Raw genomic sequence first — 121,896 nt, 5'->3', positions numbered from 1 at the left:
TTGTGTTACAGCAGTGCCGAGGCTTTTGTGAGGAGCTGTACAACACAACATTGAAAACAATTCCTCCCCCAGAGAGCTTACACACTCTTAGTAATACAGGCAATGAGTGGGAGAAATCCCCTCGAATTCCCATTTTACAGCTGGGGGGAATGAGGCCCAAAGAAATGAAGTAATTTGCTCAAGGTCACATGGGAAGCCTGTGCCAGAGCTGGGAATACCACTCCAGTCACCGGGGTCCCAAGCCAGAACCCCAATGGGATTAGGGGCTACCTCTGGCTTTCTGAGCCCAGGGGTTCCTGTTCCACTGTGTGTTTTGAGGGACCCGCATCTCTTACCCACCCCCCCCCGCTCCCATCCCCACTCCCTCACATACCAATGTTCATTCACACTCACTAATCCTATGCATTTGAGCATCTCCCAGAGTCTTCCAGACTAACCTCCCCTCCCTTGCCAAGTGAGCCGCTGCTGTTGTGGTCAGGCATAGAGGGAGGATGTGACTTCCCCGAGGGGGTCCTAGCAAGCATTAGAATCCAGCTCTCCTGCCTGCTCGTCTTGTGCTTTAACTGCAAGGCTGGTCTTGCCCATAGAACCCAACGTCCCAAAAACTGGGGGGCTCCTCTGTGGTGTGGACGTGGGCTACCTTGTTTGCGTCACAACCTCCAAGTTCCCATGAGTTTGGGAAAGCCCAAAAGGCCGGCAGAAGTACCTTATCAAATCTTAGCTTCAGGTGGCTTGATGTAAGGGAAAACCAGCCACCGCTACAAGCAACTCAAACATGCCTGTGAGGAGCTGTCACTTCTGTGTGAGTCAGGGACGGTCTCTTTGTTCTGGACAGCACCTGGCACAATGGGGCCTGGTCCATGATGGAGTTTGTGGCAGTCCCGCATTGTGTCACTGGGAAAAACTTCATGCCTGCGTGCCACTTGTCTGGCACTGAGAGATGGGCACGCTGGGCTGCATGCCACTTGTCTGGCACTGAGAGAGGGGCACGCTGGAGCTTTCTGAACGCTTACCAATAATAATCCACCCTCTCCCCAGCTTCACTGCTCTAGCCCGGTGTTCAGGGGATCCTGCCGTGATTAGCACGTGTAGAACACCGCGGGTGAGACCCTGGCCCCACTGAAAGGGTAAAATTTCCCCAGGGTCAGGATTTTTATCCCTGTGAGATGACAAGTGCTGTAAGTAGCCGGCACCGTTCAAATCTCGACATTAACCATTTCCTGCTATTGAAGTGACTCCGATCTGGCGTTCGCGCTGTCCCCCACGCTAGGTGTCGATGCAGATGCTAGGATAAAGGTTCCCACTGTCCCTGCACGTTACGTTATTGGCATGTATCGCGTGTATATGCTTTGCTGCTGCGTCTGCTCATATTTGCCCACTGGGATGTTGCTGTTCACCTGGCAGCTGGAGACCCTCCAAAGCCCCTGCATTGGGAGTGTGAGATCCGCGATGAGATGTGTGTTTGGAGCTGGTTGTGTCTCCCGGCTGGATCCCCCCTGGGCGTGCTTTCTTCCCCATCTGTGGGCTTTGAACTAACCCCGCTCCAACACTGGGTTTAAAACTCGTCTCTTACCGTGTGTGCAGCAGAACCAGTGGTGCTGCTGGCTCCATGATTTGGCTGGGCTTCGTCACGCCTCTCAAAGGAATAAAGGCTCTGGGGTTGTCGGAGCAAGGAATCGCTTGCCAGATCGTGGTTTATTTCATTCAAAGCCTTTTGGGGCAGGTTACAGAGGTACTCAAAAAGCATCTTGGTCCAGCTAAGGGCCATGGACACGAAACCAGAGGGTTTTTTCTGTCTGTGAGAATCCAGGATTCTTTCCAGCGGTGACATCTGGGCTGTACTACGTTTCCTCCTGAGAAATGGGAAGCTGATTATGGGCCTGCCACAAAGAGAGATTTATAATGGAAACGATTGCCAGCCCGGAGCCAGTGCGCTGTGAAGGTGCCCCTGGCAGGGAAGATAGAAGGGTTTCGTGCCCAGAGCGGACAGTACCTGAATGTACGTGTGAGAGCGCGGGAGGGCTCTGGGGGTGTTTGTGTGCAGGGCTCAATAGAGAGCAGTATGGCATAGTGGCGAGAGCGATAGACTGAGACTCTGGAGGCCTGGGTTCTGTTTCTGCTACTGGGTTACCATGGGCAAGTCACTGGCTCTCTGTGCCTCAGTTTCCCCAGCTGCAAAAGGGAGAGAATGCTATTGACCCTCCTTTGTAAAGCGCTTTGAGCTCTATGGATGAAAGGTGCTAGATACGAGCAAGGTAGTATAGTATAGTGAGTTGATGCTGAAGTGGTGGGCGCGTGCTTTGGACTGGGAGTCATGAGACTTGGCTTCTAGTCCTGGCTCTGCCTCTGCCCTGCTGTGTGCCCTTGGTCATGTCCCTGCCCCACTCTGGGCCTGATTCCCCTACCAACATCGGTCTTTATAGATTGTAAGTGGGCTGGGCGGAGGGGCGGACTGTCTCTCACTCTCTGTGATCAGTGCAATGAAGCACCGATCTCAGCTGGGCACTACTGTAGTGCAAATAACCGTGCATTGGCGTGCGGCTGTCTGTGTGTGCTGGTGGCTGGAAGTAGCGTGTGTGGCAGTGCCAGTGCCGAGCATGTTGGTACACGTGATAGTGAGCCAGCGTGTGTGAAAATTAGAAAGGGTGTTAAGCATCTCCCTACCCTGCCTCCTGGTGTTTGATGAAGCAGTGGAGCTGGATGAAGATTACCCTCTACTAGTCTTGCACAAGGGAATGCTCCAGGATTCTTCACCAGCAGCCCCGTGCACCACACTGCTAGCGTGTCAGCCCAGTGCAGTAGAATATTGCAGTTCTATTTGCAATTTAAGAAAGTCTTATGAACTCCACCCCCTGCTGTGACACTCTCCATCACCATGTCCTGCTTTCCCCTGCCAAGCGCAAGTGATGGATGTTTGGGGCCTGATCTCCCTGCACTTGGGCACTCACACCTCTGGGCAGCAGGTGTCGAACCGGTGTGCTGGAACCAGGATTCTCCATTGCCCCGGCAGTAGCATTTTCGCCCCTTTGTGCAAAACCTTTGCACAGCTGCATGCGGCAGCCGAAGGAGCGAGGCAGGAGAGAATCAATGTCTGAGTGACGGGTTTCCAGGGACCCTTTTTATCGGCACTGGGGATTTACGCTGATGTCATCCATTATCCATTGGGTAACTGTATGGGCGTAAACAGCCTAGGAACGGTGTCCTACTGGGTAGGATGGTGCTAGCCAGGTTCAAACGCTTGCTCTGCCACAGACTCTCCGTGTGACCTTGAGGAAGATACTATCTGTTCCTCAGTTCCCCACCTGTACGATGAAGCTAACGCCTCACCGGGGTGTTATGAGGCTGAATTTACAGATGGTGAGTGCTCAGATTGATACAGAACGTATCTCAGTCTAGAGGCTCGATGGGCAGAGCTGCGATAGGTCACAGTTTGTACTGGGAATATCCTGCCCCTCCACAGTGGCGGCGACATCGGTGCAGACCTACTGATGGCCGAGCCGGGGGCAAGTCCTCAGCACCCACACGGCCTGAATTTCCACGTGTAGATGCTGAGCTTGCGGTTCTCTTAAATGCCAATATCTGCACCTGTGCAGACCATGTATCATTAGCTGACCTCGGAGAAACAGCACCTTATCTGCTTTGTCCATTTGCTTTTCCTAAGGACAAGCCTCGAGTGAACTCTCCCGAAAGTCATGTTAAATGGCCGATCAGTTGTCTTTCGGGCCCGGAGCAGCAATCGACAATGCTGCTCACGTGTGCCGGCGCCTCGTCACTTGTGTGTGGTGTTTTCTGTTTAATAATCCTTTGCAGGCGCGGACCAGCGGCCTTCTGGGAACTGCAAAGTGCTCAACGAACTCTGGAGGTTTTAGATATCTAGGATTTGTGTGTGGGCAAGAGTTCAGAAAGCAAACCCAAACTCAGCTAACTGGTCTGAGCCAGCCAATGGACTTGGAGCCAGCAGTGTTCAGACCTCTGGGGAGCCCAATACTTCAGTAGCAACCATCCAGCATGTGGGCAGCATTGTGCACCGCATTGCAGATGCGTCGTGGGCTGTCCTGGATACCCCAGGCCTGGTGGATTGAGGGGCAGCACACCACACCACACCTGAACCAGTCCAGCTGGCGCCAGGTGTGTGGTGTGAGCCCACAGCCAGGCAGGACGCATCGGGGAGGGTGATGGAAGGGGAGCTCCTGGTTGTGGCAGAATCTCTCCCCCAGGGAGTGATGTTATCAGCTGGATGGAGAGCATGCGGCATGTCCAGACAGGATTTCTGCTGTGCAGTCAGTGGCAGGGTACATCCCCAAATCCCTGAACAGGGGCACGTGTGGCATTTGCTGTGCCTTCGTGATCCGTTTGTTAGTTGCTTGCTGACACCAGCTGTTAGGTGAAGGCGTATCGGCTTGGACTAGTAACCATACACGTTTTGCTGGCTTTCATGTGCCTGTGATCATTCCCCTGGTAGGATTAAGCTGTGTGATCACTAGTCTAGTGTGGACGGAGTTTAACCAAACGGGGGCACCGTATCCGCACAGTGAGTAGCAGCAAGCGAGCCCTGAATGACGTGGTATTTGCACATTGGGTCGCCACGTGGCTCCTACCCAGTTTGTTCACGGGACAGTTTCTGCTCTTGATCATTTGAGCTGCTTTACTGAGATGGTATTTGTATATGAATGCGACCGTAGATACGCTGGCTTTGGGTTGTGCGCCGGCTGCTGACCGGTCAAAGCGATGTGACGCTCAGTTTGGGGAGATGAGCACAGTGTAAGTGGAAGCACATTGACTCGGCTTCCAATACACTTGGTTTCACTCTCCATTTCTTGCAATAGTCACTTTTGGCAGTTGTGTCTGCAGGTTCTTTTCAGTCTCTCAGAAGTCCCAGTCCCCTTAGGCCAAGCAGACGTCGATGGTGTACGTGAGCCGCCTGACGATGGTGTTTGGCAGGTCATTGGTGAATCCATTAAATAAAGTGGGTGCCAGGCTAATTAATTAAGTTTGGCAAACCCAGTGATGGAAATACGTGGTGTTCCTGTTTTCTTGGTGGGGAAGCCGAGGCATCCAGAGATGCAAGCGATCTGCCTCCTTCCTCACAGCAAGCAGTGGCAGAGCTGAGTGATAACAATGGTGAATTAACTTAGATGGAATATATGGGCCCAAAGAGTTAAAGATGTTTACATCACTCCATCGCCGTCCAACATTAAACAGCGTTAAACCAGGCTCAGGGGTTGGTATACAGATCTCTGCCTGCTTAGTACCATGGGAAACACCCCATACAATTCATGCCAAAGGTTAGAAACTTATTGAGTGAAACACACAAAAGGAGAAGAATCCAGACGATGTAAGCAGCACCAAAATGGAAATTGACGGGTTGTGCAAAACCAATCAAAATCCATCAAAGACCCTTTTTTGGAGACAGTGAATATTGTTAAAGTCTCTTATTCAGTCAAACAACCCTCCTGGCCGGGGTGGGGGGAGAAAGGGATTAGTTCTACTCAGTTCTGAGTTGGGAATGACTGTCACGTCCCTGCTTTAGACCGACAGTCAGACGCGGGAGAGAGAGGAGAGTTGTGATAGGGAAGAAGAAAACACGGCTCTTGGTGGTGGTCTCAGGATACAGGGTGGCTGGTCAGTCATGGACAGGTTCTTTGGGTTGACGGGTCATCCTCAACTAAGATGATCAGATAGCAACTGTGAAAAAACAGGACATGGATAATAAGCGCCTATATTAGAAAAAGTCCCTAAAAAACAGGACTGTTCCTTTAAAAACAGGACATCTGGTCACCCTATCCTCAACAGCTGTTGTTCTAGCCCCAGCTCACCTGGTTGGGCTGCTCAGGTCCCTTCCTCCTGGCCCTTCTCAAGCCCGGCAGAGCTGGATGGGCCACCTCATCTCACTGTGCTCGCCGTGCAGTGCAGCAGATTTCCAGATTGGATGAAAAACCAAGAGAGAGGGGACTGGAAGCAGAATGGAGCACATGAGGGGAGGAAGACAGAGCAGGATCTCACATGTATCAGGTTGGGATCCTTTCCGGTGCAGCAGTGATGATCAGGTCCCCCCATGAGCATCAAGGCCCGGTGTCACGGCAACCAGTCGTTCCACTGCGGATGTTTTCTTTTTTCCTCTCTCTCCTAAAGTCTTTTTTAAGAGCCCCAAAATGGAGCTTGGCGGAAGCATCCATGCACATACTTCTGCCCACCAGTTAGGCCTAATTTCTGACACACCAATTTTCATTCATTGATTTCCAATCCTCTGCTCCTCTTGTTTCATAATCTTAACTCAGCCTTTGAGTGGTACCAGTGGACACTGTCTGTCTAAATTAGGTCAGCCTTTGTCTCCTTCTTGCCTCTTTCCTTAAACACTTTTATATACCAGATCGCTGTAACAATTCATGAACTTTACCAGTGAGGCTAACCAGGCCTGCTGGTGCTGAAGTATCACCACAGAACCCAGGAGCCCTGGCTCCCAATTCCCACCTCTGCCCTGCATTAACCACCAGATCCTAGTACAAGACAGCAAAATATACCAGAGTGGTTGGTGCAACGGCTTTCTATTTCCCAATAATTGGAGGATAGGACTCCCTGCGTCTATCACGAGTACAGTAGTAATTATTTGCAGACTTGCGACTGGGACCCAGTGGAAGTTTAGGAGGTGGTCGAGTTCTCAGCTGAGATCAGTACGTTAGCTGGGACCATCTCCCTCCTGTGCGTTTTACGTGGCAGACGTTTGTGACGTTATCGTTCATGCTATTTAAAAAGTAAGTCCTAGGTCAGATCCTCAGCTCACATAAACCTGTCTCCTCTCTGGTTACTTCAGTTCAGGAGCTGGCTCTTAAATCCATCTAAGCAGGAAGTCCTTCACCTCTGCTTCAGCGTTTGTGCCTTGAATTAGGGCTGGCCGTGCCAGTCCACCGGAAGGAGGGACGGAGTGGCAGGGCTCCCTCACTTAGTGGTCCACACACTTGACAGTTGCCCAGGTGGAATATTCTGTAACTAGAGCACCAGGTGGCGTTTCTCTCTATGGTTCGGCGTCCACCTCGGGCGCTCCCCATTGGTGACCAGTGGGGGTTTTGGGAGGACTCCACAGGTCAGCTGGGTGTGGCGGCTGCATCCTACCAGTTCAGCCCATCTCCACTGGTACCTGGGCAGGGTTACTGCGTATTTCCCCTGCGAGAAGGATGTTTGTGTGGTTCACACCTGGGACTTGGCTGATGGTTGTTAGAGAAGGGAACTGGGAATCAGGACTCCTGGGTTCTATTCCTGATGGTGCCTTCCTGTGGGACCATGAGCAAGTGACTTGATCTGTCTGTGCTTCGGTTCCCTCATCTGTCAAATGGATATAACAGCCTCGCCCCTTGGGCACATGGTGGTAGGTGTCTGGGCCTTGCAGCTCCCCGTGGAGGGGAAATCAGTGAGATCTGGGTACTTCCTTTGCGTAGCTTGTTTATTCTCCCTCAGTGCGCCAGCCCAGGGACAGAGGTAGTCACAAACAGCACACAAGCAAACTTCTCTTTCAAGAATCTCAGCCCAACACCAAGCCCTAGTTTTCAAGGAGCAACTCCGCTCCGCCCCAAGAATTGACCCCTATTAGCCAGATGGGTGCAGAGTCTTGCTGCTTGCAACAGCTCCCCCAGCAAGACATGGCAGTGTCAAACGGACAACAACAAGGCAAGTCTTCAAAGACTGAACAGCGCTCGCCTGCTCAGAAAATGAACTTGTAAGACTAAGTGTAACAGCACCACCTGTTTGCACCTGCCGTAACTGTACCTCCCACTGTACACAGGTGCCGTGGGGCTCAATTAATGAAAGTCAGAGGGAGGAAGGGGGCTAGCTAATAAGCACAGTTTATTATCTAATCCGTTCATGCCTTATGTTTCACTTTGACGTGATACCAGATCAGTCTCTGCTGCTGCTATTTCCCCGCTGCTGAGATAGAAGCCATTATGCTACATGCACAAATCACTGTCATTTTTACACATTTATTCCTAAACTTGTTTATTTAATAGCCTTTGGTTGGTTTAAACAAAGAGCAGCTTTGGGAAAATAATTGTCCAATAAAAAGGAATGATAGAAGTTTGGTTATGTTTCATACCCAGTTGCTTTAATTACCCCTTAATTATCCCTGTGTGTAACTAGCTAAGGAATAAATACCCTGTTTTGGAGACTGTCGCCAGAATAAATGGGGAGGATTTGAACTGAGCGCCGATTGCACCATTTGGCTCACTCACGATGGCTTATTTACTGTGGACTGAATAAATACCAGTTGTTAACGAGGAGCATGTTTATTGAGATGCATGCATCTCTAATGCTCATTTGTAAAGCCTCGGTGTAAATAGGTTTGTCATCGTTAGAGAAGAAACCAGTTGAATGCAGTCAGTCCTTACCATGCTCTACTGTGCGGGGGAGAAAGGATGGAAAAGCAAGGGATGGGTCAGTTAGGAGCTGAATTTCTCAGTCCCCAAAGTTTGTGGGCATTGGAGTCTGGCACAGCCATCCTTATTGGGTAGAACAAATACAAGGAAATTATTTGTATTTTGGTCATGCTTGGAAACTCCAGCTGAGAGCAGGGCCCCACTGCACCAAGCACTGTACAGACACAATGAGAGCCAGCCTCTGCCCCCAAAACCTGTGATCTAATAGATGTGAGGTGGGAGAAAAGGAAGAATTATTACCCCCATTTTACTGATGGGGAAACTGAGGCACAGATTTTTTTTTGGTATTGTAATAAACCCAAGGTCACACAGGGAATTGAATACAGATCTCCAGAATCCCATGTCAGCTCCCTCGCTACAAGACTATCCTTCATTATAGACCAGGCTTTGCCTGGTGGAACTCATTGCCACAGGAGATTCATAGATTCATAGACTCTAGGACTGGAAGGGACCTCGAGAGGTCATTGAGTCCAGTCCCCTGCCCTCACGGCAGGGCCAAATACTGTCTAGACCATCCCTGATAGACATTTATCTAACCTACTCTTAAATATCTCCAGAGATGGAGATTCCACAACCTCCCTAGGCAATTTATTCCAGTGTTTAACTACCCTGACAGTTAGGAACTTTTTCCTAATGTCCAACCTAAATCTCCCTTGCTGCAGTTTAAGCCCATTGCTTCTTGTTCTATCATTAGAGGCTAAGGTGAACAAGTTTTCTCCTTCCTCCTGATGACACCCTTTTAGATACCTGAAAACTGCTATCATGTCCCCACTCAGTCTTTTCTTTTCCAAACTAAATAAACCCAATTCTTTCAGCCTTCCTTCATAGGTCATGTTCTCAAGACCTTTAATCATTCTTGCTGCTCTTCTCTGGACCCTCTCCAATTTCTCCACGTCTTTCTTGAAATGCGGTGCCCAGAACTGGACACAATACTCCAGTTGAGGCCTAACCAGTGCAGAGTAGAGCGGAAGAATGACTTCTCGTGTCTTGTTTACAACACACCTGTTAATGCATCCCAGAATCATGTTTGCTTTTTTTGCAACAGTATCACACTGTTGACTCATATTAAGCTTGTGGTCTGCTATGACCCCTAGATCTCTTTCTGCCATACTCCTTCCTAGACAGCCTCTTCCCATTCTGTATGTGTGAAACTGATTGTTCCTTCCTAAGTGGAGCACTTTGCATTTGTCTTTATTGAACTTCATCCGGTTTACCTCAGACCATTTCTCCAATTTGTTCAGATCATTTTGAATTTTGACCCTGTCCTCCAAAGCAGTTGCAATCCCTCCCAGTTTGGTATCGTCCGCAAACTTAATAAGCGTACTTTCTATGCCAACATCTAAATCGTTGATGAAGATATTGAGCAGAGCCGGTCCCAAAACAGACCCCTGCGGAACCCCACTTGATATACCTTTCCAGCAGGATTGGGAGCCATTAACAACTACTCTCTTGAGTACGGTTATCCAGCCAGTTATGCACCCACCTTATAGTAGCCCCATCTAAATTGTATTTGCCTAGTTTATCTATAAGAATATCATGCGAGACCGTATCAAATGCCTTACTAAAGTCCAGGTATACCACATCCACTGCTTCTCCCTTATCCACAAGGCTCATTATCCTATCAAAGAAAGCTATCAGATTGGTTTGACACGATTTGTTCTTTACAAATCCATGCTGGCTATTCCCTATCACCTTACCACCTTCCAAGTGTTTGCAGATGATTTCTTTAATTACTTGCTGCATTATCTTCCCTGGCACAGAAGTTAAACTAACTGGTCTGTAGTTTCCTGGGTTGTTTTTATTTCCCTTTTTGTAGATGGGCACTATATTTACCCTTTTCCAGATCAAAGAGTAAGTACCATGGTGGGATTTTAAGAGGTTTGAACAAGTGTAGGCCTGCTTATCGTTGCAGAGATCATGAAACGTCATGCTTCAGAGCTGATCGCTGCAGGGATCAGGAAGGGTTATTCCTACCTCCCAACCCCCATGCAGCATTGCACAGTTGGCAATGATAGAGTTTTCTGTCACCTTCTGAGGTTGGAGGCAGGAGGCAGGATGCAGGAGCAGCTCAGTCAGTGGTCTGATCTGATGTGGCATCTGTGGGCTGGATTCCCAATGGTGCGCGAGGCCAGTTGACACTGGCTGAGCATTGTGAGGTTGAATAGTGCTGCAGGCGAACAGGCGCAGGTGATGCAAGCAGCTTTCTGGATTCCCCAGCCCCACATCTCAAAGGAGCAGCCTGATGTATCCGTTGGGTCAGTATCCCATCTCCCAGCCTTGGGAAATTCCCTTTTAAGTGTTAATCCCCAATCAGGTATTTCTTTCAACCGTTTTCCACTGCCCAGGTGCGACGGCTGGGCACCCTCCTGCAGACACCCCTCTCCGTAGCAGCTCCCAGCGCCAATGGGGCGACCTGGGAGCGGAATCCTGCCGGCGCTGCTTCGGCTCCTGGAAAAGGTATCGTGTGTGAACACACTCCTGTGTGACACAACTGCCTCGACTATGCTGATCGCTCCCTTCCCTGTCTTGGCTAAGTGATTTCCTGTTCAGCCCAGACAAGGATAATAGCTCCTGCTGGTGGAAAATAAATTCCGGCAAGTTCTGAGTGGCGGCCTTTGTTTCAAATGGGAAAGACTGAGGCTGCGATTTTGCCTGACTCAGCTGGTCTTGCAGAACATGGCTGGGGCTTGCTAACCGCTTGCTGTCTGTGGTTTTGTCATTAATGTGGCCCCTATCTGCGCCTTGCTCTTCTTTTCCATCCTTGGCGGGAAGCCCTGTGGGAGGCAGAGGGGGCGAGTGGTGGAGAGAGCTGGCTCCGTCAGCGATGGGTGCTCAGCGGGGGGAGGCACGGCAGCCCATGGCAATGGGCAGCGAGAGACGATCCAGAGGAGGATCTAGTGCCTGGGTCAGTGGTTGGGGAAGAACAGATGGACGCTGAACTCTGCTGACCTCCGTGCCAGCCCCCTGCAGCGTGTGAGCTGTTTGCATTTCGCCATATTTACCCCCATCCCCCCACAACCACTTTCTGCTTGTTGGCAGCTTCTTGTGTCCCTCATGGGCCCGATGCTGGCCTGGATCCCACAGGGGAAAGGCTGGCTCATTCCATGTTTGTATTGCAGGGCTTTGCAAGGGCCTGCTTGGAATGTGATGTCAAGTAGAACAGCCTTGTGGCTGCTCTAACTGACATGCTCACTTCCCTGGATCCGTCTGGGCCATGGGGGGCAGAGAATAGCTGTAATCCAGGGTGCTCCAGCCAAGCCCCCAATCCACCCACTGTACCAGAGACTGGGGGCAGGGCAGGTATAGATCCTGCACCAGCATATATCTGAGCTGAGGGTCTGTTTCCTACAGGGGACTTAGTGTAACTGAGAATCCTGTGGATGCAGTTGTCCTGGTGATAAATATATTGCCAAGCGGTGTTTTATTCTGGCAATTCGAGTGTGAGGTTCTGCGTTTGTTCCCTTCCCAGTGCAGATGTCAGATCTGTGCGATCCTGTCAGTGCCAGCACCGCAAACCCCACCTGGGCAGTGGGAACCGAGCTGTGATCTTCCTGGCTGATGCATCCCGCCCCCTTGGAGGAGAGGCTGCATCTGGAAGCCATGCTGCTGATGTGCGAGCCAGAATCAAAGCGGGCTCCCTCTCTGGAGCCATCTTGGCTCAGCGGGGCTGGCTGCACCAAGGCGTTTTAGAAAAGCTATTTTGGTCCGGAAAGCCGGCAGCTCGGCCTCGCGGCACATGGAGAAGCAAACGCCAGATTTGGACACGATCGCTCCGATGGGAGAAAAGCTTCCAACCATATAAACCCACAGTGCTCTGCTCCGAGAGTCGACACGGTGCTCTGAACTCTGGCACTCCCCCCCGCAGCCAAGCAAGGTGCCACCCTCTGCCTCCACTTAGGCTGTCTAGAGAGGAGCAAATGCAGCATTATGGTGCTGACAGGAAGGCAGCCGTGTTCTGCATGTCCTGGCAGGGCGGTCACTGTGCCGGGGGAAGTAGCCCAAGGAAACGGCTCCTCTGGCATTGTAGAAGAGACAGCTTGGTTCTGTGGCTAAAGTCTAGGTGGCTAGTACTTATCTGCCCCCTCCTTACTGTAATATCTGAGGGGATCTCACAGTCTGTAATGTATCTGCCCTCACCACGCCCCTGGGAGGCAGGGCAGAGCCCTTATCCCCATTGTACAGATGGGAAAGTGAGGCACAGAGGCAGTAAGTGACTTGCCCAAGTCACAGCGAGTTTGTGGCAGAGCAGTGACTTCATTAGCCTGGTACTCAGACCTAAGTTCCCTGCCCATTGGGCCAGCCTTCCTCTGAGCTGTGGCCCTCTCTCTGCCTCAGATTTCCCTCTCTGTAAAATGGGGATTCACACTTGTAAAGCACTGTGGGATGTGCCAGGTATTATTAGAGTGCCCAGCATTTCAGATGCCCTGCGCTGACTCCTGTGTCCAAGTGTGGGGGAGCAAGAGGGCTAGGTGGAGAGAAGGCTAAAGTATATCTGTCCCACCCACGACTCTTAAAAGGCCCTGGCAATTTGTCCCCACCCATCAGCAAGGAGCCTCCAGGTGTCGCATTAAACACACCAGGGCAGGATTGTTCTGATCCTCAGTCACCAGGGGTGGGGATAGCTGTTCTAGGGGATAATGGGAGCCAGTAGTGTGTTCGAATCCTGCCTTGAGGCAATGTGTCAAACGCGAGCTCCCGTGGCACGGAGCGTCCGCCGAGCTGCAAGAGGCTTTCCCTGCCTCGCGGCGCTGTGCCTGTCCCAGCTGGGCTTGATTAAGCTGCTCCAGCATTCCAGCACGTTTAATGGCTTGTCGTTTCCAGCTCGGGGGCCTGGCAGAGAAGCAAGTTCTCTGCGCGCAGTCAGCGCTCGCTCTCGGGAGGGAAAGGGAGAGCAGGAGAGAGGGCTGAGAGGAGGCCAGGGCCAGAAGATGTCAGTGGTGCTCTGAGGAGATCTGCTGCGCTTTCTCCGCCGCAAGGATTTGAAATATCTCCCCCTGCAGAATAAATCTTCCCCGACAATCGAGAAGTTGGAGTGAACAACTGCCAGGAACAGCTCTGTGGGACCGCCGGCGTGTCCTGCTGACGCGTGCGTCCTCTCGCTGCGTTTCCCACCCGGGACCTCACGCTCCCCAAATTGCAGACATGGTCTCACAGCCGGCTCCCCGTCTGAACTGCATCTAACCCCACAAGCGCCTCGATTCTTTGGCAGGTAAGCGGGCAACTGACCTCTCACTCAGGCCAGGGCCTGACTTAACAGCTGCTTGGAACCCCCAGGACTTTTCATCCTTCGTGAGTCCGTCTCCGGCAGGGAGGTATGCTTGGGGGACGGGGACGTATCTCCGTCCCCGACAGGCAGAGGCAGTGAGTCACCACGGCCAGAGGGCAGTGTGCAGCTGGGGCACGCTGCAAAGCTCAGGACGGGTTGTATTTTCCCTTTGTGGAGGCTGCTGTTTTCATGATTACCTGCTCCAGCATCCAGCAGTGCCTGTGATTCCCAGCCTGCACAGGGGGGTCTGGAAACTGATCGGTCCAAGCCCTTGGCTTGCATCGACCCAGCGTTCCAGAGTGGAAACTACTGGGAGATGGGAAACATTCAAGGAACAAAGATCTCACTGTCCGGCGAGCAGCACTGCATGTGCGTCGCCTTGTGTAGCCCTTTACTCCCAATCCCCAGCATGCACCTACATGTATTATACACGGTGAAACCTGGCTGAGGGGTCACCGAAGGGACCATGAAGAATCAGGTCATTTTTACCTAAGGGCCAAACAAAATTGCTCCGGAACCAGGAGATCTTTTTAAGTTCCTTGTGGGTGCTGGGTGGGGGTTGGTGGCTGTCCTATGCAGTAGGTCAGTTTGATAATTTGGGGCTTCCCCTGTCCCTGCCCCTGCTCCTGCATGGGGTGAGTAAAGGATGTTATGACATGTGGTTTATGGGGCAAGCTCTGATTTATTCTGGGTTTGCAGGCTGATTTATTCCGAGTTTACAGGTTTCTTTACCTGCCCCTTTACCTTCCGTGTCAATCACGGTTTAATGCCACTATGTTAACACATCACCCAGCTTAGGGTTAATGGCTGGTCCTCTTTTTATCAGTGCTCTGCCCCCTGGTGGGACCCTCTGAAAGTGCGTGGGGTTCAATCTGGCCTGGTGGCAGTAAGACAGGCAGTTTTCACACCATGAAGGTCAAGGGGGGGGGGGATTCCATCGGGGATGAAGTTTAAAGCATGGACTGCCAGATTTTAACCTTTGAAGTGTGGCAGCAAGAGGTGCTCTTACATGAATTCAGAGGCAAGAATCAGGCATGAGGTGCCTGGGAGAAAACTAGGAGACCAACATAAAACTTGGCAGTAGCGTTTCTCCCCCCTCCTTCCCCTCCTGTTTTTGTTTTGCAAATTGTTGGTAAGTTTCCACCACGGTCTTTTACAGCGTTTACTGCAGGAAAATTGTCATCAGAACAGCATTTCCCTTTCTTCTCGGAGAGGTTGAGCAACAAAAAAATCCTTTCCCACCCATCGGTTTCTTATCAGGGCAAGATTTTCGCCTTGCTAGGGCCTCATGGCCAAAGCAAGCGATAGAATAAATTCAATGCACCTTAAAAACAGTCCCAGAAAACCCCAGAAAAAAGCCACCCAGATGGTCGGTCTCTTCAGATGATGGTTTTAGTTCCATTATTGCTCAGTTTCGCTGGGGGAATGTAAAAAAAAATCTAGATGAGGTTATTTAGTGCATGTTAAAAAAATTAATCTAAAAAATGTCCTGCTGGGATCAGCTGGTCAAAATCTGTTCCTGGTGGATTTAGTGAAGTCTGATGAGGTTTCCAGATAAAGGGGCTCAGATGAACATCTCTCCGAAGCCTTGCATGCAGGGCCGGCTCTAGCCATTTCGCCGCCCCAAGCACAGCGGCATGCCATGGGGGACATTCTGCCGCTCGCCTGTCCCGCGGCTCCAGTGGATCTCCCACAGACTTGGCTGCGGAGGGTCCGCTGGTCCCGCGGCTCCGGTGGACGTCCCGCAGGCCTGCCTGCGGATGCTCCACCGGAGCCGTGGGACCAGCGGACCCTCTGCAGACACGCCTGCGGGAGGTCCACTGGAGCCGCCTGTCGCCCTCCCGGCAACCGGCAGAGCATTCCCCGCGGCATGCCACCCCAAGCACGCACTTAGCGTGCTGGGGCCTGGAGCTGGCACTGCTTGCATGGTGACAGGTTTCGGGGTAGCCGTGTTAGTCTGTATCAGAAAAAAAAAACAACCAAGGAGTGTGGCACCTTAGAAACTAACAAATTTATTTGGGCATAAGCTTTTGTGGGCTAGACCCACTTCATCAGATGTATGAAGTAAAAATACAGGAGCAGGTATAAATACATGAAAGGATGAGGGTGCTTTACCCAGTGTTCGGTCAGTCTAACGAGGCCTCTCTCTTACCACTTGAAAAGTTATTTTTCCTCCTTTGGTATCCTGCTGTCAATTGAATTGTCTCGTTAGGCTGACCTCACACTTGGTAAAGCAACTCACATCTGTTGGTGCCTTTATACCTGCTCCTGTATTTTCCACTCCATGCATCTGGTGAAGTGGGTTTTAGCCCACGGAAGCTTATGTCCAAATACATTTGTTAGTCTCTAAGATGCTACAAGGACTCCTCGTTTTTTTTAATCTCTCCAAAGGTTTCTCCAAGCTCGAGACCTTTGATTTTTCTCCATCCCGTATCTTGCTCCTGGAGTGATTTTGTGGGTGTCAGGAGAGCTGTGGTGCTTGTGAAGGGGTCGCTTTAATAACCTGTGCTGTGCAGTAGCTGCAGCAGGAGGGGACTGAATTCTCCTTTCCTGCTTATTGGCTTTGCGCGCGGTACTGTGATGTTTGCTGCTATCGCAGTGATTGCTCTGCTGCTGTGTTCTGCTCCTTCCCCCACGTGGTGTCTGTCTTGTCTCAGTGTTTCCTTGTAGCCCCTGCTGACTCCCCAGGCTCTCCCTAGCCAGCGCTTGTCTCTTGGCCTGCTCTCTGGGGCAGCCGTCCGTAGACCCAAGTGCGAGCGGCGGCCGGCGCGCTTGATACCCTGGATATGATACGCACCCAGGCGTTCACAGCAGGGGTGGGAGAAAGAGCAGGTTTTGATGCTGACATCTCTGCCATTCCCTTCACTACAGGGCTGGCTGGCTCAGAGCAGCCAATCCTGGATCTGGACTTCCCAGAGATCTGGGATTTGGTTTGGGCCCATCCCTGCTGAGCAGGGGCTTTATGAATGGACCTGTTAGCAAGGGAACATTTGTCACGGAGTTTGGGGGAGACCAATCCCTGCACCATCAGCTTCCTGCAATTCACCAGGACTCTCAGCCAGCCAGTAAAGCAGAAGGTTTATTTAGACAACAGGAACACAGTCCAAGACAGGTCTTGCTGATACAGACAACAGGACCCCCTTTAGTTGGGTCCATCTGGGGGCCCCAGGGAGGCCACAGCCCCGTTGGGAGGCCCAAGCCCTGTCAGGGCGTCTCTCTCCATTTCCCAGCCAGCTCCAAACTGCAAAACTCCCCCCAGCCTCTCACTCAGCCTCCCCCCTGCTCCTCCCCCAGCCTTTGTGTCCTTTGTCCTGTTTCCCGGGCAGAGGTGTCACCTGGCCTCCAACCCTCCTTCTGGGTTCCCGTGTTACATGCTCAGGTCTCCTCCCTTCCCCAATGCAACCTTCCCAGGTCAATACTCCCCACTCATCATCCACAGAACACAGCAAGAACATCCTCCCTTGGTCACAACATTCCCGTGCGTTATGCCTTGGGCCTGAACCTCTGCAGACTATGCATGTGCCGCATCCTGTGCCCTTTACGTCCCCTGATGCCCCTGCCCACTGCTATGGACCTGGGTGGATCCTAGTGGGGACAGCAGGGCCAGGATCACAGGCACCAAGCAGAGGATTGTGCCCATCTGCGCTGGGCATATTACTTATGACTGGTTTCTTCCACTTCTAGAAGCAGCAGCACTGGTCTCTGATCCACCTGAGGGCATTATGCTGGGAGCCTGGGTCTCTGCCCTCTGCCTAGCTGGCCTCCTGGTCACCTGTACAGGAGGGAAGCTCCTTGTACCCAAAGCTGGTAAGAGTGGCACTCAGAATGGAACAGCTGGGGGCTGCATCTGCAGGGCACTGGCCCAGCTCTGTCTGGGGGACCCATGACTGGGATGGGGGGGATTTAGGGGATTGGCAGGGAGTCCAGAGTGGGACTAGCAGTGGGGGCTGGGATTGAGGAGCACCGTCAGAGCTGTGTTTGGGGAGCCCAGGGCTGGGATAACATGGAGGGCTGTGGGTCAGGATTTAGGGGCATTGGCTGATCTGTGTTTGGGGAGTCCAGGGCTGGACTAGCAGGGGGGCTGCAGGGCAGGACTGAGGTGCACTGGCAGAGCCACATGCAGGAAGGGAGGGGTCAGGTTTCTATGTGCATGTACCAGGGGGTGATGGGTTCAAATCCCAGTGCCAGCGTGTTGCTGTGAGCGGTGCTGCGTGCGGGCATGGGGAGAGGGCTGCTTTTCCCAGGCAGCTGCTCAGGTGGCTGTCAGAGACTCGGGGCTTTTCGTACTCGGAGCTGGGATCTCAGTGTGCAAAGCGCGGTAGCCGATCGCATCCCAACGACTCATTCCTGCATTGGGTGCTTCCCTTGGCACATCAGCGCTGTTGCTGGGTATCAAATGCACACGTGCTGCACCTCCCAGCTGAGGCTCTCCGAGCTCTTCTTGCAGAGTAGGGAGCCAGTCCCCACCACCCCCATTCACAATAGTCAAAGGCTCATTGGGGCCTGGGAAGTTGGAAAATTCTTCTCCCTGCCTGGAGCCATTGCTGAGTGCCTGTCTGGTGCTTCCCCTTCCTGTGTCTCCATCCGTTAGGAGAGGGGGCTGAGACTGATGGATAATGCAGCCCATGAGCAAGACTGCAGCACTGCGGCATCAACACACTTTGACCCTCCATGGGCTCTAACACACAAAGTACAGCCTCCCGGCTTAGCAGCATTATCCCTGAGGTGTAGACAGGGAAACTGAGGCACAGAGAGGGTTAAGCAGCTTGATCAGGTTCACACTGAGAGCCAGTGTCTGAGCTGCAAATGGAACCCAGGAGTCCTAGCTCCGAGTTTCCTGGCTTCCCCCAACCTTCATGCCCTCTCTAGGCCTGACTTTCCATGGCCTGCCCCAGCGCCCAGACTGAATGCGGAGCATGGCCCATCGGAAGGGTGGTGGAGGGAGGCCGGGCCATGGAGATTCAGGCCCTCGGTCTCTACAGAACATATGCCAGGCAGGAGTAGTGGCAAGGTTCCTGCCTGTGAATCAGCAGAGCCAGGAGATCCGCATTCAGGATACAGGGGAGGGTGGGGAGGGGGTCAAGCCGGGAACCTTGGAATCAGTCATTTGGAGAGAGACTGGGGGGTTCTGGCGACTGGGATGAGCCACGGAGGTGTGTTGCTAGCCGAGGAGGCCTGCACGTTAAAGGACGGTAGCCGCCTTGCATGAATTCCCTTCTCCTCTGGCCCCTGAGGATCGGGGCGGCTCAGTCGAGCATCCCATAAACTGCTGACCTGGCCCCAAGTCCTTGCTAGTATGGACAGGCCGAGGATGCAGCCCCACACCCCAGTAGGGCTCCCACCACTGTCCTCACTGCTCCTTCCCCTTTCCCAGCCCGGACCCCTGCTTGCTTCGGAGCCAGCTCTGCCGACGGATGCCGTGAGAAGTTGGAGCTGGGCAGGCTGCTGAGCCGAGCACCAGAGCATGAACACTCTGCAGTCTTGCAGCTGGTGATGATCAGGAGCCTCGCTCTGCAGCCGGGGCCCTGCTTTCCCAAAGCCCCCTTGGGGTGGGGACTCCTTGAATCATCACAGGCAGAGGGGGCTGGGAAGTTTGCTGTCCAGCTAGGCGGGGCCGCAGCCTGCACTGAGGTCACTCATGGGGCCTCCTGCTTGGCACAGATCCCTCTTGCTATTAGTGGGACTCTTGCTGCCAGCTGGACACCAGCAGGCTCCTTTGCCCGTGAGCACGTGCCGGAGCTTGGCTCTTAGGCTCATTAGATCATCGCGCGCCTGCCCATGGCCAAGTCAGGCTGCTTCCCGTGGGGGTGTGAGGACTTGGCGCCAGCTGGGTTCAGTTGTGTTCTCTATTACGAGAGGTCTCAGGCCTGGGATCAAAAGGAGACATGGGCAAATACAGTGGGGAGACCCCAGGAAGAGCACTAAGCACTCGGCGATATCAACTGATTCAGCCTTGGCATGCACCTGAGGCTGGAGGAATCAATGCCCTCGCCTTGCAGATGGGGAGGCTAATGTGGAGAGATGTCTCTGCCCAGGCCACGGAGAGAGCTGCTGTCCCATTGGGGATCTGACCCCTGGACTTGCTGGGCTCCTTCGGCCGGGTCACACCTCTCCAGCTTGCAGTGTGTGTCACGGAGTCACCGGGCGATGCTCTGGAACTGCTCCCCACCAAGCCAGGCAGGACTTTGGGGAGCCTCCTCTCCCTTGGAGCAGACTTGTTCAGGGCAAGAAGCTCACACAGCTTCACCTCCTGGGTCTCTCCTTGGAGCATTCAGCATCCTCTGCCCTTCTGTGCGCTTCCCACAGCGAGTCCACCCCAACGGGGTCCTGGGGAAGCCACCGGGTTCTGCACCCCCACTTTGCAGTCAGACGTGACTCTCAGCCAGCCAATAAAACAGAGGTTTATTCGATGACAGGAACAGGGTCTAAAACAGAGCTTGTAGATACAGCGAACCGGACCCCTCGGCTGGGTCCATTCTGGGGGGCAGTGAGCCAGACCCCCAGGTCTGCCCTCCACCCTTGACCCCAGCCAGCTCCAGACTAACAACTCCTCCCAGCCCCTCCTCTCTGCTCAGCCCCTTTCCCGGGCCAGGAGGTCACCTGATCCCTTTGTCTCCAACACCTTCAGCTGGCACCTTTGCAGGGGAGGGGCCCAGGCCATCAGTTGCTAGGAGACAGAGTGCCAGGCATTTAGGTGCACTGGCCATTTGCTCTGCCAGATACTTAAGAACTGCACAGGGGACACTGAGGCACCAATACAGTATTCAGAGAAAACATTAAGAACTTTCCCAGTTCGTCACAGTGTGCATGTGCCAAGCTGGGCATGTGAAACGCTTGCAGCAGCGGTGGGCTCTGCACCTGGCCAGCCAAACGGGGCTTGCAGAAGTAAACTCGGACGCTAGCTGGGAAGGCCAAGTGGCGTAACTTGGTCGGCAAGCTGGGATCCGGGAGTGGCTCAGGGGGCTGGGATCTGAATACAGGAGCCCTGGTGCTCTGACCAGGCAGGGTTGTATGCTATTAAACTGGCCGGAGGCTAGTGCAGTGGCAAGTCACTTAGAATATACCCCCGACTCCATGTCTCCTCCCCATGGAAGCCAACTGGCAGGGCCCCGTCACCTGCTGCTGCTCAGTAGAGGAGCTCCTGCGACCCCAGAGCAAAGAGCGCTCACTCTGAAATAAAAGGAACGGGAAAGCATTCCCCAGGGGAGCACAGCGCTCACGAGACTCCTTTCAGTTTACCGCCCGTCTTGTGTGCCCCTTTTCCTGCCCCAGGTTCTCCCCTTTTCTCCTCCCATCGGTACCAGCACCCCACAGGAATGTGGAAACCCGAGAAGCTGTTTCAGGTCGTCCCATTCGAAGCTTTTGTTCTATCGGTTGTTAGTGAGCAATCCGCACTGTACCTGGGAGGGGAATGGCATTTAGCAGATCAAAGGGTTTCGCCCATGAATTTTCCCTTCCTCTCTTTGCCAGCTGCCTGTGAGCCGTTGTGATTGTTGCCAGTTCATTTGTAGAATAGCTTTTGCAAATAACTCCCGCTGGTGAGACTTTGTTTCCTGAAATCTTAGCTGCTTTGATTGGACCCGTGTAGCCAGATTTGCAGAACCACTCAGAAGCATTGAAGGGGCCCAGGTTGGTACGGCGCTCTTCTGAAAATCCAGCCGGAGGGCCACGTGTTACCTTTTCTGTTCCCTGACTGGATAATTCTTTGCACTTTGGTAGCAAGTCGAGGTGCCCCGCCAACAAGCCCCCATCGCAGCACGTAGGGAGAGAAGGCCCTGCCTCAAAGAGCTCACACTCCAAACAGGACGGATGAGGAAACAGAGGCAGGGAGAGAGGCCAGCAGCTGCTTGGTGTCCAAGCTGGAATAGAACCCAGGTGTTCTGGGCACAAGGAGAGTGGCCTAGCCCCTGGGCCGTCCTGCCTCGAGTATGCCTGTAGTTACAAACTCCCAATCAGCCTCTGGGGAATGCTCCCTGCTACCACAAACCATCCTGCCAAGTCAACTTGCTGGAGCTCCGAAGAAACACAGACATGGGCAAAGCCAGCTGAATTTTTCCAGACCGTTTCCCTTGGTTCTGCCTGCTCGGATAAAGGGGGATTCTTCTTTGAACAGACTCTCTATTCTGGAATAAGACAGGCCTGGCATATCCTCTTCCCCCCCCATGCACACTTTTTCCTGGCTTAGGCTGACTCCACGGGAAGGATATTTTGAGATTCAACTTTGCTCTTGCATCTGAGAGCAGGCAGAGGAAAGCGGCCAGGAAATCGGCACCGTTGCAGAAACTTCTCCCTCAACTAGCACAAGCAATTCCTCTGCAGCCTTCGCTCATGTGCAGACCCCCAGCAGCTACCCGCAGAAACAGACCCCGACAATGCCTGCGTCAGTTCCTTGCCCAGATCTGTGTTTTGTGATTTCCCCCCACACACACACCACGGATTCAGCTGGATGCAGTATTCTCCTTTTGCTCTCCTCAGCTGATGGCTGGGGTTGCTGTGAGCTGTTAAACAGCTGCCACCCCAGAAGAAGCTGCGTATCAGTGAGAGCGAAATGATCCCTTGTATGCGTAGCTGGTAAAGGATCGTAGCAGTGTTACGCACTGGTCAAGCGTAGCTTTGCCTCCCTCTGCAGCTACCTGCTACTGATCCCAGCTGAGGAGCCTGCCCTTTAGCTCAGGGGGGAGGCCTGTGCTTTGGAGCATCCGGGGACTTTGACTGGGTTTGCGAGTGCTCCCATTTCTGAAACTTGGGCCCTGGAGCCCTGACCCAAAGCCGGCTGAAGTCAGGCAGACTCTTTCTTTCCTTTGGCCTCAATGGACTCCAGGTCAGAACCGCCGCGTCTGATGCTTCTGCACGCTATGGCTGTTCCACCCTGCTCTGGCACAGGGCCTAACAGGGACTGCAAACGGCAGCATGAGATGAGAATCAGGCTCCCGGCTGCACACCTTGCCCAAGACTGCCCCGGAGTCCGTGGCAGAACCCAGGAGCCCTGTGCTGTCATGCGCCCTCCACGGGGGAGTCTGGAGCTACCCGTTACCCCTCTGTCCTGGCCAGAGGGGGCCTCGTGCCACCCTAGCCTTGGGGACAGACCCATTTGCTCACAGCCAGCGCTCCTGTTACTTCTGCTTTTTTCCCTGGGGTTTGTGGGAGTTTCTTCCCGCTGCACTGGGGGATCTGCAGGAAGCAGCAGAGAAGCCAATGTTCTAGGTTGTGGCTTCAGGCAAAGCACCGTTTGGCTCCAGCTAGCGCAGAGTCTTTCCTCCCAGCCAGCAGTTTTCCTCTTTTCTTCTTCTGCCCCTCCTGGCTTCTGCTCAGCGCCTCCGCTGCCTTCTCCGCGCAACCTTAACCCAGGGGCACCGGCAGTGAGCTCTGTGAGGGGGTGTTCAGATGGGGGCTGTGGCACGGTATCTCCCGGGGTTGGTTAGCTCAATGCGCCTGGGTGCAGCCAGAGCTTCGGGAGACGCTTCCAGCAGAACCTGGCATTGGAAAGCAACAAAGCCTCCTGGGTCTGGGCTAGCTGGAGAGAGGAGAGGAGATGCTTGTCCCATCCCTCTTCGGGGGCCCTGCTGCACCCCAGAGCTCTGAGTCCTCACGGGCCTGTCTGTGGACTCCCTGCTGCAGGCATCTCTTCCCCTCGGGCTCCTCTTCCATAGAATCATAGAACCGTAGGGTTAGAAGGGACAGTAAGGGTCTGTCATCTAGTCTAACCCCTGCCAAGATGCAGGATTTCTTGTGTCTAAACCCTCCAAGACAGATGGCTCCAGCCTCCTTTGGAAAATCTCCAGTGAAGGAGCTTCCACCACCTCCCAAGGTGTCTGTTCCACTGTCCTATTGTCTTACCGGGAGGAAGTTTCCTGAGTTTTAATCTAAATCTGCTCTGCTGTAGTTTGAACCCGTTGCCTCTTGTCCTGCCCTCTCTGGCAAGAGAGGACAACTTTTCTCCGTCTTTTTTACGGCAGCCATTCAAGTATTTGAAGACTGCTGTCATGTCCCCCCTTAATCTCCTCTTTTCCAAACTAAACATACCCAGTTCCTTCAGCCTTTGCTCGCATGGCTTGTGTTCCATGCCTCTGATCATCTCTGTCGCTCGCCACTGGATCCTTTCTATACATTGGTGACCAAAGCTGGGCACAGTCCTCCAGCTGAGGCCCAACCGGCGCCGAGTAGCACCTGTAACTTGCCTGCCGTGCCTCTGTTAATGCAACCTAAAATTGCATTTGCTTCTTTTTGCAACAGCAGACTCAGATGGTGGTTGGCTCCAGCGCAATGCCCAGCTCCTTCCCAGCAGTGTTGCTGCCAGCCGCTTACCCCCTGCGCCATATTGGTGCATTTGGTTTTTCTCCCCTACGTGTAGCACCTCACATTTGTCATTGTTGAATTTCATTTGATCTCATCCTCTCCAATTGCCTTTCTCTGTCTCTCTCTGGCCCAGTTTGGCAGTTACTCTGTCCCTGCACTCGACTCGGGCACGGAGCAGGGCAGAAAGGTGCCTCTGAGCTGCCTTGCTGCCCCTGGGGCTCCTGGGTCTGTCTGGCCCCAGTGAGCATTAGAGCAGCCCATGGGTGACTCTGATGTACACTCTGCTTCCCCCGGGTCCCCTATGGGCCCTGGGAAGCAAAGAATCCTAATGCCCAGCTGGTAGCACATGTGCCCGGCTGCCAATGCTGACTGCAGGAGTAGAGCCCTAGTGCCAGCTCTGCCTGTCCAGGGAGGCTCCTTGCCCAGCGGGTTTTCAGGGGGCTATTTCCCCCATTAAGGTCAGAGCAGCACCGAGGGGCCGTAGTGTAAGTGAAACTCGGGCCATCTGGTCCTATTTCCCCCCCATTCTGCTAACTTGTAGCACTGTGGCTCCACCCATCTCTCATGGTGCCTGCCATGCTCCCCAGTTTGCGCCCTGGGCAGTAGGCTGGTATCTTCCCCCTTTCGCTGGGAGAGCTCCTGGGAGGCCCTCCACGTCCCGCTGCCCTGCTGTGCCCCAGGAACTCTCCCTGGGGTTATGGTGCCGGTGGAGCCGCTGGGATGGGGAGCCGTTCCGAATCCACAAAGGAAGACAGTCCCCTCCCCATCAGAGCAGATCCCCCCTGCCCCCCGAGCCCCAGGAACCCGCTCAGGTCTGGAGAGCCGGAGCCCTTCAACGACCCGTGGGGCCCTGTCTCTGGCTATCTGTGCTCCTGCCTGCTGCCAAGCAGGGAGCACATTCCATCACCCTGACTCGGAGCTTGTTTTTCCCAGGAGTTGGCCCAGACTCCCGTAAACAGCGGGAGACTCGCATTTCGCAGCTGCCTTGCTCCCCATCCTCCCGCTTGCCTCTCACCTTCCTGGCAGCCGCTGTGGCCAGGTAGCAGAACAGGGGGCCTTTGGGGGCTGACGCATGCTAGGACTTGACATCGGGGACCAGGGGAGGTGGGTTGGGGGTGAGGAGTGTAATTAATCCAGGAGCCCTAAAGGAATCTGACTTTTGGGGGGGTGTTTGAAATCCAGTATTGCAGCTCAGACCCATCTCTGGGTTCCTGCCGTCAAGGGGCTTAAAGGGGCAGAAGGGGCGTGTGTGAGAGAGATTTAGCGCCCCCAGGGCGTGATTTCCAGGAGCAGGGAAAACCCCTTTGCAAAGGCTTGTGACTGGCTTTCCTTAGCCAGCAGCTCTGTGGTTCTCCAGTCTGGGGACACCACAAGCCCTGCTGGTCTGTGGCTGTCACCACGCTAGTGACTGGTGGCACCTGTGGCTGTCCCCACTGCTCATGGCTTTCTTCAGCCACGCGAGTGGGCGTGGTCCATGCGCAGTGGGGTGGGATAGAGCATCGACTCTGAGAGCAGGAATGGGGCCTGGGGGGCCCTGGGACAAAGGGATTTCCTGGGGAGCCGGGATCTGCCCTTCCCTGGATGTTTTTTGCATTAAATCCGCTCCGGCCTGGCAGGCTGAGCACGTGAAACTGAATGAGGCCCTTTGGCGTGGCATGTTTGATCATTCCAATGGTGGGACGGGGGAAACGATCCCAGCCTGTCAGCCACAAGCGTGATTGATTTGGGGGGGGGGTATACGATCAGTCCCCAAATGTCAGTGCCCTGCTAGATCCGAAGCGGAGAGTCTGAGGGAAGATGTGGTATGGGCCTGCCATGCTATGGCATAATTCGGGGGGGGGGCGGGAGATATCTCCCCCTACTCTGCCCAGGCTGGAGCAAATTAATCACCTACCCAGCATGGCAGAGTAAGGGGAAAATACGAGTCCATAAACGGGTGCAAAAAGCCTGCTCCAAACATGCCATCAAAAAGTGCCAGCTGAGAAGCCCTAGAGATCTAAGGTCTCTGGGTATCACCAGACCAGAGTCAGCACAGACTGTTGGGGTGCAGTGTCCCCCCCCTCACTGCCCTGCCCATGTACCTCCCCCTCGAGCAGAAGGGGCCCCTACTAGGACAGGGGCTGCATTAGTGGCCCGTGGGTTGCGCGATCCTTAATGTCTCTGCTGGTATTGACAAGACAGCGGCCAGCTGGGCTGCAGGAGCCTCTGCGCTCTGAACTGTGCGGGGACCCTCCAGGCTGGTTTTACCCAGGCTTCCCGGCAGCTGCCAGGCGGGGACAATATCGGATCCCTTGGTACAAATCTGATCTGACAACCTAGTAGCGGATGGAGCTTCAGAACCTGGCACCCCGATGCCCAGACCAAGCTACCTTCACGCGGCTCCATGAGAAGCCGGGAGTTTGTTTTTATTAGTCATTCCTGGGACCCACCCCTTGGGGGCACTAACGCTCAAGTGCCTGCGGACTGGGGTCCGTGTGCGAGCACGCTGCTGATGTGGGAGAAGCCCCGTTGCCACACCTGACCCCGGGGTTCCCACTCACCCTGGCAGCCTGAGCACTGCGTGCCTGTCATCGCTGACGGCGGTCTCTCTTCCAGGCGAGCGATGTCCACGTTTGCAGCAGGAGGGGCTGAAGCTAGACCAGGCCAGTGACAAGCATGCAAATATAACGGGTGAGTGTGCGTGCCAAAAGGCCTGGACGGGCTGGTTCAGTGGGACCATCCATCCTGCAGCAAGCCAGGAGCTTTGCAGCCTGTGTCTCACCCGTGTTCCCCTCCCCGCTCTCCCCTGCAGGTTTTAATCTTATCAAGCGGTTTGCTCTTCTGAAGACCCCCTCTGTAAAGAAAATCCGCAATCCCAAAGGGCCTCTGATCCTCCGGCTCGGCAGCACGCCCCTGGTCCAACCCACGCAGTAAGTACCCAGCTGGTCCGCCTGTTACAGTTGGGTGGTGACGGGTTAACTGAGAGGCACAGGGGCGTTCCTTTCCAACAAGGGGCTGCTCTTGGCTCCAGACCCCAGACTTGAAGCCACTGATTGCAGGAAGTGGCTGGACCCTGCCCTCCTCCCCCTGCTGAGAATGTGGGCCCTTGGTGCTAGGCGCTGTACAGACACACAGTGCAAAACAGCCCTGCCCTGAAGAGATCAGGCAGAACCTCCCACCCTGTGCTTCTGAGCCTGCTCCTGGGCCGCGCAGCGTGGTCTAAGGGAGGGCTTCTATGATCCATGTGCTGTCACCGGGGGCCAGGTGAGCCGTCCCATTTGGGCTGGAGCTGCTGGGGTTGCACTGCGGATTCTCCGGCCCAGTGCCCTGCTCTTCCTCCTGCATGCTGGTGTGTCATGACTCGCCTCCTCTCACAACCAAGCTCTTCTGGTGTTGTTTTTTTCCCATTTTATCCAAAATATATTGACAGTCATATGGGTGAGACTACGGGGACAGTAGGAAAGTCACGTTCTCCCCTCACATTCTAGAGACGTGTTGAAAGCCTTCTGTTCACATCGTGACACTTAACATTGCTCTGTGGCTGAATCCCATGCTCTCGAACCGTCTGTATTTGTCTGTGCAGCCAGTGGTGCAGGTAGTCCCACCCATTAGACACACTTTAGTGCTGCGTTTGGAGCTGTGACGAAGTGGGGATGTTCTTGCTGTGTTCTGTGAATGCAGAGTGGGGAGTATTGACCTGGGGAGGTTGCAGGGGAGTAGTGCTGGGACGGCCTGCACTGGGGAAGGGAGGAGACCTGAGCATGTAACCTGAGAACCCAGGAGGGGGGTTGAATGCCAGGTGGTACCTCTGCCCAGACACCGAACAAAGGACACAAAGGCCGGAGGAGGAGCCAGGGGGAGGCTGAGTGAGAGGCTAGGGGGAGTTTTGCAGTTTGGAGCTGGCTGGGAAATGGAGAGGGGTGCCCCGATGGGGCTTGGGCTTCCCGATGGGGCTGTGGCCTTTCTGGGGCCCCCAGATGGACCTAACTAAAGGGGGTCCTGTTGTCTGTACCGACAAGGCCCCCATGCAGTAAGTACCCAGCTGGTCTGCCTGTTACAGTTGGGTGGTGAAGGGTTAACTGAGAGGCACAGGGGAGTTCCTTTCCAACAAGGGGCTGCTCTTGGCTCCCAGACCCCCAGACTTCCTGTCCTCTAAATAAACCTCTGTTTTACTGGCTGGCTGAGATTCACGTCTGACTGCGAAGTGGGGGTGCAGGACCCTCTGGCTTCCCCAGGACCCCGCCTGGGCGGACTCGCTGTGGGAAGCGCACGGAGGGGCAGGGGATGCTGAGTGCTCCAAGAAGAGACCCAGGAAGGTGGAAGCCGTGTGAGCTCCTTGCCCTGGAGACAGTCTGCTCCAAGGGAAAGGAGGCTCCCCAAAGTCCGGCCTGGTTTTGTGGGGAGCAGTTCCAGAGCATTGCCCGGGGACTCCGTGACAGGAGCATCCTTCGCCTTTCCTCCAGTGGGCTGGCACAGCACAGTGGAGCAGCCAACACACAGAACTGCAGTCTGAGCAAGGCTGAATACAGTGGTGATTTTATAGCAACCTGGACACTTCACACCCATGAAATAGGAGTTCAGACTCTGGGCCAGATGCTGCTTCTTGTATTTCCACTTCTCCTCGGGGGAGGGATGCAGCAGGTCTTTCGCCAGAGGCAATTGATCCGGCGGGCAGCCAGGCCTGGAAATCCCAGGGCTGCGCTGCTGACTGTCCCTCTCAGGAGCCAACAGGCACTCTGCTCCTCTCCGGCAGCTGGGCCACTCGGTCCTTTGCAGGGAGAGAAGCACTGATTCAATGGGGCGTGATGCTCGAGGTCCCTTCAGGATGGATTGAGCAGGGGTAGGGGCAGAGCCTGGGGAAATTGCCTGACTTCACTCCTCTCTCCCCCGTGGCTGAGGTGACTAGCTTTGCCGGAAGGTGGATTTGGTGGTGCAGCTGCCAGACACCTGTGTTTCTGGTCTCCTCTGCCCCAGCCTTGCTGGAAAAACAGCTCTGGCAGGCAAACACCCTAGCACCTGCTGCAGCCCTCTCCTGCAGTCGTGGTTCAAACTATGGGCAATCTCCCAGCTGCCGCTGCGGTATGTTAGAGCCTGACTACACAGGGCTGCATTCCTCTGCTGTCTTGAATCCTCACTCTGGAACGCTGCTGTCTGTGTTTTGGGGTTACCGGGGTGTCACTCCACGGTAGCTGAACCATTAATGCAGAGCACTGCACTGTTATCGGGGCCCCAGAGTGTTATCCAGGGTGACGGCTCCATTACTGGTGGTACTGTCGCTTTGTGAGAACTCTGATGCAGACTTCGCTGTGGCCTCTCGACCCACTGCACCCTCGTTGTTCTTTGCACAAGGGGTTGCGCCAGTGCGGGTGAGGGTCTGTGGCTCTAGAATATGGCTGTAGTTTTTTAGCCAGGGTTTCTCAGCGCACTGCCTCTCTCGCTCTGAGCCCCAAGCATTAGAGAGGAGACAGCAACGTCTGGGTCTCCGAGGCTGGCAAGATGCAACGGTTGGACTAGCTTCTCCACTCGCTTTGCTTAAAGGGGCAAGGTCAGACTCATTAGACCCCACAAATCACTTCTCTCAGCAGCAGCTCCTCCGGGCAGGTGCGAAGGGTCATGCTCCTCGCTGCGCTCTGCTTTCAGCAACTGCTTGGCAAATGACGCTGGGCCAGGACCTTTGCTGGCCCCCCTCACAAATCAGCCACCCCCGTGTGGAGCAGGGAGCTGCTTATTCAGCAATAATCACAACTCCCATGCCTGGAGCATGCACCCTCTGCCCAGAGCGTCACCTGGCACCTCGCAGATTACAGATCTCGCAGCTGCCTCTGGGGTGGAGGGTAGCAGCTGGTGGATTCATAGCACAGGTGGCCAGGGGACATTCTCCCCAATAGCACTAGGCAAACCCCTGGGGTCTTTTAGGTCACACAGGGCAGGGAAGGGACCCTGCTTGGCGTTGAGCCTCTGTGTCTATGGTGATTTCAAACCTGAATTATGTGGCTGCTGCAACGCCTGGGAAGGGCGTGTTTGTGAGGGGAGGGGAAATCTCATCCTTGGGGCCTCCAGCTGCTGCATGGGGAGCCCTGCAGAGCCAGTGAGGAGACCCTCCTACCTCAGCATCCGGCTTGTGCCTTGGCCTGCGTCCTCTTACAGAGCTTGAGCTGCAGTCAGTCCGGCACCCAAATCGACGCCCCTCTTTCCTCCCCATCTAATGGGCTTTTTGCCATCTCCGGCTGCCCTCCCTGATGGTCAGACACGGAGCCTGCTTGCAGCATGGCTCCTGCAGCTCCTTCTCCTGCCTGCCTCCCGCAGCCCTAGGGCAGGAGCCCTTATCTGAACCCAGAGAGGGGAAACTGTGTCACCTCTCCATGAGGATCCTGCCTGTGATCTCCCCCAGGCCCCTTCTAAGGAGGCACCCTGGCAGCAGGTGCCCTCCTGCGGCGTGTTAAAGCCTGACTCTGTGCTATGGAAAGCAGTGTCGGCAGAGAGCCGGGGCGAGATTCTGATCACAGAGCCAGGCCCAGCACCCTCCAGGGGCTGGGTGGGATGTTTAGGATTGGGCTGGAGGGCCCCTCTCCAGTGTGGGAGCTGCCCGCTGGGAGCTGCAGATCAGCTGGCAGCTGCACCCATTGTGTGCCATGCTCGGGTGGCAGAGCAGGTCTGGCTGCTCACCCAGCACAAGTAGGTGGGTTGGAGGATCCCTGGGCAGGGGGCGCGCAGGTGTCCCAGCTGCAGGCTGAGGGCGGTGATGACTGTCCTAATCCTCGAAAGTAAATCATGTGGTGAAGCAATTCAGCCGGGACGCTGGCCAGGGCCTTATGCAATAGCCACTCCGTGCGTGTGTTTTCTATCCCCGTCTTGGCAAGCAGCAGGATGGGTCTAGACGGGCGGATTGAAAGGCTTAGCAGTGACTAGCCAGGCAGTTCCTTTCAGCAGGGTCTGGCCGCTCGGACGCTGCCCCGCTGGACCCTCTCCCGTCATCCCGTGTAACCCGGGCTTCTTTCCCAGGCACTCGCCGCTCCCCCACGGCGCCGGGGAAGGACCGAGTGTGAGCGTAAGGATCAGGGCTGCAGCATCGGTTGCCCCGTGGGCAGAGTGGGAAGCTGGGTGCTAGGCCTGTGCCCCAAACGGCACGTGGTATAAACAGCTCTCACGTCCAGCTAGCTCACCCTGTCCCTGACCCAGCTCTAGCAAACTCCAGCTCCCAGTGCAGGGCAGCCCCAGGTTAGAGGCTACCTGGCCCGGTCATTAGGGCCCCTTCTGGGGACCCAGGAGATCTGGGCTGAATTCCTGGCTTTGCCACTGACTCCCTGTGTGACCTTGGCTGAGTTACTTAGTCGCTTTCAGCCTTTGCTGCCAGGGCACTGGAGCGAAGCTCGGAGCTGCAGTGCGGAGCAGCGGAGCTGCAGGTTTTTACCGGAGCTGGAGCACAGCTCCAAAGCCCTGTCTGCTGATTTCTCCTGCACCCCTCCATCCTGGCTATATAAAGAACCCTACAAGAAAAACCAGTGGGGAATTGCGAAGGGTCCTGGAGAGCCACCAGTAACCACCTGCTCCTGCCCGGGGGAGAGCTTTGGGGTCCTGTCTGCACCCAGCAGGGCTTCCTCACAGCCTCAGCCCTGGCAGAGACTCTGCCCATCCACAGCATTAATCCCACTCCCAAGCGGAACCTGGGGAAAGAGTTGGCACAGCGGTGAGGCAGCCGGGAGCTGCCTAGATCCTGCTGGCAAGGTCGGCATCACTCGTTCTCGAGTGTGCTGGAGCTCAGCATTGCGGGGGGGGGGGGGGGGGAGACTTTCTGCTGGGGATGAGCAAACTGGGTCCATAAAAGGAGTTTCCTGCCCTTGAATTTTCCACCCTTCGCCCCATTCAGGTGCCGGAACATCAGGACTGTTGTGTTGTCCATGGCTTGTGTTTGCCTGGCTTGCAGCCAGAGGTGGAGGTGCTGGAATGAGAGAGCTTGTGGAAATGTCTCCAAGTGGAAAGTTCTGCTCGCAGGAGGTCCCAGCCTGGACTTGAGGGATTCAGAGAGAAGCAGTGTCTAGACCTGTGGCTGCTTCTCCAAGCTGAGCCCAGAACTCCTGGGCTTGTCCCCCATCATCTTGCTTGGCTGAGACACTGGACTGGAACTCAGGAGACCGGGGTTCTGTTCTGTCTGTGTGACTGTGGGCCGCTCACTTAACCTCCCTGTGCCTCCATTGTGTAAAGTGAGGTCACACTTCTGCCTGGTCTGTCTTGTGAGCTCTTCAGAGCCGGGACCGTCTCTTACTATACATATGAGCAGCGCTTAGCACTGCTATTGTCATACAAACCACACGGATCCCTGCCCCCCTCAATCCCAAACAGTCATAACACACGGAATGGCTCCCATGAAATCCTGGGCTCCTCGGGTCACAGTCGAGCGGAGAAGCAATGCTCTGTCCTGCAAGGAGGGATTGGATTCTGCCAGGCTGTGGCGGGTTGGTCGAGTTGTAATTGCTTTTAACTGGCCCTCGGGCGAACTGCTCAGTCTCCTGCTGCAGCTGAGTTCCCTCCTGCCTTGGAAAAAGTGCCTTCCCCAGGGCCGTGGAGTGGACCCCAGCACGGAGAGTGGCTCTGTACAGTGGGATCCACATGGCGATGAGCAAAACCCACCTCTAGGGGTAGACTCAGGGAACTCTGTCTGTTTAGCTTCATAGACGGGAGGTTCAGGGGTGACCAGGTTACAGTCCTGACATGGGGCACAGATATTTGATAATAGGCTGTAGCTAATAATCTAACCTGATCTAACTGCCGGACGCTGAAGCTAGACAAATTCAGACTGGCAATAATGTGAGAGTACGGAACCATTGGAACAGCTGACCGAGGCCCATGGTGGATTCTCTACCCCTGGCGATGTTTGTGTCAGGTCTGGGTGTCATGGAGTCACCGGGCGATGCTCTGGAACTGCTCCCCACCAAGCCAGTTAGGACTTTGGGGAGCCTCCTCTCCCACGGAGCAGACTTGTTCAGGGCAAAAAGCTCACACGTCTTCACCTCCTGGGTCTCTCCTTGGAGCATTTAGCATCCTCTGCCCCTCCGTGCGCTTCCCACAGCGAGCCTGCCCCAGCGGGGTCCTGGGGAAGCCACAGGGTCCTGCACCCTCACTTTGCAGTCAGACATGACTCTAAGCCAGCCAGTAAAACAGAGGTTTATTCGATGACGGGAACAGGGTCTAAAACAGAGCTTGTAGATACAGCGAACTGGACCCCTCAGCCGGGTCCATTCTGAGGGGCAGTGAGCCAGACCCCTCACATCTGCACTTCACTCCTCGACCCCAGCCAGCTCCAGACTAACCACCCCTTCCAGCCCCTCCTTTCTGCTCAGCTCCTTTCCCGGGCCAGGAGGTCACCTGATCCCTTTGTCTCCAACACCTTCAGCTGGCACCTTTGCAGAGGAGGGGCCCAGGCCATCAGTTGCTAGGAGACAGAGTGTCAGGCATTTAGGTGCACTGGCCCTTTGCTCTGCCAGATACTTAAGAACTGCCATGGGGACACTGAGGCACTAACACAGTAGTCAGAGAAAACATTAAGAACATTCCCAGTTCGTCACACTGGGTTTTCTGAAAGTTCTGCTCTAGAGATTTTGCAGGGGACGTTCTCTGACCTGGGCTGTACAGAAGGTCTGACTGGGGGATCATAATGGTCTCTTGGAATTTATGAATCTAAAATCAGATCCCCTGTCTGTTTCATCACGTCCCCCACCCCTGGGTCTACCTGGGCTCCTCCATGGTCCCTATCGCGTCAGATCCAGGATTGCTGGTCAGGAATATCTGACAGTCTTTTTTTCATTGGAAAATGCTGATTTGTTGTGCCGGAAACAGCTAGCAGGAAAGAGGCGGTTTGGATGAACTTTCCCTTTTGAAAAAAATGTGACCTCTCCCATCCCCCACCCAAGTTTTGAAATTGTCAAAATGTCCCAGCTGCCTGGTCTCTCTTCAAAGCCATCTGGGGCTGGATAGGACCTTGACTAAGTCACTCTTTAGGCTGGTGGGGTTTGCCTGGAACTCTCCAGCCTGTTAATAGGTGTCAGTCCTGCTGTGAGTGGGTTAAGTAGGTTGTTACTTTACTTGGATGTAATGGAGGTGAGAGAGGTTTTCTGAAGAGAAAGGACCGAGGGGGTGGGCTGAGCTGTCCTGAGGGAGGAGCGCTAGAGGCAGCCCAGCCTAGGGAGAAGGCTGGAGTGGATGTTTCTCTCTGTTAATGAAGCTGAACCCTGAGAGTGGTGGTAGGTGACTTTCCTGTTTTGGCTGCAGGGTTCCGACCAGCGGATCAGTGGTGCTACATGCTAGGCAGCCATGGCCCAGAGGTCCCTGTAGTGTGGAAGACAAAGGTGTTGAGCCTACGCCCTCTGCCTGAGCTGCTGGAGGGTGGCTGGCTCACAAAGCATTACTGCCATTTCCTCTTTCCATGGCTGCTTTCAGTCCCCTTGGTTTCCCCTCCTCTCTTTTTTCATTCACTCCTTTAGCTGGCTGCTAAAGCGATTGCAGCTTGGGGGTGGGCCCGGGCCCTCAGTGGCTGTTCGGGGTGGGGAGCGTTGGGTTCATCTGTATCTTGGGGTGCATGCACCATTGCCAGCCCCTCCTGTAGGTGCTCACTTCCCGGGCTGAGTCATGCATCAGGTATGCAGTGGGAAAGCAAATGAGGAACCGGCCAGGACAGGCAGGTAACCTGGAGCTTGTCTCTGTGGCGAGGATGGGAGCAGGCCGGTTAGTTGATGCCTAAGGAGCGATTGCACCATGCCAAAATTGTTAGCATGTCTCACCCCTTGGGTGGGAAACATCTCCATTCACCTCAGGCTTTTGTACGCAGCTGAACAGGGATAGGCAAGGGAACCATCTGAACAGGGTTAGCTCCTGCCCGGGCTCCTCTCCACAACCCCTTGGGTATCTGCTGCATCCTCTGTAATATGCAGATAGGAATCGTGTCACCCACTGTTGAAATGCAGCCCCCTCTGGGGTGGAACGTGGCAGCAGCTTAGGCCAGCCAGTGAAGAATTCTGTGACTTAAAGTGAAACTGCAGGGGAACTTCAGAAGGCAGAAGGAACTGGCCAGGACTCTGGGGCTAACACCCTCCCACCCCTTGCCAGGTGCTGTGTGTCATATTGTCTCTTCTCAGCAGGCTGGTTTCACTCACCGGCCCCATTAACAGCAGCCAGCGCCTGCTGCTCTCTCCCCTCCCACAGGAGCGGGGCAGAGATCTGTGGTTCGTCTTGCTGTCCTTCACCCAGCTCCTGCAGTGGACTGGATGGTGGAAGGAGGGTTATTCTCATCAGGCAGCATTCGAGGCAGGCAGCCGAGCCTTGTACCTGTCAATAACATGAATGGGGCTGATTCCTCCCCAGCGTGAGCCGACTTTGGCTGCATTCAGGGTGCTGTTTCTCACCCCTCTGGCCTCCCCAGTGCCCACCCCAACTGGCACCACCGGGGAGTGCTTCTGGGCTCTGGGGGCTTCCTCTGCTCTGGATGTTGTTCTCCTAACCAAAGTGACACAAAGAGAGACCAGAGGCAATGGCGATGGACACTTTTATAAACCTGGGTGACAACCATCTGCCTTTCCCAGCTGCTTTGCTCTGGGAGCTCTGAGAGAGGACACTGTGGCGAAGGTGCTGGACTGGGATTCGGGAGATCTGGGGTCGAGTCTCTGCACTGCCACTGACTCCCTCTGTGACCCTGGGCAAGTCCCTCCATCTTTCCGGGGCTCAGCTCCCGATCTGTCAAGTGGAGTTGAGAATCCTTCCTTTGCCGCCTTGCCTATTGAGGCAGGGACTGTATGTGCAGTGCCCAGTAGGATGGGACCTTATCCCTAGGCCTTCCCCCAGGATAGATACAGGGACCGTCCCATCCACACCTCTGAGAGAGCTACTGGCAGGATCTGCACAGCATGGAAACAGAATAACCTGGGCGATATCCTCTGTAGATTTGTGCTCACTGCTGGGCAATGTTCTTGTGACAGTGGGAACATTCGGCAGCTGAATTGACCAGCGCTGGAGTTAATCCACCCGTGGAACCTCCACACACACGCGCGCTGTCTGCTCTGACTCTGACAGATGTGGCAGCTGCTGCAGTGAAGAGGAAGAGGTTTTTGGATTTTGAGCCTCTGCTCTCTGCACTTTACTTTTTCTTTGCTTAGAAAAGAGAAGGAACTTCTGGGCCATTTTTCTGTTATTTTGGTTGGAGCTGGGTCAAGGGGAGTGGAAAATGGGAAGTGACTGGCCTTTTAGCTAGGAAGGAATCCATGGGAAAGAGTGGGGGCTGGCTTGGGTACGAAGGGCTTACTCAGCTTTGGGCATTGCGTTAGAATTTCGGCTTGAGGTCCTGAAGGTGTGTGTGTGTGGGGGGTGTGTGGCAGGGGGGGTTGTGCTACTGGGTTGGGGGGTTGGTGGTGGTGTGGGTGTTTCAGTGTCTAGGAGTGTGTGTGTTGGGAGATGTTTGGGGGGGTTTGGATGCATGTGTTGGGGGTGTTTGTGCATCTGTTTGGGTGTGGCGGGGGGTGAGTGTTGAGGTGTCGGTATTTGGCTGCCTGTCTGGGAGGAGTGTGTGTGTGTGTGTGTGTGTGTGTGCTGGGAGATGTTTGGGGATGAGTGTGGGATGCACGCGTTGGGGGTGTTTGTGTGTCAGGGTGTCTGGGAGGGGGGCTGTTTCGGTGCACTGGGAATCGTTGTGTGGTTTTGGCATGCATTAGCCAATGCTGGCCCAGGCTTTGAGGACAGACAGACCCTTCCACATGATGTGAGGCCGGCTGGCAGGCTGGCTGCCTCTCACTGATCTCCTGTTTCATAGCGCTGGCACCTCAGTGCAGCACAGAGCCCTGACATTCCCTGCTGGAGACAAAAACAGATCCCGCTCCCCCAGCACGCGGGCGCTTCCTGTTTGATCTAAACTCTTGTGTTTGCGCTTCGTCCGGCTCTGCGGCCCCCGACACAGATGGAAACAGCAGCCACCATGCTGCCTTCTCAGGAGAGCTGAGGTTCCCCCATCTCCACAACACCCCGGTGCCCTGCAGGGCTGGTGCCCTGCGCGGAGCTGGGTTTGGGAGGAATCGGGTTGGGCATTGCTTCCCTGGCCCCAGGAGTGCAGGGAGCTGTCGTGGGATGGAGGAGGCACAGGGGCCTTTCTCCCAAGTCTCGGACCAGCTTTGCTCAGCTGTGACTAGACAAGGAGAGACGGGGATGGAGCTGGCACTGCCAGCTGCCTTGCCTCTGTTTGTGTCTGCTCCAGCTGAGGGCTATTCCCTCCATGGGGGGCATGAGCCAAGGACCTCTCTGCCCACTAGCAGAGGGTGCAGGGGGAAGACGGTTACAGGGCCCTGGGTCTGGGATCTGCAGATCCGTTTGCCATGTGAGGTCTGGCTGAAAGCCTGTGTTTCACGGGCCAGGGTCCTCAGTGCAAGATGTGCGTGGAGTTGTGTATCACAGTTAGTTATGTTCTCGAGGTCTGTGAATTAAGGCAGGTCACTGGAAGGGGATGGGTACAACCAGTCAGCTGGGGTGCACTGTTCCTTTGGCATGTACAATGGATCTGGGACTGGGCACCCTGGAGGGCTTGGGGGTGGGTGTCTGTCTGTCTGCTGCCAAGGGACAGCAGTGCCCGCAGGGGATGGGAGGGGAGTTCCTGTGCTGTCTGTGGCCAGGCTTATCAGGGAGCTGCCCCCGGCAGGTACCAACAGGGCGCACTCATGCCAAGAGCAGGGGCTAGCGAGATTCCCCACAACCCTGGGCACCCTCGGGGGCATCACAGGGGGAAACAACGTGTCTGTGTCTGTCTCATTTGCACAGAGCCACATGCATTCACACACACACATGGAAACCTGTGTCGGGGCCTCACACTCAGTTCCATGCAATCTGCGTTGTGCGCGCGCACACACACACACACACACACACGCTATGCCCTGGGGCCCCCAGGGCTGCGTCTTTACCTCCTCTTATGTCACTTTTCCTCCTCTCTCCCCCGCCCCCCAGACAGGTGTTCCCCCACGGCTTGCCTGATGAGTTCACCCTGGTGTTCACTTTGCTCCTGAAGAAACAGAGCTGCAAGGAGAACTGGTACCTTTTCCAGGTCACCGACCGGCAGGGCTACCCCCAGGTACCTCTGCCTCACCTGCTTCCCTTCTCTCCTTTCTCGCTCCTGCTGCCGTGTTTTTCCCCACCACGATTGCTGCTCCCCAGGAACAAGAGCTCCTTGGAGCAGCCCGACACACAGAGCAGTAAAGCGCCATGTGGTACAGGGGCTATCCCAGCCAGGGTGTCCCCTAGGAGCTGCTAACACATGTTGTGGGAAGTCATTGCTGGCTCATAGAGTGCTGGGGTCCCACCAGGCCCCTTTAGTCTTGGAGGCTACAGATCAAAGAGGCTCGGGTCACCATATCCACCCTGCTGCCTCTGGTGCTTCACTGCTGGCAGATGAAGCCAATTGCACCCATTCCTGCCCAGGCTCTAATATTGCTGGGGTGGGGCGCACGCCCCCTCTGCCACCCATGCCAGCCTCCTGCTGCTGCTGTCGGCCTCCGATGCACCCTTGGAGGCTTCCGACGCCCTGCTGGTGCCAGAAGACGTGCCCTCAAGGAGGAGGGATGGCCCTGCCCCCATTGCCCCAGGTGGGGTGGGGTTAGCAGAGCTGATAGCAGTGGGTGTGGGGGCTGCCCAGACCCCTCATTGCCAAGACAGGTCTCTCCAAACCCAACAGGCAAGGAGCCCCCCCTCTGCCTGGAGGCCACAGTGGCTGGCGTTAGCTCGGCCCAGTTCCCGCGCCCACCTGTGCATCTGTCTGTCTCCTCTCTCGCTCGCCCTGAAAGCATCCTAAGCCAGAGCACCTCTTTGTGCCTAGCTCTCGCTGGGGGTCAACGGCCAAGAGAGGAGCTTGGAGTTCCAGGCCTGGGCCCAGGAGAAGGAGTTTGTGAGCAGCATCTTCGCCGGGAAGGGGGTTTCCTCCCTCTTTGACCAGAAGTGGCACAAGGTGGCTCTGAGCGTGCAGAGCTGGCGGGTCTCCGTCCACGTGGACTGCAGCTACATCTCCTCCAAGCCCCTGGAGTCCCGGCGGGGCATAGCGAGCGAGGCAACACCTTCATCGGCCTGGACCCGTGCACGGCACGCCTGTCCCGGTGAGGTCGCCCCGGCCTCTCTGGGCACGCGCCGGCCATGTGCACTCGTGGCCCGGGCCCGTTTGCAGTGGTGGCACCCCTTGCCTCAGTCAGCAAGGGGGGGGAGGGAGGGAGGTGCTGAGAGCTGGCCCAGCGGCTGAAGGGCCATGCCCTGCGTGGCCCAGGGGGGAATTGTGGGTCACAGGTTCCTGGCTGATGGGTACAGCTGCCACCTGGCTTTGCTTAGCAGCGACCTCTCCTGGTCAGTTGAGTAGCCTCGAGGACCTAATGGACAGGTTGCCCAGGTGTGGGTGTGTGTGTGTGTGTGTGTGTGTGTGTGTGTGTTGTGTGTGTGTGTGTGTGTGTGTGAGATAAATGCTCCTGCCTTGAAGGGCTGGTGGGACAAGCGAGGCACTAGGAGGGGGCTGGAAAAGGCGAGGGCAGGTGGGATCTCTGAGAACTGGCTCAGAGAGGACAGTATAAATGGTGGTCAGCCTGGCAAGGGAGGGGCGGAGTGGCAGAGGGAGAGGGAAAGCCTCTGTGTGAGTGTGTGTCTGTGTGCACATGCGTGTGTGCGCACGGGCAGGCGAGGCCACCTCTGGCCCTTCCTTGCTGTCCCTGAGCCAGTGCTCAGGGAAAACTCAGACTCCTCCCTCGCTGGTGGCAGGAACCCCTGGGGGCTGGACTGTCCTGGCTGAGAAGAGGGACTCCAGAGCCTGTCCTACTCCCACTCCTCCTCTGACCCCTGCATAGGCCCAGGGGCTGGGTTCACTGCACCTTCAAGGGGATTCTTTGCCAAGCCCTTGGGGGCCTGGTGCCGTGCTAACTGGCTGCTCCCTGCCCCCCAGGAGGGTCAGGGTGCCCCTTTGTGTTCTGACTGTGTCTGCCTCCCCCCACTGCAGTTTGACATCCAGCAGGCCCACATCTACTGCGACCCAGAGATGGTGATGCAGGAAGGCTGCTGCGAGATCTCGGCCGGCGGGGTGAGTTATGCATGTGCTCTCTGCAGTGGTGCGGGGGGGTTAATGCCCCTCCCATCCAGCAGCTCCTGGAGCTAGCGGGTCTCTGTTCACGCCCTCGGGGCTCACGGAGCCCATGCGCTGTCCATCCTGGTACATCGCCGGCCCCCGTCGCCATGTGTCTGGATTGCATCCTCGCATCATCCTATGGGTCAGGGATTCTGCCCATTGTACAGGTGGGAACGGAGGCACAAAGAAACTCTGTGACTTGCCCAGGGTCCCGAGCCCGTCCTTCTACCCTAGAAATGCTGAAGCTGCTCAGGGAGGCCGGCTCCTTGGGTGCCCAGGATGCATAGACAGGATCTTGAGGATTTGCTCTGCTCCTCTGCTGCCTGACCCTGTCCACACACAGCGGGGCAGGCCCCTTGCTAATATTCCTCTCCCCTGCCCCAGCAACCAGGCCGTGTTCTCCAGAGCTGCCTACCTAGGGCTTGGTTGGCTGGACCCCCTGGGGCTGTGCAGGGTGGGGTGAGCAGAGCCTCTGGGAGCAGATTGAGGAGCTCCGCTGGCCTCTGTGCCAGTGACATTCACAAACGCAGCAAACAGCCTGGTTTATGTCGAGGATCAGACATCGCCTCCTCAGTGACCCATCGAGGGTGAAACCCAGCAGAGCTGCAAACCCCTGTGCTGCGGGGAAAGGGCCATAGCCGGCCGGGCCCGGGAAACCCCCCAGGTGCCTATGGGGGGAATTGCCACAAAAGATGCAGCACAGGAGAGGGAATCCATTAGCTGGACATCGGCTGTCAGACTAGGTGGATCGTGGGTTTGATCGGCCAGTGGCACCAAGATCTGGAGGGGGGCAGAGTCAGTAGGTGGCCTGAATCGGCAGCGCTGCCAGAAATGCACTGAGCAATTTGTCTGGCACTGGCCGGGAGCTGGGGCTGTGCCTGTGACTGTCTTCAGCTCCCCGCCTCAGAGGGGTGGTGTCTGCCCAGGCCCCGGGGTGTAACCAGCCCCCACTTTCCTTCGATTAGTGCCTTTCCGAAGCCTCCAAAACCCGGCGGCAGGCAGAGGGCACGCAGACCAGCAACCTGATTGAGATCAACCCGCAGACGGATGGCAAGGTGTACACCCGCTGCTTCTGCCTGCAGGAGACTCAGGTGAGAGACAAGGGGCATCGCCGAGGGGAGCACATCCTGGGCAGGACAGGCCCATGCCCCAGAACACCTGATCCTCTCTGCAGAGGAGGAAGCAGAGGCGCTGGGTGCTGGTAGCCAGCTAGCCAAGAGTGTGCTACGCCCCATGGCAGCAGGGAAAGCCAGTGCTGCTTGGGGCAACCGGTGCAGAGCAGGCAGGTAGCTGGGAGGTGAAGGTCCCTCTCTCTAGGGTGCCCCAACTGAAATATTGCATTGATTTCTGGGCACCATAGGGTGACCCATATTTCCCAAAGGGAAAATGGAACACCACGTGGGGCTAGCCTGAGCTCCCCTCCCTGCCCGTGGCTGGCCCAAGCTGTTCCCCAGAGCCCTACCCCCCCGTCCCTCCATAGTGCTGGTGTCCCAGCAAGCCTTGTCTGCCCCCCACCCGAGCCCTGCCTCTCCCGTGCATGAGGCTGGTTTCGGGGTTGAAATCAAGGGGAGCATCACCAGACTGGGGCTGATGTAAACCACAGCACGGACTAAAGTTTTCCCTGGCCTGGCAGTAGAAGGGGGGAGACGGGACAGGCCCAGCGGCTTGTTGAGCTCCTCCAGTGTTCTCACGTCTGTGAAAGGGGTCCGGCTTGGATAGGGCCTTTGAAGTACGTCACTTCTCAGTAGGCGCCGTTGGCAGAAACAATCCCTAAATTAGTAACAAATGTGTTGGGAACATTGGCAGGCGGGGGATGTGCCCTTGGCGCTCGCCGTCCTGGCCTCCTGACTCACTTACGGAGCTGCAGCCACCGTGCCGATAGAAAATCTGACCCTGTCAGTGGGGCTGAAATCATCTCAGCCCCTCCCAGCAGGGGACGCTGCGGTGCACGAGGCTGAAGCCTTGGCCGTGAATGGAGCCCCACGCTGCTCTGGTCCCAGCCTCTCCCAGCAGGGGGCACTGTAGGGAGCGGGGCAGGAATCCTGGCTGCGGGGTAGCTCAGACCTATTCCAGGGAGGGGGTGCTGTAGGGAGCAGGGCAGGAGCACGGGCTGGGTGAGGAGTTCAGAGCTGCTCCATTCCCAGCGTCTCCCAGCAGGGGACAGTGGAGGAAACAGAGGTAAGAGTACTGGGGTGGGAAGGGGGGCATTCTTTGCTTGCTCTAGTCACTTCTTATTTCTTTGTATTGCAGTAGCATGGCCTCATGGTGCCAGGCGCTGCGCAAAAACAGAACAAAGAGACAGTCCCTGCCCCAAACAGCTGCCAAGCACACTAGGAAACTGCACTGCAGCAGCCATGTAAGATGGGTGCGGAGCCCAGCTCACATAGCCAGGGGCGTGAGCTCTGGCCCCAGGCACGATGTGGCCAGCCACGGGGTCCGTATCCTTCCCTGGTGCCAGCGCTGTACGGCGTGGGCCGGGGAGCAGGCACTCATGGGGCTTGAAGCACTCAGAACCCCGCAGGAGCCTTTTGTTTAGGTCACCGTGTAACGCTGACAGACCCCGGTTATCAGTGAGTGGGATCGAACCGGGGACCTCTGGAGTTTAGTGCACGAGCCTCTATTGCATGAGCTAAAACTTGCCTTTGGCGAAGGCTGTAGAACAGACTCAGGTAATTCTCTCAAAGTGATCTCAGTGCCCCTGGCTGGGCCAGAACACCTCACCCAGCTGGTGTGCGGATTACAACCGCTCGCTGGGCAGGTGGCTGTGCTGCAGCAGTTCACTCCGGTTGCCTGATCTCTAATAGGGTGCATTTTTCCGGCATTTGGCTTTTCCTGTCCTTGTCCTGGCCCAGCTGCTTTCCAGCCCAGCTCTGCTGCTGGTTTGCCTGGATCTGAGTGAAACGCCTGCCCCACCCCGCCCCCTGCCTCACCTTGGGAAGGGAGAAGCAGGCCTGGTTCCTCCTTGGTCCACCCAGAATCTGGAGCGGCACCCGTGCAAAGCAGTGTCGGAGGGAATTAGGACCGGGTGCTGCTTGGACTCGGGATGGCTCAGCGCTGCAGAGACTGAAAATGAAAACAAATTGAGAACCCCGGGTCCCAGCCCCACCATCACCCCATCGCACTGGTATGGGCTTGGAGGCAGAGGGCTGAATGGGCCACAGCTGATGTGCTTTGTGGAAGGATGTGTGCGCGTTGCAGGGGAAATTCCCCCTGTTTGAACCTGAGACCCCAGCAGTACTGGAGGAAGAACATCGGCCTGGGTGGACCAATAGTCTTATCCAGCACCGTGACTCCTGCAAGTCTAACAGGCCAATTCCCCAGCTGGTGTAAAGCTTTCTTGCAGTCCCTGGAGCTGGGCTGATTTACACCAGATGAGGGGCCGGCCCTGAGTTTCAGCCCATGCGGTCACTATGTGTGTCAATCCCTTGAATCGCCTCGGAGTGCCCAGTCTGTCCATGGCTCTGCTAGGGTCACAGGCCACGGCTCTCAGCTGCCTCTGTTGCTCCTCGTGTCTGGGAAGCACCCTGCCCTACCCGTTAGGTGGAGGAAGAATGGAGGTTGGTGTCTGACTTGCTGCTTTATGTAACGCTGGTTTCAAGGCCTGACCTACTGAGACAGCTGGAAAATGGTATTTCCCCCCCATAACCCAGCTCAAGGAAGTAAATCTGGATTTAGCGCCAGGCAGCTGAGCAGACGGAGGAGATGCAAATGGACAAGTCTGGGCCTGGGAACGCTCCCAGACAGGGCACCTCTGCTCTGTCCCACGGCTGAGTGGCACACAGTGCAGGGAGCGCCGGACCCTGGCTGGGTCGCTGCCAGCGAGGGTTGAACCTGAGAACTCTGGGCCTTAAGGCACAAGCCCCTGTTGAGTGAGCTTAAAGGGCGCCGTGTTGCTAGCCTCGGCTGGAGCAGGCTCATGGGAATGTAGGGCTGGATGGGGCCTCGAAAAGTCCCTTGTGCTGAGGGAGGACCAACTTCCAAGTGTGGCCCTGCCTCCACCCGGGGGCGCCAGAGTGCCAAATACACCTGCTCTGGGTGGGAGCAGGGGAGTTGGGCAGATGCTCTGGGGTGGAAATTTGGGCATGAATCCCTGAGCCTGGGGCATTTGGGTGTGAAGCAGGAATGGGCACAGAGTGGGGAAAAGGGCTGGCGGAGTGACCAGCCCATTCAGGTATGGGGCATATTGCACCTCTCAGCCGTTAATTCCCTAACAAACGTCCCCAGACGCAGAACCCGTTGCAGCCTGCAGTGGGCTCTGAAATACAAACGGTCCGAGCAGTGAATTCCAGTCCTGCCGTCGCTAGCGCTTCAGACAGGCCTCTCCCCGCGCCGGGGCCTCCCTGACGTTCCGCAGACAGTGCCCACGCTCCCGTTGAGCAGATCCCAGCTGCACTGATTCACCCCCCGAAAACCCTGCATCACATTTTCCACTGTCCAGAAGAGTTAGCAGCGAGGGGGCCACTAGGTTCGGGGAGGGCGGGGCAGCTCGGGAAGAGGAGGGGGCTGGGGCAGCTCGTCCAGGCAGAGCAGCGTAACTGCTGGCAGGAGGAGCAGTGGCCGAAGCCAGGGAGGGAGCGGTGAAAAGGAGGAGAGGAGGAAAACATCCCTCTGCAGACAAGTGCAGAGTCTGTTCCTGCGGAGCAGCATGTTCTGGGCCTTGGCTGTTTCCTGCAGAGCCGGTGGAGAGAGACGGGCTGGCAGGGAAACAAAGGGGGTGTCTGCCCACACGAGGGTCCGTCCAAGTGTCTGGCCCGGCTTTCTCCAGCCAGACACGGCGATGGCTGAATTCTGGTGGCAAAGCCCAGTGTGAGGAGAGAAGAGGCTGGCGTAGGGGTCTGGATGGAGCTGACAGTAACCTGCTCTCAGTACAAAGAAGCCAGTGAAATAATGCCCAGGTCCATCTGGCACTGCCCCCACTTGGCCCCGGTGCCCAGTGGCTGCTGTGCCATGTTGCCGGCATCCATTTCCAGGAATGCCATTGTCTGGAGATGATGCCTCCTGGGGGGATTGGGTTACAGTACAGAGGCTGGAGGGCAGGGCATGGGGTGCTGCCATTTTCCTCTATCCCTGCCGTCTGTCCCGGTAAACACCAGCATGGTGTGCAAGCGAGCAATTCCCTGTCAATGCCCCATTGTCGGGGTAGGCATCAACTGGAGCTGGGGGGGGGTGGGCAGCCAGAGCCAGGGGTGCAGGGTCAGGGAATCTGTATTGCCAAGACAGGGCTTTGAACTGCATAAGCGAACAGACGTTGCCGGAGCTTCTTTCTTGCTGTGACTCTGAGCCTCCATCCCCTCCTGGACGGAAGCAGGGCTCAGGGCTTGTCCCCAGACCAGCAGGCTAGGGCCAGGTTTTGTTAGCATCCTCCTCCAAGATTTGAGCGAGGAGCAGCCCTCCCCCTCCCCCATTCTCCTTCCATGTCTGCAGGCGCAGCAGGACGCTGAGTTACCTGGCAAGGTGGCCATTCCTTTGTGCGAGACAGGGCCTTGCTCTTGTGCCAGGCGAGGGGCTGACCAATCCCAGCAGCTGCCCTTAATTAAGCGAGGGCCTTGAAAGGAGCTTGATCCTGGCTTCCCACCAGCGGGAGGCCGGGAGCGTGGGAGGAAGGAGGCTCAATAATTTGCCCATTGCTTTGCTCTCTCCCCAGGAGGCGAAGGCATCTGGGCAGGTCAGCGTGGAGGGCCAGCCAGAAGGAAAGGTGAGGTGCTGGGGGCAGTCAGGAGTCTGGGCGGGTCCTGCTGCCTGGCCGGGGTGGGCTGGGATGAAATCCTGCTGGGATCCATCCAGTTTTGCAGCCCCTGGGCAGCTGCTCCCAGACTGACCCCCACCGGCTCCCTAATAGTCATCCTCCCGGTTGCCATGAGATGCTATGAGATGGTCTCATCTCATGCACACCAAACACCTTGATCTCCAGGGCTAGCCAGGTGGTTGCCAGCCCCACAGTGCGGCGGCTCCTAGCCACGAGGCCTGGACCACAGCTCTGCATCGGGAGCTGCCTCACCTCCCTGCCTTTTCTTGGCACCCAAGGGCTCGTTTGCTCGTGCTGGATTCCTCAGCCAGGCCTGGACGGTGGGAAGCCCTGAGGGCTCTGGACTGGGGGTGGACGTGTCTTGCTCCATTGCCCTCCCACTGCCCTCTGGCCTCATCTCTCCCTGCCAAGGCTACAGGCTGAATCAGCCCCCAGTCTGTCCAGATTCACCGCGCTCAGTCTAAGTTCCTCTTGGAGGGAGCCCAGCAGCATCTCAGCACCTCCTTATTCCAGCATTGCCTGAGCATTGGCTGGAACGAGCAAGCACATCCGAACGGTGGGCAAGAGTGGATCCTGGCACTCCAGCCAGGGCCGTCCTTAGGCATACGCAGCATATGCGGCTGTGTAGGGCACCCGAAAATTTGGGGCACCACCAGGACCATAGGCACTGACTTCTCATCTTGCCAGGGGATGCTCAACACCCTCCTCTGCTCCAGGCCCCGCCCCCACTCCATCCCTTCCCCCAAGCCCCCACCATCCTGCCTCTTCCTGCCCCTGCTTCACTCCCACCCTGCCTCTTCCCCACCTACTCCCCCTCCCTCCTGGCTCTGGGAGGGCGGGGAGGAGTTGGTAAGCGTGGGACCACCCACGAGCGAGAGGCGTGGGGGGAGGGGGCAGAGGGGGGGAGCGTGGTGCTACATTTTCCCTGTGGGTGCAGAGCACCCACCCCCGGAGTCCACGCCTGTGACTGGGACAGCAGGTCAGAGTGGGGTCGTCTCCCGCACATCCAGCACACGCTGCAGTCTGCTTACTATGCAGAAGGCAGGGGCCATTTTCACAGCACCAGTGTAAGGGCGCCAGTTGCACCAGCATAGGGGCACCAGCATAGGGGCAGTGTAGGATCACCAGTATTCACAGAGTCAAATGCGCCGGTGTTTGGGCACCAGTTTAATAATACTGCATATGGCCCCATAAATCCTAGGGCCGGCCCTGCCTCTGGAGTCTGACGTGCCCTGCCCCACTGTGCCAGCACAACTCCTTGACTCGCCGTTCCTGCTGCTGGGGTCAATGGCTGGGAGCCCCAGGGGCCACCCCTCACTTGGCATTCCCAGCTGAGCATTAGTAACGGGAGACCGTGGCCTGGTCTCCTCGGGGCCGACTGCAGTTGGCCAATTCTCCTCTCGCTTATGCCAGCTCAGGAGTAACTGCACTGAGGTCACACCGAGGTGAGCAGGAGGAGAATGAGGGTACCAGGAGCGGGCCCCAGGTTGTGTTACTCCAGCCCCTTAGGCCTTGGAAATGCTGGTGGAGAAGCAGCACCAATACATCTGTGTTAGAGACGCGGCTGCAGCCACTAGAACTGGTGCATTCCCCCCTCCTCCCGGCATTAGCCCCCCAGCTGGAAAGAAGGGGAACAGGCAGCCTGGTTCATTTTCACACCTCTTTCCTCTCTGGGTCGCTCCCCTGCAGGGCTACCAAGACCCACGCGGCCAGGCTCGCAGCCAGCCTCGCAATGAGGTAAGTTGAGGCTTTTCAGAGCTGTGCAATGCTCCAGCTAGGTGCAGGCTGCAGGGGACGTCTGTGGTGAGCTCTGACCCGTTCTCGTCGCTGCCTGCGCACCGGCGCCCGTCCGAGTGAGAACTGAGAAGGAGACTCCGGCTGGGCTGGGCTCTGAGCGGGCTGGGACCAGGGACCTCCGCTGCCGGTGTTTGCCTGGCTTAGAACCAGCTGCTTCCCGGCAGGAGCTGGCCAGCCCAGAGGGAACATTTTGCAGCCACTGGTTTGGCTGAAGAAATGTGGGGAGCCACAAACCCACATGTACAACCCTCTTGTGGGGCCTGGGCTGGCAGCTCCCGGATCCTCGCCAGCCGGGAGAGGAAATAGGAGATTCTATCTATCCCCATGGTGCTGTTTTTCCTGAGTCCCCCTGGCTGGCAGCAGTGGCAGATCCCAGCACCGCATGGGATCTGGGCTGGGGGCCTGTTTGACCTGGACACCCACAACAGCCCTGTGGGGAGCTGTCTGGATGCCAGTTTCCAAACAGATCCAGGGCGGCAGGTTTTAGACCGGCTGATGCCACGGAGAGCGCAGCTAGGTGCAGCAAGGGGGGCGGGACGTGAGAGGCGGTGATTTGCAGGACGCTTTCCCAGGTTGCTAGCGGGGTCGGCCCTCCTCAACCCACCTCTAGTAAAAATCCCCATTGCTGTTCGGAACAGTTTCTCCTGCTTCCTGACTGCCGGTGTCATCTCTTCTTCTCTTGCAGTGTGCATCCTGCCCCCAGAGAGCCCCACACGCCAACGTAAGTCAAGGGCCTGCTGCTTCTTGGAGCTTTCCAGTGGGCTTTGGGCTTGGGTGACGGGGGCGTTTCAGTGGCAGCTGTCTCACAGCAGTGTCTAGTGGCAAGAAGAGCGTGCGCTCTCTCTCTCTCTCTCTCTCTCTCTCTCTCTCTCTCTCTCTCTCTCTCACACACACACACACACACACACACACACACACACACACGTTTTGGAGACGTGAAGCATGGCCCAGGGTGTTGGGTAGTAGCCTAGGACTTAAGAGATCCCGGTTCAGTTCCCTGTTCCGCCACAGACTCCCTGTATGACCTTAGGCAAGTCTCTTAGCCTCTCCATCGCTCCATATTGCGGCTGTCCCACTGGATTCTGTACGTTTCTGAGTAACACAGAAAATCTGCCCCAGCCAGGGCTGAGCTGCCCTGAATGCTGAGAGCCAACGGACGGATACCGCCCTACAGTGGCGCTCTGGCTGAGTTACAGCTCTGCTTCTCTGTGTGAGAGGCCTGGTGCCACATGCCCAGAACCCAGCAGGATTAGTGTGTGTGCAAAGCTCCTCCACAGGATACCCCAGCCTGCCAGGCCTCCACAGCAGAGAAAAGCAGCCCATGCATTGTAGCTGACCCCCCCCCCAGACCACCTCAGCATGGAAGGGAATGCCCAGCCCCAGGCGCTCAGCCCAGGCTGGTAGCTGCAGGGCTGGTGTTTCTTCCAAGGGGTTTACGTCTCTAGGACAGTGGCCAGAGAACAGGGCCCAGGAAGGACCCTCCGAGGAGTGACCTGAGGTTTGCACAGAGGCAGGGCTTGGAGCAGGCCCATCTCCTTCATAGTGCTGCAGGCCAGCCTGCCGGAGGAGGGTGGGTGGGGATGGAGGCCCTAGGCTAGGAGGGCTCTGGCCCATCTCCCACCAGTGGGGCTGTGACGGGGCAGGGCTATCTCCTCAGATCCCTCGCTCCCCATTGGCTCCCAGCCCCTGCAGAGTCACAGCTTCGCTTTGGAAGATGCAGCCCCAAAACCAGACTGAATTTCATTCTTCCCGGCAGCATCTGGCTCCGTTGGAACCCAGCCTGCCATGCACCCCCCAAAAGCTCCCCCGGGACCTGACTGTACCTTCCTCAGGTGCCTGGAGCTTCAGCTCGCTCTGGCCCCTTTGCCTTCTCCAAAGAACTCACCCTCCTCCTTTTTTCTCTGGCTGACATCCCCTGGAACAGCTGGACGGCCAGGGGAGAGCGCTGATGGCTTCCAGATGTTTGCAAGGTTCCTGCAGCAGCTGCGTGGGCACAGGGGGCTCTGATGGAGGGAATGAAGAAGGGATCAGAGCTCACAGCTGTTCGATATTTGCCCTCCATGCCTGTGTGACAGGCCAGCGTGGGCGCTGTGAGCCGGCTGTAGGATTTTACGGAGGACACGGGGCTGATAACAAAACCCAGAGCAGTTTTGTGTCTTTTCTTAGTCCCCTTTATCTGCTGCCCTTAGCACGGCAGCCAGAGTCCAGTGGAGTGGGGATTTGAACTGGGGCAGAAGGGGGCATGCGACAAAAAGCACAAGCCTTTCTGTGTGCTGGCAGGGTGGCCTGGGACACCTTGGGTCACCTGTGCTTCTGGGACAGGAGGTTGGAGCCAGAGCTCCATCTGAACTGTCGCCCTGAAAGATTTTAAAAGGACACGGAACTTGTCCTGCTCCTTCCACCCATTTGCTCCCACCCCTCTTCTCCCCCTCCTCGCGAATGGCTCAGCTGCAGAGCCGACTAGGTTGCACTGACGTGTCTCATTTTGCTTTGTACAGGTCACGCTTGGTCCCCCCGGCCCCAAGGTAAGTTTGTCCTCGCCCTGACTGACAGACAGAGCCCAGCTCCGTCCTGCTCGCGCAAAGGCACACAGCGTCACCCGCTTGCAGTTGGTAGTGAGTGCACGAGCGTGCAGAGGTATTCACGTGTGTTCATCCGTGTGTGTCCACGTGTGTCCATACATGCTGCGGTGAGGGTTCGTCCGTGTGCGTCTGGGGCCATGTGCACTTGCAGGGGGCGTGTATTCCCCTCTGCAACACAGGTGCCTCTCATGGGACTCTTCCTCTCTCCTGCAGGGGGGCAAAGGAGAACGCGGACTCCCTGGGACATCCGGCTCGAAGGGGGAGCGAGGCGAGCGTGTGAGTGGTGTTGATGTGCCCGGCACGAGGAGACACAGCCGCCCAGCTTGCGGGGGCGATGGGCCCATCTGGGGAGATGGCTGCCACATGCACACTGGGAATCCTGCGTCACGGCCATGTCGGGAACTTCCCCGGGTGCCTCCTGCGCTGGCTGGCTGGGCCCGGTGCCTTGGTGATGCTCTCCTGTGCAGGACGGCTGGATGGGATGGCTCTGGGTCTCCACCCCATGCCCCCCCAGCCCTGACTCCCATGGTCCCCGCTTCCCAGCTCTCTCTAACCATTAGAGGGTCTGGTGACATGAGCAGTATGAGCTGGTCTGTATGTGACTCCAATGCGGGGCCTGGGCCTGCTCCAGAGATGGGGTGGGGGGTCTCTCCCAGTGCAGGGGAGGGAAAGCCCAGCCTCCACCCACGACCGGCAAAGAGGGGCTGCAGCCAGGGATGGGCCTAAGCTGCGAAGCCTGGCAGCTTGGCCCATTATCATGCCAGTGGCGAAGGGACTTCCTGGCCGTGCAGGGCCTGTTTCTGCCTTCTGCACCCCTCCCGAACCCAGCCCCAGGCAGCCCCATCTCCTTCCTCCCTCTGAGCATCTCCCTTCCTCCCACAGGGCGCAGACTGCATCCAGAGCTCCCCCGATGGCCCCTTGCAGGTGAGGCACCTCTGTCCTTTCTGGGCAGGCCCCTGGGGGAGGCATCTCCCGTGGGGCTTGGCCACCCCTGGCACCTCACGCTGCCTTGTGCCACCCTCCTCTAACCCGCCCCGTGTTCCTTTTCTCTCCAAAGTGCACGGAGGGGCCAAAGGGAGAGAAGGGGGAGCGAGGAGACTTGGTGAGTAAAGCTCATCTGAAACTCCACCCCCACCCCGCTGCACCCCCCCAGTGCCATCTCTCCTCCCTCATGGCAACACAGGGTCAGCATTGTGCCCGTCGGCCTCTCTCTGTTGTGCTGCCCATGGGCTCCCCACAGCACCACTGCACGCAGCTCCCACCGCTCAGACCTACCAGGGGTGCAGTGCCTCCAGCTCGGCCACCGTTTGGGGGAGCCTGCTCCCCCTACGGGCTTGACTGGGACCACCTAGGCCCAGATGAGGTCTTGAAAGCCAGTGGTAGATCCCGCGGGTGTAAATGGGCAAAGCGCCTAGAAATGGCACTGGGCCAAATGCTGCTTGCAACTTCATTGGAGTCAAAAAACCAACTCCAGCCAGCACCGCTCCCACTTACTTGTGCAGAGCTGGGCCATTAGCCCCAGCTCGGGATCTGACCCTGAACATCACAACCTGCTTGTCTGGCACCTCCTTTACCTCCTCCAGGGGTTCAGCTCTGAACCCCAGGTCCTTGTGACGCTCCCTCTCTTTGCAGCAGGGAGATCCCCTGCTCCCTCCGGCTCTCAGGCCTGCCAAGGCTTAATATCCTCCCGTATCCCACTGAATGCCGCTCAGATGCTGCGCTCTGCGGTGGCCAAGTTTATCTTGTGGGATTTAAATCTTTATTAGCCAGATCCTGTGCGGGGGGCTGTGGTGAAACTCTCTGTGCACCCAGGGGGCGCATCACTGAATCCTGCACGGAGCTGGGCGTTAATGGCCAAGCGGAGGCAAAGGCTGGGTTAACCACCTTGTTTCTATTGCAAACAGGGCCTAGCAGGAGCGACCGGTGCTGATGGGCAAAAGGTAACTCGCTCTCCCAGTCTGCAGGGCAAGAGCCCAGGAGGGAAGGTCCCGGTGGAGGCTTCTCCCCGCTTTGCAGGGGTAGCTCGTCTGTTCAGGAAGGCATCTCCTCCTGCCTGGGAGAGTAGCCTAGGAGTCGAAAAGGGGTTGGGAAAAGCAAGGTCTGGACCTGGGGGAGCGGAGCAGGGAGGGCGCCGTGAGGGAGGGAACAGGGATGCTTCATGTGTTAACGGTGCTTTCCGTGAGCTTGGCCCTGAGGGGCCTGGAGGCTGTCGTCTCCCAATGCGGGTGAGAAGAGTCTGGAGCCATTACAGGTGGTGGTGGGTCTGAGGAGCGGGGACAGCCGGGGCCCTGGGTTCTCCTCTGACGGGCGGTTTTCTGGTTTGCTTCTCAAGGGGCAGAAAGGCGAGAAGGGAGATGGAGGAGTCCAAGGGAATCCCGGGTTGCCGGGGCGTGACGTAAGTCGTTCATTGCAACGTATGTCCCCTCTCTCCTTCTATTCAATCTGCCCTGGGGCTGCAGGATCCAGCGCTCGCTGGCGCTTTCCCAGGCGCTTCCTCGTGTTTTCCCAGTTCCCTGTTAGCCTTGGAGAGACGTTCAGATTCCTACCGTCTCCGCTGCATCCGCTCCCTGTTCTAGCTAGTGACGATGTCCCAACCCAGCAATGCAGCAGGGCTCGAACACCCCGCTGAGTCACCACTGAGCTCAGGCACAAAAGGCCGCTCCCTGCAGAGGAGAATCTGCAGCCCTGAGTGCCTGTGTTCAATCAAAATTCCACAAATTCCCAGCTGCCTAGTCATATTCCATCTCCCTAAATTCCCCGTCATCTCAGCTGGGGGAGAGATTCTTCATGTCCCGATCCACACTGCCGAGCGGTGTTGCTGGGTGCTGCAAGACAGATGCCACGGTCCACCCCAGAGGTGGCTGCATTCCACGAGTGGCCAAGGGATTCTTATGCAATATGGCAAAGAGATTTGAGATCCCTCAGGATAGGGGGGCTGTGTAAATGTGGGCGGATACAATGGCTCCTTCTTCCTTTTAGGATCAGCTTGATGCATTTCTCTGGGATCCACAGATGCCCTAGAAAACAGATCAACCTGTATTTTTTAATGGCAAAGGACCAAGACAGCTGCAGGCTGTGATCTATGCCGGGGCCGTGCACTGCTTGGTGCCCATGGGAAACCTTTTGGGAGTCCATTGTTGTGATTATTGATGAGATGTATTATGGTAGCACCTAGGAGTCCCAGTCACGGCCCACAGCCCCATTGTGCAAGGTGCTGTACAAACAGCAGAGAAAGACAGTGCCCAAAGAGCTTACAATGTTCTAATCCTGCTTTCCTTCTCCTGCTAGGGCCGGCCTGGAGAGATCTGTGTGGTGGGGCCGAAGGGACAGAAGGTACCGTCCTGCAGGCTCAGGGTGGGGGGAATTGTCGGGGATTTGAAGGCTGTGCTGATGGAGAAGCCAGGCTCACAGCCATGTTTGTGTTTTAGGGTGATCCAGGGCTCGTTGGACCCGAGGGGCTAGCCGGTGAGCCAGGCCCCCCGGGGTCACCAGGTCCTCCAGGGATAGGACTTCCAGGGAAAACGGTAGGGATTTGGTTCCATTGCTTCTCCTCACTTCCTAGCGCCCCTCCTTGGGCATGCATGTCTGCTGTTCACGGCTGCTGGCCTCTTGGAAGAGTGAGCTGGGCCTCAGCAATCCTGTCGGTCAATGGGCTGTGTGGAATTTCAGGTCGTTCTCTCGCCGTATGGACAAACTGTTTGGATTTGGTAGTTGAGGGCATCTCAGTGCCTTGCGGACGACCCACTCAGTGGGTCGCGGGGAGGCCAGGCCGTTCCTGTGGGGTGTGCCAGTTCCATCTGGGAGACAACGCGCTGACCGCTCTCTCTCTCGTTAATTTCAGGGTGACCCCGGTGGCCCTCCAGGTCCTAAAGGAGAAAAAGTAAGTGCAGCTGCATCTAGTGACCCAGCCTGCCCATGGGGTCAGGTCTGACGTGGGCATGAGCTTGAACTCCAGACAGCCACAGCTGCTAAGTCTGGAGCCGCCTCTGACCTTCTCCCAGCTCAGGAGAGTCGGCCTGAGCGGGGCCTATCTCTGGTTTAAAACGTCGACCTTGCTGCCTGTTCCTCCCCCCTGCCCCCCATGTTCTTGCAGAGACTTGTGGGACGTGTTTCTTACAGGGATTGTTGTCTGTCCGAGAGGCCCGGTGGAGGCAGGTTTATCTTCTCGCTGTCCCAGTGCACGAGCCTGGCTGGGCAGGATGTTCCCTGTGGGGTGCAGTGGCTCAGGCCTTTGCCTGCATTAGGTCGGGGGGGTGTCCTGGCAGTGCATGTGATGCTGCGCAATGGATCCCTCCCCATCCTGCCACGGGGGAAAGGGCTGTTTCCGGAGTAACTGGGCAGCTGCTTTGATCGATGCTCTGGGGTGCCCCCTCGGGGTTAGGCAGGGCTTCTGGGGTCCCAGAGCGATTGCTGATGGGGTGGAAATTGGATTCTGGCTCCTCTCCAGGGAACCTTGCTGCCCATCATTGCTCCCTGACCTCAAATGAGCCTGAGGCCCGTGCTCCATCGTCAGGCTGTGATTGGCATGTCTCCATGGTGACGCCAGAAGGCATGCGGGGGCTTGGTGATATATGTAGCGTAATGAGCTCGTTCTTCACTTTGATCAACAGCAGGGCATGTCTAGTGTGCACAGGGCAGGGCTTTGGGCAGGGAGCCCGGGGCAGGCCTGACGGCCATCGGCACAACTGTGGGTAGGGGGTCTGGGACATGGGCAGGACTGTGGGTAGGGGATCTGGGGCATGGGCAGGGCTGTGGGTAGGGGGTCTGGGGCAGGGCAGGGCTGTGGGTAGGGGGTCTGGGGCAGGGCAGGGCTGTGGATAGGGGGTCTGGGGCAAGGCAGGGCTTTGGGTAGGGGGACTGGGGCATGGGCAGGGCTGTGGATAGGGGGTCTGGGGCAGGGCAGGGCTATGGGTGGGGTCTGGGGCAGGGCTGTGGATAAGGGGTCTGGGGCATGGCAGGGCTTTGGGTAGGGGATCTAGGGCATGGGCAGGACTGTGGGTAGGGGATCTGGGGCAGGGCAGGGCTGTGGGTAGGGGGCCCGGGGCAGGGCTGTGGGTAGGGGGTCTGGGACATGGGCAGGACTGTGGGTAGGGGATCTGGGGCATGGGCAGGGCTGTGGGTAGGGGGCCCGGGGCAGGGCTGTGGGTAGGGGGTCTGGGGCAGGGCAGGGCTGTGGATAGGGGGTCTGGGGCAAGGCAGGGCTTTGGGTAGGGGGACTGGGGCATGGGCAGGGCTGTGGATAGGGGGTCTGGGGCAGGGCAGGGCTATGGGTGGGGTCTGGGGCAGGGCTGTGGATAAGGGGTCTGGGGCATGGCAGGGCTTTGGGTAGGGGATCTAGGGCATGGGCAGGACTGTGGGTAGGGGATCTGGGGCAGGGCAGGGCTGTGGGTAGGGGGTCTGAGGCATGGGCACCGCTGTGGCTAGGGGGCCCGGGGCAGGGCTGTGGATAGAGGGCCCAGGGCTGGACTAAGGGACATCAGCAGGGCTGTGGACAGGGGCCCTGGGGCTGAACTATCAGGGGATAGGGTAGGATCCAGGGGTATTTACACCTCTCTTGGGCAGAGCCCAGGACCCTGGTCCCATCGGACAAAGCCCATTTCTCCTGTGCTCACTGGTGTCGGACCTGTCCCGGGCTCAGTTTGTTTGTGTTTCTCTGGTGGCCTGTTTCTAGGGTAACTCCGGATCTCCTGGACCGGGAGGTTTAACCGGGAAGCCCGTAAGTAGCAGGCTCCTCTCCATGGAGGTGGGGTGGGCATTGGAGGGCCGGGGGGCGGTGTGTGGCTGCCTGCCCTAGCTGGGTGGGGAAAGCAGAAATGGGCTGTGAGCCCAGCCCGAGGGTGGGGGGTGCAGAGGCCCCACGGCTGTGGCCTTCCCTGGCTGTGAGACATGGGGCTGGTGACGCCCTGGCCGGAGCTTTGCTACTCTCACCCTGGCGTCTCCTCTGGAGAGCTGGCTTCAAGTTTAGCTGTTAGGCCTGGAAGGCCAGAACGTCTGACCCCAGCCCGGGCCCCCTCTGGGGGTTGCCTGTTCTGCACACATTCCTGCATGTCACGGGGGGGCTCTGCTTGGGGCCGGCCCAGCACCGCTGTGGCAAGGAGAGGGGGTGCAGGTCAGGAGCGAGGGGCATCAGCAGAGCCGTGTGGAGAGGACGCAGGTTTGTGGCATAGGAGGGAAGTGCACTGGGGGTGGGTTGGGGGCTCAGGGCGAAACAATGGAGTGCTGCCGGTCAGAGCGGGGTGGGGGGAGCCCAGGGCTGCATGTCAGGATTGAGAGACCCTGGCTGAGGAGTGGGTGGGGTGAGCCCAGGGCTGGGATAGCAGGGGGCTGTGGGTCAGGACTGAGGGGTGCTGGCTGGGGAGTGGGTGGGGTGAGCCCAGGGCTGGGATAGCAGGGGGCTGTGGGTCAGGACTGAGGGGCACTGGCTGGGGAGGGGGTGGGGTGAGCCCAGGGCTGGGATAGCAGGGGGCTGTGGGTCAGGATTACTGGGCTGATCCGGGGCAGGGTCTGGCTGCTGCCCTCTATCCCATTGCAGCCCAGGCCTTGGGACTGGGTTTGCTCGGCCTAAGCTAACCAGCATCTTCCCTCCCCCCACAGGGCAAGCCAGGGGTCCCAGGCCTGAAGGGAGACAAGGTGGGTACCACGTGGGGGCCTGGCGCTGGGCGTGCTCTGTCCTGGTTTCTGTTCTGTGCACCATGGGGCTCCGCAGATTAGGCAGGCCTCCGGGGTCAAGGTGGGGCCTCCTCACAGCTGCCTGCTCAGGAAAGCTGAGAAGCAGGAGACTTTCCACGGAGCTGCCTCCCGGCTCCAGGCCCTTGCTGGGGGAGGAGGGCGAGATGAAGTGGATGCAGGCAGCAGCAAGGACCAGGAACTCGAGAGCCAGCTTCTCTGAGCCCTGCCTAGGTTCTCCACCCCATTCAGCCCTGAGCCGAGAAAGACCCCTCAGAGCCTGACTCTCTGCCCCATCCTCCAACCCTGCTCTGGCCTATGTTCGATTATCCCCTAGCCTGGGGCTATTGGGGGATCCTGATTGGCTCGCCTGCTGCTGGTCCAAGGTCGGGATCTGGGTCCAAAGTTCAGGGTGGTTTGGGCCAGGTCCATTGTCACGTCAGTTGCGCTCTGGAGTCGTGGGGTCACCACCCCACACAGACCCAATGGCAGCTCCCAAAGACAAAAGTCGAGGGTCCCCAGGGCCGCGGCCCACGTCTCACCATCTCCTCTCTCCCACAGGGGGATCCGTGCGAAGTTTGCCCCAGCATCCCCGAGGGGATGACCCATGCTGTCGGCCTCCCGGGAAAGCCGGGACCCAAAGGAGAGCCCGGAGTGCCGGGGAAAGCGGGGAAATCGGTGAGTTCGAACATGCTGCCGTGCCCCTGAGAGGAGAACCCACACGCCCTCTCTGCGGGGAGCCAGGCGTCCATCCCCACCTCCGTGCCTGGGGAGCAGAGGGCTGAAACAAGGGAGGGGGCAAAGTGAAGGTGGTGGAAGGAGGTGGTGTTTGCACCTACACTGAATTGCAGGGGACGCTACCTCGCCCTGCTTGGCTGCCTAACTAGAGCACGTCCTCATGCAAAACAAGGCCCCCTGCACACCCCTCACCCCCCGATGGCCCTGCACACCCCTCTCCCTGCCCCACACTGTCACCTAGGACTTTGGATAGGCCTTGCACCCAGCTGCCTCCAACCCCGCTCTCCCTGGCAATGGGGTTGAGGTGAGGAGGTTGTGCTTGGGTCTGGGTTAGAGGCAGGATCGGGCCCGAACCTTCCTGCCTGTTCTCAGCTCTTGGGCTCCCAAGTCAGCAGGACCCAGGGAATCAGCCCTCCTGGTTTGCGACCCATCCCAGAGCTGATGCCACAAAGGCAGAGTCAGACTCAGGGGGCAGTAGCTGGGATCCCACTTCTTAATCTTCCCAACCCCCAACTCTAGCCATCCTATTATCCATTCAGGTTCCCTCCCCCACCCCCAGGGTCCTTCCTGATCCTGCACCAGCGATGCGCCCCTGGGGCATCCCCTTGGCTCCCCTCCAGGAGCGAGGGGCCAGTCCCGGCCAAGGTGCAGCCACGGGGTGTTTCTGTTGGTCTCACCTGTTTGTTTTTTCCCCTGCAGGACAAGGCAGGGCCCCCCGGACCCAAGGGTGACAGGGTGAGTGCCTCAGAGAGTTGACGCATTGGTTCTAGCCGTGCTGTTGCAGAATTCCCTGTCTGCCCATTGAGAGCAGTGAGGGGTGCGCTGGTGGCCCCTCTGATCCAGCAGGGCTCTGGCCCCCTGGGCGGTGGCTGCCACTCAGAGACTTAATGGCCAGAAGGAGCCTCATGATGATCTCCTCTGACTTCCTGCACGTGGCCCGCTGCAGAACCTCCTCCACCCACTCCTGTAACAGACACAGACCCTCTGGCTGAGTCACTGACATCCTCCAATCAGGATTTAAAGACTTCAGGTTACAGAGAATCCACCCCTGCAAGTCACCCATGCCCCATGCTGCAGAGGAAGGTGGAAAAACCCCCAGGGTCTGCAGGAAAATTCCTTTCCGACCCCAAAGCTGGCAGTCAGTGGGACCCTGGGCATTTTGTCCCTCTGGCTCTATTCTCAGAAGGATGGGAGTGGGGCACTGCCAGGTTTCCCCCAAGAGGGGGGCAGTGGACGTGGGGGGATTCAGAATGGTCTTTCTCCACCCCTCCCACAGTGAAAGGGAGAATCGGAAACTAAGGTTCCCTCTATACTGGAGGGGTTTTGCACTGATGCAGCTCCACCAATGCACCCCCGGCAAGTTACGGAGGAAAGTCATTCTGACGCCAACTCCCTTCTTGCACCAAGGCAGCACATCTGCACCAGCAACGCAGCCACATCACTCTAGTTACCTTGGGCATGTTTCCCTAGTCTGAGGAAGCCTTTGATTTGTCTATAATAGTCCAGGGTGAGTGCACAACTGTGCTGGTCTGGGAGAAGGGCAGAGCGCTGTTACACTGGGACTGATCCTGCTCCCCACCAGCTGCAGGACAGCAGTCAAGTCAGCAGCTGCTGCCCTGCTGTCGTTGGCTAAGGCAGATCTTCCTGCTTCCCTACCGTGTGAGCTACAGGAGAATCGCCCACATCTGTTAGCACTATAGGATCTATGTCACACACAGTTGAACGCTTCGTATTCTGTCCAGTAGAGGGGAGCAGTGTGTGCACATCCCAACCCTCCAGTTTGCTGTCATGCCCTCCAGCTTCCTCTCCCGCAGTGTCCCACGCTGGCTGAAGAATGTTCTGAAGGCAGCAAGCGTCGGGATTTGCATCCTGCCTCTGACACCCTGTCTGTGTTTGTTTCTTTCAGGGAGACCCTGGCATCAATGGAATAAAAGGAGAGAAGGTGAGTGCCCGGGTCCCTTAAATCTCCTGCTCATCCTTAGTGTCCTCGGCCCCCTTCTCCTCTCGGCTCGCAGGCCCCGTCGATGGTTGCCACCTCTCTGAAGAGGAGCCCCGAGTCTGGCCTGCAGCCGTTACCCTGTTATGGCTCGCCGAGGCACTGGGAGCCTGTCTGACCCTGCACCGTTTGGTTCCTTCCCTAGGGTGCCCCCTGCGTGTCGTGCAATCCAGTCACTCTCGCCTCCATGCTGCAGAGCTCCGACCAGCTCCCGGGGAAGGAGGGGCCCAAAGGGGAGCCGGGGTCCCCAGGGATTGGGCTGCCCGGGCTGCCGGTGAGTACGTGCCCTGCTCCTTGGGTCTCGAGCGTGAAGATGGGCAGGCTAGAGGCTGTGCCGGGCAGGGTCCCCGGGGCGTGTGCATGTGCTCACGCCGGCACTGCGCTGGGGACAGTCTGAGTGGGGCGTGGAAGGCAGATCTGACTCCCTGCTCTGGTGTGCAGCAAGGGATGGGAGAAGGGGAGCAGAGCCAGATGGTAAAAGCTGCCAGGCCCCACCTGCCGGGAGGGAGGGAAGGGACCCAGCGCCCCAGCATTCAAACAGCGCGAGGGGCCCTGCCCACACTGCTCCACAGAGGTCATTAGAAGGCTCCTCTCAGCCCAGATGGCCCATCCTCCCCAGGGACATGCAGCATACTAGGCCAAGAGCTTTCCCAGCTCTCCCTACCTGCACTAGCCCACTGGATCTGAGCCCCTGGCCAGCCTCCTGGATGGTCTCCCAGTGGGGTCAGATCCCGCCAACCATCTGTGCTCAGATCTTGGGCCTCTGACTGCTGGAGCCAAAGGAGGGAGTCCCCGGCAAGCAGCCGGAGAGAACATGGAGCAGCCACTAGAGCAGGACGCAGGCCGGTCCTCCGGGGCGGGTCATGCCCATGGCGAGGTCTGAGCTCAGGGAAAAGTTTGAGCTTCCTCCCTTGCAAAGATGGGCCTAAATCCAACCCCAGAGAGCCTCCTATCCAAACCTGGCTGCTACCCCCATATCTGCTCCAGCCCCCTAGGGCCTTTGCCCCCCCCCCCTTCACCTCTTGTCCTTTCCTCTTCTCCCTGATGCCTTAAGAAGCCTGGCACCTTGTCACAGAGTGTGGGGGAGTCAGGGCCCTGCACCCCCCACTTCCTGCAATTCACGGGGACTCTCAGCCAGCCAGTAAAACAGGTTTATTAGACGACAGGAACACAGTCCCAAGCAGGGATTGTAGGTACAGCCAGGACCCCTCAGTCAGGATCTTAGACCGCAGACTTGAGGTTCCCTGCCTCTTCCCAGCCAGCCCCAAACTGAAACTAAAAAACCCCTCACGCAGGCTCTCTTCCTTTGTCCAGCTTCCACACCCTCCTTCGTGGCTCAGGTTACAGGCTCAGGTCCTGTCCATCACCTAAAGTCATTCCCTGCTCTCCCACCCCCAGACAACACTCCCTACTGCATCACACACCTGATGCCCCTTTTCTCCCCTCCCCTCCCTGCTGCCTCGGCCCAGCTGATGCTGGGATGAACTCCTTGCTCCCTTCCCGGTTTGTTCCCAGGGGCTCTCCACTCTCCAGGTTTGCAGGGGGCTGTCTGGAGGGCTCTGCTGGGCTCCTTGGGATCCTCCTGCTGGATGGGTAACTTGGATCCTTTGCTTGTCTTGCAGGGTAAAGTTGGGACCCCTGGGCTGGCTGGAGCCAAGGGGCAGCAGGTGAGTCCCCTCATCCTTCTGCCTGCGGCTCCCCCTGGGGGTGGAGGGTTTCTGAACTTGAAGGGTTAAATCTTGGAGGTGGGAGGTTGGAGCGGTTACAGTAAACCCTGCCTGGCCCTTCCCCGTAGCTCTCACCAGAGCCTCTCTGCGCTGGGGATAACAACGTTCCTTCACTGCTACCCCCAGACTTCTCGGGCACTACCCTGGCCCCCTGCCCTGCTCCCTTTGCCCCATGCTGGCAGTAGCGAGGAGCCCCATCTCCCTGCTGGGGTGAGGACTCTGCTGGCTGGGCCTCCCCTACCTGGCTTTCCGATGACACCCTGAGCCAGGCTGAGGACACACCGAAGCTAAACTCATGGCATTGTGAACCTCTTGGCCCTGCGCTCATTTGCAGCGCTGGGTCCGTGTGGTCACTGTCTTCCTCCCTCTCCTTTCCTCTGGGCCTGACCCCCTGCACTCTCTGCTTTGCTTCCTAGGGAGAGGTCGGAAAGACGGGACCGGCCGGCAAACCTGTGAGTAGGGAAGCTGGATGCCCTGGGGCTGGGTGGGGCACCTTCTTGTGAGGAACTAGTCGTTTCCCCACTGGCAACAACAGCAGAGGCTCCCGAGGCAAGTGAGCGCAGTGTCAGTAACGTGGTGGGAATCAGCGAATCAGTGCAGGGCGAGGGGTAACAGAGACATGGATCGGATCCCAGGGAGGTCCCGTGGGCATGCACAGAGAATGTGTGCATATGGGATTGCCGGGGCCTGTCGCGTGTGTGTATAAGGCTGTGTGTACCCGTGTGGGTTTGCAGGGGCCTGTTGTGTGTGCACATAGGTGTGTGTACTTATGGGATTGCAAGGGCCTGTTGTGTGAGTTTGTAGTGGCCTGTCGTGTGTGTGTGTGTGTGTGTGTGTGTGTGTGTGTGTGTGTGTGTGTGTGTGTGTGTGTGTGTGTGTACATGTGTGGGTTTGCAGGGGCCTGTCGTGTGTGTGTGTGTATGTGTGTGTGTGTGGGTTTGCAGGGGCCTGTTGTGTATGCACATAGGGGTGTGTGTATGTACACATGTGGGTTTACAGGGGCCAGTTGTGTGTGCACATAGGTGTGTGTACTAATGGGATTGCAAGGGCCTGGTGTGTGTGTGTGTGTGTGTGTACATGTGTGGGTGTGATGGAGTAGGGACTGTCTGTGTGGGGAGTGGGAGAGCAGGGGAGGACTTTAGGGGATGGACGATGCCAGAGCCTGTAACCTGAGCTAGGTAAGGGAGGGGAAAGGTCAACACCTTTGCCCGGGAAGGGGACAAAGGAAGGGAGTGGCAGGAGGGAAGCAGTTTGAGTTTGGGCTTGGGGCTGTGTGGGCGGAATTCAGGGTATCCTAGCTAGGATCCAAGCACCCTGAAAGCCCAAAAGGACTCGGTGGAGGGGTCCTGACTGTGCCTGCAAGCTCTGCTGTAACCGGTGTTCCTGTTGTCCAATAAACCTTCTGTTTTACTGGCTGGCTGAGAGTCACTGTGGGTCCCAGGAAGAGGGGTGCAGGGCCGGACTCCCCACTCTCCGTGACAACTGGTGGCAGCGGCGGGACATACTGCACCCCGTGGACGGCGCTTCCTGCAGTAAGTGACTGGGGAGCAGTAAAACGAAGGGGTGATTAACCCCTGGGAGTGTGTGCCCAGTAAGAAGGACTTTGCAGTAACAGGGTCCCCCGGGGGATTGCAGCAAGCGGTCCAAGGGTGGAGGAGTCTGCAGCTCGACCCTGGCAGAGAGGTGGTGACCTCACGAAGGGCTGGTGCACTAGGGGTCCCCCTGGAAACCGTGGGGAGCGGCGAGCGCCCCGGCCTGTGAGTGGCCAGCAGGAAGATGTATGCCAAGCGGCGCAAGTGTGACCTGGTGGAGCTGTGCAAGCAGAGGGGGTTGCGCCCGGGGAGGCTCAGCAAGGACCAGCTGATTGCCCAGCTGGAGCAGGGAGACCGCATGAATGAACGGAGCCCTGTCTCTGAGGGAAGCAGCCGAGCAGATGCAGCTCAGGCACCAGTGTCTGTCCCCGCTGGGAGCGGTCAGCTGGCGGACGAGGGCTTCCCGAGACCCCCCCTTCCTAGGCGTAGGGGAAGGGCGGGAAGGAGCCCAGTGTATACCGAGGGCACCGTGACACCCCCGGCCAGCAGGGGATCCGCCCGGCGAAGCTCACCCCCCAGCAGGGGATCCTCCCGGCAACGCTCGGCATCCGTGGAGTGGAGGCGGCTGGAATATGAAAGGGAGCTAAAATGGGAGGAGCTCGAGTTAAAGAGGCAAGAGCTGGAGGAGAAGGCGAAACAGCGTGAACATGAGGAGAACCAGCGTAAACATGAGCGGGAGGAGAAGGAGAAACAGCGTAAACATGAGCTGGACCTGGCCCGGCTGAGGAGCAGTGAGGCCCCGGCTGCGGTAAGTGAGGCGGGGCCCAAGCCTACAAAGAGCTTTGATAAGCACTTGCTGCCCCGGCGTAAGGAGGGGGAGGACATAGATACCTTCCTGACGGCCTTTGAGAATGCCTGCGAGCTGCACAGGGTTGACCCTGCAGACAGGATCGCAGTTCTCACCCCCTTACTGGACTCCACAGCCGTGGAGGTGTACAGCCGACTGAAAGGGGCGGAGGCAGGGGACTACGAACTGTTCAAACAGGCCCTGCTCCGCGAGTTTGGGCTGACTCCTGAGATGTACCGAAAAAAGTTCAGGAGCCAGCGTAAAACCCGTGAGGTCACATACCTACAACTGGTCAACCGGGCGCAGGGGTATGCCCGCAAGTGGACAGCTGGGGCCCAAACTAAAGAGGACCTGCTTGACCTATTCATACTGGAGCACCTGTACGAGCAGTGCCCGTCCGACCTGAGGCTGTGGTTGATGGACCAGAAGCCGGAGAACCCACAGCACGCAGGCCAGCTGGCTGACCAATTTGTGGACAGTCGGGCAGGGGATGGCAGGAAGGAGTCTCGAAGGAGCAGGCCTGCCTCAACGCAGAGAGAGAGTCATCCTGGGACCTCCCAAAGGGGGCCTATGGAGAACCCCCCCAAAAGGGGAACATCCAGCGGCAGGTCCCTCCGACCCACTCAAGGGGACCCACGAGATATGGGCTGCTATCGCTGTGGCCAACGAGGTCACATACGGGCCCAGTGCCCCAAGCTCAGGGACAGACCAAGCAGACCCAACCCACAGAGGGTGGACTGGGTAAAAACCCAATTGGAGGAGGGGCTACATTCCCAGGAAAGGGGGGTTGGCAACATACCACCTGTGGATGCTCCAGGCTCCGGGTTTTTGGTTTACCGGGTGGGCGCAGGGCTGCCCCTCCGGAAAAAGTGCATTGTTTCCCTGGAAGTGGATGGGAGGAAGGTCACTGGGTACTGGGACACAGGCGCAGAGGTGACGCTGGCCCGGCCCGAGGTGGTGGCCTCAGATCGGATGGTGCCCGACACCTACCTGACCCTGATGGGCGTGGGCGGGACCCCATTCAAGGTACCCGTGGCAAGGGTACACCTGAAATGGGGGGCCAAGGAGGGCCCCAAGGATGTGGGGGTACACCAATATTTGCCCACTGACGTGTTAATGGGAGGGGACCTTGAGGACTGGCCTAGTAACACCCAGAGTGCCCTGGTCGTGACTCGTAGTCAGAGTCGGCAAATGGCACTGCTCCCCGACAACGGGGAAGGTACTCGACCTGAGGTGCAGGACCCTAACTCAGGGAACGGGGAACGCCCAGGGGCACGGTGCAGAGAGGCTGCGGCCTCAGACCCAGCCAGCAAGAGAGAGCCAGTCCCCATTCCTGTCCCAGCTGCTGAGTTCCAGGCCGAGTTACAGAAAGATCCCTCCTTGCGGAAGCACCGGGACCGGGCTGACCTTAGTGCGGTACAGACCATGAGGAGAGGTTGCAAGGAGAGGTTCCTGTGGGAGAAGGGGTTCCTGTACCAAGAATGGGCTCCCCCAGGGGAAGTAGAGTCATGGGGGATCAGAAGGCAGCTGGTGGTTCCCCAGAAGTTCCGTCGCAAGCTGTTGTACCTGGCTCATGACATCCCTCTCGCAGGGCACCAGGGAATCCGGCGCACCAGGCAGAGGCTGCTACAGAACTTTTACTGGCCTGGGGTCTTTACCCATGTCCGACAGTACTGCCAATCCTGTGACCCCTGCCAGAGGGTGGGGAAGGCCCGGGACAAGGGAAAAGCGGCATTGAGGCCTTTACCCATCATAGAAGAACCTTTCCAGAAGGTGGCCATGGACATAGTGGGACCCCTCAGCAAGACGACCCGGTCAGGGAAGAAATACATCCTGGTGGTGGTGGATTTTGCCACTCGCTACCCCGAGGCGGTGGCCTTGTCCTCTATTGAAGCAGACACAGTGGCAGATGCGCTGCTGACAATTTTCAGCCGGGTGGGGTTCCCCAAGGAGGTCTTAACGGACCAGGGGTCCAACTTCATGTCGGCCCTGCTCCGGTCCTTATGGCAGAAATGTGGGGTCCAGCACAACTGGGCCTCAGCGTATCACCCCCAGTCCAACGGGCTGGTAGAAAGGTTCAACGGGACGCTGAAGATGATGCTAAAAACATTTATGAACCAGCATCCGCAAGATTGGGACAAGTACTTACCTCACCTGCTGTTTGCGTACAGGGAGGTGCCCCAGGAATCTACCGGGTTTTCACCTTTCGAACTGTTGTATGAAAGGCGGGTGAGGGGGCCCCTAGACCTGATGAGGGACGAATGGGAGGGGAAGGCCGCTCCCGAGGGAGAGTCAGTGGTGGAGTATGTCCTGACCTTCCGGGAAAGACTGGCCGAGCTCATGGGCCTGGCCAGGGAAAATCTGGCCCGAGCCCAGAGGAGGCAGAAGGTCTGGTATGACCGCACAGCACGAGCCCGTGCCTTCGCCACCGGGAATCAGGTGATGGTTCTTATCCCCGTGAGGAGAAACAAACTCCAGGCTGCCTGGGAAGGGCCCTTCAAGGTTATCAAGCAACTGAATGAGGTAAACTATGTGGTGGAGCTGTCAAACCGGGCACATCACCGTCGGGTGTACCATGTGAACATGATGAAACCATACTATAACAGGGGGAATGTGGTGTTGGCCGTGTGTGGACATTGGGAGGGGCAGGGAGATGACCCCTTAGTAGATCTATTCCCTGGGACAAAGGCTGGTTCCTCCCTGGAGGCAATTCCCCTCTCTGATCAACTGACCCCGGGCCAGCACGCTGAGATCAGGGGGGTGCTGCATCTGTACCGACAGCTGTTTTCCAACCAGCCTGGACGCACTAATTTGACTGTCCACCGGGTGGAGACCGGGTCACATCCCCCTATAAAATGCTCCCCTTTTCGGGTCACTGGGAAAACTGCCCAGGATCTTGAAAGAGAGGTCAGGGACATGCTGGCTTTGGGGGTAATCCAGCCGTCTTCCAGCCCTTGGGCCTCGCCAGTGGTGCTAGTCCCCAAAAAGGACGGGTCAATCCGGTTCTGTGTGGACTATCGAAAGCTCAATGCCATCACCGTATCTGATGCCTACCCTATGCCCAGGCCTGACGAGCTCCTAGACAAGCTGGGAGGTGCTCGGTACCTCACCACTATGGATCTTACCAAAGGCTACTGGCAAGTGCCGCTGGACGCAAATGCCAGGCTGAAATCGGCCTTTATCACCCCTCTGGGGCTCTATGAGTTTCTGACCCTGCCCTTCGGCCTCAAGGAAGCGCCGGCCACCTTCCAGCGCCTGGTGGATCAGCTACTGAGGGGGATGGAGAGTTTTGCCGTGGCGTATATTGACGACATCTGCGTCTTCAGCCAGACCTGGGAGGACCACATATCCCAGGTTAAACAAGTCCTAGACCGACTCCAAAAGGCTGGGTTAACAGTAAAGGCGGAGAAGTGCAAGGTGGGGATGGCTGAAGTATCTTACCTGGGCCATCGGGTGGGGAGCGGCTGCCTAAAGCCGGAACCAGCCAAGGTGGAGGTGATCAGAGACTGGCCTGCTCCCCAAACCAAAAAGCAGGTCCAGGCCTTTATTGGGATGGCGGGGTACTATCGAAGGTTCGTGCCCCACTTTAGTGCCATAGCCGGCCCCATCACTGAACTGTGCAAAAAGGGGAAGTCAAACAAGGTGATTTGGACTGAGCAGTGCCAGGAGGCTTTCCGGGCGCTGAAGGAGGCTCTGGTTAGTGGCCCAGTTCTGGCAAACCCAGATTTTGACAAACCCTTTATGGTGTTCACTGATGCCTCAGACACGGGACTGGGGGCAGTGTTAATGCAGGAGGATGAAAAGGGGGAGAGACACCCCATCGTGTACCTGAGTAAGAAGCTGCTACCCCGGGAACAAAGCTACGCGGCCATCGAGAAGGAATGCCTGGCCATGGTGTGGGCCCTTAAGAAGCTAGAGCCATATCTCTTTGGGCGACACTTCACCGTGTACACCGACCACTCTCCCCTGACCTGGCTGCACCAGATGAAAGGAGCCAACGCCAAGCTCCTGAGGTGGAGCCTGCTCCTGCAGGACTATGACATGGACGTGGTCCATGTGAAGGGAAGTGCCAACCTGACAGCGGATGCGTTGTCCCGGAGAGGGGACCCTGAACTTCCCCAGGTCACTGGGCAGAGTGACCCCGCTCAGTTCAGTCTCGAAGGGGGGAGAGATGTGATGGAGTAGGGACTGTCTGTGTGGGGAGTGGGAGAGCAGGGGAGGACTTTAGGGGATGGACGATGCCAGAGCCTGTAACCTGAGCTAGGTAAGGGAGGGGAAAGGTCAACACCTTTGCCCGGGAAGGGGACAAAGGAAGGGAGTGGCAGGAGGGAAGCAGTTTGAGTTTGGGCTTGGGGCTGTGTGGGCGGAATTCAGGGTATCCTAGCTAGGATCCAAGCACCCTGAAAGCCCAAAAGGACTCGGTGGAGGGGTCCTGACTGTGCCTGCAAGCTCTGCTGTAACCGGTGTTCCTGTTGTCCAATAAACCTTCTGTTTTACTGGCTGGCTGAGAGTCACTGTGGGTCCCAGGAAGAGGGGTGCAGGGCCGGACTCCCCACACTCCGTGACAGTGGGTTTGCAGGGGCCTGTTGTGTATGCACGTAGGTGTGTGTATGTACACATGTGGGTTTGCAGGGGTCTGTTGCGTGTGTATGTAGGGGTGTGTACATATATGAGCAGAGCTTTACAGGCACCTGTCTCACCTCAGCTGCTGCTTCTCTGTGCAGGGAATTCCAGGTGACAGAGGGAACACTGGGCCTGCAGGACTGAAAGGAGAGAAGGTGAGATCCTGGAAGCCCTTGCTCCAGAAGGAGAAGGGCTGGGGTGGCCAGGGATGCTCCCCCATCCAGTGGTCACCCCTAGAGCTGTGCCCTTGTTGAGCCTCTTATGGAAACTCCTTTCCGGCAGCTCTTCTGAGGTGAGAGGGTGTCTCCTGAGAGTCCCCTCTCTCATCCGAGCGCCCCCCCCCACCGCTCCTCCGTGATGGTGCATCGCCAGCACAGATGTTGCAGCCACTTGATGTAACTCAAAACCCCCGCAGCTGGTGCGTGAGACTGGCGCCTTGGCCAGAACATAAAGCCGGGCTGGCCTGGCTCACCTTCCCCACCAGCAAAACCTGGGGCCAGGGCCCCATCTCCACCTGTGCACAGTGTGTGTGACCCGTGGTGAGAGTGGGCAGCTCTGCTTGGGTGGCCAGGCGCCCGCCGCCCAGGCGTGGACAGACCCATTTTGTATAAGGCGGGGTGGGATCTCCAGCACTTTCTGGGGTGACAGCAGTGGAGCTAGGATGAAATCCCTCTGTCCTGTGAGCTCCGTGGCGCTCCAAGCCAGCTGATACCTCCTGGACTCCCTCCAGCCACAGAGCAAGGCCCACAGGGACGAGTGTCCCCCACAACTCCTTAGCTGCAGGGCTGAGCGAGGAGCTCCGGTTCCAGGCGCTGCTCCGGAGGCAGCCACTTACCACGGTGGCTCTTGCGAGCTGTGGGCACTGGGAAGCGGCCTGAGACCTCTAAACTCGTCTCGCTGAAGAGCCATTGCATGAGAACTGCCTCTGCTCCCTGCTGATCTGGGCCCGAAGCAGCGTTCCCCTCTGGACTGATGGGTGCCGGGTGCCGCGCTCCGTCCCCCTTCCCCAGGGGCTGTACAAGGACCTACAGGGCTGAAATGGCCCATACGGAGTTTGCTAAAGTCTCCACGGTCAATAAGGAGCCTGGGGACTCAGGGAGGTTGCACTGGGCCCAGCCCCCACCCGGCTCTGACCCTGGTGCCTGTCCCTCGCAGGGAGAGCCTTGTGGCCAGTGCCTTGCTCCTCCAGAGGCGCTCGAAGGGGAGGTGATCGGGGTGTCCGTGCCTGGTGCTCCGGGGGAGAAGGGTGAGCCAGGCCTGCCTGGCATTGGGGCGCCTGGCAGAGCGGTGAGTCAGTGGGGCATATGGGGGGCAGGGAGGGCAGGGAAGAGGTGAAGGTAAGAGAGAGGAGGAGGGATAGGAAAGGGGGGCATGGCGTGCAGGGAGGGGATTGTAATGCTGCCTGATGTGCCAGGGGCCTGTGAGGGGCACTGAAGGTGCAGAATGAACCAGCAATGAAATGGTTAATCCAAACTGGCAGGCCCTGCCGAGTGCCAGCATCTGTCCACCTGGCCTTTTGCTCCTTCCGCTGGTGCTCAGGGGGCAGGGGCTGGGTGTGGGGCTGGGGGTTGTGGGCATATTCCCTGATTCCCTCCTGGTATGCATCCTCGGGGCCTCTCTGTTAAGGGGTGCCGTCATTGCCCTGGGAATGTGGGGGGGCTCTGGGGGGGAGCTGGCTCCATTCCTTCCCTTCTGATTGGCTTGTTTCTTCCTCCCTTGTGTGTTTTGTTCCCCCAGGGCAAACCTGGGGAGCCTGGACTGAAAGGACAGAAGGTGAGAGGGAGGGGAAGGGTGTCGCTGAACAGCTGCCTGCCCCTCCTGCTTCCTGTGGTCACTAGCTGTGGGAATCTCCCAGCCCTGCCCCCAAAGCATGGGGGCTTCCCTTTGCATGGGCTGGGCTGAGCGCCCAGCTCTTGGGGAATCGGAGTCACTGGGGCTGCTGGGTCCGGCCAATGAGCACTGTCGCCCTGTCCCAACTCATCACATGAGTGGTGCTGCCAGGCCGTTAGCACTCACTCTGATGCTGGCACCCAGCTCTCCAAGGAGAGTGGGGCAGAGACCCCGGGGAGGCAGGGAGCCAGGATTCCTGTGATCCTCTGGGTCACATCCTGTTTGTCTGCTCTCCTGTCCAGGGCGATGCAGGAAATCCAGGGGACCCTGGCACACCGGGCTCAGTGGGGCTGCCAGGGCTTTCAGGTGACCCTGGCGTCAGGGGTCCGACAGGGCCCAAAGGTGAAAAGGTGAGTGCCCCCCTCCCACAAAGCTAGCTCTGCTGATCGGTGCAGCCAGAGCCCAGGTCGCTAAGGGTCTAACCTGGGATTAAGCTATGGGTGAGTACTGGCCCCCACTATCAAAAGACACCCACCCCCCTACACCCTCTGCCCAATTTGTGCCTTCTTGGGAGCTGGCACTGCCCTGTGGAGCCAGTGTCTCTTCTCCTGGCGGTGTCTGTTGTGAGCTGGTCAAGTAGCCCTCTGTTCTGGGGCACCCCCAAGCAAGGAGACCCTCCCATGCTGTTAGCTTTCCTGTTCCCATGTTCCTACCCCCACCACACACATACACATTCCTCGTGTCCTTTCCATAAAGGGGAATCTTCATCTTTGCAAGTCGTCCACTGTGCAGAACAAACAGCTGGTCGCGGTCCTCCCCCCAGCCACGTGCCTCCCTAGCACAGTGGCTCTCAGCCATTGCCAGGGGTGCTGCGTGCCACACTCTAGTGGCCCCTGGCAGTGCTGCCCCTGTGCCTCTATCCCAGTTAGCAAGGCATGTGCTTTCTGAAGCCAAGGGTGGCAAGTTCAAATCTCCCTCTGGCTGAACCTGGATGGGACTCTCTGGGGTGAGGAGGGGCTGTCTGTGCCTCCACCTCCCTCGGTCCCCAGCTGCCGCACTGGTCTCCGTTTCCTGTGTACTGACCCAGGCCCCCTTCTCCATCCCCCTTGCACAGGGAGATGCCTGCGACGCCTGCCCCACTCTCCAGGGAGAGTTCTCGGATGTGGTTGGGGTGCCAGGAAAACCCGGCGCCAAAGGGGACCGTGGCCTGCCGGGCATTGGACAGCCTGGGAAACCCGTGAGTGCTCCCTGCACCGGCGAGATCCCTGATCAAAGAGATGTCCGCTGCCTGCTGAACACCTAAGCTAACGTTTCTGTGGGGGGGGGTGTTTTTTAGGGTAAACCTGGACTCCCTGGGATTCAGGGGCCCCCCGGTCTGAAGGGGCTGCAGGTGAGTGTGGGCAGAAGCGGGGTTTGTCATATGGGGATTGCCAAAAGCTGGGGCTGTTCCATCCACCGGTGTCTGTTGTCTTTCTAGGGTGAGCCAGGCCCCCCCGGGATCGGCGCCCAGGGTCCGCAGGTGAGTCTCAGCACAAGCTGGTACCCCAGGGTCTGCTCCATCAGCACCATCCCCCAAGGAGCAGCGTGTCGCCACCCCCTCCCCCAAAGCCCCTGCTATCTCCAGCCCTGCCTTTCACCTCGTCTCTGGCACTGCCCGGTGGTGCCACTGCTTCCACGACACCTCCCATCCTGGCTCCTGCAGCCTCCCTGAGTCCCGGGGCTCTGGCACCCCCCGAGCGAGCGTGGCTGCCCACTTCCCATGGCCCAGCAGAGCTCGGCTGGTATTACTTTCCTCGGACAGTGCCAGGGTCTCCCCGTGCATGGCAGGATCCGCTTCTAATCTGCCTACTTGGTTCGAAACCAACCACCTCGCTGCGGCTCACGCTGGCCGGGCTCCTCTGTGTCTGTCTCCTCCTGGAGTGCTCTGCGCAGGCAGCGCAGGTCCCTGCTCGCCTGCCCCCTGTGGGCACAAGACGCTTCTCTGCAGCCCCCACCCTTGCAGAAGAGCCTCATCCCGTCCCAGGCGTTTGCTGGGAAGGTTGCCTGGAGCTCTGGGTCTCCCCCTGCTTCTGCTGCTGCGCCACATCATTGAACCTGGGGAAGCATTTAGGGGCGAGGTGGGCAGAGGAGATGCCAACACAGCTGAGGCCAATGGCCCGAATCAGGGATAACCCTGAGTGGAAAGACAAGAGTTGAAAGTCAAGTATCAGGTTCGGTTTGATCGCTGCCCTGCAAAGGGAGCAGGGAGGGTGGCATCTTGCCATCCCCCCCATTTTCTGATGGAAACCCCCACTGGCGCCTCTATCTTCGTGCTGGAACCAACTCCTAGAGTGAGACTCAACCAATTCTCCCTGTCTTTTAGGGGGAGCCCGGGGAGACAGGCCTGCCCGGTTCTACTGTGAGTATGCCTTCATTCCTCCCCTTCCAACGTGCTGACAAGAGAAATAGGCCCCTGCCCGTCCCTCCATGGGTGGGGGGCACAGAAGGTGCAGACTTCTCCTCCATCAAGTATCCCTTTCAAAGGACCAGCCTCCCTTGCAAAGGGAGAGGAGTCCAGGGCCGGTTGGGTGCCTGGGAAGGGGATTTGTTACGTGCAGCATAAACCATATTGTGCAGACACGTAAAAATATGACCAAAACTGAGAGTTTTGCTGCCGTTTCAGGTCCCTGGAGTGGCCCCGTATATCCTGCCTGGCATATCATATAATTGAGAGATGCTTTGTCACCACTGAGCATTTATACGTCCTGAAAAGGGGCCAATTTCCCAGTATCACCCATATATTATCTAACCTTCTCCCTGCTGTGCTGGGGCCCGCGTGCCAATGAGTGGTGAGGCTCTGCAGTGTCGCACAACATCGGTACGCAGTGTTACGCCATGCAGGGTTCCACAAGACCAGACACAGCCCTGCACTGCATAGTGTCACACCGAGCTGTGTTACCTGTTGTTGGATAGGATGTTGTCGCCAAGGTTACACAACATTACTCTGTGTAACATCACAACGCTGCTACAGGTTACACTGTGCGGCATGGGCAGTGGTGTGGAAGCATGGCACGGTGCTGTGTTACTCTGCAAGCCACTCCACCACACAATGCCAGTCTGGACCACTCGTGCGATGCACAATAGCGTCTCCCAGCATTATGCTGCACCGGTGCACATGGTGCCACACAACTCGCTACACAACGTGATGTTCTCAGAGTCATGCTCGCTTGGAGACATGCTGGGTCACTGGAGGAAGCCGGAGCTGTGGCCCAGCCATTCCAGGAACATGCTGCCCCTCAAGAGGGGAGGGGGCCTGAGGGTCCCATGTGCTGGGCCAAGTCCTGAGCTCTTCCCTCAGCCCCCACTGACATCTGCATGAGGAAGCTTAAACTCACCCTGCTTGGGCCATTAGCAAGGTTTGAACCAGGCCCCTTCACATCTAACAGCATGAGCCTCTCCTGCATGAGGTAAGAACTGAGGTTGGGCCACGTAGGAGGTTAACGAGTCTACGGCTGCTGCCAGCTAACGGGCTCGCCTGAGCTGATGCCCTTGGGAGCCCATGTCACATGGAATTCCAGTGGGAGATGGCAGCTGAACTCCTTTAGTTGTCTTTGCAAATACCTGTTAGCGGGCAGCAGTAGTAGACTCCTTAACCTATGACACGGACCAGCCACTAGAGGCAGCCAGTGATTCTCCTCCTAAAGCAGGTGGCGTCAGGCGCTCTGGAGGAAAAGCAAAGGGAGTTGCTGATTGTCGTCTTTCGCCCCCCAGGGACACTCTGGACCTCGAGGGCCGGTAGGCGCCGTGGGAGAGAAAGGTGCCAAGGTGAGAGCCCCTGGCCTGGCACTGAGCCCTCCCCTAGCACCTGTGGGTGACTGCGGGATTTGTTCTACAATCTGGCAGTGACAGATCCCCGGCCAGGAGCTGTTGTCTGTTGGGCAGGGTGACGGGACTCCAGCCTGTTCCCTGCCTGTGGAGCCCATCCTGCTGGCACGCTGCCTGACGGTGATCTGGCCCCCAGCCAGCCCTGCTCCGGCTGTTAACCATGCAGGCTGCAGCCGTTAGCACTGATATCCTCCACGTGTGGCTGCTGAATGGCACCGGGCAAAGCCACGAGGCAGGGGGCTCCAGCGAGTGGCCAGACGCAATGGTGTAGCTGGGGTTTAGCATGCAGGATAAGCCAGGAGTTGGCCGGGGATCCTGCCAGACGGCTGCAGGGCTGCTGGAGTCCAGCTCCCGGCCCTGTTGGGAACGGGATGGGGTGAGTTTCGGGGCTGGGGCTGTGTCCCTATTATTTGCCCCCTGCTGCCCTCAGCCTGAGGGCCCTGATACTGCAGCTCTGCTGCAGCCCCGTGCCTCGTGGAGGGCTTTTGTGTACACATCAGGGGGGATGTCACGCTCCGTACCTGGAGTGACTGCAGTGGCTGGCTGCAGCCTGCCTAGTACCAGCAGGGGATGTGTGTGCTGGCTACCTCCAGTCCGAGGAGCCGCCGGCTAGGCTGGGCATTGGGCTCACGCAGCTCCTAATCAGCAGCTGCTCCTGCTTTTCCAGCCCTTGCCACCCCCCCACCAGCTCTGCCAAGGCTCTGCAGTCCAGCCCTGCTGGGCTAGCCCTGGGCCTGCGCAGGACACAGGACATTGTGCATCTCACTGGCTAGTGCTGGCCAGTCATCATTGCCCTGTAGGGCCAGCCATGCTGCCTGTGGATTCCCCCAGGGTCGGGGGCACTTGGGAACACAATGATCTCAGAGCAAGGGAATGAGGCTTCTTCCCAGCAGGGAGCCCATGTGGATGGAAGTGGGCGGGCAACAGTCACACAGAAGCAGGGGGACAATCTGCCTCCTACTGGGGTGAAAGCATCCCCTGGGAAGCACCTGGCACAATGCGTCCCCCAGAGCTCTGGGCATGGCACGCTCAGACCTTGGGATCCAGCCCTGGCATCTTGCGGCACCGTGGGCCATTTCCGGCAGTGAGGGGTGTTGCTGGTGGCTGTCTGGGCCAGCTTGTGCCTTTATGGCCCCATGCTCTGTTCCAAGAATGGCCTCTCCTCTCACCATGGGCCGGAAGGTTTAACGGCTGCACCTGGTGTTGAGTCAGCTGCAGCGGCTGGGTGCTTCCCCTGCAGTGGAGACTTCCCTGGAGATGCTGGGAAAGGGGAGGGGACTTTGTGGCTTAGTGGTCAAAGCCAGGAGACCCCGGGGAGCTGAGCCACAGTCCCATGAGGACTCCATCCCATCCCTGCAGTAGGGGTAGATTCCCCCCAACCCTGGGGCCGGGCCAGGTGTGACTTTTTTTTTTCCTGCAGGGATCCCCTGGCCTTAAAGGGGCGGAGGGTCCTCCCGGACCTCCAGGGATGAGCATCACTGGGCCACCGGTAAGTACCCCGTACCAGCCACAGCGCTGGACCCCGTTAGCTCTGTGGCTTCAGGGATGTTACAGTGGCTTCCTGGGGATGCCAGGACCTCACCCTCCTCAGCGTGTTACCCGGAGCAATCACCCCCATGTGCACAGCCCCCCGCCTAGGCCCTGCTGCTGGGCTGCTAGCCAGCGAGCCTCAGATGTTGTGGTGCCTGTGGACCCCAGAGTCTGGCTGCTTGGGTGGAGGATGGGAGAGGAAAGGGAACAGCCCATCATAATCCTCTCCAGGTCCCTAGTTCAGTGCGGGGCTTAGATCCTCCCGCTGGACTGTGCTACCGCCCGAGGCCTCTCAGTGCCAGGTGAGAAGAGACCAGACCTGGCTGTAAGCATTAGAAAGAGGATCCACTCTTGGGGCTGCTGGACTCACACAGATGCCGTGGTTATCCCTGGGTCTCCAGACCAACTGGCCCAGCCTGAGCTGGCTGGTGTCACGGTCCGGGATCTCCCTAAGTCCTAGCCTGGGTGGAAGAGTCACAGCTGGGGCGGCTACTGACCCTACAACAGGGCCCAGGCACATGCAGTCACTGCAATGCCAGGATACTGGCAGGATCAATGCCACTCATAGTTCTGTACCTAGTTATGAACCCTCAGTGCCTTGTATTAACCAGAATGCATCTGCTAGTCAGAGCAGGGGTGGGCGAGGCAGGACTCCTGGGTTCTGTTCCCTGATCTGTTGGGCAATTCTGGGAAGGTGGCCAAGTTGCTCCGTGCCTCGGTTTCCCCATCTGTAAAGCCAGAGTGATGCTTCGCCTGCCTCACATCTCTGCTGTTTGCTCTCTCCCTAGGGCCGCGAAGGGCAGCGGGGAATGCCAGGAGTGCCTGGATCCAACGGGCTGACGGTACGTAAGATGCAGCCCTGCGTCTGTTGGAGGGTGTTCTCGAAACCACCAGGCTAGAATCGGGCTGCGCCGGGTGTTCGATCCCTTGAGACCAGGCAGTGCAGCAGCAACAGCAGACTGACTGTGCTCCCGCTCCCCCGCTGACAGGCCTCACCCCACGCGACCTTCCCTGGCGACACTGCCACACGGCATTCCCCAGGCACCGGAGATGTCGTGGCGCAACGGTGCCGCCCCGGAACGTCGGGCCTGGTGACGCTGCTAGAGCCGCCGGGCCAGCTCCTGGGCCGGCGCGAGTGGGCCAGACTCCGCTGGCCGTGATGGAGACACGCCGATTCACACCGGCCGAGGATCTGGCCTGTTGGGAAGGGCTGCGTCTTTGACAGTGTTTTGCGCTTTGATGCAGGCGGCCTCCATGTCGGGAGAGGCGGGAGCAAGCTCCTCCCCTCGCCCTGAGGGCTCCCTGTCCCTGATTCGACCCCGGTGACAGAGAAGTGGACGGATACCTTGTTAAACGAGGTAATGGCATTAGCCCATTCTCTCTCCATGTCACCTCCATCACCTTGGTGTCCATCACCCTCACCCATCACTTCGCCCGCAGCCCACTGGGGCCTTATTTGCTGAAAGAGAAGGATTTTTTGATGGGGGGAGGGATGGGTCCATCCCTGCATTTCCCCGCTGGACCAGCTCTCCTCCCCGGGAACTGGTGCTCTGGCAATCCTGCTCCACTACCGGTTCGGTGCCTCAGTTTCCCATCTCTGCAGAGGGGAGAACACCACTCCCTACCTCACGGGGCCGTTGTGAGGGTAAAGATGGTAAAGTTGGTGAGGTGCTCAGATGCTGCGCTTGGGGGGCCAGATAAGGACCTAAGCCCTGTAGAAAGAAGATTGGTCCGGAGAACCACTCATCAGCAAACCCTGCCCTCCAGGGGGAAGTAACAAAAGAGGGGTCCCCAGGAAAGCTCACCCCTGCTCCAGGCATCTCTGGACTTCACTGGGAACTGATCCAGCATTGCCTTGGGAGCTGTGAAAGGGACATCGTCAATGTAGTCTTGTTAGGCCCCCAAAATCTAGATTTAAGTAGAAGGGGGAGAAAAATAACCTTTGGGTATGAATAGAAATGTTCATTCATTTGGTGAAACCAGGTATTTTCCCTCTTGTTTTACCCTCCTCCCCCGCCCAGAGCGGAACCAGTAAGGGAAACTGACCAGGAGAAAGTGAGGCAGACGCTCTAGTTTTGCTGCTTAGCCATTAGCCATGTGGCCATTGAGGGGGCAGGGGACATGGGTCTGGGAGGCAGGGGGACCGGGGTTCTGTTCTTCACTGGTCCACGGGAACCTTTCCATTGATGTCCGTGAGCTTCGGCTCAGGCCCAGGGTATGGGATCATTGCCTCCCTGCCTATAGGATGGGGATCGTCACTGTCCCTTGTAAAGCAGGTTGAGATACTTGGCTGGTAGGTGCCCTAGAAAGGTTGAAGCTCAGACGGAGACAAGCTGGAAGTAGTGCTGAGGGGACATGAAGGTTAGAGGCTTTTCCTCCGAGCCCTCTCTGGCGTGGGTAGTAACAGAAGTGGAATTTTCTGGAGATGATTCCTCTCTTGGCTGTGGTCCTTTCAGCTATTGAAGTCCAACAGCCGTTGCGCGCATTCCCTCCAGCTGTCTGGGTTCTGCTCCGAGCCGGGGGAGTTCTCCATTGTGAGTAATCTAGGAGATGAATGGAGCCCTTTCTCTGGCTGGAAGCAGAGCTGGACTGGAACAAAGGCTATTCCCAGTTGTTAAAGAAACAACAAAGAGTCCAGTGGCACCCTAAAGACTAACAGATTTATTTGGGCATAAGCCTTCGTGGGTAAAAACCCACTTCTTCAGATGCATTCCCAGTTGGTTCCTTTGTCTCATGCCACCTGTTCACGGCGGGTTAGTGCTGGTGTGTGAATGGTCGCCTAAGCCACATGCTATTGTTTCTGATTGGAGGACTGGACGTTTTGGAACAGGAGACAGGCCAATAGCAGATGCTTTTGTGAATTTGGGTATTTGTGCAAAGAGCAGGTGTTCCCCAGTCGCTCACACCAACACAGACTTGTTTGCACAATGGTTGGTGAACAGTGGATGTAGGGGCACAAGCATGGCAGAAGTGAACAGCTGTTCCCAGGCTGAAAGGGCGAATGCAGACCCTGCCCTGCACTTCTCCGGTTCTGGTTCCGGGACCCAGACAGAACCTGCAACACAATCTCTTGCTCTTGACCCATTTGACGTTGGCCTCTAACACATTTCTCTCGGCTTCTTCCCTGCAGGGAGAGAAGGGGGCACGGGGTGAGAAGGTGAGCTGGTTTCCTCTGCATCCCTGATTGCCGGCTGGGCCCGTCACCTCCCTTGGCGCTGAGCATGTGCCCGCAGCCCATGGCGAGGCTGCAGCCGATTGGCACCTGCGTCCCTGCCTGCAGTGTCCACTCGCTGCTGTGTACTTGGTGTTGCAGCCAAGCCACGGATGAGGGGTTCCTCCTGCCCCTGGCACTCTTCCCCTTGCTCTGCAGAGTAGGGCTGTCCCCTCCCTGCCATGCCGACGATGCAGAGACCAAGCAGTAAGGTGTCACTGCACACCGGGGCCTACAGCCCTGGCCCTTGTGACTCAACCAGGGGGCTCCCTGAACTGACCGCCCTGCTTTCCGCTGGCCCCCAGTCAGGGGGCTCCCAGCTCTGACCACCCTGCTTCCTGCCGGCCCCCAGTCAGGGGGCTCCCAGCTCTGACCAACCTGCCCCCCTCTGGCCCCCCACCATGGGGCTCCCAGCTCTGACCGCCATGCCCCCCCCAGCCCCCAGCCAGGGGGCTCCCAGTGCTGATTGTTCTTGTGTTTTCAGGGGGACCCCGGCGAATGCACCTGCCAGCCTGGCCCCCGCGTGGACCCCAACTACTCAGGGATGCCGGTAAGCCCTGAGTCTGCCTATTCCTGGCCTCCTTCTCCAGCTGGGTGATGGTCTAGGGCAGGCCACCTGCCCCCACATCCTGCGCTGCCCTCCCCCGCCGCCCAGCTGCTTTCCTGCCTCGGTGGCTGGGCAGGTGGAGCTGTGACACATGCGCCCTGGGCTCTGCTTCGCCTTCGCTAAACGCTCTCCCCTTCTCTTGGACTCGCAGGGAGCCCCAGGACTATGGATCGGGACATCCTGGCAGCCTCAGCCTGGCCCGCAGGTGTGTGCGCTTTCCTCTCTGTCCGCACGGCAGCCTGGGTCCCCCTGCGCCTACTCCCAGCCACTCACCCAGCACCGTCCTAATGGCCCCTCTCTCTGTTTGCTTTGGGATGTTGCAGGGTCCGCCAGGTGTCCCAGGCCCGCCGGGCCCCCCAGGAGCTCCGGGGAGACAGGTGAGTGAGGGAGAAGAGAATGAGGTGGGCTCTCTATTGCAGGACATGGCTGGGGGCAAGTTGAGGCCCCGATCCTGCTCCATTGGGGGCCGATGATGAAGCTTGAGTTGCCTGCGGCAGGAGCAGGCCTGGCCATGTGTGCGTGTGCATGATCTCCAGTCACCCCCAGACTCTTGGGGAGCCCAGCTGCTCTGATCAGGGCATGAGCAGCCAGCAGGGCATCCCATAACCCTCCCGCCAGCCCCTTTGGGCTATTTCTAACCCCCTCGTATCTCTGCGGGACCCCTGCCTTGGCGGGCACCAGAGAACACTGATGGCCCCTGCCCACCCCGAGGCTCATTAGCCAATCTGGCCAAGCGCTCTCCAGTTAGAGCTGCTCGCCGCGCCTTTATGGGACGTTTCATTGTCAGTGGTTAAAAGTAATGCCCATGTGCTGGGCTGATCGCTGGCCGGCCCGGCTGAGGCAACCCAGAGAGGCCCAAGATAACCTCCACCCAACTCAGAGGGGAGCTGAGTCCCTGTAGCCATCCTGCGACTGGTATTTCACAGCCTCCCAGCCTCAGGGAGACCTTGCCCTCTTCCGTGCAAACGTCTTCAGCCTTAAAGAGACTATTCCCTGTCCCTTGGACTGGAGCTGTGATCGACGAGGGATCCCCAGCCGTTCATGTAGCACCGTTGTCTTGCCTAAACGTCTGTGTTGGTGCTGCCGGCATGAATCCAGCTCAGAGAACAGCATCTTCGTGCAGTTCTGCGGCCTACCCAGCGTGTGTGTGGGGCGGCGGGGGGGACACCAAACAATTTTGTGGATCCCACAAAAAAAGAGTATTATTTCTTGACCGTGAAATTATATATTTAAAAACTAACCCCAGTGCTGCAGCTTTCAGTCCCTACTCAGGCACCAATCCTGCTACAGTCAGTGACGGTTTTGCCTCAGCAGGGCCCTGAGGCTTCAGTGATGGGCACTTTAGAACTGTGTGTAATAATAAAGCCCTACAGTATTTGCCCCAGAATGATTAGTTTCTGAAAAACTCCCCCCTCCACAGTGAATCCTGGGCGGGGAGTTAGGAGACCTGGGTTCTATTCCCGGCCCTGCTGCTGGGCCACATCACTTTCGCTTGTCTGTGCCTCGGTTTCCCCATCTGTAAAAACAAGGAGAATGACACCGCCCTTCCTGGGTAAAGCTCTTTGAGAGCTACAGATGCACAGAGCTGAGTGTTAGTGGTGTCCGATCAGAGCACCTTTAAGGCAGAACCAAGTTTGGGCCCCAGGACCTTCCAAGAGCAGCGCTAGGTGGAGAGGAAAGAAGAGTGCGAGTGCGAGAGTGGGAGAAGGCAGCAGGGTGTCAGGAGAAGGCCGTGCAGAAGGATTTGAATATTCAAGCTCTCTCCTTGGCTTTAGGGCATCCCAGGACACAATGGTTTGCCAGGACTGCCTGGGCCAGCAGGAGATGTGGTAGGTATAGGAGCTGATGTGTCCGTGTCTCCGTCTGCCCCAGGTGTGTGCTTAGCGCTCTTCTGCCGGTAGCTCTTGCCGAGTTATTTCCCAAGCGCCTAAGTCCTCCCAGGCAAAGCACATGTTAACGTACAGCCTGTTACCCATCATGCTTTTCATTGCTTTGGCGGTCGCCCTGAGCAAGATGAGCCTCCGGCGATAAGGACCGTTTCCCAGAGGGCTGCCCTCTCTTTCTGTGTGTGTCTTTGCAGGGGCCGCTCGCTGTCGTAGCGGAGAGGAACATCGAGGTGCTCAAAGTAAGTGCGCCAAGGATCAGAGGCAGCTGTAGCCGGAGGCGGCACATCTGGACCTGAGCCAGCCTCTGGCTCACAGGGGCTAGGCAGCAGGTTACTCTGGGTGGGCGGATCCTCCTCCTGTAGCATCTGGCACTGGGCCCTGTCAGAGCCCGAGGGAGCCTGCTCTGGTCCAGAGACTGCATCCGCTCAGAAGGAGGCTGTTGTAGCCACATGGGCTGGCCACTAGAGGATGACACAATCCCATCTTCATAAACTCCATGGGGTGGGGCTGTTGTATTGCTCTGCCGGTGCAGCACCTAGCTTCGTGGGGATCCAATCTCCGGCTGGGCCCTGTCAGTCCCGTCGTGATGCAAACAATAGTCAATGCACTCAGCCAGCTGGCCACTGGGCAGATCCCACCTCGTGCCTTCCCTGCTCTTCCCCTCTCTCGCTAGAATATCTGCGGGGATTGTGCCCAGGTGCAGACTGGCTCCCACACGCCCAGCGGAGTCAAAGGGGAGAAGGGCGACCAGGGTATGCCCGGTGCCCCCGGCATAGACAACTGCGCACGGGTGAGTACCCAACCACCATCTCCTGCAGCGGGTACTTGGCAATTGGGACTCAAACACAGGGGAATCTCCATGCCTCAATGGTAGCCAGGTCCCGGAGTGCATTACACCCCCGAGCACTCTCATGTTCACTGGCACAACGGCCCCACCCTGTGGATGCACAGCTCCGCACAGCCAGGGGCACGGCCCCGTGCACGCGTGTGCACATGCATCTCCTGTCCACACTGGCACGTATGTTCTTAAGCTCCCCCTTGCACAGATAAACATCAGTCCAATGCAGGGACATGCCCGGGTGCATAATCCCCACCTGCACCCAGTAGCCCCTTGCCTACCCCCGGCCTTGTGCAGCTCCTGATTCATGCCCCCTTGCACACCCCATTCTCCCTGGTACTGCCCATTGTGCCACCAGTGCAACATGGGCACGAAATCCAAATGGTGCTCACTGATGCCGACCCGTGGCTCGCTTGGCACTAGATCGGTGGGGGCACAAAGTCTCTGAAGGAGTGTGGCTGTTGGGGGTTGGGGTTACCCTGCACTGTGGAAACTGGGTCTGTGCTGTATGGGCCCAATCCTCCAAGGTGTCTCCCCAGTACCTAGCAGGGTCCCCCTCTAGGTGATCAGAAGATGCTGATCCCTTTTCTCCATGCCTCCACTGGGGACACTGCCAGCCTCACAGCGCCTCTTCCCCAAGCGAGGCAGGAACGTGGAGCAAACCCCAGCAGGAATAAACTGTCTGTGTCTCTTCCTCTTTCAGTGCTTCGCTCAGTTCCCCAGAGCGGAGGAGCCCCGGGTGAGTAGAGACCTGCGAACTCGGAGCTGGTCATGGGATGGGTGAGGGGGCCTGGGGAGAAGACTCTGCTCTGTTTCCTGGTGACCCGAGAACCCCGCCAGATGAATCCACACCTTGGCTGTCTAATGACAGGGCATTGGGACTGGCGGGGGCGCAGCATGGGGGACTCGCCTGCCCAGAGCACATGACGGGCAGCCACATTACTCGGACGGCGGTTCCCTGAGCACGACGAGGCTCCGGGACAGTTTTACAGCCCGCCAGGGCAGACAGGGTTTTCAAGGGGCCAACCTCCACTCTCTGCCTGTGACGGCCAGGAACACGTTGGCTTGGTTCAGCTGGGCGGCCTGCTGAGTTTCATGGCCTGGGAAGGAGGGGATTGATCAGAAGCATCTCCTGAAATGGATTTCATATTCCCCCCCAGGGTGACCAAGCAGAAAGTGACGGTGACTGTGCTGGAGGGCCTGGGCTGCCAGGGATGCCCGGCTTACCTGGAGAGAGGGGGGATCAGGTATGTCCAGCATTAGGGTCGGCTCCACCAGATGGCGGGTTTCCAACTCTCCGGCTTTGGCCCCCTGAGAGTTTCAGTTCATGGGTGACGTTTCTAGCAATTGATTGAGATTTCCGTCCCCACAGCATGGCCCTTAGATACCCTCCCCCACCAGCATCACCTTCTTCCCGCCCCTCACCGCATCCCCCCAGGGAGAGCCTGGGGCACAGGGCAAAAACCCCCAGGCCAGAGCCAGCGCCAGGCCACTGAACTCCAGGTCCTGGAGGTGAACTCTGCTGTTCCCGATCAGTGGGAACCCGGCTCCGTTCTCTCTCTCCCTTTGCTCTGTTCTGTATTTCCCGTCTCTCGTGACAGCAGTCGCTGGGGTTTCCACCTGCTCGTTATGTGAATTTGTGATGGGGATTGAACTGGGAAGCTCCTGACCTACAAGCATGAGCTGGCGGCTGTAGCAGACTCACAATCTCTGTGGCTCAGGCACAGAAGGGAGCTGTAATACACGCTCCTCTTTGGGCTCTGTCTTGACCTCACACACCCATTGCAATGGCCAGACATGATGCTCTGCTTTACGGCTCCTGTATCAAGCATCTAACTCTGTGCCGGTCTCTTTGCAGGGCCCACCAGGGACGAGAGGATCTCCAGGACCCCCTGGACCGACTGTGAGTAACCCTTGCAAAGAGCATACTCTGTAGACTTGGGGTTCTCCTGCTCTTTGTATGTAGGGCAGGGTGCTGCCCCTTCCTAGCCCCGTCCTGCTCTGTATGGGACAGCTGTGTGCTGTGAGCACTCTCCAGAGAAGAGTTATCTGTCGCTCCCTGTGTTGGGGCAGTGGGCCCTGGGATGACAGATCGCTGCACGTTGGGGACTCGCTACAGCTCTGTGGCCCCTCCAAAAATCCCAGGCTGAAATCCTAACCCCACTGCAGTCAATGGCCAAATTCCCACTGACTTCAGCAAGCCTGGATTTCCCTCCGAGAGCCTGGGCTGGGAATGGCTGAGCGTGGTAGGAGTGGCCATGCGTTCTGCCAACCCAGCGGCGAATCCCAGGCCAGCCCTGAAGCCACGGTGAGAGGTGGAGGGGGGTAAGTGCTTCTGGACAGAGCTGCCTTCTCTAGATGGGGGCGAAGTTACCATTGACAGTGAAGGATGGGTGAGTCTCCAGAGCTGTTTCGGAAACCAGAAGAGGAGAGATCCCGCTCAGAACAAGAGTCTGAAACAAGCCGGTGTCGGAAAACCCAGCCCCTTGGCTTCTCTGCTGAGGGTCCCGTCCCCACCAGCCGCAGGTCCAGCCCTGTCAGCCTCCTGAATGTGATTTCCAAGGTGTGATCTCACTGTTTCTTCCCTTAGGGCCCTCCAGGTTTTCCTGGAACGCCTGGCGCACCCGGATTGCCTGTAAGAATCCAGCACTGCACGTGCTCTGTGCGGTCCTTTGTTGCTGATGCTTGTTTGGCTTTGTTCCCCTCCATTCCTCTCCTCCAGGTTCTGCGCCTGATCACCCAGATAGGCCCCATGCACAGCGGTACCCCGAGTCAGAGACTTCTCCAGGCCCCGGGAGGAAGAGCCTCATTTTGGTTAATCTCCTGCCCTGTCTCCTCTGCATCCCTCCTGTCCTCATCTCTCCTTTCCTTGCCACTCATCTCCCTCTCAGTGGGCCTGATTCTCCTCCCATTTACATGGGAGTAAATCAGAAGTAACTCCATTGAACTCAATGGAGCCAGCTTCTCAGTCAGTGGGCCCAGGCAACTGGCTTGGGACTTGGGAGCCCTGCGTTCATTTCCTGGCTCTGACCCAGACCCACTGGGTGACCTTGGAATCTCTCTGGACCTCAGTTCCCCATCTGTAAAATGGGTGTGATTCTTCCTTTCTCCTCCCCTTTGGCTGCTTCAGTTGTGAGCTCCTTGGGGCTGGGACTGTCTCTCGCTGTGTGTCTGTGCAGCACCCGGCACAGTGGGGCCTTTGATCTCTGCTGGGGCTTGAAGCTGCTTCTGCAATCCACGTGAAAACCTCGTGTCACTCCAATGGAGCTGCTCTGACCCAGGGCTTATCCACACAGAGATGGTGCGCGGCAAGCGGAACCTGCTGCCACACACTAGACATTCTGGTCCAGGGCCCCATTGTGTTAAAGTCAGACTCAGTCGAGAAAAAAACTGAATCGATTCCACTTCGTTTCCCCTTTCTCTTCATTCACTCTCTCGTCTCCTCTTCCTCCTGCCTCAGCGCCCGGCTGAGCGCACAGAATCTCTCTCAGCAAAGCCCCAATCCTGCACTCAAAACGAATGGATCCTCCTGTGCCCCACTCCCCAAACCCCTGCTGACTCTCAGTTGCCAGGCCTGGGAGATGGCGCCTGAACTGTGGTTTTTCTCACAGGACTCATCCCCCCGCAGCCCCCATTCATGTCCTAATCTCATATCTGGCATCTTCCACTAATGTCACAGTAACCCCACGGTCTGTCTGTGTGATTGCTACACAGTGTTCACGTCCTCACCGGTGTGTCCTATGAAACAGCATCACTCTCCACCACGTAGGTGCCATGTAACCGAAACTAACCCCCATCCTAGTCGCTCCTTGTTGCTATGCCGATCCCCGCCCAGGTTCACCTGGAAACTGTAGGGACCAGGGGTGGGGCCTCCTTAGCCCCTCCCACTCCATAGCTTCACCTGTCAGTCATGCCTTGGAACGCCCAGTGAGAACTCGTGTGTTTCTCGTCTGTTTCCCGCGCGCTGGGGGTGGTGCAGCCCGTCCTGTGTGCACGCTCGTGTGCTTCACCTGGGGGCGCGGCAGGAGGGGAAAGGCGACTGGGAGCCCTTGGGTGTGAACAAGGTCCCAGGAAACGGGCAGCTGTAACTTCTGCTCATGGGCTACCAGCAGCGATGAGCCATCTGTGGGGCACGTGTCCAGCCTAGTGCCCCTGCTAGCCCCAAGTCCCCCCCTACTGAAGGGATATGCAGCACCCATCCACCATGGTCCAAAGAACCTGCTTCAGAAAGCAGGGCTGCCGAGGAGCTGCCTTCCAACGTGTCGGCCAGTCAGCGCCGGCCTGTGCTGGGACGTCACGTCTGGGAGGAGCGTTTGGGGTGAGGGGCCAGGGGGGTGGGGTGGGCTTCAGAAATCACAGCATCCAAGACGGTTGCCTCTGTTCCTTTGGAGATGGGCCAGGTAAGCCCCTGTCTCCCAGCCAGGGTGTGTCTACCCAGCTATGTGCACAGACGTCCCCAGTTGCTGCAAATTGACAGGTTTCTACTGAAGGCAACGGAGCTGGGCTGATCCCCACCCTGGCTGGAGATCCGACCCATTGAGCCCCCTGGACGCGATGCCTGCTAAGGAGCAGGGCGGGGCTTGTCTTCAACCTGGTTTTTTTTAGGGTCCTCTGGCCTTTGTTCCATCAGACAAATGCAGGCACTGCCCCTCGACCTATGAAGTGCCGGAGCCAGCTAGCAGGGGTGGCAATATTCCGAGGCTCCCTGGAGGCAGGGCCGGCTCAGAAAAGCCAGCCCTGTGGCTAGGTGGCAGGACAAGTTTTCACAGTGCCAATAGCCCTTAGAGCCTCCAGTGGCAATGGAGGGAGTGTGAACTGAAGCGCTCGGCTCCAGGTGTGGGAATTGTGTTTGTGTCTGGTAGCGCCATCCCACCCTCTGCTGCCCTGCCGTGCTGCGTGCAGCTGGTTGTGCCAGCGGCAAGGTGGGAATGGGGTTCAGGGTGGAAATGCCCTGGCAGAACCTCATGTTTTTTCTCCAAAGGGTCTCCAGGGCGAGCGTGGACCACCTGGGCTCACCGGCGCGAAAGGGGAACTGGTGAGTGATAGACCTGGCTGCCGACTCCCCGAGCGCCAGTGGGTTTTGCTGCCCCATGGGGGAGAGGGGCTAGCGGGATGCTGGTTTCCTGCTGGAGAAACCCACCCATCACTATATGAAGGGGAGACAACACCTCGGTTCAGAGGGGCTGCAACATGGACAGAGCTGGAACCTGAGGTCCTGCCGCCCCAGGTTCTGCTGCCAGGCTCTCTGGCCAATGATCCCAGCTCTGCCCCAGAGGGACCTGCCTTGACTGCCTGGCCCCGGCTTGGGGGCAGCAGGGGCTCGGCACATTTACCTGCCAGATCAACCCATTAGCGGGTGGTTTACATCCATGCGCACCAGGCCGGCCCAGCGGAAAGAGGCACTGGTGCGTAGCACAGGGTGCAGGAGCCCAAACCTTGAGCCTGGTATGTCTGATCCCCAATGTTCTTCTCTTCAGGGCCCTCCCGGTCAACCCGGATACCCTGGTGCAATTGGCCCCCCTGGGCTGCACGTGAGTACCGTTGTGTTTAGATGGAATATTTGGGACATGGGGATTAAGGTCGCCCACTCACTGTCAACCAGAGTTAAACACGGCTCGGGGTTTGGAACACAGAGTCCTTAGCGTGCGAGCACCTTGCCTTAAGGATACAGCAGAGGAAGAAGGCGAGTTACTTGTTCCCTTTAGCTGGAGATCGTGTTTAGAAGCACTCCCCTCTCCTGCCTCTTAGATAGCGTCAGAGCTATGAACATTGCTCTGGGGGGAAGAGAAGCGGGAGTGCTTGGCCTTGCTGCTGCTATTAAAGCCTGAACCCGTTTCCTAGACGACAAAACAGAACACGCACACGAGGGGAGAGAGAAAAACACCGAGAGAAAATCCAGCTTACGGCGCCGGTGTTGACTCTCGCTTGCAACCTCCCTGCTGGAAATCACAGGCACGTGACGCGGTCTATCAGCCACGCCGAGCCCTGGCAAGCGTGTCCCAGCATCAGGCTGTTCAGGGCATTGCTTTGAGCTGCCTCTTCTTGGTTGCAGGCTCACAGCAGTGTTGCAAAATATACAGTCTTGGCCAGCTACGCCAGACACTGATTGGACAGAAGGCAAAAGGAGAGGGATAGGAAAGAGAAGGCGAGCTTTTAGGTGGGGAAGGTAAAGGACATCCGGGTGGTGGGGACTTAGCACTGGTCTACACTACAGAATGACTTTGGTCACTCAAGGTGTGAATAATCTGAACCCCTGAGCAACACAGTTCTCCCGACCCGATCGCTGGTGCAGACAGAGCTATGTCGGTGGGAGGGCTTCTCTCATCAGCTGGGAGCATCTTCAGAAATGCTGCATTGGCGCAGCTTTGCCGATGCAAGGTTCCACCAGAGACAAACCCAAAGTCTTACACCCCCGGCTGGGTCCCTCTCTGCCCAGTCTGGTCAGGACATCTCTCAGGATTGGAGTGAAAAAGGTCCAGGGTCCCAGGAGAGGGCTGGGGGGAGAGGGAGAGCTGTGATGGTGACGTTTGCTCCTGGATCCAATTTTTCTTCCCAAAGTCTCTCTTTAAGGACCCAGAAGGGGTGGCTGGAATAGCCAGTTCCCTCATTATTTTGTCCACCAGTTAGACCTCATTTTTGACACCAGTTTGGGTCCATTGATTTCCGGCCCCACACTTGTCTTGGTTACCAGGCATGATTATAACACAGCCCTTGAGTTCTCTTTGTTTGGACCAGTTCAGTCTGTCTCGCTGTTGCACCTTTTTCCTGTCAGCATTTGTTGTTATCAGGGATTGTGTCATTTGATGCGCTTTCACTAGCTTCCTCCAGCCAAGCTCACAACAGGGTAAATTCATAGGCCCAACGGTGCTGAGAGCCGGGGGGGGGTCCTGGGCGGTACATGCAGCTGGGAGTGGAGACGCCTGGCGGAGAGGCGAGACAGCTGAGCGTGACCTGCCATGGCAAGCGGGCTGCCGTGTTGGGAAGGAGGGTACGATCAAGCAGTGCAGGGGGGAGGGACACTGCTGTGCTGAGATGGAGGGTGAGCCTGGCGGTCACGGGCCCTGGCAGTCACTAGAACTTGCCACACCCCTGCCAAGAAAGAGGCAGTGGTGACGTGCAGATTAGCAGAGGAAGGTCTCACAGGCCCAGATGTTAGCCACCACCAAGATGGTTCCGCTCTTCCACCGTCAGCTACCTCCCCACCGGTTACTAGCCCCCACCCCCTGCCCCTGCAGCTGCTGTGCAAAGCTCATCTCATTCCCCCACCTTCTTCCCCAGGGCGTCAAAGGAGAACGAGGCTACTTGGGACCCCCTGGAGAGAAAGGGGAATCGGTGAGTGCCACGGACCTGACCCTGTGCCAGCTTGATGCCTCTGGGCCATTTGTCACTCGCCATTTGATGGGGGTGAAGGGAATCCATCCCCCCAGCTAGGAGAGGAGCCTGGTGGCTGGGCTTGGGGGTGCTGCTGGGTTTTATTTGCTTCCATGGGGCATCCAAGCCCATCCCCATAAAGCTACGTCTGAGAACATGCAGCAGGGAGATTGGGCAGACGCAGCCTCTTGGATTGGGGTGGGTGAGCAGCCTGCAGCCCAAGACACAATGGGCGATGTGGCCCTGTCAAGCCACAGGCTTGTACTACGTAAGTTCATCGCTCAACTCCAGCAAATACCTCCCGGGATGGGTCCCCAGCTTTCCATGGGGGGAAGCAAGGCAGCGGGAGGGGGTGGGAGCACTGGGGCCTGGATCCTGACTGGACATCTGGGTGCTACCCCAAGAGAAATAATCCAGGTTAATGGCGCCGACACCACGTCTCACCAGGCAGCCCCATGGCTGCACCTGCGGGAGCTCACAGGATGCAGGGTCACTGAGACCCGCCGATGGGGCCAGAGCAGAGCTGAGCTGCCCCCTGGGCCCCTCCGCTAAAACCAGGGCTACTGCCAGCAGGCTCGCCCGTGATGCAGTAAGTACCCCTCCCTCCCCGGGCAGCACAGCTGATTCCTGTTCCCTTGGTGTCTCCCCAGGGCCCCCCCGGTTCTGATGGCGTCCCAGGTCCTGCGGGGCCAGCGGTAAGTTCACAGCTAAGATCTGTCTGCTGAAACTGCTTTAAAGGCTCCCGTCCTGCCCCCACTGGTGCCTCTGGATCGGCACTTGGCTGACAGGCAGGGAGGGAAGAGGCCCTGAATGTGTGGTTGGGCTGGCCCCGGTTCTCCTGTCTGTCTCGGGAGTACCAGCAGCACAGAAATTTCAGCCCTTCTGCTTTGTTCTGTCTCTGCACTAGGGTCCGAGAGGAGAGCGTGGAGCTCAGGGCAACTCTGGGGAGAAAGGAGATCAGGTGAGACCCTCCTGCTTCCTCTGCCCCTTCCTCTCCCTGGAGGGAGGAATCGTTGGCCCTGTCCGCTCCAAAGCTTCTCAGAGGGAGATGGTGGCACAGCTGCCCCTGCTTTGTGGGCACTGCCCCTTGGAATAGACCGGGGCTCCGCATTCCCCACCCCTCCTCAGCCCTGTGACCAGGCTGGGGCTGAAGAAGCCCTGCCCCAAAGCAAGCAGAGGAACCCCATGAGATGACCCCAAGGTGCCCAAATGGTGGCTAGGCCTGCAGCCTTGCTAAGCCACCAGGGACTGGGGTCATGCTGCTGCACGGAGCCTTGCCCCCAGGGCTCCCTGCGCTAGCAGATCTCTGCTTTGGGGGAAGGCTGCAACGCAGCAGCTTGGCTGCCCACCCAGCCTGTCCAACAGCGTGCATGGTGCTGCAGGCTCTGCTGTGAAGTCAGACAGATGCTGCAAATGCTGCCCTGTGGACCCCAGATCCCACAGGGAACCAACCCCCTACTCTGGAGGATCTCACGCTGTCCACCGAAAGAGCTGCCTCTGCTAGGGGGGCTGACTTTGGCTGGCCCCTTGAACAAGGGTGCGCTGTAAACCAATGACTGATATTTTCCTGTATTCACAGGGCTTTCAGGGGCAACCAGGCTTCCCAGGGCCAGCCGTAAGTACACCCCGAGGGAAGTTTCAAGCACTGGGGGACTCAGTACGTGTTTAGCCTGGCAGAGGAGACGGAAGAGAGGAAAGGTGTTCCCTTAACAGGGGTGCACTTGTTCATGACAAGCTCAGGGAGCCAGAAAGGAGCATTATGGGGGAGCGGTATGCAAATGGCTGAACAGTGCTAGCTTTGCAGAGGCAGAGTGAGCGAGTAGGGGGTCAATGGGGATTATTTCCTGGGCATATTTTCTGAGACAATAAAGGCACCAAACTACCTTTGTCTGATTATCGGGGGATTAACTGAGGGCAGGGATTTGCAGCCAGGAATCGAGCGGGGGCGGGGAGCTTTGTCTGTACATTTGTTTTGGGATGGAGCCTTGTTAACGGAGCTGAGGACAGGCCAGGGGATGTGGGGGCGGGGGGTAAGGGAGGCAGAGCAGAAGCCCAGGGACAGTCTCTTGGGCCAAAGGAGTTTTCTTCTGGTTTGAATTTCAGTCATCACTAGCCCCGTTCACAGCAGGAGCAGAACTACCTGAGCTGCTGGCGTGTTTAGTGGCAGCTGCCAAACAGAGTTAGCAGAGACCACGCCTGGGGCTAGCCGGGCTCAGCGCAGCCGGCAGAGACGGCGCCTGGGGAGCATGCCTGTGGCTGGCATAAGTAGGCTGCACTTGCAGAAATGGTGCGATCTGCCTTGTCTGGGCTGGACTGATGTTCCTAAAATAGCCCCCTATGGCCCCCACACTGGGGCTCTGGGAGCTGTGTACGCACCTCGTCTGTAACAGACAGCTGGGGCTGGAGGCTCTTTCTGAGTCAGTGTCCCGCCTGGCTCATTTCATTACAGACCCCGATGCAGGGCGACTTGATTAGCCCTTCAAAGATTGCAAAATCCTTGTCGTTTTAGGGGCCTCCTGGTTTCCCAGGGAAAGCCGGACCAGCCGGGCCGCCAGGGCCTGCAGCCGAGAAGGTGAGTGCTGCAGGGCGGGCAGGCTGTGGTGCTGGAAGTCCCAAGAGAGAGGGGCTTCTCTTTGCCTGCTGATTGCAGGGGATCCTTGCTTGTGGAGGTCTCTGAGCATCCACAGGCCTGAAGAGAGGTTCCTGCTGCTGGCGGGGTTTGGGGCTCCGGCCTCTGCTCAGGACCAAACAGGCTGCGCTCCCACATCTGGGCTGGTTCTGCAAGTGGATCCGATCCAGGGCCAGCGCTGGGCACTGACCAGGGTCCTGTTTCTAGATCCCTTTAATGAGCCCACCATTTCCAAAGAGGCACAAGCAACTTCCCAAGGAGCTCTCGCAAGCGCCCACCCGCTCCCCGCAGCCTAGGGGAGAGAGCCCCTTTGTCATTCTCAGGGCTCTGTTGACACCTGCTGGCCACTGTGAGGAAGGGAGGCTCTCAAGAAGCCCGGAATGGCAGGGAGAATAGGCCACTTGGTTTCAGATACACAGTTTGGGTCTAGGTGGCTGAGGTCATGGGATTGTGATTTTGGCACAGCCTCAGAGACAGCTCGGCGAGAAGCTCGTGGGAACTGCAAACCCCTCCAGGGCCAGGGGGTGCAGAATGGGGACGGACGGTGTTTGGGGCAAACAGAGTCTGAGCTGAGCACTGTGCGGCAGCCGGACATGTGCTGGGAGGAGACGGGGGCCCTGCACTGCGTGATCTGGGCCCCGAACTCTTGCCAAAGGGCCACTTGGCAACTACTCCCTGCGGTGCAGACCAGAAGCAGTGCTTGGCCACATGGACCCCCCGGGAATGTTAGCTCTGCTCTCCATACACAATCCACCCCCTTTCTGGCTGATTTCCAATGGTGGATCCATCATGGAAACATCCCCTGGGGCCTGGATGATGACTGAGTATCCCGTGAGTGCTGACAGGTCCCAGCTACCTGGGGTTCAGGACCTGCCTGCCCAGCAGCACTGCTCTGTCCCCTATAGGGCCCAGAAAGGGGAGAAAGGAGAAACTGCAGCCGTTTAGCACACAGGTAAAATGCAGTCCATGGAGCGTGCAAAGCTGGGGCACATCTGCAGCATGCCCAGGGCACAGCTGGCACACTCCAGGCACAGCTAGCACCTCACCCATTCCTTAGCAAGAGGCAAGTGTTCCTCCTCGTGTGAACTGGCCTCGTCCAGCTGGCTAGCGCCGCTTCCAGGAGATTTGCCACTCAGCCTCCTTCACCCCTTGGATCACAGGGGGCAGGGACATATGGAGAGGGCAAGTGGAGAAGCTGAGAGCGAAGGGAAGTCTCTGGAGTAGCCCGGCAGTGACTATGGGCATCCTCTCCCGTGGCTCTCTGGACCAGTGCGTTAGCATGGCAGAGGGCAGCAGGTTCATTGCTCCCAATATGACTTTTGCAGGGCAGCGAAGGGATGCGCGGCCCCACGGGGATGCCAGGGCCAATGGGGCCTCCAGGGCCTCCTGGAATACAGGTGAGTGTTTCTCTTTCCCAGCTCAATTCCTGACTGCATGGAAGGAGTGGGGGTCTCTATGTGGGGGGAAGTGCTCAGGGGGTTCCAGGCTGTGGGGACACGGATTGCACGGGAAAGGAGGCCTCAGGATCATGGTGGCAGGAGCTGTGAGGGACACTGGGCAGCAGCTGGGCAGTACAGACCTTTGTGAGTGTGGACAAGGAGCTCAATACAGAACAAAGACCTGGCAGGTTGGTGGGTACCAGCAGATGGGACTTGCCCATCCCTCCCCCCTCTACGAGAGATGAGAATCCAAAACTGACCCCACCAAGCTACGATGCCATCCCTGGGCCCAAGCCGAGGGCTTCTCACCTCTCTGCATTTGTGCCTCGGGCCAGAGGGATCCTGCCCTGATGCCGCAATGCAGCATCACCGATGCTATGTCACGGCACACACAGGTGATGCCGCATGGCTGCTTGAATGTCTCGTTCAGAATGATCTTCGGGGAAAGTCTGCAACACGTTTTATTTCATCCAATGGGCTGCTGCATTGTCCTGGGCCACAGATTGGGAGAGGCGCCAGTTGCTTTTCGTTGGATCCAAAAGTGTGGGACCAGAATCTTGGTGCTGGTTCTGAATAAGGAACGGGTGTCTTGGAGCCTATATTTCAAACACAGGGACGCGTGCTTGCCCAGGCAGAAGTTACTGGGTTAGATGCAGGACCGTTGGGTGAAATTCTCTGCCTTGTGCTATGCAGGCGATCAGATGAGATGGGCATAATAGTCTCTTCTAGCCTTAAAATCTGCAAATCTGAAAATGAATTGGCCTTGGTTGGAACCAGGGAGATAAGTGCCTGGGTGGGGTGGAATAGATATTAGATCACCACTATCCACCCAATGGTCCCTCTTCCTGTTTACTGGCCATCCTGTTTCCACACTTGCTGCGTGTAATGCACTGATTAGCGGGCCCATGTATTGCTGCTTGTTGCTGGCTGGGATGTGCAGCCTACCCCAGATGTGGCTGTGCTGCCCTCTTGCATCTGGATATGAGCACTAACACAGCTGCAGCTCCTGGAGGTTCTCCATTGGCTCCTGTGGCAGAAATCCGGTTAGGGCTCAGACGGTTACGAGTTCCATCCCTGCCCAGGTGGTCGTGGTGGGTGGAAAAGCTAGCGACCGAAGTCCTGGGTGGTCATGGGATGGTTACAGCTGAAAGGTCATTGCTGGGACGTTCCAAGGTTACAATCCAGATGGCGAGGGAGGGATCCAGCTGCCATACTGAGCACCAATTCCCAGCCCCTCACGGAGCTGACGTGTTTCCATGTAGCAGCATTATCTTAGTAGTAGTGTCCCACACCTGAGATCAGCCAGGCAGGCCATTGAGCAGGGTGGTGTGAATGAACAGGCCTCTCATGAGTTTTCTCAGTCTCGCTTTCCCCGTGATGTCCCAGGGCCCAGCCGGCTTGGAAGGACTGGATGGGAAGGACGGGAAGCCAGGGATTCGGGTAAGAAAACAGGATGGGGTTTCGTACCTATTTTCTCACAGTTCTGCTCAGAACTGGGCCCCTGCTGGCATGAAGGATTCGCTGACCTTCTGCTGAGCCTGGGCCGAGGCTCGTACCGGAAGCCCAGACGGGGGGAGCTTGGCCTTCATCCCAAGCTGTTGGCCAGCTCGGAGGGGGAGCAGAGGTAGAGGCTATTCTCCCTCTCGTCGGAAAGTAGGGAGCTGGGTCCCACTCCTGGAGTTCCTCTCCCAGGCGGGATGTCAAACACACCTGAAACTTCCTGCCACAGCGAACCTAATTCTGTGTCCTTTGCCTCTTTCCTTAGGGCGACCCGGGTCCTGCAGGGCCCCCAGGGATGATGGGGATTCCGGTAAGTCATGGCTGGACTCCTGAATAGCTTCCTGGTGCATAGCACCAGGTGTCCCTTGTCGGGGGGTGTTTGGGTCTTTCCTTGCCAGACTCTCACCCTTACCCACCACCTCCCGCGCTGCTGACTGCTAGGTCCTGACAAAGATTCAGACGGCGAGAGCTTAACCGGTAGCTGGGCTTTCCTTGAGTTCCCCCCAAAGTGCAGCTCTGGCCCTCTCCCTGGGAGACAGCACCTCCACTGCCTTGTAAGTGGGGGTTGCACTGAATTTCAGAGGGAGGGGAGATAGATTATTGTTGAAGAGGAAGGAGAAGTGATAGATTCCAGAGCTGGCGAAAGCGGCCCCATCTCCACCGGAGGCAGAGGTAATTTGTCAGGAGCTTGAGAGCTGCCTGCCCTCGGCTCACTCCGGGGGCTCCCGGTGGGTTTGTTATGGCAGGGAGAGCTCCTTGGCGGCTGGTGTGGGTGGTGTCTCCATGCCTGAGGGAGGGAGGCAGGGGAACTCCGCAGAGCCTGCCGGGAAGGCCCTGCTCACTTGATGCTGGAGAGTAATTCTTCTCTTCTTTTCCCCACCAGGGCTTCAAGGGCAAACCTGGCCACCCGGGTCTCCCAGGCCAGAAGGTGAGCTGGTTTGCTGCTGTTACAGCCTCAGGGAATCCGCAGCGGGCCCCTCGGCGTATTCAGCACCCCGTCATTCCCCGACACCATCATTCAGAGCTAGTGCACCCCAGGAGTCTCACACCCACCCCGACTAGTGCAGAGAGCAGGCCCCAGTGTCCACCAGCATTCAGCATTCCTCCGCTGCAAGCCCCCTCCAAAGGGACCAAGCCAGGCTTCCAGAGACGGAGATGAACCAGCCTGGCTTGTAGCGGTGCCAGGGCTGGGCAGTGATGTACTTGTGACATACAGGCGTGGCAGTGGCTTCCTCTTCTGGTCAAGCCAGGCCATTCCCCCCTAGGGTGGGACCTTTTCATCACTGAGTGCCGACGTGGGATTGCTCGGTCAGATGGCGGCAGAGGCTGGGTACCTGATTTTAAAGGGCTGGATAATTTTATGATCCCAATGGGGCCATGTGCCCAGCTGGAATAAGCTAGTGTAGATCCACTGAAGTTGGCAGCCATGCAAGCTAAGAGGATGTGATGGTCGTTGCTCATGGCACTGCCCATGTGGCTGGCATGTGTAATGGGAGGCTGTCATGTTCCTCTGCACTGTGAGAGGCAAGATGCCAGCTTGGCTGGCCCAGTGACTGGATCTGGTGTGACAAACCCAATGCAGGCCAGAGTTCATGCTCCCTTGCTCTCCGTCTACACATGGCGCATGCATGATGCTCCATGCTGTGTGTTCTTCTTTCCAGGGTGACTGTGGCAAACCTGGACCCCCCGGAAGCACGGGCCGGCCAGGGGCAGAGGTGAGTCAGTGCGGCGTGGAAGGACGGGGTGTTTAATGCTCAGGGCACCATGTGCGGTTCCCGGCAGTGACCCACCACCAGCGACACTGGATGTGAGCACCAGCCATGATTGTGCTTCTGCTCCCTGACCACTAGTCCCAAGCCCCTTCCCCCTCGCGAGGTCCCAGAGCTCAAGCTCCAGCCCTAGCCCCATTCAGCAGCCCCATAGCCCAAGTTAGCTGACACCAGCCAGCTGCAGGTGTTTAATTGCATGTAGACAAACCCTGAGCGACTCACAGGAGCACTTCAGCAGCCCTGTTGCCATAGGGCCAGGCTCTCCATGGGGCAAATGAGTGCAGCTGCTCTGGTGAAGTCAATGGAGCTACCTTGGGTTACAGCCGCTGAGGATCTGGCCTGGAATGCAAACACACACCCAGGTTCCCAGGGAGGGGGCCCGGTTCCCACTGGCTGTTCTCATGCTCTTGCATACAGGTCAGCTGGGTGAGGAGGGGTGTGTACTGTATGAGCTGCAATTGTATATAATCGCTCTGTCTTTTGCAGGGGGAACCTGGTCCGATGGGACCCCAAGGCAGACAGGGGCCTCCAGGCCATTTAGTAAGTTGAATTTTTGCTCTCGTTGAGAAGAAGTGACAACATCCCAATTGCACTGGTTTAATCCGGCACCAATGGGGGAAAACACAGGGCTGTGTGACCTCACTCCCGCCCTAGCCTCGCCCAGCAGGAGGCGCTGTAGGGGATGATGCAGGGGCATTGGCTGTAGGGGAACTCTCACCAATGCCAGTCCCAGCAGCAAGCACTTCAAGGGAGTTGATTGGTGGGGGGAACTCTCAGCTACTGCAGTCCCAGCCTCTCCCAGCAGGAGGCGCTGTACGGAATGATGCTATTTTACTTGCCCCTAAATAAAATGACTAAGGCTGTGCAAGCAGGCAAGGCTGCTTGACAGGACAGTGTCTGGTGGGAGGTGCTATGGCTGTTCTGACCACGGCGCTCCTGTTCAATCACCCATTGGTTCCCCCAGTTTAAAGAAGCAAGCTGACGGGTATAGTGGACACTGCACGGTGCACTGCATGGTAGGAGTTGATCGGCCTTTTCCTAGGGCTGGCTTCGGCTCCTGCGTCCAGGTTAATTGTTACTCTGTTAAAATGTCCTAATCTCTTCTCACTCATTAGGGTCCCCCAGGAAGCCCAGGCCAGCCGGGCCCAGCTGGAATCACAGGAATGGTAAGTGCTGTCCCTGTCCCAGAGGCCTCCCCATTGGCACAGATCCATAGGAGCATGTTTAGTCTCCTACAGCCTCATTCTTCCCAGAGTGGGTTTCAGCGTGGGTCAGATGGGGAGAGCGGACCCCAACCTGGGGGTCTCACCCCAGCCTTGTTACCAGCTTCACTCTGCCAGCATCATAAGAAATGTTCCCAGCGGCCACCATCCCCCAGGCAGAGGCGGTGCATGTCCAGCCATGCAGCACCAGCTGAACTGCCTTTGCCAAGCCACGTTGGCGGGCTGGTGGCACGCGAAGCTGTGCCGTGCCGTGCCGTACCGTGCCGTGCCAGGGCCATGCTTGGGAGCGAACGTGGCCGATGGCACTTGGGAGGTCGGCTGGGCTCTGATTCAGGATCCAGTTCACCAGTCTCGCTTGGATCAGGGGCCAGGCGAGGTAGTGTAGGGCCTGGTTTCCAATGAGGGCATCCACATTTGAGAACTGGCTTAGCAGTTGAGCTCCCATACCTTGCCTGTTCTGATCACGACTGCATGTTTGAGTGCCTGGGTCCACACCTGGGCATCTACTGATGGCTTCATTCTCACTTTTGAAATAACGTCTGAAATCAGCACTCTCCTTTTCCCCATTCTCCAGGGATTGAAGGGCGAGAGAGGATCTTCAGGGGAAAGAGGTCTCGCAGGGATGCCGGGACAACCCGGGCCCCCAGGCCACCCTGGACCACCCGTGAGTGCTGCATGTCAATGGAGACGTGACACGGACTAGGGCAATGCCAGAGCCTGGAGCGCACAGTGTCTGTGGGAGAGGCTTAGACATCAAACACTGAGCCCTGGTTGACACTGCACTGTGGGAAGGATGGAGAACAAAGCACGCCGGCATGCTCTGAGGTTGCCAAGTTCCTCTCTCTGGTGCCAGGTTTGCCAGTTATGGCGTGCCGGTCTGGGCCCTGCCAGGCTTAGCCCATCCATCGTTCGCTCCATGCGGTGTGGATTCGGCAACATCCATCCGTACGACAGCACGTGCACCGCTGGGTGCTTGGCGCACGCTGGGCACTGCAACTGCAGGGGCTGCCCTGGTGACCTCCCCGGTGGGTGTTGGGAATTCTTTATTCCGCTGCATGGTGCGAACCCTTGGAGAGTGCTGACAGGGTCTGAGCCTGAGATGTGTTCTCAGCCACAGCATCTCAGGCGGGTTTGGGCTGTCCAGGTCCCTTTCCTTGGGAGCATGGGTTGGAGAAAGGAGGGCTCTGGAATGTTTCATGTGTCCGTCTTTGATTTCCCAGGGCGAGATGGGAGCAGATGGAGCAGCTGGGAAAGAGGTATTGTGATGCTGGCCATGATGGCTCCCCCCTCGCATGCTCTGTTCCACGGCAGTGAGGGTGGCAGGTTCACGCTGTGCTCTCTGCCCCCTCCTTATCCTGGACCGTATTGCAATAGGATCGTGTTTGCGGTCAGTGCCGCTGCTGACCCTGGACCCACAGCCCTTACTCAGGCAAAACTCCCTTGAGCATCAGCGATGTCTTGCCCCGCAGTGCTGAGTGCCCCATAGGGGCCTAGCTGAGGATAAATAACTACAGCCTAGGGGACAATGCTCAGGCCTGGTTTTCCCTTGACCCCGGACTGCACCGTCCTAACGTGTCGAGCTGCTTTTGTGATCTAGAGCTGGATCCCTAGCGGGAAGTGGCGCCCCACTCCACAGAGATTCATGCATTGCCCACTCCCTGCCACCAGGGGCAGCATCCCATCCCAGGCTTCCTGGAAGGTGGGACTTCCTGGTTTGCCATCAGAGTGGAGGAAGTGACAGTTCCCTAGTGTCACCCCACGCGGTGGTACCTTAGAAAGGGTGTACCAGCGACATGGGTAAGCGGGGCCTTAGCATGTCTGTCTTGCTCCTTGAGCCCTGGCAGAATCTCCAGAATAGAGGCCAGTGCCTGGAGGATAAAAGGCAGTGTACCAACAAGCACGTGTTCATATCCCACAGGGTATTGGCAGGGGCTAAACTCCTTGCTTCCACGTTCCTGCTTCCTGCACCCAGGCAGGGTTGGTCTGACGAGGCAGGGATCCAGCCAGGTTCATAAAGGAGGCTCTTTGGCATGAGAGGAAGAGAGAGCTGAAAGCACAAGTTATGGGCTTGACGCTGGAGTGACTGGGTGGGATCTGTGGCCTTTGCTACGCAGGAGGTCAGACTAGAGGAAACCTCTTTGTTTAGCTTTAAGCTTCCTGATCCTCGGAGTCTGAGAGAGAGAGAGAGCCCTCCCTAGCCACTGCTGCCTCTCCAGTATACCGCCTTCACACAGGCTTAGACCCTGGCACCAAGACGGGCAGGGGCCACCAGCCCTAAGTCTAGAAATCATTTCAGAGCAGAACTTCCCGTGATCACTGCTCCCTTCTGCCTCCTTCTAGGGCCCACCGGGGAAGCCTGGACCATCAGGACCAGCTGGCCAGAAGGTAAGAGCAGTTTGGCTTTGCTCCATGACACTGAGCCAAATGCTCTGGACAGCTGCTACACTGGGGCTCTGTTGCTGAGCAGAAGTGGCTGCCGAGGTGAATGTTTCCCCAGCTGCGGTCCTGCTGCCTGGGATTCCTGGAGGGGCCAGCCCATGCTAAGTTGCCCTGAGAGCTGCTGTACTGAAGAGAGATGCCCATCTCTTGTCTGGGTGGGGAAAGGTGACAAGGAACTGGAGAGATTTCTGCCTCTGACTGTATCTGGCTTCTTCTTGTGTATTCCAGGGTGAAGCTGGCCCTGCAGGGGAGAGAGGGTACCCTGGAGAGAAGGGGAGAGCTGGCATGCCTGGAGGACCAGGGAAAAGTGGCTCCATGGGCCCCGTGGGACCACGTGGGTCTCCAGGAGAGAGAGGCCACCCGGGCTCCCCAGGACCTGCTGGCAGCCCGGGGACGCCAGGACTCCCAGGCACAATGGTAAGGGGGGAGAAGGGGTAAGTGCCTGCTGCTGGGGGTGGGATGGGGGGGTTCTCGCAGAACAAAGCAGCCTGAGCAAGGGTTCATAATCTGGCTCTGAGCATCAGGACTCGTGAGTTCTATTCCTAGCTCTGCTACTGACTCACTATGTGGCCATGGGCGAGGCATGTCCTCCTGCTGCCTTTTCCCAGGGTGAGATTTGCTTTGTGGTTTTTTCTGTCCCCCTTCTCTAGGGAGACATGGTGAATTACGATGAAATCAAGCGGTTCATCCGGCAAGAGCTGAACAAAATGTTTGATGGTAAGCGCCGCGGTGGGAACGGGAGGCTGGAGGGCTGGGCTGAGCTGCAAGTAACGGCTTAGTGCTTGGCGCATACTGGCTGAAAGAGCTGCACCAGTCTCTGGGTCCATGTGTCCAAATCCCGGAAGGGTTAGCGCTGCCCTTCATCCTTCCCAAGGAGATCACCGTACCACTACCTAGTGTAGGGTGTGCCGAGATGGGAGCGGACGATCTGGGTGTGCATTACATCTCAGAGCCCTTTGAATAAGCACATGGTGTTTGGCCCGGGCTCCTGCTTCTTTCCAGCACCGCACTGTGTTCTTTGAGCCAGTTGTTACTTCCCAAGCTGGCGTTTCCTGTGCACTTCTACACCCCGCAGGGTCTGCAGATAAGTCCCCATTACTGTAGGCTTCCTACACCCGATAGCAAGAGTTTGGGGTTAATAACCCCTGGCTGGTGCAATCATTGGCTCCCTGTCTCTCTGCAGAGAGGATGGTGTACTATGCCTCCAGGATGCAGTTCCCGGTGGAGATGGCTGCCTCCCCAGGACGACCAGGTCACCCTGGTAAAGATGGAGCGCCAGGGCGGCCAGGGCCTCCTGGATCCCCTGGGTTACCAGGACAGATCGGGAGAGAAGGGCGGCAAGGTGTGCCAGGCATGAGAGGTAGGTCGTTCTCCTGGAAGCCCTTTATTTGCATCTCCTCTTCCCTGACATTTCCACAGAGTTTCAGAAATGGCCTCCAGAGTCAGGAGATTTTTAATCGCGTGGTGGCAGCAGCTGGAATTCTCCGCTGCGGGACTGCAAAGCAAGTTAAGGGAACTCCAGAGCCACTGACCTAAGGGGGCTCCTGCCAACCCGTGTGTGTGGTTCGCGCCTTCTCTTTCCCCTGGTGGTCTTGTACGCGCTCGCTTTCTTGCTCAGCCCCATGGAATCGTCCTTTCCTCCCCCTCTGTCACTCATGCGCATTGCGCTCTGCGGGGGGGGGGTTTCTTACTGCACTCTCGCATTCCAGGTGAGCCCGGCGCCAAAGGAGAAAAGGGAGAGAAAGGCATTGGCCTTGCGGGAGAAAGCGGCCCGCCAGGGGCGCCCGGTAAGACCCCTGCACGTGTCACAACAGGGACCCAATTGGGTCAGCATTTTTAAGGTCAACTCGTTAGCCCTTCCTGCTGCAGGGACATGGATGGCAATAGACGCCTGGTGCTTCAGGGGGAAATCTCCTACTGATTCAGCTTTTCCTAACAATGTGAGACAGATTGAGGGTCTCAGACCAAAGCCTCTCCATCCAAACCCTCTGAACTGCGGTGGGTCGGCTTTAACGGAGTCAGAGAGTTTAAGGTCAGACGGGATCACCAGATCCTCTAGTCTGACCTGGATCTCACAGGCCACCAGCACTGAACCCAACAACTGAAATCAGACCAATGCATCACCGCCCACAGGAGACGTAGCTGTTTGTGCCACAGGCAGAGAATGGGAGGGACCGAGGTGCCCTGATGTCCGAGGCCCCCACAATGGCAGGGAAATGAGCAAGTGAGACAGACCCAGATAATCCTGGCCAGTGACCCGCACCCACACACTGCAGAGGAGAGGGGGGAAACACCAAAGCTCACTGCCAAGCTGACCTGGAGAAAATAGCGATCAGTTAGACCCTGAGCACGTGTGCAAGAACCAGCCAGCCAAGCATCTGGGTTTGGCTTTGCACAGTCAGCCTTCTCAGCTCCTGTCTTCCCTTTCTTGTTTCTCCTCTTCAGGTCCTCAAGGGCCACCAGGTTATGGCAAGCTGGGTCCGCCTGGGCCTGTGGGACAGCAAGGCATCCCAGGCGTTCCTGGACCACCAGGAGCTACAGGGCAGCCTGGAAAGACCGGGCATTGTAACCCTTCCGATTGCTTCAGCATGATGCCCCTTGAGCAGCCTATATACGAGCCCAAAAGTATGAAAGGACCCCTAGGATGAGTGGACCTGCAGGGCATTTTCACAAAGGACTCCATTGGGAATGACCAAAGCTCGGGCCTGGCGACTGGTCGTGAATGATTTTTTTATTGCTGTTAATATTTTTTTCTTTCGATTTCCAGTGGGTTAAGTCTCTCGTGATGGCGTGTGTGTGTGAGAGAGAGAGAGAGAGAGAGAGAGAGAGAGAGAGCATCTCTTCTTGTGTTTATAAAGGGAATTGGACGCTGCCAGCTGTGGCCAGCCAAAATCCATTTCATGATGGTGTCTTCACTTATCATCGCCCTGGCCAAGCCTGCACTTTCCTGTGTCTTCTCTAGCTTCTTCTGTCTTTCTTTCAATGCCTGCTCATCACCAGCACTTTGGGCACTGAGGCAGACAAAGAGAGGAGGGTGAGGGAAGGAAGGGTATTTTTAACTGTCACACCTCTAAGCAGCCTCAGCTGTTACGGGTGGGAACTTCAGGCAAGATTCCAGCTCCCACCTCCATTGTTTGTGAAATGACATATCCCCGTTCACACTACCGAGACAACTCTCCCTCTGCCTCCGTGTGCCTTTCGTTTGTGTTGCAGTGCATGCTCTGCCACTCCTTTCATTTGTAACGTGCCAGCATCATATGTGCCATCAGCCATTTCCTTGTCGTGGTGCTAATGTCGCTCTTCCGTTAGAGAACGCTCCTGCACAACATTTTGGCCCTCAGCATAGAGTCATTCTAGGGAAAAATAAGACCAAGGAAGCTGGATCACCAAGCCCTTTTTCAGCATCTGCAGCAGGCCTCTGTGCATCTTCTCATAGCCATAAAGTGGAGCAGTCGTGCTGGCCTTTAACTCAAAGCCCAACATTTTCATTTGGTGGAAAAACAAGCGTCTAATCTAAAAACCACGACTGGGTTGCTAAGTGCTAAACCAGTTTCCAAATATTAAAATACAACGTCTAAGCAGTCAGTTACCACTTTTCAGGTCAGTGTGCGAAAGAGGCGGCTGCTTTCCTCCCTGAGGCAGGTTGAATCTGGTGAGCAAACAAACAGAAAATAATAAAACATTCCTGTCCAAGCTTTGTCTGCATTTTTAAAGCAACTATATATATATAAATCTTGAACACTTTTGTCTATCACCCTGGGGACAGTAACAGCTTAAATTCTACCCGGTTGTCCTTCCCTCGACCATAGATAAAACTTGCCCCGAGTATGTACTAGAAGTAGGTGGAGCTCAAAAGGTTGGAAGACACCCCGACAGTTTGTATTCTCAATGGAATATCTGGCATCTGGACCAGTGCATCTGTGTACTGATGTATTCCCTTCCTGTTAGTATTTGTCATCTTCTCTTAAGTATATAAGAAAATCATTTGTACCATCCATCAACAGTTGTCTGTCATGAATAAGAAGTCAGGCCTAGATCCTCAAAAGTATGTAGGCTCTTAATGGCCATTGGTTTCACCAGCATAACAAAATGCTGTTTCATATAGCAATGTACTATGGTTTCAAGTAGCAATGACTTTTTTTCCTAAGAACCGGGCAATAACCTAACCCTAGCAGAGTTGTTGAAGGTAGTTTTATAAACTGGTAACAATGGGGAACACAAGAGTCCCAGGACCCCCTGGTTAGGAAGATGGAGGGAGCCAAACTGGCCCCAGCAATGGCTGTGTGTATAGGTTTGCAACCATAGTGTGTGCAAGACCGTAAGGGGAAGTTTCTCCAACTCTGCATAAAGGATACATGGTTACCGTTGGTCCTTGCTGTCCTTTGTTAGTATCTAGTTCCCAGAATAGCCCAAACTTCTGCCCAGCAGCATCCATCGAGCTGCTAAGCCAGAATCCAAATAGGTAACAAGCACATAGGAAGAGTGGGTCTTAGGAGCTCCATTAGCCAGATTGCTGTCCCCTGTGGAAAGAGCCCAGAGTCTGCATATTTACTGTTCCATAAGGTGAGGTGAACAAACTAAGGTTGTTGAGTATTGATGTGCTTGAGTAAATGAACAGCCCAGAGCCCAGCAGAATTCCCATTACTCTCATTAGCTGTAACAGGAGCAATTTCCTGAGGCACAGTATTTAAAATCGAACCTAGCATGTCTCTCTCAGCCACTGCCTTCCAAATGTCAGCTGCTCATTTCTTACATGTCTGGGAGACAGTGTCTTCGTGTCACTAATGGTCTTGATAAACAGTGCTTAAATTGGCTACTTGCCCCACTTCAAATAGGGAAGGCCAGAGCTGCAGCAGAACTGTCTCTTTGTGTTTCCTTTAGTTAAAGCTGCAGCCTGCGCTCAGCTCCCCAGCTCAAATTTAGAGTTCTGGATTTGATCTAGTTCTAACAGGCATTCATCATTTCTAAGCAACCAGCTTGGAAGCAGTGGTGCCCTTTGGCATGGGTCAGCAGGCATGGCTAGGGCGGGGAAGGGGGGTTACTGTGGAAGCTTACACATCTCTCTAGGTATCTCAGAGCAGTGACTGACAGCCCATGGGCTATTACTCCATCACTGAGCTAGGAGTGAGTGCCAGCAACTTATTTCAACAACACATTATCCATTGCAATCTGCTGAGGGCTGGCAGCCTGCTGAAGCCAGCGCTGATATTGTAATACGGTACCAAGAACGAAACATGCTCATCCTGCCCCTCGGGAGGGGGGAAATGGCTTTAAGGCCAACCCTAAGAATCACTGCTGTTAGAAATGGAGATCCTCCACTCTCTGCTTGAGGCTAACGGGGAACCGTTTGTTCCCTGCAGAACACTGGCTCTCGGGCCTTAGCCCTCTCCCCAGCTTGCGATTGGGATTATTCAGCACCCCGCTAAGGAGCTCTGCCCAGCCGCAGGCTAGTCCCAGAATGAGGATGAGAAGCTGGGATCGGATGCTGCCAGAGGGAGCGAGGGTGTAAGAGCAGCAGAGCCAAGAGTGGGGTGGGGTGAGCAGGAGAGGAGGGAACACACCGAATGGAGACACCCTCCCAGCTTGAGCCATCCTTGCCCCCCACCACCCAGTTCCTCCATTAACTCAGAGAGGAGGGAGGATCCCTTCAGGAAGCCATGGTTTGGGGTGAGGGCCTGGGCCAGGGATGACAGAGTATGGGGTAAGCGCCAGGAGGCGGGGCAGAGGGGCAGGGCCATGGGGCCAGAGATGGGGACGGGGCAGAGGGGCAGGGCCATGGGGCCAGAGATGGGGACGGGGCAGGAGGCAGGGCCATGGGGCCAGAGACAGGGGGCGGGGCTGAGGGGCAGGGCCATGGGGCCAGAGACAGGGGGCGGGGCAGAGGGGCAGGGCCATGGGGCCAGAGACAGGGGGCGGGGCTGAGGGGCAGGGCCATGGGGCCGGAGATGGGGGAGGGGCAGGAGGCAGGGCCAGAGACGGGGGACGGAACGGCGCAGGGGCGTGGCTTGAGGGGGCGGGGCCAATGGCAGACAGTTCAGCGGTGGGGAGGGGACCCACACACTCTCTCTTGCTAGGCCTAAGGGCGCACTCTGTGCTGGCCCTTTAAGAGCCCCTCCCACGCCCCCAGTCACATGATCTCCCTCTGGGCGGAGCTCCCTGACTGACATCAGTAGAAGCCAGTCGACGCTCTTCTAAGAGACCGGCAACCAATCAGTGGAGCCGGAGGGCGGGGAGGGAAGTTGCTCTCACAGCGCGGGCGGGGCGGAGACGGCAAGATTCCCCGGTCCGAGAGCGCCATGGCCGGATACCCGTACGGGCAGGTGAGCGCGCGGGGCGGGGCGGGGCTCTGCGGCTAGGCCCGGCCCCGGGGAGCCCCCGCCCTGCGGCTGGGAGCCTCTGGGGCGGCGGGGCGCCAGGGGGGGCTGGGGGGGTGCGGGAGGGGCTGGGGGTGGGGTTGTGGTGGAGGTGCCATTGGTGGGGCTGGGGCGGTGCGGGAGGGGCTGGGGGTGGGGTTGTGGTGGAGGTACCATTGGTGGGGCTGGGGGGCGGTGCGGGAGGGGCTGGGGGTGGGGTTGTGGTGGAGGTACCATTGGTGGGGCTGGGGGGCGGTGCGGGAGGGGCTGGGGGTGGGGTTGTGGTGGAGGTGCCATTGGTGGGGCTGGGGGGCGGTGCGGGAGGGGCTGGGGGTGGGGTTGTGGTGGAGGTGCCATTGGTGGGGCTGGGGGTGGTGCGGGAGGGGCTGGGGGTGGGGTTGTGATGGAGGTGCCATTGGTGGGGCTGGGGGGCGGTGCGGGAGGGGCTGGGGGTGGGGTTGTGGTGGAGGTATCATTGGTGGGGCTGGGGGCGGTGCGGGAGGGGCTGGGGGTGGGGTTGTGGTGGAGGTGCCATTGGTGGGTCTGGGGGCGGTGCGGGAGGGGTGGGGGGGGTTGTGATGGAGGTGCCATTGGTGGGGCTGGGGCGGTGCGGGAGGGGCTGGGGGTGGGGTTGTGATGGAGGTGCCATTGGTGGGGCTGGGGGCGGTGCGGGAGGGGCTGGGGGTGGGGTTGTGATGGAGGTGCCACTGGTGGCGCTGGGGGGCGGTGATGGCATGTGAGGCTGGTGCTGGGGGGTGGCACTGGGGCAGTCGTGGATGCCTGTGCAGAAGGGGGCTGGTGATGAAGCGGGGTATCCTGGGGAACAGTGGAGCCCCAATGGCAGGGTGTCACCCAGATGGCATCGCAGGGTGTGGTGGCAGGGTGACTCCAGGCTGGTGTCAAGGGGGTGCCATCACCAGAGGCAGAGTGGGGACTGATAGGGTGGCTCTGGGGGCACCACAGGGTGTATTGGCACCAAGGTGCTTGGGCAAGTGGGCGGAGGTGGAGGGCGTGATGATTCAGATGTCAGCACCATTTAACATGTCTGCTCCCCTGTCTCTTCCTCCACTCCCCAACTGGATCTGTCACAGAACTCAACAGGCCCCCAAGTGGCTCTGGGCAATTGCCTGTCAGACTGTCACAACACAGCACCACAATGTTGTTTCACAGGCTTCCCCGTTAAAGGTCTCCTCGGTGTAAATGTTGTGATAGCTCGCATTCCTGGCGCCTTCCACTGAAATTCCCAATTGCTGTTTGCCCCAAAAGATCCCAAGGGCTTTACACACTCCAACAGTGCCACTAAAATGCAGCCACCTTTGGCATGGACAGCAGCACCTAGTTGGTGCCTGGTGCATATGATTTTGGCTGCCTCCATTTTGGGGGTCTCAGGTTGAAACACGTTAAAGGGACCTGACCACCTGCACTCTGAAATCAGGCTCCTTACATGGTTTTCCGAAGACATGAAACTGTGCGGTGCTAAAGTGTACAATGTTTCCTGTAATCTCAGTTGTGAGTTCCCTTTTCTGATGTCAGCCGTTTACAGCCCTAAACAGTGAATTCACAAGGATGTGGGTGGGGTGGGGATAAAGCTTGGCTCTGAAGGGGGTGGGGCTCTGTTGAGTCTTGTTCCTCTTCCCTTACTGGCTGGGGTTGCTTCTTTTGGGAATAGGCTGAACACCCCCACCTCAGGCTGCCTAGGGTTTGTATCCTTACGCTGTCTCGGCTGCCCCTCATTGGGGAGGCAGTGTGATCCAAGGAGTAATGCTCTGAATGGGGAGTCAGGCGACTGTATTTGACTTACAGGTGTATCTTCACTGGAGACTAGCCTGGCTGTGAGCATCCACACTAGGGTCGTACCCACCTAGCTGTGTCCACGCTGGAATACTGTAGCTCTAAGTCAGGTGAAGTGCTTGGGCATCAGGGGCACAGCCTATGTTGTTTATGCAGCACTGTTGTGTGATCCTGTGTCCGGCTAATAATGCATTGAGATGAGGCTCTCCAGGATGGCATCTCTCTTCAAGTGCCATGTAGAAATGAAGCAGGGTGTGGAGGATGTGGGGTTTAAATGTGAACTGGTGTATTTAAAAACTCAGATGGCTTCTGATGCAGGAGGGAGTAGGTAGAAGGGCAGGAAAATATGGTCCTGAGGGAATTCTGGGAAGGCATTGGAGAAGTGTAGAGGGTGGGTTACAGCCTGAGTTAAAGCAGAACCTGGGCTCTAATCTATGCCCCCACCCAGGTAAGCTAGTCCACATTCAAAGCACCTCCAAGCCCTGGTCAAGGGTTTTTGTGTGTGGACAAACCTAGGTAAGAGTCTGGCTTAACAGCAGTGAAGATTCATTGCTGAAAGGAAGGGGGTTTACTTTTGGCTGCTTTAAAAGGATTCACCTTTCCCATGAAGGTGCAAGGTCCTTGTTGTTTACATAAGTGCGAGGGCATTTGTTCTGTGAGCCTTTCTCAGCTAGGATTACAGGTACAAACCCTTCTGTTGTGGTCTCTGCCCAGGGCCTGATGGGCAGGTGGCTGCATCACAAAACCAGCACTGATTAGCTCCCCAGGTGGACGAGAAACCAAGGACTGAATTAGACCCTGGAGACTAAATTCAGCTCTCCTCCCTGTAGGAAACTCCTGCAGGTCACAGCTACAGTCTGTGGGTGGAAGAGCAGGATGTGTTAGGCTTGTTGTACCAGTTCTGTGGGTTCAGTGTCCATGGCCACCAGGCCACCGACTGTCACAAACATGACAACTGGCATTTTCAATGGTGCTGAAGGGCATTGGGAACATCAGTGGGAGCGAGACATCTCGCCGTCTTAGGAGCTTCTGACAATCCAAACTCTCTCATGCTGTGCAGTATTCTTACCAACTGGCCTCCGGCAGTTTTCTAGTATGACCCACTGTGTGGTGTTCATAACACTACTTCATGCCTGTTGGTGTTGTGTGAAGTATTTGTCGGATGATGCTCTGAGAAGGCCAATTTACAGTCCTGGTAGCTGCCTGTTGTCAGGTTGTGCAGGGAACCTAGGATGGCAGGACTCATGGGTAGCTGGTTTCCCAGGAGTGCAGTGCCCTGTACTGAATGGGACAGCAGCTACGGTTTGTTACAGAGAACGTCATGCCAGTGCAGACCATTCAATCTGGTATTTCTTGGGTGAAAAGCCAGAGCAGGAAAAGCTGCTGGCCTGGTTCGTTCTATGCTTTACACTCCCCAAATGCCCTAAAATAATGCCCAGTGGGAGTGTAGGCCTCGGATAATCCAGTTTAACCCTTCAAGGTCCCTTCAGGTACTTAGCTGATTGCTTGGTGTTTGCCAAGTGCTCTCTCCCCCTCCCTACCCTGCTCAACAGGGTTTGTTTCAAAAACTTCCCTTTGGGTTAAATTGAAGCTGGGTAGGGGGAGTCTGTGTCTTCGAGGATTTTAGTTATAAACTCTGGTAATCCAGAGTTGCTGGCACGCTGTATAGCCAAGCGGCGGGGGTGCTGCGAGCAGTCTGGAGCATTGCTGGTTGTATGTGCAGCTGTACTGGGGACTCTAGGGGCTTGGCCCCTTGCAGTGGCTGTTTGTGCTTTCTAGTGTGTTCTGCTCTTATTGGACTGTCAACCTGTCCTTTATTTTCCCCCTTCTCCTCCCACAGGGTTACCCCGGATCAGCAGGACCAGCCCCAGGCGCCCCGCAGGGTGGTTACTATTCCGGAGGCCAGTATGGAGGTGGGCTGCCTCCTGGTGGTTCTTATGGTGGCCCAGCACCTGGAGGCCCCTATGGGCCACCATCTGGCGGAGGGGCTTATGGGCATCCCACCTCGGGCGGGGCACCATCTGGAGCTCCTGGGGGACCTTATGCAGGAGGCCCAGCCCCAGGAGGGCCTTATGGGCAGCCATCCACCAATCCCTATGGTGCCCCTCAGCCAGGACCCTATGGAGCCGGGGCTCCTGCTGGTGAGTAGAAAAGTGTGTGATGGAATGATCCTGCCTCCCTGCACGAGTTCCCCATTGTGCTGGCGGAGCAGTTTGTTCCTTCACGCAAACTTGCTTATAGAATATCAGGGCTGGAAGAGCGTCTCGCAATGCTAGTTGACTGCCTTCAGTGATGGAGGAAGGCTGTGTGCATGTGGGATACAGGGTGGAGAAAGAGCCCTGCCTTTGGTGCAAGCTGCCATCCTTTGGGTTCTTGAGAGGTTTCCAGGATGAGTATTCCTTTCCCATTGGCCAGGCAGCCGGTTGCTGGGCTGAGTCTGCTGCCAGGATTCCCAAGTGCTAGCTGCCTTGCTGTTATCTTTAAGTAAACACTTGAGGCTGTTTTTAAATGAAGATGTTGACACCAGTGCTGCCATGGCACTTTCCTTTAGCTGAGAGTTATGATCTGAGCACAGGACAGGGATCCAGAGACTCCTGACTCCAAATACCAGCTCAGCTCCTGACATCCAGTTGGCCAAGGGAATAGCCTTCCACAGCTATGTACCTCAGTTTCCCCAGCTATAAAATGAGGGTAATAACCAAACTCCCAGGGCTTGTTCTTTATTGTTTGTAAAGAATATTTCAGATGAAAAGGCCTAGACATGTGCTAACTGCCATTCCGAGTTCTGGGGAATATAGGGGCCACGTGAACAATACACCTTGCCCAGCAGAATGGGAGCTGTGGCATTTAACTGAATCGTTCATTTCAATTAAACTGCTGTTCAGAAAAACATTCCCGTTCATTATTTAAGGCTCCAACATGGAGGAAAAATGCTGAAGAAGCTGCAACCCCAAATGGTAGAAATAAAACTTTATAGTCGCACATCTGTCTCCCTGAAATGGGTTGTTTATCCTGCTGAAAGGACCCAGCTTCCATTTGTTCGCGTTCCATTTATAAACCATCTGAAGAGATCTAATTTGCTTCTCTCTATTTTCATAAGACCTTGCGTGCCAAGTTCCAGCCATTATGAACCTGCTTCCACAGGCTAGATCACGTGGCCATAAAAACGCATTTAGACTGGAAAATCTGACTCAGCCTCTCCTTGAGGCCGATCAGCTGTAACCAGTCCCTCGGCACACTGGTTGCTGTCTGGCTTTTTGCAGGCTTCCTGTGCTGACTCCCAGCTGTTAATGATGAAGAGGGTCTCGCTAGGTCCAGACAAACGCTGCTTTGCTTAGTGACTAGCAAGCTGTCATTTCTCTAGTGGATTGTGGGAGCCCTCATCCTGTTCCTCCTGACAGGTAACATGCCACCCGGTGTGGACCCGGAGGCCTTTTCTTGGTTCCAGACAGTGGATGCGGATCACAGTGGCTACATCTCCATCAAAGAGCTCAAGCAGGCCCTGGTCAACTCCAACTGGTCTGCGTTTAATGATGAGACCTGCCTTATGATGATAAGTGAGTCCAGATGTGTTTTTCCCCTTTAAATTGCTCACGAGCTGCAATCTGTACTAGCAGAGACATTGCGTATCGCGCTGAACTCTGCAGGGGTTGTTTTGTAACGTTGGGAAAAAATCCAGCTCTTTGTGCATTGAATTTGGATCTAAGAGGGTGAATCCTAGGTCAAGTGTACAGCTGCCATGTATTTCCCCCCCTTGGCAAAGCATTTACTTCACAAGAAAGGATGTGAATGGCAGGCTGGCTGATGGTTTCAGATTAGGGATGGCAGCTGTGAAGGACTGGGCAAACCTTCATGCCCCACTTGGTAGGGACTGGAAGAGCAGAAGAGGAGTAAGATGGTGGAGCCGAAGCTCACAGTGCAACAACTTATGCAGTCTTGGAAGCTGGAATTTCCCCAGCAGCTTTTTGTAATGCCCTGAGCTAGCTGATTGTTTAGCACTTCTACCAGCTGAGTGCTGCATGACAGCTGAGGATAGTCCCTGCCTGTTGTCCTGTGTGTCTAGCTCCTCTTTCTAAGGAGGGCAGCGAGCAAAGGATAGACAGAAAAATCCAAACTGCTTGCTATGGCAAACTGAATTCCTGACAGTTTCCACGCTTGCTGCGATACCCCGAGAGTAAAGGTTTTGATGCCATTGCCTGAAGGCCCCATTTTGATCAGTGTAGTGCTTTCCCATTATGAATTCTGTTCCTGTGATTAGATTTGCTCTATAGCTCCTAACGGGGAGAGCTTTGGGAGGTGGCAGTGTGGTGTCATGGCTAGAGCAGGGGACTAGGAGTCGAGATACCTGGGTTCTGTATCTCAGGGCATGGCTACGCTTACTGAGGATCTACGCTGCAGTGATTGATTCATGGGCAGTCGATCTAGCGGGTCTTAGTGAAGACCCACTAAATCGACGGCAGATCACTCTCCCATCGACTCCGGTACTTCACCGAAACGAGACGTGTAAGGTAAGTTGATGGGAGAGTCTCTCCCGTCGACCCAGCGCAGTGTAGACACTGCAAAAGGTCAGCCTACATTAACTCCAGCTTCGTTATTCACATAGCTGGAGTTGCGTAAATTAGGTCGATTAAGCCCCGTAATGTAGACTTGCGTTTAGGCAAGTTCCCAAACCCCATCTGAACAATGTGGAATGACAGACTTCCCTGGTCTGTAGCATGTTTGTAAAGCTCTTTGAGAGCTTCTGATGGGAGGCACTGTAGACGTGCCTGGCGCTCTTTCTGGATCACGCCTCACAGCCCTGCTCTTGCTGTTGGTTCCTCGGCAGACATGTTTGATAGAACGAAGTCGGGACGCATCGATGTCTTTGCGTTCTCGGCCTTGTGGCGCTTCATCCAGCAGTGGAAGAACCTCTTTCAGCAGTACGACAGAGACCGGTCAGGTTCCATCAACTTCAGTGAGCTGCAGCAAGGTGAGACGAGAGTGAATGTGGCAGATTGTAGAGAGCAAGCAGGTGGCATCCTCAGGCGTGACAGCACAGTACCCATTGTGGTTCCTGTCCCGACTAGCTGCTCTCTGAAACCATATGGTGTCTGTTCAGGGGGCTGTGACCAAACCTATATGACAGCTGCTTCGGTTGCGTCAGGAAAGGCAATGGTGGACGAATCAACAGGTCGGTGCTGGCTCAGTTGTCTCCCACTTAAATAATTACAGCTGTCCCCTCCTGCAGTGTGACAGCTGCATTCTAAACTTGTGGAACCGCTGTTTATGAATGCTCTGTGCTTGCTTAGCTTTAAGTGGACTCCATGGAAGTGGTGCAGTTACACCTTCTGTGGCTAACACTTCCCAGTGCTTGGAAAGCAGGAGTTGTTACAGCAGATCCCTGTGCTCCTGCCTCTGATACGTGGAGAGGCTCCCACTCTGAAGTCATGGCTGCAGAGACGGTGTGCTGATGCTGTGCAGCCACTCACCTTTTGCCACGACTCTTACCTGTCAGGTGTGTGCATTAGTCTGGAGGCTGTAGGTGTCAGAGCAAGCTAGCTTCTTTTTTTTCCAGGAAAGGCTCTGCCCCCTTCCACCTCCCCAGAATAACTCTGCCTGGATGGCACATAGCTAAAGACTCACTTTGTCTGATGAGCTGCTGAGATTTAACTGTCTGTGGGAGGCAAGGGAAGGATCTAGAATTTGCACTTCAGTTTATATTGCTAGTACTCATAAAGCAGAGAGGAAGTGCCTCTGCATATTCTGAGAGGGGAGGATGGACTGATCTCCCCAGGGGAAGGGGTCCGTCGCCAGAGGGGTTTATTTTATCTTGATTTCTTTACTCCCAGCTCTGTCCCAGATGGGATACAACCTGAGCCCCCAGTTCACCCAGCTGCTGCTGGCCCGTTTCTCTCAGAGGGCTTCCAACTCCACCATCCAGTTGGATAGCTTCATTCAGCTCTGCACCCAGCTCCAGAGCATCACCGAAGCTTTCCAGGAGAAGGATACCGGCAGGGTAGGCAGCGTGCGGCTCAGCTATGAAGACTTCCTCACTATGGCTGCGACTCGCATGTTGTGACGCCTTGGGACGTTTCTTTGCCTGAGGGTAATGAGGGAAGGCTGGAAACGAGTCACCGGGAGTGATTGATCAGCCCCTCTCGCCTGGATATGTATGTCCTCCGACAGAAAGGATAAACCCATTCCATTTCCTCTCCCCGCTGTGTAACCATCGTGAAGTGCCTGAGAACGAGGGAGCAACATGGACAGGTGGAATCAGGCTGTGAACATGTGTGGCAGAAGCCCTGCTGTCAGTCGCTTTGATTTCAGTCTCCAGTCCACAAAACAATTTAGATGTCCCTGCCAAAAACATTGGTTACATTATATTGCCACCAGGGTGCACCCCACATCAAAGGAAGGCCAGCATTGTAAATTACACTGTATGGTAACTCTCTTTTTCAGGAGAACAAGTGTCCTCTGCCCCTCACCACCTGCCGGGGTCAGGGCCAGTTCTAGGGGAGGATGACAAGGGTGGTTACCCTAGGCACCAACTTTTTTTGGAGGGCGGGGGGAAGACTGCCCTGCTGTGCTGTTCAGCTCTGATTGGCCACCGTTTTTCCCTCTGTCATTCAGGAGGCACCAAAAATGTTTTCTGCCCTTCCCAGCAAAACAGCTATGGCTGCTCTTGTTTCCGGTTGATAAAACTGTACTTCAGTCCCCAAACTGTGCTCTCCTGCCGCCCTGGGAGGATGCTGTCCTGGTTGTCAGGCATCTGAAAATGTTTATTCCTCCTCAGGCGGCCTTATGGGGCTTGTTTCCTTGTTTCCCCACAGTAGCTTAGTGACATCTTACCTCGTATGATCCTTAATATCCAAAGTAGCAAGTGATGCAGCTTTTGTATTGACAGCTGTTCCGATTCCTGTGCCCGAGTGCTGGCATTTCAAACCTGACTCCCTTGCCAAAGATTAAGCATTTAACAGAACCATTGCACGCACTTCCTTTCCCTCACTGTGGGGTCCTGTTCTTTTGTGCTGCGTAGCTTGACGTCTCAGTCCTATCCAGTGCATGGTTCCTGCACAACGTGAAATTGGGCCACTTGACTTGAGTGACAAACGGGATAATTAGCTCCCTTTTCTTGCCAGTATGTTTGAATTTTTGTTTTCATTTGTAGGGGCCAAAATCATGAAGGGCTTTAAGCTTCAGTGAACAGTTTATACTTTGAAAGATCATTGCAATAAAATACCATGTGCATTAGCATAGTTGTTGTTTGTTGCAGGAGTGCCTAGGAGCTAGGACCTGTTGTGCCACGCGCTGCACAAGCACAGAACAAAGCGCTTTTCAACGCCACTCCTGCCATTTAGTGTCTGTGGTGGCTCCTGGGGCCTGGAACTACCCCCAAAACAGTCATCATTTCAAAGGTAGGGCCTTCAGCTGGGAAGGTCTGAGTACCGTCACCTCCCAAAGATGTCAAGAGAACTTGCGGGATTGGGGGACTCTTTTCCAGCAGGAAAGCCTGCCCTGCACAATTTGCACACTGGTCTTCCTAGGTCTCCTAGGGAGTGTGATTTTTTTTTTAACAGATACAGTTTTACGAGGACAACCCCTCGTGTGGATGCAGTTATACTGGTGGAAAGGTGCCTTATACCAGTGTCATTTATTCTCCTTCCCGAGTCCTGTGAAGGTTCTTAAACTGGTATAGCTTATGCCAGTATGACTGTCTCTTACTAGAACTACAACCATACTAATGGGGCTGTACTGTTTTAACTGTACCAGCACAGTTAGTGGTCAACTTGTGTGCATAGACTAGGCCTGAGACTAAGGGCTTTTCTATGCCTGGAATTGCTTCTTATTCACTCTTCTGATTAACTCCATATCTGGGCCTTCTCACGTAGTGAGCAGTTCACGAGGAGTTATTGCACTTTACACCCTTCCTTAATTCAGTTTAACCTTCAAGTGTAGACAGACCTCGAGATCTATGTGGTGGCAGGGTTCAAACTGATGGGGATTGGGGTGTGCAGTTTATTCTCCTCTGGATGCTATTACTGTCTCTGGCTTGCCTGCTTCTTAGCCCTGGGACATAAAAAATACTTCTGAGGAGCAATTATTTGTCCTTAGGAATGCCCCAAATTGCACAAATTATAGCGAGGAGAGGAGAAATCTGTCTGGGAAAAGATACCATTAGATTTTGTGAAGACTTTCTATACCTGTGCTACTCTCTGCCCAAAACCCCCTGCTCCTCCCTGCTGAAGGAATGGCCTCCTTGCAGTGCAGCACAGTTCTCTCCTACTGTGCTCTTTAAAATACTCTCCCAGCATTGGTTTAAAATGAAATTGACGAGGGTTGGTAATACACCTTGTGAGCTCACAAGGGGTTGTCTGTCTGCAAAGGAAGCTTTTTTCCATGCCCCTCAGATTCTAGATGTCCGATAGCTTTTGTATGGTGCTATGGAAATGTGCCATAGGGGAGCTGAACTGAATAGATAGCACAGTCCCTGCCTTTATGGGCCAATGAACTGAAAGACACTGAAAATGGCAGTCTCTCCTTTATTTCCTGCATTGAGGGCAGGACTGCAAGGCAGCGGATAAAATATTTGCCATTTATATGGTGCTTTTCATCTTCAATGAAGAAATGAGTCCTAACAATCATGTGAGGTAGGTACTATCCCTCTTTCACAGACAGGTAAACTGAGGCACTGGCTGACAGCACTGCACTGTAGAACACTGCAGGCAGGGGTGCCCGTTGCCTGCATCCCCACTTCATTTGAGCATCCTTCGGCTGGGGCCTTCTGCCAGCCACGCGTCCACGGTGGTGGCTGCCGATGTGCAAGAAGGGTGTTATGCACAGCTGCCTTCCAGCGGAGTGGCAGAGGGCCCAGCTTGCTGTGGTGGATCTGGATTGAGCCACCATCATGTGTTTGACATCACGGCTACAGCAACATATCCTAGTTACAGGAGAATACTCCATATCTGTTCATACCACTGCCCCTCTGCTGACTGGGACAGCAGACCCCGATCAAATGTGGGATGATGACACCCTCTAGTGGCTGTAGCCTCCGCATGACACCAACTCCAGTGATACTCTACAAGCGTGACCATTTCAGGAGCGACCGTGCTGCGGTTGGTTAGCAGTTACCTGAGGTTTAGAGATGGGGGTGAGTCCCACGAGCCCAGCAGCATTGCAGTGGATGGAGGGAGGGTCTGTGTTACTGGGGTTACAAAGACAGCCTTAAAACAAATAGGGCCAGCAGATAAGCTGGTGTTAGGAACTCATCTGTGCTATTTCCCATTGCCAGTGCCGGGGGAGGGAGGCTCTTGTTAGAATAGCTGAAGGTTGTGCTGTGAAACTTGCTTGGGATTTACAAGATACATGTGGTGTATGAAAGAGCTGCCGAAGTACTCTAAGGAAAGTGGATGGGAAAAGCATCTCTCGCTTCCTGGGGATAGCTAGTTTGCTGTGGGGCAGAGAGGAATGTTAGCTCTTGAAGGAGGAAATTGCACTTGGATCTTGAGCCACGGAGCCAGGAGCTCCTTACCATCCCCTGTTGGTCGAAAGACCAGATCATCTGTCTGAAAGAGACAGTTTCGTTGCCCACGTCACTTCCTGTGGGTAGCATGTTAAACAGCGGCACTGGCTTAGACACACCTGTGAGATGGCATCAAGCAGATCCGTGCGCTGGTGGGAGCAGGCAGCACTCTGTGCTCCGAAGGTCCCAGACACGCTTAGTCTTGGTCGTAAGCTACAATTTGATTCAAGCCAACAAGGCTTGGGCGGGGATATGATTTCCCTCCATTGTGTTCAAAGAAAGCTAGTTTGCAAGTGGCCGATGGCTTGCATCTAACACCGAGCCTGTGGGGGGCTGTAAGCCAGCTCCGTTGATCCTGCTTTAGGCACCAAAACTCTGTGATCTCTGCACAAGCCCTGTTGGTGTTCAGCGGTAGGTGAGGAATTTGTGGAAGTCGCTCCCAGTTACCTTTGTCTGCCATGTTCCCTCTGCCTTGACGTCTAACCGAGGTAAAGAGCCTCTGATGGTTTCGCCAGTATTGGAGGAGGATGGAGACTAGGATATGGTCTGAATTTAGATTCCCGCCCTTCTCCCATCTGTCTCTAACACATCACTTTTTTTTTTGTTTAATGGCCACCAGCAGGAAACTTAGTATCTTAATGAAACTCTTAAATGCAAGCTGGTGGGTCTGGTGCAGGCCATGAAGCGCTTCCTCGGCACAGCAGCTGAAGGATGCCAAGCGGAATGCCCCCAGCTCTCTCAGCTGCAGGAGTGAGTGGGCGTCAGGCCTTCTTAGCCGTTGAAACCTGAATGCTTGTCCATTTCTATTGTATGCGTGGAGTCTTCTAACAGAAAAGCCCAGTCCCGTCCTGAAAACTCTGCTGCCTTCAACCTTAGAGGAGAGAGGTTGTCTCCTCCAACCGGCCATTGTTCAAGGGTTTGCAGCAGAGAGGTGTTCGACCACCGCAGTCTGAGGACAGGGCCACCCCTTTTAAAAAGGGAGTCTTCTCCCCTCTAGTATTCACAGCAAGGCTGTGGTGACCCTCGGTTGCACCGCCTGCTATGAGATCTTCGGCTGCGTTGCCATTGCTCTGCAGGGTTGCAGACTTTTGACTGGGAGTTCTTGCTATGCCCGAAGGGACGGTTTCCCAGGCTCTGAATAGAAGCAGCAGGAAAAAGCAGCCTTAGACTGTTCCTGGAATTTATCTTCCAAAAGCAGGGGCTGGGGGCGGGGGAAGCCACACAAATTATGAGATTAACTTTTAGCTTTGGAAGAAAATGGGCTGCTAATTACCCTCATTGCTCCTGGCAAAGTGCTGCTGCAGATGAGCTGCTTCCCCATTAGACGTGGAGCATGACTCCAGCAACGAAAGTCAGGCTGGTGAGGCTGCTGGCTTTTGATTTTCCGCTCGTTCCAGAGAGCGCTTTTAGCATCAAATCACCACCTTAGCGGAGGAGTAAATCACTCCGGAGAATTTGTGGGTATTTACATTTGGTTTGGCCAGCCGTGGCTTGTTTATCTCCACTTCCCCTTGCAACATATTGGAGATGCTCTTGTCGCCTGGGCCACTGCCTGGTTCCCTCCCCACCTTTTCCTTGGCAAACCGTCTGTACCAAGAGCAGCAGCAGGAGCCACATAACTAACAATTCCTCTCATGTAGCACTTGAGTCATGGGGGAAACTGAGGCATGAGGCGATGAAGTGTGTCTAGGGTGATCAGATAGGAAGTGTGAAAAATCGGGGCGAGGGGTGGGGGGTAATAGGTGCCTGTATAAGAAAAAGCCCCAAATATTGGGACTGTCCCTATAAAATCGGGACATCTGGTCACCCTAAGTGTGTCTTGCTGTGGGAATTTGGTAGCAGAGCTGGGACTAGAACCCAGGAGTCCTGATTCCCAGCCCCTGGGATTCTGTCCTCCTGAAAGCTCAGGCTGCTGAGTCCCTCAAACGCTTTTTGATTCCCCAGTTCCTGTAAATGTAAAGATGGGAGTAAAACCCAGTGCAATGTGGTTTCAGTCCAGTGCTAATGGGAAGCTGTTCAACTGCAAGTCTTGAATGGTGACTGCTCAGCTTCGTAGCCCTTGCTTGAGAGAGAGGCGACAGCAGAAGGGGACCGAGGTGGCTTGGTGGAGCTGTGTGCGTATCCCAGCAGGACTGAGGAGCTTTGACGGAGGGCGCTGCTGGTAGGAATTGAGGTGCTGTGACAGAATCCTGTATAGGTTTGGGACTGGCAGCACCTTGGCTACTGAAAGTCCAGGTTGATTGGTAGAGTCGTGTGGCAGTCCAAGACAAGAGCTCCATGGGAAGCTGTGGGTCAGGACTGAGCTGCATTGGCACAACTGCAGGGGGTTTCCCAGCCTGGAGTAGCAGGTGAAGTGGCTGCAGGTCGAGATAGATGCTTAGCCAGAGCCCACCTGATGCCTGGCTCACCGCTCAGAGCGACGACTCTTTAGTCAGGCTCTGCCCACCGTTTCTTCCCCCCCCCCCTTCTACCATCTGCATTAATTTTGGAGAACTTTTTCCCCCCACAATTAGCTTTAAATTGCTGAGTCCCAAGTAGCACCTGTGCAGAGTGCCCTGTTCCATCGCCCCAATGCTGGTCCTCACCTGTCTGTGCCAGGCCACGACCACCAGGCACAGCGGAGCCAGGTAGGTGGTGACAAGGAAGCAGTTCTGGTGTATTTTGAGGTGAGCGTCCTCTGAAAGAACGAGCCCGCACACTGTTCAGCCAGGGCGGAGATATCGACTAGGCTTCTGAAGTTAGCGGAGGTGGCAGGAGCCCCCTGACCCTTCGCCTGGGGGTCTGCTGAGGCTCTATAAAGACGGGAAAGAATTTGGGGTAGTTGGGGGCAGAAATCTGTGAACCACTCAGCTCTTGTAGCTCCTGGCCAGCAGGGGGAAGAAGGGTGGCCTTGTGGTTAAGGCAATGGGCTGTCACTCAAGACCTGGGTTTGGTCCCTGGCTCTGCAAACAGACCTTGCCTTTGTGCAAGTCGCTTTGGGGGTTTCTACACTTCAACTGAGAGGTGTGATTGCAGCGGGTGTAGACAGACCTGAGCTAGCTGGCTGGGGGAACAAGAGCAGAAAGCCTCAGGTGATCAAAGCTGGCTCGGGTACATCTACACTCACACCTCTGATTGCAGTGTAGACACCTCGTTAACCCCCATGTGCATCAATTCCCCATCTGTGCAATGGGGATGTTCCCTTAACTCACCTGCAGGTTGGGGGAAAACCCCATTGCCGGCTCCCCGTTGGAGAGTGTGAGGCACTCAGATATTGCAGTGATGTGGACCATAGAGGCACCTATGTGCAATGAAGCATTGCTCCATCTTGCTGGATTTGCACCCAGCTCAGGGTGCTACATCCACCCACGGTTGCTGCTGAATGGTTTTGCTAACGTGGCTGGGAGAAAAAGCCTCTTGGCCCGTCTAGTTGTGTGGAGAAGGAAGGGAGCTTGTCCGACAAGGGCCCTGGCTAGGGAATTGTCCTCTGCATCCCCCCAAATCCTGCACTGAATCCCACAGGGACAGAGCCCTGCCCATCCACTGCTCTTCACAGATGGAGAAGAACGGTGTCCTGTTGACCAGCTCATAAGGAGGGGGAGGAGCCAGGGGGCCGCTCAGTGGTGCTTTTGAGCATCGGTGGCGCTGGGCGTACCGATGATTCAGAACGGTGCTCGGAGTCAGCACCAATACTGACACCGAATGGAAGAGGTGTGGGATGTGGCGGCTGGAACCAAGCGAGTGCTGCAGGAGGGGTGGAGGGCATGAACAGCACCCTCAGCAGCGTCGGTGGTTAGATT

The 121,896-nt window shown here is 56.8% G+C and overlaps 2 protein-coding genes across 2 annotated transcripts; both read left to right on the top strand.

Annotated features, from left to right (window-relative positions):
• The first annotated feature begins 13,298 nt into the window (after positions 1–13,298).
• COL16A1 (collagen type XVI alpha 1 chain) lies at positions 13,299–104,455 on the top strand. Its single transcript, XM_030538695.1, is given in 74 exon segments — positions 13,299–13,635; positions 17,377–17,499; positions 26,584–26,658; positions 26,780–26,897; positions 37,939–38,062; positions 38,804–39,026; positions 39,029–39,052; positions 39,055–39,077; positions 39,959–40,039; positions 41,050–41,175; positions 45,729–45,779; positions 47,520–47,567; positions 48,313–48,348; positions 50,126–50,152; positions 50,423–50,485; positions 51,092–51,133; positions 51,267–51,311; positions 52,114–52,149; positions 52,542–52,604; positions 53,498–53,542; positions 53,638–53,733; positions 54,051–54,089; positions 55,881–55,925; positions 56,804–56,839; positions 57,437–57,553; positions 58,313–58,348; positions 59,520–59,555; positions 59,755–59,883; positions 61,232–61,276; positions 61,753–61,788; positions 68,440–68,493; positions 69,494–69,625; positions 70,076–70,111; positions 70,471–70,578; positions 71,283–71,405; positions 71,505–71,558; positions 71,646–71,687; positions 72,531–72,566; positions 73,919–73,972; positions 75,453–75,521; positions 76,351–76,404; positions 78,693–78,719; positions 79,258–79,323; positions 79,532–79,585; positions 79,704–79,757; positions 81,156–81,209; positions 81,461–81,505; positions 81,940–82,056; positions 82,808–82,843; positions 83,265–83,351; positions 83,963–84,007; positions 84,695–84,739; positions 87,086–87,139; positions 87,582–87,635; positions 89,383–89,436; positions 90,126–90,170; positions 90,383–90,436; positions 91,055–91,090; positions 91,985–92,047; positions 93,430–93,501; positions 94,930–94,983; positions 95,309–95,353; positions 95,927–95,971; positions 96,705–96,758; positions 97,299–97,352; positions 97,928–97,978; positions 98,610–98,699; positions 99,256–99,291; positions 100,376–100,420; positions 100,703–100,891; positions 101,125–101,191; positions 101,658–101,834; positions 102,184–102,261; positions 102,920–104,455. Coding segments are annotated over 73 exon segments (4,962 nt in total). The 5' UTR covers positions 13,299–13,635; positions 17,377–17,414; the 3' UTR covers positions 103,123–104,455.
• Positions 104,456–106,683: 2,228 nt separating this feature from the next.
• On the top strand, positions 106,684–115,848 carry PEF1 (penta-EF-hand domain containing 1). Its single transcript, XM_030538713.1, has 5 exons — positions 106,684–106,794; positions 110,459–110,759; positions 112,020–112,175; positions 113,444–113,587; positions 114,447–115,848. The coding sequence occupies exons 1-5, from the start codon at positions 106,771–106,773 to the stop codon at positions 114,674–114,676; spliced, it is 855 nt and encodes a 284-aa protein (XP_030394573.1). The 5' UTR covers positions 106,684–106,770; the 3' UTR covers positions 114,677–115,848.
• Positions 115,849–121,896: the final 6,048 nt, after the last annotated feature.

Source organism: Gopherus evgoodei, chromosome 20 (genome assembly GCF_007399415.2).
Source record: "Gopherus evgoodei ecotype Sinaloan lineage chromosome 20, rGopEvg1_v1.p, whole genome shotgun sequence".
Classification (NCBI taxonomy): Eukaryota; Metazoa; Chordata; order Testudines; family Testudinidae; genus Gopherus; species Gopherus evgoodei.
Note: the sequence above shows the minus strand (reverse complement) of the source record. Positions and strands in the feature narration are given on the sequence as shown.

What these genes read in the sequence shown, in the direction of transcription:
- PEF1 (XM_030538713.1), top strand. Translation starts at nt 106,771, where the DNA reads ATGGCCGGATACCCGTACGGGCAG. An exon ending in TGGAGCCGGGGCTCCTGCTG is followed by an intron (nt 110,760 to 112,019) that starts GTGAGTAGAAAA and finishes TCCTCCTGACAG; the next exon opens with GTAACATGCCACCCGGTGTG. An exon ending in GACCTGCCTTATGATGATAA is followed by an intron (nt 112,176 to 113,443) that starts GTGAGTCCAGAT and finishes GTTCCTCGGCAG; the next exon opens with ACATGTTTGATAGAACGAAG.